A 144,179-nucleotide genomic window follows, 5' to 3' on the forward strand; every position below is an offset into this window, starting at 1 on the left:
GGGCCACTGCTTTTGTTGAATGAGAATATTTAGTTTGGACAGGATAAGTCTATGATCAGTTCAGCACTCTGTGCCACACATTGCCTTCATCACTCTTACATCCTGTCTGTCTCTTCTCCTTATAATCACATAGTCTATTAAATATCAATGTTTCCTGGAATGGTGCATCCACTAAGTTTTATTGCATTTCGTAAAATGGAAGACAGTGTTGGTGATGAGAAGGTCATGTTTTGCACAAGTCTTCAGTAGTAAGTGACCATTACTGTTCCTGTTTCCAACTCCATTTCTCCCAAGGACTCCTTGCTATATCTGGTAGTCTGTGCCTACTCTAGCATTAAAGTCACTCATAATCATAACCTTGTTTTCTTTTGGCACACTGATGATGAGGGTCTCCAGGTCTTCATAAAATTTTTTCTTTGACCTCATCAGGGTTTATCAGTGTGGGAGTATTGACTCTAATGATGGTAGCGTGGTACTTTCCTACAAGTGGCAATCACATTGTCATGAGCCTGTCATTCACTCCTTTTGATAGGCATACAGGCTTGTTGACTAGATTAGTTTTGATTGCAACATCTAGATAAGTTTCATGGTGTTCCCCTTCACTGTGGCCACTCCAGAAAAATATGTATACAGCTCTGACTTCAGTAAGTTGGTCTTTATTTGCCAGTTTTGTTTCACTCAGGGCCACTGTTTGGATATGACACTTGCTGTGTTCTCTCACAACAAGAGTTGTTCCTCTTTCAGGTCTATTGGATTTGGTGTTGTCCATAAGTGTGCACACATCACATGTATTGATAGTGAGTGATGTCATCTTTGCAGAAGGATACCCTGCCTGCTGTTCTAAACAGATCAGCATTAGGTAAGCAGACGATTTTAGGGCACCTTTTCTAGCCATTCCTCACACGGAGGTGAGCAATGTGGTCCTTAAAGGCTGCTCAGACACCCATGGGGCTGCTGAATCTCACTACTGCTTCCAGTGAGAAGGTGACCTCATGGCCTGGACCTCCTATGTGGAAAGTTGTGACTACAGCTCCCAGTGTATCTGCACCTGCAGCTTCATCATTTGCCTGTCACCACAAGACTTTGAGATAAGTAAAATGGTAAAATTGTAGGAGTGATGTCTTCTGATTCATGCATAAATTGGTTTTAAGTGAGTCAGAGCTTCACAAAGTTTTTGGCCTAACTCTCTCTTCCAGAGTCTCATCATACTTCCACAGTCACCACACAGGACAGAGTCAAGATGACGAGTGATGTCTTGGTCTCTTCAATGTCTTCTTGGAGCCACAGGTAAGTGTTGGGTGGATCAGGTAGAGACCAAAGATGGAAAATAGCCCCAAAAAAGGCTCAGTTGACCTCATACCAGAGGTACTAGGCCATAGGTCCTTTTCTTTTTTTATCTCTTTGGGGTACAGACCTAGTAGAGGTACTGCATGGTCAAAGGCTATACATGATTTTATAAACCTTGGGGCATAGTTTTAAGTTGCTCTACACAGTGGTTGAATTAGTATACAACTTCACCAACAGTGTATTAGTTTCTCAACTTTACTACATCCCCTCCAACATTTATCATTTTCCTTTTCTGTCATATTAGCCAATCTGATAGGTGTGGGGTGGTAGCTCAGAGTTGTTTTAATTTGTATGTCTTTCATCAGTAGTGATTTAGAGCATTTTTTTCATATGACTATAGATGTCTTTGTTTACTTTATCTGAACACTGCTTGTTTATATCCTTTAGCCATTTATCAATTGAGGAATGATTTTTATTTCTATAATTTTGACTCAATTATCTATATATTTTAAAAATGAGGTCTTTATCAGAGAAACTTATTATAATTTTTTCCCATAATCATGATTACTGTGTATTTCCTTCTACCCTATTTTCTACCTGTTTATCTTACTCCCTCTCTCCTTTCATCCTGTCCCTTCTCAAAAGGGTTTTGTTTCTGACTTTTTTCCTCCCCCATTCTACCCTCCTTTCTATCAGCCCCACCCCTTTCTTATTCCCTTTCCCTTCTGCTTTCCTGTAGAATAAGATAGATTTCTATACCCAGCAGAGTGTGTATGTTATTCTCTCTTTGAGCCAATTCCAATGAGAATAGGGTTTTCTGTTCCCACTTCCCCATTTTCCCCTCGACTGTAAAAGCTCCTTTGCACCTTTTTTATGCAGATAATTTATCCCATTCTACCTTTCCCTTTCCCCTTCCCCTAATACATTCCTCTTTCTTACCACTTAATTTTATTTTTTAAGATAATCATCCTATCATATTCAACTCACACTCATGCCCTCTGTCTTTGTATACTCCTTCAAAGTGCCCTAATAATAAGAATAATTTTAGGAGTTACAGTATCATTTTAACATGAAGGAATGCAAGCAGTTTAATCTTATTGAATTCCTTATGATTTCTCTTTCCTATTTATCCTTTTTTTTTCCTTCTCTCAAGTCTTGTAAGTCAAATTTTCTATTCAGCTCTAGTCTTTTAATCAGGAATGCTTGAAAGTCCTCTATTTCATTGAATATTCATTTTCCTCCAGAAGCATCATACTCAGTTTTGCTGGGTAGGTGATTCTTGGTTGTAATCCTAGTTTTTTTGCCCTCCAGAATATCATATTATAAGTCCTCTTATCCTTACCATAGAAGCTGTTACTTTTTGTTCCTGACTGTTACTCCATTATATTTGAATTGTTTCTTTTTGGCTGCTTTCTATATTTTCTCCTTGACCTGGGAGCTTTTGAATTTGTCCATAGTATTCCTGGGAGTTTTCATTTTGGGATTTCTTTCATGAGGTGATTGGTGGATTCTGTAAATCTTTATTTTACCCTCTTTCTAGAATATCAGAGCAATTTTCCTTGATAATTTCTTGAAAGGTGACGTCTAGGCTCTTTATTTTCATGGCTTTCAGGTACTCCAATAATTCTTAAATTATCTCTCCTGGATCTATTTTCTAGGTCAGTTGTTTTTCCAATGAAATAGTTGATATTTTTCATTCTTTTGATTTTGTTTTATTGTTTCTTGATGTTTCATAAGGTCATTAGCTTCCTCTTGTGCAATTCTAATTTTTAAGGAATTTTTTTCCAGTGAGTTTTTGTACCTCTTTTTCCATTTGGTCAGTTCTACTTTTTAAGGAGTTCTTCTCTTCAATGAATTCCTGTATATCTTTTCTCATTTGCCCAATTCCACTTTTGAAGACATTCTTCTCTTCATTGGATCTTTATGACTCTTTTGCTACTTTGTCTATTCTGTTTTTTTAAGGTGCTATTTTTTTCAGAATTTTTTGTGCCTCCTTTACCAAGCTGTTGACTTTTTTCATGATTTTCTATTCATCTTCCCAATTTTTCCTCCATTTTTCTTACTTGATTTTTAAAATCCTTTTTGTGCTCTCCCATGAGCTGAGACCAAGTTATATTTTTTCTTGGAGGTTTTGGATGGAGCACTTTTGACTTTGTTGTCTTCTTTTGAGTTTTTTTTTTTGTTTTCCTTGTCACCATATTAATTTTCTATAGTCAGAATCTTTTTTCTGCTGTTTGCTCATTTTCTAGTCTATTTCTTGATTTTAATTCTATCCTAAAATGGTGGAATGGAGAAGACAATTTCCCAAACTTTAGGGTTTTTTGTGCTGCTGTTTTCAGAGAAAATTCTTGGGACCTGTAAGTTTTTGGCTTTTCCAAAGTTGTATGATCTAGGGAGAAGTGTAATTATTACTCTCTCATGGCCTATGTTCTGGTCTGTGATTGACCAAGCACTATTTTCTGCTCTGCAACTGTGACCAGGATTCCAGGTCCCCTGTAGCCTCAAGTTCTAGTGTGCTAGTGCTCATCTTATCTCTGGGACTGAGACCTAGGACTATGACACAGATGTAAGTATAGGCAATGCAACATAGTCCTGTCCCCAGTACCAGCAAATGGATCCCTGTAATTTCTTTTTGATCAGTTGCCTGACCCCCTTACCCTCTGTGGGCTTAGAGGTCTGGAAACCACCACTGCCACCACCAATTCAGTGACTCTCAAGGTCCTACAGCTGTTTTTTTTCCTGAAATACCACCTGCACTGAACTGAGCTCCACTCTCACTCTGGTGCAAGGGACCTTTCTTTCCAATCTTCTAAATTGTCTAGGACTGTAAAATTGTTTCAGTAAGTTCTCCCACTCTAGAATTTATTTTGAGGCATTATTTAAGGATGTTTAGAGGTGTTTTGAAAAGAGCTCAGGCAAGTCACTGCTTTTTCTCCACCATCTTGGCTTTGCCTCCTTGTAACATCCAAATTATTAAAGGAAAAGTTAAATGAATTGCAGAAGGATATAGACAGTAAAAGTATACTAGTGGAGGACCTCAACCTTCCCCTCTCAGAGCTAGACAAATCTAAGCAAAAATAAGAAAGAAATCGAGGGAATAAATATAATCTTAGAAAAATAGAAATGATAGACTTCTGGAGGAAATTGAATGTGTATAATAACAAATATCTTCTTCTCAGTTTTACATGGCACCTTCCCAAAAAATTGACCACGTATTAAAGCATAAAAACTTTAAAACCAAATGTATGAAAGCAGACATATTAAATGCATCTTTTTCATGCAATAATGCAATAAAAAACACAAATAGCATATATGACAACCAGGTGGGATTTATACAGGGAATACAGAGCTGGTTCAATATTAGGAAAACTATCAGCAGAATTAACCATATCAATACCCCAAAACAATAAAAACCATATGATCATCTCAATAAATGGAGAAAAAGCCTTCAACAAAATACAATAGCCAATCCTACTAAAAAGCCTAGAAAGCATAGGAATCAATGGAACTTTTTAAAAAGGATAAGTAGTATCTATCAAAAACCAAGAGCAGTCATTATCTTTAACAAAGATGGACTTGAAGCCTTCTAAATAAGAGCAAGAGTGAAGCAAGAATATCCATTATCAACACTATTTTATTCAATATTGTACTAGAAATTCTAGCTATAGCAGTGAGACAATAAGAAACTGAGGGAATAGGGTCAGCTAGGTGGCATAGTGGATAGAGCACTGGCCCTGGAGTCAAGAGGACCTGAGTTCAAATCTGACCCCAGACACTTGACACTAACTAGCTGTGTGACCCTGGATGGGTCATTTAACCCCATTGCCTAACCCCCCCCCCCCAAAATTGAGGGGATTAAAATAGGCAATGAGAAAATAAAACTATCACTCTTTGCAAATGATATGTTGGTATACTTAGAGAATCCTATGGAATGAACTAAAAACTAATGAAACAATTAACAACTTCAGCAAAGTTGCAGGATATAAAATAAAGCCACATAAATCATCAGCATTTCTGTACACTACCAACAAAATCAACAAGGAGAGATAAAAAGAGTAATTCAATTTAAAATGACTGCAGATAATATAAAAGATTTTTGAGTCTACTTGTCAAGATAAAGCCAGCAATTTTACGAACACAACTACACAATATTTTTCACACAAAGACAGATTTAAATAATTGGAGATACTAATTGTTCATGGAAAGGCTGAGCCCATACAATAAAAATGTCATTTCTATCTGAGTAAATTTACTCATTCAGTACCATACCAATCAAACTACCAAAGAATTATTTTATAGAACTAGAAAAAATAATAACAAAATTCATCTTGAAGAATAAAAGGTCAAAGATATTAAGAGAATCAAAAAAAAAATTGAAGGAAGACAGCCTAGCAGTTTCAGATTTCAAACTATATTACAAACTATACAAACTAAATTACAAATCAGTAATCGTCAAAATAATCTAAAACTGGCTATGAAATTGAGTGGTAGATCAGGAAAATAAATTAGGTACACAGTACACTATAGTAAATGACCATAATAATCTAGTGTTTGATAAACCCAAAGGCCCAAAGCTTTTAGGGTAGAAACTCAAGATTTGGCAAAAATTGCTGTGAAAACTGAAAAGCAATTTGGCAGAAACTAGGTGTAGATCAACATCTCACACTGCTTACCAAGATAAGGTCAAAATGGATAAATTATTTAGACATAAAGGGTGATACCATAAGTAAATTAGGTGAGCATGGAAAAATGTACCTGTCAGACCTGTGAGTGAAGGAAGAGTTAATGACCAAACAAAAGAGAGAGGGAATTATGGCAAGTAAAACAGATAATCATGGTTACGTGAAATTAAAAAGCTTTGACACAATCAAAACCCATGCAGCCAAAATTATAAGAAAAAGAGGAAACTGGGGAGGGATACAGTAAGTTTCTCTGATAAAGACCTCATTTCCCAAATATATAGAGAATTGAGTCAAATTTATAAAAAATAAGAGCCATTCTACAGTTGATAAATGGTCAAAGGATATAAACAGTCAGTTTTCAGAAGAGGGAATCAAAGCTACTCCTAGTCACATGAAAACATGTTCTAAATCACTACTGATTAGAGAAATACAAACTAAAACAATTCTTAGATACCACCTGACACCTATCAGATTTACTAAGATGACCGAAAAGGAAAATGATAAATGCTGGAAAGGATGTGAAAAAAATTGTCACGCTAATGCACTATTGGTGGAATTGTGAATTAGTCTAACCATTCTAGAAAACAATTCTAACTATGCCCAGAGGTTTATAAAACTGTGCATATTCTTTGACCCAGCAATACCACTACTAGGACTGTATCACAAATAAAATTTTTAAAAAGGGGGAGAAGGACCCATTTGCACAAAAATGTAGCAGCTCTTTTTGTGGTGGAAAATAATTAGAAATCAAGGGGATGCCCTTCAATTGGGGAATGGTTGCAAAAGTAGTGGTATATGATTGTGATAAAATACTATTGTGCTGTAAGAAATAACAAGCAAGATTATTTCAGAAAAAAACCTTGGAAGACTTAAATGAGCTTGATCAAAATGAACTGAGCAGAACCAGAAGAACTTTGTGTACAGTAACAGCCATATTGTAAGGATGATCAACTGTGAACACCTTAGCTACTTTGATCAAGACAATGATCCAAGACAATTCCAAAGCACCAAGGTTGAAATAGTCTATCCACTTGAGGGAGGGAAATTTTAAACTCTGAATGCAGATTGTAGCATATTTTTTTACACTTTATTTTCATCATTTTAATTTATGTTTATTTTTGCAAGATGGCTAAAATGGAACTATGTTTTTATTTCTTTATTTTTTGGTGAGGCAATTGGGGTTAAGTGACTTGCCCAAGATCACACAGCTAGTAAGTGTCAAGTATCTGATCTGGGACTGGATTTGAACTCAGGTCCTCCTGACTCCAGGGCTAGTGCTCTATTCACTATGCCACCTAGCTGACCCAATGGAACTAGGTTTTGCATGACTTTAATTGATATCAAATTACTTGCCATCTCAAGCAGGAGAGAGGGGCAGGAGGGAAAGAAAGATTTTGCAACTCGAAAAATTTTTAAATGAGATTGTTAAAATATTTTACATTGAATTGGAAAATATTTAATGAAATAGACATTTTTTAAAAAAATAAAGGTATGGGGTGGAAAAGACGAAAAACAGATCCATAGGACTAAGCGTTTATAGGGTCTAGCAATTTATTTCACTTCACATGTGGAATTCACTTTAACATAGATCACAGTAACATTATGATTTATTAATAACTAACATTTAGATTTTTTTTAAATCTCTTTTTGTTCCCTTGCCTGCGACTTGACTCCTATAGGTTTGTCCTTGTTTGAAAAGTTATTTAATTATTTCTTCATTTTGCTGATCTTGTCGCTTCACAAGCTTTATTTTGTAACTCACTCACATCCAGACATATATAGTTTTGTGAACTAATTTTCCTAAACTTCTTTCTCCTCTTTCTGATCTCTTAATTGTAACATTAAGACTTTTCATCTCTACTGTTGATTTTGAGCATAATTAGTTTATTTCCCCCTTACATCATTTTGTCTTTTTGGTTTCATGTGACTTGATTTTGATCTTTAGAGTCATTTTGCACCTAGCAGGTGGCCTGTTTTCCCAACTCCCCAGATATCTTGATTTAAAACCAAAATGACCCAGGTAGCTCTTTCTATTAGCAAATGCACCCATACCTCTTCATAACAGTAATTCTGCCTTTGATTTATAACACAGTTGTCTAGTTATACAGCTTAGCTTTGTGTCTGGTTTTTTCCCCATAGCTCCATGTTAGGAAGAAGGCTGCAAAGATACTATTTTGTAGTAACTCCCAAATCTCTCTTCTGATCAGTATTCTGCAGCACCTTTCCATTAAGCTGATATTTCCTTTTTTTTTTATTCCTTACTCCAAAGCTCATTATTTCGCATTTATCTGCAGTGAACTATATTTGCCATCTATTAGCCCAGACACTTAAATGTTCCTAGGCCTGCTGTATCAGACTTTGGTGCTTCCTTTTGTTTACTTTTCTACTCAATTCAATATAATCTGCAAACAAGAAGGGTTGAAGGAATGGGGAGTGCTATCTAGTCTTGTTTGTGTTTTTGTATAGGCAGAAAACAAATTCTTAGGACATTCATTTAATAGAAAGAAAAGAAATAATGATGGATATAGATTTCCTGTCTTTGGCCTTCATGCATTTTTTTTTAAAATCCCCACATCCTGGTTGTAGAATAGTAATAGAATGTGAAGGTGCAAGTGGTAATTATCCATGTAATAAGACATAAATTAGCTCCACTTGATAAACATTGATCTCCATTTCCTGATTGCTGCAGCAAAGCATGAGTCCACATTCTAGTCAATTATCTAAAATATTTTTTTCCTTCAAGTTGTCTATTTGGCAACAAAGTGACATAAAATATTGTGGTATGATTTAGAGTAACATGAATTTTAACTCATTCCAGTAGCACTAAGTAGCACATGTATAATTATTCCCATTTTACAGATGAGTCTCAATGAGACAAATGAATTTTTCATTGTCTTCTAAGTAACATGTCAAAGCTGAAATCTAAACCTAGCCATTCTGTCTCTGCATACAGCACCCTTTCCACTGAATTGTACTGTCTCTCATATCTCCCATCGAGAAAAAAAAAGTTAGATTTAGGGCTTTTTGTGTGTATTGTATATGATCCAGATGGATTAAATGCCATTTCACTGTAAATATTCTTTAATTAAGTATGCATTAACTTTGTATGACACTTTGAAGCTTTTGAAATTGATATTCTATTTTACTCATTTTTAAAAATATAACACCATTTTCTCAGGTTTGAATTCAGTAGTCATCCTAAACTCCTTTTTGTCTTTCACTCCCTTTTTCCAAGTGGCTTTTGAGGCCTGACAATTTCACTTTTGCCATATCTGGAATACACCCACAGCTCTCCTTTGACACTGCCACCACTCTAGGGTAGGCCCTCATCACCATTCACTTAAATTATTGCAATAACCTGTTGATGGGTCTGCCTGGCTCAAGTCTCTCCCCACTTCAAGTCATTCTCCATTCATCCACTAAAGTGATTTTCTGAAAGTATAGGTCTGATTATGTTACAACCCACCATCCTGATTCAATAAACTACAGTGGCTTCCTATTACCTACAGGAGCAAATACAAAGTGATCTGTTGGGAATTCAAAGCTTTTCATAACCTAGGCTCCTCCTACTTTTCCAGTCTTCTTACAACTTACTCCCCAACAAGTACTCTTTAATTCAGTGAAGCTGACCTCCTAGCTGTTCCAGGAATAAGACACACCATCTCTTGGCTCCAGGTATTTTCTCTGGCTATCCCCCATGCCTGGATTGCTCTCCTTCCTCTACTTTGACTACTGACTTCTCTAGGGAAAATAGAAGAGTGGGAGGGTTTAGGGGAAAAGATAATGAGTTGTGTTGTAATGCTGTGTTTAAGATGGCACTAGATACCCAATTTGAGACATCTGAAACACAATTGGAGATGTGAGATTAGAGGTCAGTAGAAAGGTTAGGGAAAGATAGGTAGATTTGATAATCATCACCATATATATGTTAATTAAATCTATGGGAGCTGATGAGATCATCAAGTGAAGTAGAATAGAAAAATACAAGAAAATGGCTCATGACAAAACCTAGTGGGACACCTACAACTGGAAAGCGTAACTTGGATGAAGGATTAGGTTCCAGTAAAAAAGATTCAGAAGTGATCTGATAGATAGGAGAAGAATGAGAAGGAAATGGTTTTATGATAAACAAGAGAGAAGAGAATATTAAGGAGGTGAAAATGATCAACAGTCTTAAAGGTTGCAGAGAGGTCAAGGATAATGAAGATTGAGAAAAGGCTATTGTTGTAATTGGCAACAGAATCAAACCTAGAAGAGTTGTCACTAGTCCTAGGTCACACTGTAAATAGTAGAATCATGATACAACCCCAGGTTTTAGGATCAAAAATCTAGTGCTCTATTGACTATATAATGCAACCTCTCATACCATACTTATTTCATTTCCTTTTTCATCAATATTTTTTGATTGATTCATCTAAAATGTTATGGATAACAGAATCACAAGATTCTACCATTTATAAGTTAGAAGGGAGAATTAGAAACTATGTAGTTCAATTTCCCTCTCATGAGAAGACAGGATCTACTTTCCAAATCAATCTATTCCATTCATGGAAAGCTCTAAATATTGGACAGTTTTTCTTAGATAAAGTCAAAATCTGTTTTACTGCAACTTCTACATGTTACTCCTAGTTTAGTCTCCTTGGATCAAGCAGAACAAGGCTAATGGCTCTCCATCTTATCTAGGCATTTGACAAAGTATCTTTTGATGTCCTTTTGAAATAGATGGACGTATGTGGACTGGATGAAAATAAAATTAGATGGACTAAAAAATAGACGAATAGTTAGATTACAGAATGGAGGTTTTTTGTTTGTTTTAAATGGAATACTGCATGGCTAAGAACTGGAAATCAAAAAGATGTCCATCAATTGGGGAATGGCTAAATAAGCTATGATATATGATTGTGATGGAAGATTATAGTGCTATAAGAAATGACAAGCAGTATTATTTCAGAAAAACCTGAAACGACTTACATGAACTGCTGCAAAATCAAATGAGCAGAACAAGAAAGTATTGTACACAGTAACAGAAACATTATGTGATGAAGAACTGTGAATGACTTAGCTATTCTCAGCAACACAATGCTCCAAGACAATCTCAAAGGACTAATGATGAGCATACTATCTGCCTCCAGAGAAAGAACTGATATTATTTGAATACAGACTGAAGCATTCTATTTTTCACTTTCTTTCTTTCATTTTCTTTTATATGGGTCTTCTTGTACTAAATGACCAATATGGCAATGTTTGACATTATTGCACATGTATAACCTATATCTGATTGCTTACCATCTTGGGGTGGGGAGGATGGAGGGAGGAAAAGAGGGATAGAATTTGAAACTCAAAACTTTAAATAAAACAAATATTAAAAATTGCTTTATCATGTAATTGGGATATATATGTGTGTGTATAATATATATGTACATATATATACATAAATGAAGTAAAAGTCCTCACTTGTAACAATAAAGTTAAACTAAATAAATCTACACATTGGTCACTTCTGGAAAAAAAGTGGAATACCACAAAGATCTGTTCCTTCTCTTGTACTTGCTAACATTAAAAGAGCCCCTGATAATATGAATGTAAACCTATTTGGCACATAATCAAATTTGCATACGACATGAAGGTAAGAATGACAGTTAATGCCCTTAATAAAATCATCACAATAAAAATGTTTTGGCAGCATAGAATGATGGGTCATCATATCTAAATTGAAAGGATATGGAAGGATGAATGTGGAATCCTGTACTTGTGTTTTTTTTAAGTCAATTACACAAATTTGGGAATGTGGATATTTGCCTATAAATAAATCAATTAAAGTTATGGATTTAGAAAAATAGAAAAAAAATAGACAGAGATTATATAGGACTAAAAGCTCAATATGGGTCAACAGAATGTTGTGAGAGACAAATACTCTGTTGGATTGTAGGATGCATTGAGAGAAGGAGTTATTATGGTGGTGCTAACTTTTCTCTGTTTTGATTAGACCCTATCTAGAATACTGTTTTCACTTCTTGGTTCTACATTTAGAAACAGTGACACATTAGAGTGGGTCGAGTGGAAGCCAATAATTAAGGGATTTAAAGCTACACCATCTGAGGATCAGTGGATGGCACTGGGGATATTTAGCTTGAGGAACTTATGTGGAAAATGATATCAATTTAAAAAAATCAGGTTATATAGAAGCAGGAGAAGTTTCATTCTAATTGATGCTACAGGGCATAACTAGAAGCTTTAGGTAGAAGTGGAAGAGAGACAGATTTCAGCTGAATATAAGGAAAACAAAACAAAACAAAACAGAAAAAGACTTCCTAACAGTTAGAGATGTCCAGAAATGAAATAAGCTTCATTGGAAGGTTTTGAGTGTGTCTTCACTGAAAGTCTTCTAGTAAAAACTGGATAACCACTTCTTGGCATATTATATATGTAGATTACAATTATACAGCTAGATTATATTGATAAAGGTTTTAGGTAGAGGTAGAGGCTGGATGATATTTGGAGTTCCTCTATATCATAATCACTATGATTTTACTTTCCCATTAAGATAACCACTTGGATGATCCTACAGCAGCTGGGTTAGTCACCCCTCCCTGTATTGTACCCAAGCATCAAAATTGGAGTTGGTTCCATTCTGGGAAGCCTATCTTTAGTTAAAGGTAGTTTCTTTTCCCCATATTGTCAATTCTTTATTCTCATATCCCATTAACAACCCTCCAATTGTTATCCTTTGATAAGTATAGTAAAAGTTAGTGTCTTTGGATATGGTCTTCCATTCCCCAACAAAGGGCAACTACCAAGACACTCAATGGATAAGGTGAATCAGGTATGTGGTAGGTAATTTATTCCTACAAACAGGAAGCTATTTTTTTAAAATCACAACATGTGTTAATAGAACAACATAAGTTATAATGTGATTTAGTAATGTAACTAATATTATAATTTTCTGGAATGATAATATTTGTATTGCATTAGACCATAGAGCAAATGGCAAAAGTGCTAATTAGACATTATCTATTTCACCTCAACCAGACACCATCCAAGAACTACTAGTATATATCTGTTGGTAAAATGAGTTAGTCAAGCCAATCCTCATTCTGATGTCCATGCTCTCTGATGGAGAAGCTTCCTCTGTTACTAGTCAGTTCTTTGCTTATACCAAGGATCTTCACAACTTTCAAAATCACTGGGTCACCCCAAGTGGTGACATGTCTGAGAGAGAGACAGGATATAAAGAGGGAAGGAAGTAATAAAAGAAGGAAGGGAGGGAAGTAGAAGGGGGAGAGAGAGAGGGGAGAGAGGGAGGGAAGAAAGAACAGAAGGAAGGAAGGAAGGAAATAAAGAAAGAAAAAAAGAAAGAACCTTAATATGGATACTTGGAGACAGGATTAGCCACTGAACCTGTGTCATATGGGTAAGGGGGTAGACCTCTGCTGCAGTATGAAATCAATAATAGAACTTGCGGAAAGTTTGAAAACAGGTGATATTACTTTTTTCCTCCTAAAAGACAGGAAGCCAGTGTTTGCTTGCTAGTGACTGAGAAGTAATTCTTCCAGAAGCTTGGCTACATGACAAACATGAAAGTAGATTTTCCTTTTTCTAAGACCAGGAAGTCATATCTTGAGAATCTTTTTGTTCTGGTCAAAAGGGAACATTTAGGGTTTAAGGTTAAATGCTTTAATATATTTCAGTTATTTAGTAGTTGTTCTTAACAATTTTTTAAAGTGTTTTTTTTAATGATTTCAACATTTTCCCATTTAACATTATATATGTATGTATATGTGTGTATACATATGTGTATATATATAATTACTTCTTTATAAAGCTCTTCAGAAGTATATTTAAATTGTATTAGTTCTGAAGCAATTATTTTTAAATAAGTAAGTTTGTGATAAATATTAAATAATAATCCAAGTGAAAATCATCCAAAGTAGTTGAATAATTTTGCAAATGAGGTCTTGGATATAGGCAGATACATTAAAATACTATAAACATATAAACATATTATTATCAAGTCATTGTCCAATATTCCTTTCTTGCATCATTTTTACCCTACTTTTAGCATAGGACACTGGTTCTCAAATTTTAGTCTTCAGACCCATTTAAACACTTAAAGGTTATTGAGGAAAGCAAAGACCTTTTAATTTTGTGGGTTATATCTATTGATATTCATTATATTAGAAATTAGAGCTATTAATTTAAAATATATTTTATTAATTCATTTAAAATAATACTAAACTTATTATAAATGAATATAAATGATATATTTTTAGATAAACATATTTCCCAAAACAAAAATAAATTGGTGAGATGAATAGCATTGTTTTACATATTTTATAGGTCTTTATAATGCTCAGCTTAATAGAAGACAGCTGAATTCTCATATTTGCTTTTACAGTCAATCTGTTATGATTTGTTGTTTTCATTGAAGTATAAAAGAAAATCTGATCTCACACAGATATTTAGTTGGAAAAGGGAGCATTTTAAATAAACAAATTTATTTACTTATAACAAATAAAATTATAAAAATAGTTTTTACTTCCCTGATTTCCCTTAAAGGTTCTGAGGAACCTCCAGAGGTCTGTGGACCACACTTTGAAAACTACTGATATAGAATATGCTGAAAAAATATTATACATTTTTCCCAAAAGCACTCAGTATGTAAATAACCTTCTCCCCAAATACACTTTTCATCAGAATAATAAGGACTTAGAAATTCTCCCTCATTACCCCAGAATATATAACATAATGTAAAAAAAACCACAGAAATACAAAACTCCACAAATTGATGATGTGTTTAATAACCTTTAGATTTAGAATGGGTGGGTGGTAAGTTCATGGGACTCTTAAATAGAATTTATTGGTTTTACATAAATGTTCTTTCTTACAATGACTAAAGATTATTACAGGAATGGCATATCCAGAGCTGGAAGGGACCTTAGAAGTCCTGAAGTCCGACAATGTCATATTAGAATTAAGGCCCACATAGACTGTGACTAACCAAGGTCACTCAGGTAATAGCAGGATTTGAAACCACATCTTGGATCTCTAAATTCAACCTCCTCTCTTTCCACAGTATCATTTTGGAAAAGACTAGTTTTAGTCAGTGTGGATCAAGACTATCCACAAACAAGATAATATAAATTGCTTTTCAAATCCTATAATACTATAGTACAGTATAAAAAATACTGACTTGTCAGTATTTTTATCATTGTAATTCATTTTATTTTCTCAACTTTTATTTTAATGTAGTTAGCTTCCTGGAGCATCATTATCATGCTATTATTCTTTTACATAAAAATGACATTTTGATGATGATGATGATGATGATGAAATATTTCTCATATTTTCAGTGACACACCACATTATTTTTCACTTTTTCCTAAGATGTTAAGGCTTAATAATAAACTTACATCCTAGAAGCATCGTTAGATTTGGGGCATGATAGGATTTGTCTAGTCAGCTGTGTGGATGTCACCAGCTCTGACCAGGCTCTTTAAAAAAAGGACTAATTTTATTCAACCCCTTTTTATTTATATATTTAACAAAATTAAATTACAAATAATTATCCATGTAGTTGAAATTGTTAGAAGATACTATATTTTGAAGCCAATGCATGTAATTAATTTGCTATTTTCCTTTGCCATATTGTCTGAGAAGATAAATTCTCCCTGAAACCATATTTATATGTTTGTGGTGATTGAAAGGGCTGTTCCTTCTGGGATCATAATTTACACATAGCATGTGGCTGTGGATTAAGTTGTATTCCATCTAGTAGATTAGCTCTCCAATTACTCCACAACTTATGGCTCAAGAAGTAGACACTATTGCTCCATTGCCCTTATTACTCATGAATGTCATAGGTGCTAAATACAGAGAAGACCAGAGAGTAACTGAAGGACAAGCTACTTCTCATCAGAACATCAAGGGTCTATGGAGTATCTAACAGTTCCTGGTCCTTCAACCGTCACTGAAGGGAAAATAGAAGGAAGCAGAGATAAGAGAATAGGAAGAGACAGGTTGATGGAAATAGAGTAGTAAGTTCACTTTTGTGTTCTCTTCCCTCATATTAGCCAGTGTCAATTTAGTAGGGCATATTCCAGTGACTTAGCACCTCTTAGTAGTTTATCCAGACCCAATGCTTATGACATTGGCCAGGTGGGAGCCCAAAGGCTATGTCATGGTCATAGCTGTGTCCCTAACTCTTTTTAGCCATTTTAATGTGTCCTCCTAGGTACTAGGCAAGAGAAAAAAGGTAGCTCTGAGGAATACCTTATCACTCTAAGAGTAGAAGAGCATGTGTATATTTTACTCATATTTAACATGTCAAAAGATCTAAAAATCTTCACCTTTACGCAGCAAGGAAATCTACTACATCAGTCCCCCCAGTCATCCCTGCACTTGTGGCCAATAGCACCATAAAAGACATCATGGACTAGGGGCTAGAGTACTGGACTTGGAATGAGGAAACCTGTGTTCAAATGAATCAGTCAACAAACATTTATTAATCATCAGCTATGAATCAGCCATTGTTTTAAGAGAGGATAGGGATATAAATAAATGATAACAATAAATGAAACAATCTTTAATTGGACTCTCAGACAGTAGCTTGTGACCTCAGGCAAATCACTTAAGATTTCTAAGCCTCAATTTCCTCATTTGTAAAATGTTATTTTGAAGCTCAGATGAAATAATGTATGTAAAGTACTATATAGAGGGTAGTTATTATTGTCACTATAAAGGGATAAATAGAAACTGAGACAATAAAAACCTCCATAATATGTTGAATATACAGAATTACTTCATAAGCCACAAAAAGAAAGGGTAAAACGTTTAAAGAGGAAGTGCAAGTTTTACAGGTACACATCTTGGGGGGCCTTGTGCTGCAGTGGTGGTCATTGGCTAAAGTAATGAGCATCACAGTTGGGAATCTTTCCCATTCTCTCTTGCCTGAAGGTCAACAGCCATCTGGTCTGACTCATGCTGGCTCTTCAATTGAGAGAGTGAGAGCAGCTTTTCTATCATGTCCAAGAACAAAGGCCATGGCTGAATCTTCGAAAATGTAGATGATCCTGCTGCCTTCATCCAAGGAGTCTGCATCTCAATTTTCTGCAAATACATTCTTATCACTGACCCCTGTGGTCAAGAGACAGGAAAGGAGGGGCCAGAGAAAAGAGAGGAAAATGCATGATGCACTAGTTTCCCCATAGAGTGGTAAGGCAATTATGATCCCAAGAAGGTTTCGTTTGGGTAATGAATCCAAAGAACAAGCTTTCAAAGATGGAGAATAAATTCTCACCAAGCTCTCTAGTCAATGAGCTGCCCTTTCTTTCTTTGCAAATCCTAGGAAAAATAAAAATGAGTTGCCCACTTCACAACTGCGTTCTGTGAACCTTTTTTTCTTCTTCTGTGTTTTCATAAAGGCAGCCTGACTTACTAAGCCATACGCTGACCAATAGATCAAAAATACATACTATGTGTCCTTTTATATTCCTTGCAGGCCACATGCTGATGCAGCAGCATTCTATCTTTCCCCTTTTCCCAGACACTGTCTAACAAATATTACCTGGTGATAAAACTGTCCAATTTTCTTAGCATAAAAATTATGAATATTAAAAAATGCTGTGCTTATATAAGTTATCTTAGCTATGTTAAATATTCTAGATATATTACATAGCTTTATGCAGTTTGAAAAATGCTTAAAATAGTCAAATGCCAGATAGCTTGTTCATTTCAATTCATATGAAAGATATTAAACATGTTATAATTAATTTCATGTGCTGTATTAAGACATCCCATTTATATGCTCAAAACTACAGGGGTCTCTTTAACAGCACTAAGTAATTCCATTTTGTCAGTAAAAGGGACATTGTTAATGGCAAAAGATTAGAAAATGCAGCCACTTTGATCTTTGCTTTTGAAAGACAGTGTTTCAGATGCTAAGAAAGCATTATTCTCTTAAATGGTTGATGGTTGCTAAAAAAAAAAAAGAAGATTAAATGGAAGAAGTTTATAAGACACCAAAAGAATATCCAATATTTTTTAGCTTCTTTCATTCCAATATCAAAAATATTTGTCTTGGGATTCAAAGAGAGCCAGTCAATAGCCCCAGAATGATATGCCCACATCAATTTTTTGGTTTCTGCTTATATTTGGCATGCTATAGTGGACAAATAACTTGGCCTTGAAGCCAGGAAGACTAGTGTTCAAGTCGTGGTTAGGGAAAGTCACTTAACTTCTCAGTAACCTAAGCAACTCCTGAAGACTATGAATTGCATAGAAGATGCTGACCTTCATTTGTAAGTCTCCTCACCCAATAATTCCCTATATCAAATAAAGCACCGGCTCAGTCCCCATCTCCATATTCTTATAGAATCCTACCCTATGCTTATGCCTTGTAGATATGGCATTTTGCAGCATTTGATATAGTTGATAATATTACATATTAAGTACCTGTCAGATGCTTGAGCAGTTAATCAAATTGGGTTGTGACTTTAAGGAGGGGGACTGAACATTTGTGAATAGAAAATGACTTGGCCTGTTACTTCACATATCACTTGTGGGGCTTGTCACTGTTTGTAACTATTATTATAGTCTTAAGGTCACTACAGTTTGGTTCAGATTAATAACCAATTCCTTTATTGATTGCAGTTCATCAGAGCAGCCAAATGGCGTGGCTGGAGATTTGAGGCCCCAAAGCAAAATTCTCTGAAAGGGCACCCTTACCTTTTGTTAATGTCAAAACAAATAGAACTTTGCCCACTCTCCTTCCTCTCCCCATTGTAATGCAAAGACTATCTGGGCATGGCTACATCCATGGAAAAAGAAATAAAAAAAACAGCTACTGGCAAGGGTTGTCCACCTTTCTCTGACTTCTTTGTTCTCTGTTGTCTTCTCTATTTTTCCCATGTGGACATGCTGCTCAAAAGTATTTAATTCTTCCCTTTCAAGATCAGAGAGTTGAGATGATGCCTCCTCATTTATTGATTCATTTAACATTTTTTATTGAATTACCACTGCAGGTCCAGAATTTTGCTAGTGAGGATGGAAGATAAAAATTGTGTTCTACAAAGCCTTGGGAGTACTTGGCAACTTTCTCCCAAAATTCCTTGATAAGACAATTGAACTCATATGTAGATAAGATGTTATGACTTTGTGAATACTATTTAAAGCCTCTTCAGACTCCACCTAATCCTGTTTCTTTTAAACCTTGTAGCTAAAAGGATATAATGTGTTTCTTTATGAGATCAATCAATTAATAAACATTTGTTAAATACCTGCTATGTTCCAGGCAATGTACAATGTGTCAGGTACTGAGGCTGCGCATACCCACATACAAAGAGAATAATTATAAAACACCTCTTCTTTGAACCTTGAGCACAAACAATTTTTTGGAATGGTCTATATTGGAACAACTTGAATCCCTTAATGTCAGCTATGATTTTCATGTCATTACGCCTGCAAATCAGAGGATAATTTCAGTAACTATAGATTAACCACATTCTGAAAATATTTTTTGGAGAGCTAGTCCTAATATTTGATGGTGAGTATTGCACAAAGATGCTGCTTATAGAAGTTTTCTGGGGCTAAGAGGGACATCAGGAGTGATACTTTACATTGTTCTTGGGAAAAATATTTTGGGAACTGAAATACTATCACAGGGAACACAAAGCTCCATCCATATAGAACTGTATGTCTCTGATAATGATTGGGAAAATATAGTTTTTCAGAATGATTTTCTTAGATAAAAATTTTGCATCAAAGGAACTGACTAGAAAAATCTTTGTTGATGATCAAAAAATGAAAATTTAGGGGAAAAAACTGCCTGAAAAATTTGATGTTAAAATTTCATATATTAAAAAGAATCCGTGGTGTCCATGTTTTATTTTCTAATGACATGGGCTCATTGATACATATTAGCCATGTCTGTGTGATTCAAAATCAAGTGAAATATTTAGTAAAATGGTTCCTTTCCAGTCTCAACCAGTTCCCTGGTATAAAACTGCATATTTTAAACATTAATATTTTCTCAGAAATAGTATATGGTTGCAAGTCTTAGAATGCCACAGTCTTGAAAGAATGAAAGTTGTGAATGGCCCAAAAGGCAATAGAAAAACATATGGTTGGTAAAATTAAATGGACTGCAACATACTTCTGATGATGAGTTACCTTCAAAGTGACATAAGGGAAGTTTATTGGAAAAGGAGGTGGCCCAATAAGGTGGCAAGACATGAGTGGATTGTTTAAGAAGAATTTCACTGGAATAATGTAAAAAAAAAACCTTAAAAGAAGATTTTAACATGGTTGAGTAAATCTATCATGAAGATTTATGACAGAACATGGACAAGAGTTAAATATTGTGAGAAGGCAAGAATGGGTTGTGACCTTCACCAATCAATTCATTTATCCGTTACTTGGCCAATCAATGAATGAATCATAATGTCTTTATCAAATACTTTCTATGTGCCATAAGGGATTGGGATACAATGCATAAGCAGAAACAGTTTCTGTCTTCAAAAAGCTTACATTCTAATGGGAAAAACATATACAAATGCATACAGGATAAATAGAGAGATGATGCAAGGATCTGATGAAGTAACCACATCAAGTGACATCCTGGTCCAATTACAGTTGTGTCCTAATTAGTGCAAATAATGAATCCTCTGAAATCAAGATATTATTTAAACACACTTCTTATTTCCTTCAGATTGGAACCAATGACTATATTGTAAATTATACCTTAAATAGTGCAAATATGAATACATGCAAAAATTTCAGGGAATTCATTATTTGCTAATTGGGAACCAGATTAACTATTAAAGTATTGCTATTATCAGAGGACCTTTGGAGAAATTCAGATTTTTTTCCCCCAACTATAATCCCTACTAATTTGTAAAAGGGATTGAAATCCCACCATTAAAGATTGTGAATGAACAAAAATTCTTAGATTTGATGGCAAAATGAGATAATATTAGAAACAGAAGGTGTTGAATACCATGGGAGATGCCAAGTAATTCTTAGGAGCAAATAGCAGCAAAAGGACTTGGGAATATTTTTACGACCTAAGATAGATACGAAATGATGAACACAATATAGATAATAAAAAGTGCACTTAAAATTTTAACAAAACAATGTGGCTACAAATTTCACAGGTATGGGATGGGATGCATAAATGAAATATAAAAATGGAAAGGAATACCTTGTTCAAAAGAAATAGATATAAGATGGGGATGAGAGAGTAATACAATTCAGGTAGCGACACTCCTTTTCCTGGTTATTTAGAGAGGGAAAGAAGAAATAAGGCTTAGGGAAATGGATTCTGGAATAGTTAGTGTGTACAGCTTACTTATATGTACTTATATGTACAGCTTTGTTAGATAGAATCTATTTGCTAGATGTGGAGAACTAATTAAACATCTAACCCCTGCAGGACCAAGCCAGGTTTTTTTTTTCCCCTGATGACAAGAGATCATCAGAATCAAGGATGAACCACACAAATATGCAAGGCAAATATAACCTAGTTCCCAGAAAATGAACAACCAATATAACATTATTTATCCTAGAAAAGAGAAACACAATAACTTTCTTCAGCTATTTAAAGGATTGTCTTTTGGTAGAGGCAGTAGGTGTATTCTATCTTCTTCCTAAAACTAGGACAATTGGCTACAACTAGTGGGGACACAGATTTAGATTCAACAAGAATGCCCTTTCTATTGATTACAGCTTCCCAGAAATAGGCTAGGTCCCTCACCAAAATGTGAGCGGGGAAGGCTCAGGCCAAGTTTTTAGATTGTCAGTGATGTGTTTGGTGGAAAGTTGAATCAGATATGATCTAAGGTCCATCCCAACTCTAAATTCTGTCATTGTGTCAGCTGCCACTTGAATACAGGAATGGTAGAACTAGAGAAGATGAGAGATCATCTAGTATTACTTTCATTTTGATGATGTGGACCCTGAAGCTCAGATACGTGAAATGACAACTCAAAACCAACATGGATAAGAAGTAAAACTAAGATTTGAACCCAGACCCTCTGACACCAGATCTAGTCTTATTTTTTATAACCTCACAATACTCTATTTGCTCACAAGCTCTAGATTAGCCCCACCTAAAAGGCTGTCATAATTATGTAAATATCTGTGTGTATTATTTACATATGAGTACATGCATAAGTAACCAATCATTCCCAGAGAATATAACAAGAACATACTGTAGAGAAGTAATCCCAAAATAGGTTATTCTGATTTGACCTACCCCCTTTCCTGCTTTGACATTGATTAAAAAATAAATTTTTAAAATTTATTTAATTCACACGTATGCATGTCTTGAGCTACATGTAACTCTCAGGCTATACCAAAAGCCACAGCATTTTTAAATGGTTAAAGCCTTCCCTCCTACTCCTCTTTCACCTCTCCCTTCTCAAGTAGGGAAAAAACTGGGTTCGTATTTTGCATAATATAGATATATAAATGATAAGAACAAATTATGCCTACTATATAAAAAAAATAATAGTTATCATATATGCATTTAAAAACAAACGACAAAAATCGAACCCCTACAAAACATCACTTCCTCTTACATAAATCCAAGCCTATAATATTTTCAAGCAATGTTAAAATGTTTTCTTTCAAAATACAAGACTACAGTGCAATTGGAGGGTTACATGATGGACAATGTGACCACTATTGTCTTTTTAAGTGAAATAATTTTAATATATCTCCTGCAAAAGTAGTTTTTTTTTGTTTTGAAGCTTTCCTCTTTTCCCCATAGAAATATATGAACAATTTCTATTAAAGAGAGTAAGAAAAGCAAGTATATAGTTGACATTCCACAATTCCATGAATTTTCTATAAGATTTTATTTTCCTAACTAATTGTGACAATGGTTTGATTCCCCCACCCCCACCCTCATATAGTCATAATCTCAACCTTCTGAACATTCGGCAGATATAAATCATCTACAGAGCTAAAAAAAAGTCTTTGATTAACAACCAAGGGAATTGCAGGTATTAAAATTGCCCCCCAGAGGGAGCCCATATCGTTCTATGAATGCATTAGACACCTACTTTGAATTACAAAGAAAATTAATTAAAAATATATGTTTATTAAAACTGCACACTCTAACTAGCACGTGTGTCCCTTTGAATATGTGTGTATATGTACATTATATATAGACATATATATAATATATACAGAATTTCATTTTTGAAAATAATGATTACTATGCATTTTACCTCAATACCAAGCAAGAAAAAAATAAAACCAGATGTTATCTAGGGTTCCCTCTGATAGTCTGTCCTGACCGACCAGAATCGATTTTAATATATGACATCAATTGAATTAGGTGCATTTGTGTTGCCGAGCTAGGGAATAGTCTATCGGCTGCCCTATCAAATGTAATTCAATGCAGTTAAGAACAGGAAGGTCGGTTTCCTACTTAGACTTGAACTGCATACTGTATGCTAAGCTGTCCTTGTCATGCCCATACAGCTGCAGCAGAGATGGATGCAATGGAAAGATTCAGCCATTTTGATTTGTAAAGGATTACCTCTCCATCCTAGGCAATTTTGCAGATCCCTATAATGAAACCCACTGACTGAGTCTTTCTATTATGTCAGATCTTTCATGGCCTTAGAGGCTCCAAGAGTATATAGGTCTGGAGGCAATAAAAATGTTATGACATCCCACACTTCCCCATATTTTGTTTATTCCATATATATCTCATTTTGTTAGCTTTTTGTGCTTTTTTTAGACTCTCTGTGCTTTTTCCTCTTTAGTTGCCATGGAAACAATTTCCCTGGTAGGGGAGGAGCCTAATGGCAACCATGAGTGTAAAGTAAACTCAATTTATATCATGGTTTGTGGAATATTGGGGATTTATAATGGTTGTAATCCCCACATAAGGCAAATCAATCTCTCACTACAGTACATCTATAAATATTGATAGCTATATGTGAAAGGTAGAACTACATAGGACTAAACATTACAACCACTGGTGTGATAATCTTAAAAACCTCCTACATTACATTTTCCCATTATATCAAATAAAAAAAATTTGAAAGGGCCAAATTTTGCTATTTGGGGAATATTCATTTCTATTTAAATTTTGGGAGAGGTTATTCTTCGTAAGGTATAATTTTGTTTAATTCTATGAATTAGGAAGTACTGAATTAAACTACTTTTTATTATAAAGAACTGATATATGTATGTACATACTTGCACACATAAATATATGGGAATATTCATATATATACAATAAGCTAAGCATATATTAATTCATATGCATCCATGCATTCATCAGTACATACACATCCATGCGAACTTAAATTCATACAGTTACATACATGCATATACATTTTTATATATACATAGTTTTATAACTTGCATAACTTTTATACCAAACACATTTCGCTCTATGTGTAACTATATATTTTTGTGTATCTAATATAGCACAACAACCAGGGCTCTCTTCACTGTCGCTTCTGTCATTTGCACTACGAGTCTGGTGGTATTTGGACAACCATGCTAATTCAGAGAATATAGGCTTTAAAAGTGTGTCAAAATATGTGTGCTTCACAGTAGCAAGTATGGTGATTGCATTTTTAGATTTTTAAATAGGCCAGTTTGACCCCCTCTCTCTTACTAAATTCATTGATTTGCTTCCATGTGCTTATTTTGCTTACTGTTTTCCTCCAAAGAGCTGTGAATGATGAGACAACAAAATATTGGATTATTTGTACTCTTGGAACAGCTGCTACCTAAGTTGTGACAGGTATTCTGAGTATAATATTCTGCATTCACTCAATGCTCTTATTTGAATGATTCCAAATCCTGGGCATATATTTGTGAATTTACCACTGAAATGAATCATCTCTGGGGTCTAAAGAGCATCCAGGAATAAAAATAGAATGTATTATGCTCATGAAATGGAGAATACTGGCAAAGAGGAGGTAGAATTGAAGCTAATAGTTTAGCTATAACTAATGTATGCAAATGTATGTATGTTTGTGTATGCCTCTATGTATGTATGTGTATATATGTATTTATGTATGTATATATGGATAGATGGAAAAGGATGGGAAGAAGAATGGGGAGAAACTAACATAAAGTTGAATATTTTACTTAAAAACTATATGTTATGCTATTTTAAAGAAGGGGAGAAGGGCTAGAGTAGCTAACATTTTGTAAATGTAATATCCCATAGACATATCCCATAGCCAACATGGCTCCTTCACAAGTATCTCACCATCTCATGAGCTTGCCAGTTACTTCAATGGAATTCAGAGTATCATGATTCTTTTGTTCTACTTGAAGAGGTCTCTGTTTTTGCCATCTTTTAAAACTGAGAGGTGAATCTTTAGGAAGGCAAGAGGAGCAAAGAATTAAAAAGATATTTCTCAAACATGGTTTTTGATTTGTTTGTTTTAAGAAATTTGAAAGCAATGCTGTTCCTGATGAAAGTAGCATGAGTACAAGTCCAGTGTTTATGTTTACAATGTTTAAGGAGCACACTGAATCATACAAGAACGGAATAAGGAAGGAGTGATGAAAAAGACTTCCACTTTTCTTCTTCCTGTCTTTTCTCCTTCTGCCCTTCATGCTTCCTTTCTCAATTACCCCTTTCCCCCAGTAAAGGCTGGCACAATCTGTCTTCCATTGCTTTATTTGGAATCCGTGAGTGGGTTTTACAAGTGCCCCTAACCAAAGAGCTAATCCAGTGGTGGGTTTGCTGTAAAGGTAAGAAATATAACACGCCCAGAGAGCAAGTTCAGAACAAGGTCTGCATTCTGAGCAGCCTGGAACAGCGAATTCTCACACAGAGGAAGTCCTGAGGCTTTGCATGAAGCAGGAACTGCATTGCCCTGACCAATGCATAGGAAACAATCTGTGCCACTGAAGTCAGTTATTATACAATTTGAGTGCTTTGTTACCCAATTCACCTTTTACAGATGCTTGTTCCAGGGAAGCTGGAAAATAGTAATAAATGTGCTTGGCTGGCCAGCATCTCTATTGGCAGAAAGAATGAGCCTTTTCTCAGCATGATAAGGTCTAGCACAGAGATAGCATAAAATCCTTTTCTTTGTTGATTTTAGAATATAGATTTTGAAATAAGAAAGCTACTTTTTGTCTATTTTCTTTTTCACCCCCTCGATTGGTTCCAGTGTTAGAAGAAATTTCCTTGTATTGTTGTCTTTCCTCATCCTCTCCTTGGCCTGCTTTATTTTATATTCTTCATAAGCATGAACTTACTTCCTGGAGCTGGGAAGAGGGGTGTTAGGAGAGGGGTTGGTGTAATGACTGTTCCAAAGACCGAAAAGACTATTTGTCTCCCTCATTGGTATGTGCCAACTGTAGCAGCTCAAAGCTTCTTTTGTCTATTCCATAATATACCTGTTGCCTTTAAGGAGTACCTTTAAAATTAGTGAAATTAGTCTGGCCTTTATAGTGGTAAATGCCCTGTGGGTCTAAGTTGATTTCAAAGCACAGTTACTATTGGTCTTCATATGCTAATTACTATGAATAACAATGAAGTAATGTTAAGCTAGGACAGGATGGTAGATACTATCTGGATCATGGAGAAGATATGGGCTTTTATACAGGGAAAATGTGAACAGTCTTGTAACAGGTAAGAGCTAGCAAATCAGACAACTAAGAAGGAGATTATAAACTAGATAAAGTCTGCAGAGTTCTCAGGTTCAGTGCTTTATTTCAGATGGGATCAAAAGGACAGGGTTACAAGGGGTTTAAGCTGGCTTCGGACAGGATGAGTACAACTCCGAACAGGTTCAACCAAGAGTTCATCCTCTTGTTCCCAGTCCCATGCCTCCACCAATAGGGATGGGGAAGTGCCCTCATCAGGCAGGAAAGGGAGCTACTTTCCTTTTAAATTTTGTAGTCATTCAAGTTATAGAATCATAGAATCCCAGAAAGGAAATGGGCCACAGAGCTCCCTTAGCTCAAACATTACTTCAGCAATAACGTGATACATAACATCCCACAATATGGTCATTTAGGTCCTGCTTAGCATCTCTAATGATAGGAAACCCACTATCTCAATCAATTGATCAATCAATCAATCACCAAAGCTGTATTAAGTTACTCCTGCAGCCAAGTGTCTCAGTTGATAGAATACTGGATGTGGAGTCAAGCAGACCTGAATTCATGTCTATCCTCAGATACTTACTAGGGCAAATCACTTAAATTTTGCCTTTTTCAGTCTCCTCAACTGTAAAATGAAGCAAATAATAGCACTTACTCTCAGGTTTGTTGGGAGGATAAAATTAGATGGTATTTATACAGAACTTTTCAAACATTTAAAGCAATGGATAAATGCTATTAATTATTAGGTAATTTTTTATTACTATGTGCCAGCCACTGTATTACATGCCTCAGTTTAAAAGACAAAAAATTAAACTGTCTCTACCTTCAAGAAATTTACATTCTACTGGAGACAACATGTACATCTATAAGTATGTGCAAAAATGCATACAAGATTCTTCACAAGAGATTTCAATGCCTGTTCAAAGAGCTGTTCTTGCTTCTGTTTTGTTCTTTGTGTAATTTTCAGTTCCTTTCTCCTTGTCTTGAAGGAATCACATTCCTTTTGGAATATCCATGTCTTCCCATTGTTTTTGAGTAGTGTGGAAGGAAAGAGAAACTTCTTGTCATCATAAACCATTAACTCAAGAATAAAAATAAAACTTACCATATTAAAAAGCACTTTAATTTTTTTTATCAGATAGAACTATGAAACACTTAACTAACCTATGACAAAAATGAGAACAAAGAATATTGAATAGAATAATGTTTTTATTCAAATATTGTTGAGGAGTTCATTATTTTTCAGATATATGTTGGATTAGAGGGTCACATAGGATCATTCCATTCTGGAATTCTGTGAAATATCAAAATCAAGTAAAGTCAACAAGCATTTATTAACTACTTACGATATGTCAGCACTGTGCTATGTACTGGAGATAACAACAAAGGAAAAAATGATCATCTCTGTGCTCAAGAACTTACATTAAAATGGGGGAAGCCTTGAAATTTAGAAAGGAGGGTCATTAAGGGAATGAATGATGGCTGGCCTGAACATTTCCTCAAAGTGGAGTCCCCAGGAGGATCTCACCAATAGAAGGAGAGAAAGATAGAAGGAATCTTCCAAGATGAGAAAACATGGTGACTAAGTTTTGTGAGTGGGATGAGAAAAGTATGGAGAGTCAAAGGGGAGTAGGTGGGAAATAAGAACAAAAAATTTATTTGATAAGTAGTTTTTAAGCAAAGCCTAGATGACCACTCATTGAGTATATTACAGAAGATATTTCTGTTCAGGGATGAGTTTGAGTAGAGGACTTAAGAAGTCTCTTTCAGCTCTGAGATTCTATGAGTTGAGTATTTATTTATAAACAGTTATAGTTCCATGTAATGGGTATTTCAGGGAGTGGTACTATTAATTAAACATGTATTAGAAGTCAAAATATAAACTGTTCACAGCTGTTTAGCTTCTCTAATCAGTGTATTTTGGAACACTCAGTTCTGAATGTGATATCCAAAGCATCCCTAGCAAAAAATATACTCCTGGTTATAGAATCAGTCACTGACCAGAGAAATAACATCTCAAAGGATTGGATAAAGTTAAATCAAAAGCCGAGTCATACACCTAGGTTGAAAGCTCTCCACCATTTAGTCTAAAGAAAACCTATAATTCCACTAAGATTTCTGGAAATGTATTCCCAAAAGCAAAACAAACTATAATATTTATATTTTGGAGAGATTATGAGAGATCTCCCTGATTGATAGGTATAGGATTTTCTCAATCTGTTTCTACCTTATGAATAGTTACATATCCTTAGGAGCACTTGTGCAAGTCCTGATAGCTGCCAAGATGGAAATGGTCCTGTGACTCATCTAGTAAATTTATTGACTGTAAAGCTGTTTGGGAAGACAATGGATTTGGTTATATTCTAAGAAGTCAGCAAAATAAAAAAGCAAAAATGGCTCATGTCATAACCTAAGGTAGTGGAGAAAATCATTCTTTTAAATGCCTGTATATTAGGTACCACTTTTTATCCCTAGGGCCTAATTTGTTAAATTGGATGAAGTGTCATGCTGAATTTCTGAGTACACTAAATTGGCCACAGGACCAGAATTCTCTTACTGTAACACAGAAGTGAAAGATTGGATATAAGTGTATACAACTCCTGGTTTCACAAGCATATATTTGCTGCAACTAACCACCTAGAAACATAGGAAAGGATCATCAGTTCATAGTTGTAGATCTGGAATGAACCTCAGAGACCACCTCATCTAACTCTCTTATTTTGTAGTTGAACAAACCAAGTCCAACAGAGATTAAATGCCTTGTCCAATGTCATACAACTAGCAAGTGTCTAAGATTGGATTTGAACCTAGTCTCTTGACTCCCAGAGCCAATGTACTATGGTTCCAGCCAGAAAAGGTGCTGAAGGAATCAGTGTTTCAACAGAAGAGAAAGGGCAGAGGGAAGAAAAGAATGATATTTAGAAAAAAAATGAGACTTCAGAATGTCAAGTTGTGAGCCACGGTTGCACTATCAGTTATATGGCAAAGATCTCCCTTTCTTCTTTCAATAACTTTCTTTGTCCTTGGATAAACCATTTAACAATTCTGGGATCAGAGACACCTGCACTATAATAGCATTTGTGAAGAAACCTGGAAATATTATGGAATGAGATGAACAAGTTTCTTTTAGGTGACTCAAAATCGGGTTAAGTGAAACAGAACAACAAAAGAGAAAGATAAAATAAAGTCCTTCAAAGTAATTCCCATTGGGATAAAACAGAAATAGACTAGGATCAGGCTATGAGCTCAATTGCGGACCTGTCCTGCCTACTTTGGGCACCATGTTATAGACTCAATGTGGTAGCAACTTCAGTGATTTCATAGATTTATGTGGCTAAAATCAGGTAGAAGGGTTCAACCACCTAAGGCCTTTAACAGATACACTAGTATGTAGTGTAACCTTGGGCATTTCCCCTAGGAAGCAATTCAAAGAGATATTTTCACTTTTCAATAGGAAGGGAGGTCAGGAGCAACTTCCACAGGAAGGGAGAAAAGTGGCAGCATCAGAGAGATAAGAGAAATTAGTAAGAAAACTAAAGTTCCTAACACAATGAAGAAAATATAAATTCTATAATAACCATAAGAATAACCTCAGAAAATAGAATGGACCGGCTTAACAAATCCCCAGAATTCAAACCCCTAGGTTCAAAGGCCTATCAAAAAAATTGTTGAGAGATTAAGAGTGACATGAAAGCTTTTAATTAAAAACTCAAAAGGAGAATAGATAGCTTAAAACAGAAATTGAAAAACTTATCAAACCATAGATGCTAAGAAAAAAGAGGAAACAAAATTCAAAATTTCAATGGTACAACAAAGAATTAGCAATACAAAGCCAACAATCAGCAAAATTGAAAAAGACTATTTGAGATATCTATTACCCCAAAAATTTTCCTTGTAAATAGAGTGTAGGGACATAATTTAAAAATCACGAACTACACAGATAAAACAAAAAAAGCCTAAATAGTGTGCTTTAAGAAATTGTTTATTTTAAATGGTCAGAAGTATTAACTTGAAATCAGAGAGCAAAGGACAGATATAGAGAATCCATTGGTCATCACCAGAGAGATAGTTTAGATATGGCACATCCAGAAATGTGTTTGACAAGCTTCCAAAGCTCCCAGGTTTGAGGAAAAAACAAACAAACAGTGCTGCAAGTATGACACAGAGCAGGGAACCAAAATCTTCTGTTAAAATTTAAAGCCCTTAATTATTAACTGGGTCTGGGTTACATTTCTGATTTATTATACAGTAGTCTCTTTTATGAACTCTATGTTCCTGATAAACTGGACTACTTACAGTTGCATTTGTGAGATATTAATATAACTCCCATCTCCATGTCTTTGCACAGGCCAATGTCACTGCTTGCAATGCATTCTTTTCTGAACTCCTCCCTTTATAACCTCTAACTTCCTACAAAACTCAGCTCATGTGCCACCTCTCATAAGGTCTTTCTTAATTCATCCAGATGGTGTACCCCTTCCCCAAATACCTTGTATGTGATATACATATATACATATACATATATATAAAACCATATATTACATATAAGCTACAATATATGCTGGATTGGCTAAGTGGCACAGTGGATAGAGTGTCAGACCTGGAGTCAGGAAGACTCATCTTCACGAGTTCAAATCTAGCCTCAAACACTTACTAACTGTGTGACCCCACACAAGTCACTTAACACTGTTTGCCTCAGTTTCCATATCTGTAAAATGATCTAAAGAAGGAAATGGCAAACCATTCTGATATCTAGCCAGGAAAACCTCAAATGGGCTCATGAAAAGTCAGTCATGAGTGAAAAACAACTTCACAAACTATATATGCTACATGACATATGTGATACATATGTATATATATACACACATATATACGTACATATATATATACATATAAGCTACTATGAGAAAGAGATAGAGAATATAGACTTGTATACATGTTGTTTATCCTGAACGCCTATAGGATGGAACCTGGCTCACTTTTATTTTTCTATCTTCTTTGTCTAACATAATTTGGGGCACATAATAAGTGTCTTTAAAACTTTTTTGGTTAATTGAGACAATGTAGTTCAGTAGAAAACAAGCACTGATTCTTCATTCAGAGGACCTGGGTTCAAATCCTACCCATGATGCTTATTAGCTTTGTTACCTTGGGCAAGTCACTTAACCTACATGGACCTCAGATTCCTTACTAATAAAGTGAAGAAATTCAACTAGGTAGTCTCCAATGTTCATTTCTGCTTTAAATATGTGATCCTATGATATATAAATATATATATATATATATGTCACTGTCAATAACACTATAGAAATTGTAATCAATATGGGAAATATGAACAAAGGACTCAGAATTAGTGAAATAAATATAATGTTATTCTAAAAAGAGCAGCTAGGTGGCACAGTGGATAGAGTGCCAGGCCTGAAGTCAGGAAGATGCCTAGGCAATAATTTTACCCTGTTTGCCTCATCTTTAAAATGAGCAAGAGAAGGAAATGGCAAACAACTCTAGCATCTTTGCCAAGAAAACACCAAATGACTTCATGAAGAGATGGACACAACTGAAAATGACTCAAAAAAACAATAAATACTCTAAAGAATCAGTGAGTCAGAGAACAAATCATAAAAAAATATTAAATACAATAATTAAAAAAACCATAAAGTAGTCCCAAATGCATAGGTCACATATAAAACTTTCTTAGGGGATTTTTTTAATGTCTGAACTCAAATAAGAAAGAAGGATAGCACCAAAGTGGATATACAACTAGGAGCTACCCCCCCCCAAAAAAAACTAGAAAATCACTCAACCCATGATACCATGACACCAAAGAAGCATGAAAATTGAAATCCTGAAAATCAAAGAAGAGATAAAAATAAAAATAAAAGAATTTTAAGATGATAAAAAACTTAAGACTTTTAAAAAGCTCAATAAAATATCTAAACTATTATGCAATTGCATGCAACATAATAGAAGATGAAAATTACTAAAATTTAAAAAATACAGAATTCAAAAGAAATGGAGAGGAAATAAACAAAATTCTATCTCTGGTCATGCGCCAACAAAACCAAAGATACAAATGAAATAGATAAAATGATTACAATGAGATAATATTTTCACACAATGGGAAATAGGGATTCTAAATAACTCAATAATAGAAATAGAATTTAAGTAAGTCACAATAAACTCATAAAGGGTAAGAAGGAGAAAATATTTTCTAGATGGATTTACAAATGAATTCTGTCAAACATTAAGTTACATAAAATTCTTGACAGAAAGAGAGACAAAAAGAACACCATCAAAGTTTTCCTATGAGATAAATATGGACCTGACATCAATACTAGGTTAGAGAAAGGGGAAATTAAAAAACTGCAAACCAATATTGCAAATTAATATTAATATAAAAGCACTCAATAACATGTTAGCAAGGAGGTTACAACAATATATTAAAAAGTTACTCACTGTGCCCATGTTGGATTTATGCTAGTGGTATAAAAATAGTAAAACACAAAAAAAATAATATTAATAACCAAAATTTAAAGAAAAACACACAAAATACCTTATGATCACAGAAATATATATAGTAAAAACTTTTGATAAAATACATTTCTCCTTCACAGCAAGAGCACTGAAATCCAAAGAAATAAAAGGACTTTAATTTGATCAAATGTATCTATTAAAACCAAAAGCCAGTATTATTTGCTAGAGTGGAGAAACACTAGAAGCATTCCCAGTAACATCAGTGATGATGTAAGGATGCCCATTGGCTCCATTCTTATTTATTATAATGCTAGAACAGCCAGCCATAAAAAATTTTGACAAGTAAAAAGAAATTGAGGCAAACAGAGAAACAAGAAATATAGGCAAAGAGGAATGAGAAACTATCTCTATTCGCAGAAGATTTTATGATGAATCCCGAAGGATCAATGAAAAATAATATCTTTAGTAAAGTGGCAGAATATAAAATAAACCTTCAAAAAATCACCAGCTTTTCTATATATTATTTTTAAAATGCTGGAGAAATAGGAAAAGAAATTCCATTTAAAATACAAATATTAAATATTTGTGGCTTAGCATACCCAATCATGTCCCCTCCCCCACCAACATCATATCTTAGACAAATACAACTAAAATAAATTTTTTATAGAAATTCAAGAAGACCTAAAGCACTGAAAAGGTATACATGTTAATCATTGCTGAGTCACATAAATATACTAAAATGTATAGCCCAAATTACTTAACACATTCCCTGCTATAACAATCAAATTAACAAAAGAATGTCTTAATGAAATCAGACAAATTAGTAATAAAATTCATTGAGAGGACAAAACCAAAATGGAAACATCAAAGTATAGAATGAAAATCAAGGAAAGCAGAAACAGTTCTTGTTAGTACCAGGGATCCATTTATGCTATAAAGCATTAATTAACAAAAAGCTGTATGGAACTGGAAAAAAAGAAACAAAAGTAGATCAGTTGTATAGACTAAATGAGGATGACTTAGCAATAAATATAGCAGTCTAGTGTTTGGGAAACCTTGGAACATGAAATGTTAGAGAAAGGATTCCTTGTTTGACTTGAACTAGGGCCAAAACCAGAAAGCACTTTTGTGAAAAAAATAAGTCTTAACTCAGAATCTTACATCTATCACAATAAATTCCAATGTATATGTATCATATTATGTATAATATTAATATCATTCCAAATTATATTAATACAACACATATTAATAGATTCTATTAACATATTAATATACAACATGGGCATATATATATAGTAACACTGACTACCTTGGTCCCCACTGCCTGAAAGCCAACTATGTTACATTTCATCCATATGCTAGGGTGCACTAATCAATCCACTTTAAGGGAATGAGGACATATCTAGGCTCTCTGCAAATGACTCCATCCTCCACTGCTGATGTTCTCCCAATTTTAGGGGAGTAAGCCCCTATAATCTTATTCCACTTAACCACTTACAGTAGGACTGGCTTTAATAGAGAAATACTTAACTTCAAAACGTATAATACAAATATACAAACAGTTTAGCTAGTCCCTAAAGAGCAAAGTCCCAGTTCCATGATCAAAACTCGCCCTAACCTTGAGTCCCAGGTACCTCAACTTTTCAGGGCCCTCTACTTTGCTGAAACATCCTACTTGAAATCCTGGCTCCAAGGTCATTATGGATCTTGGATCACCACAGGTACCTAAGACTGAGAAGGACAGCTGAAGCAATACAGAAACAATTGCCCATTTGTTGCAGCCAGAGAAAAGGAGAAAGTAGCGCCTCTTCCAATTCAGTTAATGGTTCTCGCTGTGGAAGAAGCATGTGTAATCTTTACCCTCTGAAGGCAGTGGAAAGAGAGAAAATGTCCCAATCTGATCAGATATAAAGATGCATTTTATTCTGGCTATATAACCAAATCAAAGGAGGTCACTCCCAACCACATATTAGGGAACTCAGGGAAGCAGTGTGCTTCCGTGTTAGGTAATCTGGACAAACACAGGTTAAGCTCCCTAACACACACACACACACACACACACACACACACACACACACACACACGACAGTTCTAATTATAATACTGATATTTATAATTTATATGGTTTTCTCATATTACATTCACAGTAGCCCTCTGTTATTAGTAAGATGGATATTATTTTCTCTACTTTCTGTCTTAGAAAACTAAGATTCGGGGGCAGCTAGGTGACGCAGTGGATAGCGCACCAGCCCTGAAGTCAGGAGGACCTGAGTTCAAATCTAGCCTCAGACCAAACACATGACACTTACTATCTGTGTGACCATGGGCAAGTCACTTAAGCCCAATTGCCTAAAAAAACAAAAACAAACCATAACATTCAAAGAAACTAAGTGACTTGCCTAAAGTGACACAGCTAGCAAAATTGTCAGAGACTTGAATCCAGTTATTTTCCACTCTAAATCTAGGACTATTTTCACTATACCCAACTGTTCTTTTTTTAAAGGTAATATGATGACTAATTAGATAAGACAGCTATATTTACATTGGTACAGAAATCAATACATTCATCTATGTTCAGAAACACACAGTCATACAGTAACCAAAAAAAAAATAAAAAAGAAGCGGAAGGTTATATCATAGAAAGATCACTGGCTCTGCCACTAGAAAATCTGGATTCAAATTCCACAGCTATCACTGTTGTATCTGACAGACACTATCTGTTGTACCTTGAGTCACTTAATCTTCCTCAGTTTCTTCAGCTGTAAAATTGATGGGATGGTTTCTAAGAGCACTTTAACATGATTCAATGATCAAAGGTATAGATAGGGGGAAATTAATCACAAGGCAATGGAAGAGTTCATAAAATATAATAAAGGTTTTATCATATACAAATATATGTATGTATGCATATTTTAAAGTGTTTTTTTTACAAACAAATCAACCATGTAAGAATCAGAAGAAAAATATATGGATGAGAGAAAATATGCATTAACTCTGATAAAAGATTGACAGCTAAAATCTATAATTAACTGACAAATAAAATAAAGAGCCATTCCCAATAGATTCAAATTACCAGTAATCACCTGACAAAAAGTCCAGATTCACTAATAATTATAAAAGTGCAAATAAAAACACACCTGAGGTGACAGCACATGCCCACCAAACCAGTAAAGATGCTGAAATATGGGTAAACTTAGTTTTGAAGTGGCCATAGGAAGGTTGGGACACATTCACTACTGGTAGATTTATAAATTGGGTCAATCATTCTGCAAATCATTTTGTAATTTTGCAAGAAAAGTTATTAAACTTTTCTTACCCTTTGTCCTCCAATTCCCATTACTAAGGAACTTATCAAGAGCAAGAAAAGAAAGACCTATGTGCATAAAAATATGTTCATAGCAGCAGTTGTGATAAAAATACTAGGAAAAAATGACACTGCGCTTCGGTTGCCTTCTCACTCCATGACTACAGCCCTCCTTCTCTCATCAATCATTTGCTCCCAGAATCTCCATCTTGAAGAAGGACCCAGAATAGGGTCCTTCATTCTTTGGTCTCTTCCCCCATGCCCCTGAACATGTTGTTCCCCTTCTTGTTGTTGTTGTTTAGTCGTTTTTCAGTCATATCTGACTCTTTGTTACCCCTTTTGGGGTTTGTTAGTAAAGATACTGTAGTAGTTTGTCATTTCTTTCTCCAGCTTATTTTACTGGTGAGGATGCTGAGGCAAACAGGGTTACGTGACTTGCTCAGGGTCACACAGCTAGTAAGTGTCTGAGGCCAGATTTGAACTCAGGAAGATGAGTCTTCCTAACTCCAGGTCTAGCATTTTATCCACTGCAAGACCTAGCTCCCCACAATGTATTATCTTTCCCACAGCTCCATTTTCAGCTCCTCTTTATGCATTAATTTTTATTAGAATGTAAGCTCCTCCATGGCAGGGCCTGGTTTTCTTCTTCTATTTAGTGAGATCCCACATATTTAGCACAGTGTCTGACACATAGTAAGCTCTTAATGCTTGTTATTATTGTTGTTGTTGATTATGATATTAGTAATGATAACAAAAATGATGATAATGATATGTCCTCAGTATGTGGGAAATAGATAAACAAATAGAATATTATTACACTGAGATTAAATATTATCATCATCATTATTATTATTGTTAATTACAATAAAAATAGATAACATTTATATAGCACTACAATGGGCCAGGCACTATACTAAATACTTTGCAACTGTCTTATTTAATCCTCATAATATCCTGGAGGCAGGTGCTATTATTATTCTCATTTTATCTATGAGGAACCTGAGGTAAACGGAGGTTAAGTAACTTGTCCAGGGTCACACAACTAGTAAGTGTCTGAGGTGGAATTTGAACTCAGGTCTTCTTGACTCCAGGCCCTGCACTCTATCCACTATGCTACTCATCTACTCCATTTATCTAATTATTAATATAAAATTAATATCCATAATCTGAAAAATACTTTGGGTAAGAGCTATGTGAAGAGGCATAGCCTGAAGGAAGCAGAACCAAAAGAATCATATACAATATAAAGTTTGTGTGGAGAAGGAAAAAAGGAAATTTATGTTAATAATGGATATAATCATTCTGATATTTGCATTCGAATAATGTTTTATGGGCACAAAGTACTTTAGATTACTCTTTTATATAAGTCTCACAATAGCCTCTTGCTATTATTAGGGTAAATGTTATTATCCCCATTCTATAGACCAGAAAACTGAGGTTCAGAGACTTTAAGTGACTTGGCTAAGGCCACTCACCTAGTAAAAAAAGGCATGAGAGATTTGAATCTAGATTTTTTTCACTCCAAATCTTGGATTGTTTTCATTCTCTTCCATTTTTAAAAAAAAATTGTAAACATTGATTAATTAGACAAGATAGCTACATTCATATCCTGTACAAAGATCAGTGCAATTGTATTTGCATGCTTGAAAGAGAGTAGTGAATCATGAGACATGTATATTGTGAAAAGGTCGGGGTCAGAGCACAGGGTAAGGGATGTGATCACCTGTCTATTGTCTTAGGGCCTGTGATCATGCCATTTTAATACTTCATATGACTTGTGATACTAAATTAATTTCCTATAAAAAGAAGAAAAACTGCTTGATGTTTTCAGTCCTTTGGTTGGTTGATTGGTGTCAGGAAGGTCTTCCTTGATGGGACCTTTGTATGTTCCTATACTTACTCTATATTCTATTACAGCCTTGTTCAGCCAGGCAGTATCTTTGAATTATCATGGGTATGTGTTTATTTATTAAATTTATTAAAAAAAACATGCCATTGCTTTAGGGCCTCTGATGATGTGTATGAAATACAAATTCTACAATTAAATTAAATTAAATTAACTCCAGCAGCTGTAATTAACCCTTAAAAAGAGCAATCAGAATGCACTCTGTATAAGAGAACGCCATACTAGACATATTATTTTTGTGCGATGCCTTTATGCCTTTAATTTTAATGGTATAAATATTAAAATACTCCAATATAAATTTGAAAGTAAATGAGAAACTTTAGCATTTAAAGTATACATTCACTATCACCATTAGTTTCTTTTTTCTTTTTTTTTTCTAATTGGGCAGTACTTGATTCTATTAATATGAGGACATCAGACTAATTTTGTCCATGATGCTAAAGACATAAGGAATGTCGTTCAGTGGTTCTGGGCACTGATAGTGACTGCTTGCAAAAGCTGAAAATTAGCAAAGAAAAAAAAAGATCTCTGTTAACACAGTATGTAGGTTACTTGAAAAATAACTATATTACATTTATTATTTCATACAGATGACCTTAGTGATTAATTTATCCTTGGGAGTTATCGTTGAGTCTAAATATTTGTACCCAGCCAGAATCTCCATTGTAATGTACTCCTATTCCCCTCCCCCATTCTTTTAGTTTCCTCAACTCTTTCACACCACTAGGGTGCCATTTAATCAATTACCCATGCAATACGTTAAACAGGCTGCTTCTGGCCTGCAAGTAGTAAGGCATTTCCCAATCTCCCTAATGCATAACCAGAGACTAATTTATACCCAGTGAGATTCTGGCCAGTGTGGATTGTGCTATATATGGTAAATAGATTTACTTGTTCCTGAAATTTGTTTTTTTGTTTTTTGTTCTTTGTTTCTTCGGCAATACTATTGAAGTTGGATGTCAGCAGGCTTGGACTGTCCCCAGATCTGACACCAATTCATTCAGTAAACATAAGCCTGCCTCAATTTCTTTTTCTGTTGTATGAGCATAATGGACTAGATGAGTACTAAGGTTCTTTTTAGCTCTAACATTTCATGATTATGCAAGTTAAGGATGATAATTGATGTTCTCTTTGTAAATGTTAAAATTGAATATAGGGTAGAAAGCTGACTGGGGAGTGGTGGTGGGGAGGAATATGTGGGTTCAAATCCCATCTTTGACACATACTGTCTGTGCGAACATGGACAAGTCACTTAATCTCTCAGTGCTCCAGAGAACCCTCAGAAACATTAAATTACAGAGATGGTGCCAACCTACATAAGTAGAGCTTCAAGAGCTTCCTATACCGGTGAAATCATGGGTCTTGTATAAATGCTTGTACACACTTATATATACATACACATATACATATATACATGTGTCTGAACATGCACACATATACACATACACACATGGTGTTCCAAAATTCTTAGTGATGTTTTAAGTCAAATACACTTAAAAGTCAGGGTAGTTTTAAACTTCAGTAGCTTAAAACTGAACTAAGACTTTTGGGACATTGTATGTACTTGTGATTGTAATACTGTGCAGAATCTGCCTTAAGAACAGCAAGTATCTTGTGGATGATACCCCTGTCCTCTCAGGCTTTCACTTCTATATTGTTTTTTTTCCTCCAAGCAACCAAATTACACCAGGTCATCCTGTAGAAGATTAAAAAGGATATGCTCATTGACTTAACCATTTCCTTAGAGTAAACAAGCTTTTACTTGCATAAAATGATCTTTCAGTTCCTTCACTGATACCATTGGAAGTTATCAGACCTCTCTGCTCCCTGAGAGTAGTAGCTGGCATGAAGTAAGTTGGGCATGAAAAACACTCCCTTTTTTATTTTTTTTGTTTAAATTTGAGTCTTATTTGATAAAACATGACTATTGCTCTAGACTGCTACATGGTTCTTAAAATTGGCCCTTCAAAGGATATTGACTAAATTTTCCACCATTTCAAATGGAGAAATCTTTCATTTTTATGCATGAGAGTCCCTGGTGGTTGAAAGCAGGACTGAGCTATGAATCGCTTACCCCACCAGAGCAGAAAAAGTATTTTTTTTAATAAAAAAAGGCAGCAACCAATTATCATCTTAAATGATGTCTGAGTAACGATCCTAATCTGTTTCACCAAGGCATACTGAAGGACTTCTTGGAGCACCCTCTTTTGGCCTTGTGCTTATGTTTTACTGCCTTAAGTATTCCACTGATTGCTAGACTTGTTGACTGACCACATGCAGATTGTGGGTTGTCTTTTAGTTGGTGGTGTTTTAATTAAGCAGAAAGACCAATCGAGCTAAGAGATGTGTGTGTGTGTGTGTGTGTGTGTGTGTGTGTGTGTGTGTATGTACGTGTGCACCAAGGCAGGTGAGAAATCATATAGGCTCTTCTTAAAACAATTACTTGATGTAGTCTGTCAAATAAAATTTAAGCTAAATCTAAATCTTTTTTTTTTGGTAAGGCAATTGGGGTGAAGTGACTTGCCCAAAGTCACACAGCTAGTACATGTCAAGTGTTTGGTCTGAGGCCAGATTTGAACTCAGGTCCTCCTGACTTCAGTGCTGGTGCTCTAACCACTGTGCCACCTAGCTGCCCCCTAAACCTAAATGTAAAGCTTCTTCACTGAAGATAATGAGAAACACTTTTAGGAAGAAGAAGATCTGGCAGAAATTAAATTATGGATGCTGATATTGACAGGGAGTCTTTTTAAGCACCAACAGAAGAGGAATTAAATTGTTCTGTTCAAAATTTTGGAAAGATATATTATTTAATTATGTTTTAGGGAGATTGGGGTTTCCTTAGTGCTGGGCTACTGCTGATGATAGTGGCTGTCGAGGTGGAAAAACTTGACTGCTAACTCAGGCCCAAGCTTCTGATGAGTAAGCCAGAACCTAGGCCTCACTGAGTAAAAGGTCCCCTGGAAATGGTAAAATTGACATTTTTGTTTATAACCCAGGAACATCTATTTCCTCTTTACTCACTGTCTCCTAACCTGGCAAGGGAAAAGAGAAATAACTTTGTTGTCCATTACATTATATGAACAAAATAGAATATTGTTGTACTGTAAGAAATAACAAAGATACAAAATTCAGAAAAGCATGGGAAGATGTATATGAACTGATACAAAGTGAAGTAAGCCAAACCAGATAACAGTATAAAAAATGGTTACAATGTAGATTTAAAGAATAAATAACTAATAAAACTGAATACTATATAATTCTAATGACTAATCTTAATGCAAGAGAATAGATGAGAAAATGCACCTCTCTTCACACTGTAGATGGACAATGGGTATGGAATATTGGATATAATTTAAGATACGGTTCATGAGTTAATTTTACTGAACTTAAAAAATAATTCTTTTATAGATATTTGTTAATCTTTTATAAAGGAGGCAACATGGAACAATGAATGGAGCTGTGGTTTTGCATTCAAGAAGAAGTAAATTTTTCCCCTTAACTCCTGTGCAAATTCAATTCAATTTAATAAGTATTTATTAAACTCCTTTTATATACAAGGTACTATCTCTAGATTCTGAGGCTATAAGACATAAAGATACAATATAAAAATAAGAGTTGCTGTCTTGAAGGAGCTTACATATATTTAAATGGTGTTTGAGGGATGTCATATGACATGTATCCACTACATATAAAATAAGGTACAGTGAGGGCAAAGCAAAGAGGCAGGATTGAGGTCCCCTTTGGCCTGTGTATCAAGAATCATTTCTCTTAGCTTAAATAAAGAAAGTGAGCCTGATATATTCATTCACTTGCATTAACATGGTTATCCACACAACACAGTAGATTAGTGGATTAGATGAAGGAAGAAGTCAGACCACTTTGTAAGTTTGAGCACTGCCATTTCCAATTGAGATATTCAACATTCAGCTAGGGAAGTTGAGAAAAATGGAAAAAAAAAAAGAGTTTGTACCTATGCCTATGTATGTGAGTTGATCACACTTTCAGCATTATTATCCCTTTTTAGAAGTGTGATAGGCAGCTCCAGGCCATATTTCAGTCTGTGGTGACATATAGATAATATTTTCTGGGAAAACTGGAATTTTCTCTCTACTTCTCTCGGATTTATTCTATGGTTAACATGACCCATGGAGAAGACAGACAGAGAAATGATTTTAATGTGTTTGTGCTTCCCCATCCATTGAGCAGCTCATACACTGTGGTTGGCCTTAGTATATGGCACTGAAATCAGGATTATTTCTATTGTATAAGAAGTTCAGATTCAGCAGCAGGCTGAGTAAATGCTCTAAGACCCTCGCTATCCCTGTCCCTATTTCCATCCACAACCTGTTCCTATCCCCTAGTGGTATGGAGCCTCAAATATATCCATCTGGTAACCACTTGTAGTCATGCTCCCAACTGCTTGGTAATTAGTAATTACATTTACTTTAATTCATTCATTCATTAATTTGACAGTGATTTATTAAGCGCCTACTATATGCCAGTTACTCTGCTAGACATTGATGAGACCAACTAAAAAATGAAACAGTACTCACCCTCAAGGAACTTACAATCTAATGAAGGGTACACAGATGAATAATAATGAAAGAAACACAAAGTATTACAAATTAAACACAAAGTAAACACGAATTAAATACAAAACAATTTTTTATATTTCAGGATATTTCATATATTTATATTCAGAAATATATAAATATATTTCATATATTTATATTTATGTAACACCTATTCGTGTAAGGAAGATTGGAATTGGGAATAAGAGAAACTATTGAGAATATTGCCAAGGATTCATCATAAAGGTCTGCCCCCTTCATCCAAGTATTATGACAAATCACTTTCCCATAGCCCCACTGCAACTCTATCACATTTAGTCCTACATTTCTCAAAACCAACCTGGGGTAGGATTAAGTTTTCTATGGTCACACAGATGTTAATATGCACAGGGTCCTTGTCTTATATAACACATATTAATTACTTATGTTCATGTTTAGCACTTTACCACTTACAAAGTGCTTTCCTAGGAACAACCTTTTAAGGAAGTAGAGGATAGCAGAGTATGAGACCTTGAATCCAAAGATCCGTATTTGAATCTCAACTCTGACACTTACTAAATTGGTGACTATGGAAAAACACAGAAATTCTCTGAGTCTTAAATTCCTTGTCTGTGAATGGTGAATGGATGATATACTATATAATTCACAGTATTGTCATGGGAACTATTTGTTGAAAATTAAGAATTGCAGACATCTGAACTGCCATTTAATAAATGGGGGAAAAACTCAAGGGGATTAAGTGACATACTTATGGTTACATGGCCTTAAATGGTGAAACTAGGACTTAAACTTGTGTCTTCTAACAACAGGGTTAATGTTTTGTTTTCTTTTATTTTTCCACTGTTCTACACAAATGCAATGTGCAGTTCCCCCAGTTCCATAGGGTGAGTATGGAGAACTGGTTCTTATTTTCTTCTTCAAGAAGTAAAAGCAAAACAAAGCAAGAAAAGCCAAGAAATGATTGTTTCTTGTTTCCCATGACTAATATCTATGTTGAGGAATTCTTGGGATCTGTCAAAGGAGGAAGAGTGAGAATGCCTAGAAATATATTGCTTAAAGATAGCCAGGCTAGAACTACTCATAGGAGGTCACGCTTCACTACTCTGTTCGAGCTCTTTGCCTATATTACTGCCATGATAGATAAGGGAAATGCAGTGGATGTGCTATACTTAGATTTTCAAAAAGCATTTGACAAGGTTTCACATCGGAGATGAATATCTAAAGCAGGCCCATGGAATAAGAGGCAAAATAACAGGTTAGGCAGAAAAACTAATTTAAGTAGACAAAAGGCAGCCATAAAGGAAAGCTTCCAGGTTTGAAGGGGTTAGGAATATAGTACTTTCAGGAGCTCTGAGAATAATACTTATGTATTTGGGGACACATATAGAGAATAGAGATCATTGAGTTTGTTGGTGATGCTAAAATTGAAGTCTTAGCAAATAATATGGCACAATATTATCAGATTGAAAAGGATTTGAATTGTTGGGTGATTAAGGAAGAAGATGCCAAATGCAGTTCAGGTGCAAAGATACAAAACAATCAGTATAGGCTCAAGGAGGCAATTATGCAAAACATACACCCAGGAAGGGATTTGGAGGATGTTGTGGACAAATCTGCAAAACCATCAGCACAGTGCACAGCCGCATTAGAGGGAGCAACCTAGATTTAAGAGATTATCTTCAAAGGGGACAAATATGAAGAAAGTGAGCGATACTATAGATTTGTAAGGTATTTATTTGATTCCATCTTTTCCATCTTGGATATCCTGTCCACTATTGGACTGTAGGCAATAGGAAAGATAATAGGCTTTGGGAAGGATGCAGCAAAGGAAAACACTGTAATTGGGAATAGACAGGAGTTTAGTCTCACTGGGGACCAGAGACTTTACAGTGGAGTTTTCAACTCCAAAAGACATTCATAAAGCTGGAAGAGAAACTAGTTAGTCTATAACAGTTCTTAAGGAAAATTTTGGAAATAAAAAGTTGGACAACTGACAGTTATAACTTTCCTCAACTTAAATCTCCCTTAAAGGACTGCATTTAGTGTTCAACTGCCTAATAGCAGCTTAGTGCTTGCATATGAAGGTATGAAGTCTAGATAGATCCCAGGGCAGAAAACAACTCTTGTGGAAGCATTTAATGTTACATATATGGAGGGTGGGAAAGAGGACAAGACCATCCAGGAAAAGCTGCCAGAAGCAAAGTGTGCAAATGGATCAAAGAGCACTTAGACTTATTTTGGGAGAAGTCAACTGAAAGCCATTGTAAAAGCCCATCCACCCAGGAAAGAGAAAAGTAAAATAATTTTCGAATAACCAGATGTAACAGGACATCTGCGCTAGCTTTCCTGATTACATAGCATTCTAATATAGAAATTCAACAAGAAGCTGGTAGAAATGTACCTTGAAGTTGTTTGTTTGTTTGTTTATGGATGTGTGTGTGTGTGTGTGTGTGCTGACTTTAGGATTTTGCCTTAGGAAATATGGATCTGTATTAATATAAGCAGCCCAAGTTCATCCAGCTAAATTTATAATCCTTTCTAACAGATTGATTCTGCTGACTGGAGGGGCATAAATGGGCAGAAAATAAAGTTCTGGCTGTGTTTATACATGGTAAAGAGGAGAACCCGGGCAATTTTCTAGGTGACAGAGGCCAAATTGCCCCCAGCCAATTTGCCTGAAATATCCACAGGATTGAGACAAAATGTGATATTTATTCATTCTCCCTTTGAAATGGCTAGAAAATTTTAATTCTCTACTTCATTTTGCATACTAAAACAATGTAGGTCAGGAATTCTGCAAAGCAGGGGAGGGGGAAGCTCTGAAGTTGGAGTCACAGGGTCTAAGGAACAGGATGCCACATATTCCTGGGGTGTCCTTGGGCAAGACATTGAACCTCCATGGCTCTCAGTTCTTTCAACTCTACAATGAGGGATTGGATTAGCTAACATGTGGGGTCTCTTCTTGTCCTAAATCTGTGTTCCTATTATCTTAAAGAGCATCTAGTCCATCCCCTTAATTTTACTGATGAATAAGAAAAGGTCCAGGGAAGTTCAGAGAATTTTCCTAGACCAAATAACTGGTTAATGCAGAGTCAAGATTAGAACCCGAGATTATCCCTCCCTTTCCCCCCAATTCAATCCAGTATAGTTTAAACCAATTCATGCTAGCCATCAGCTCCATTTTGTTCAGCATAAAGACCAAGGCTACTCATTTAATGTTGAATGTATCCATCCAGTTACCTTTTTCTTCATATCTCAATTCACACCATTCCCATAGCAGTAAAAAGACATAGGAAGCAAGTCACTGTTGATTCTGAGTGAAGATAGGATGGTCTTTACTCATTCTGAGCTGTATCTATGATATTGTTGTCGCTGTTAAGTTGTTTCAGTCATATTTGACTCTTCACAATTTCTTTTTCTTGGCAAAGATGCAGGGGTGGTGTATCATTTCCTTCTCCAGCTCATTTTACAGGTGAGAAAACTGAGGCAAATAGTATCAAGTGACTTGTCCAATGTCACACAGCTAGTGTCTGAGGCTATGTTTAAACTCAAGTCTTCCTGACTCCAGACCTGGCATGCTATCCACTATACCTCCTAGTTCCCTCTCTAGAGCATCATAACAAAAAGACATTGGACTATGATTGAAAAGATTTGGATTCTCATTCTGGCTCTGCTACTGACTTAGGCAAGTCATATCATCTCTGTGGGTCTTGGTTTCCTCATTTGTAGGATGGGAGTGTTGAGAAAAAGGATTTCTAATGTTCCTTTCAGATCCATGAGGACTAATCTTGGGTAAACATATTCTTAGTAGAAGCACCTTCCAGATTGCATCCTTCAAGGTGTATTTCCTTGAGGAAACATGGTATAGCAGGTAGGGAGGCAAACAGCATAGGGAAGATTTGGGTTCAAATCACACCTTAGAAATTTTCTACTATGGCCCTAGGTGAATCACTTAATTTTTCTTTTTCTCCATTTCCTCATCTGTAAAATGGGCGACTTGGACTTGATGACCTTTAAGAACCCAAGTAGCACTAACTCTATAATCCCATGAGTTTTTGAGGTGGAGCCTTGTACAGCTGGGTCCCAATTCTTACAATTAGTGAATCCCCTGAAGTGGTCACATTATTTAATTTTATACTGCGTATTTCCATTGTATTGAAACAAATTGTCATATCTTGCATAAGTATAACTTTAAATAGTGAAAATTCTAATACATACAACCATTTGAGGAGATTCATTATTTACACTAATTGGGCCTAGACATGTGGTAGAAAGAACACTGGCTAGGAGACCTGGCTTCCATTTATATTTCTTAAAGAGGGTATCCCCAAATTTTAATGCAATTTTAAGCTAGAAATGCTTAAGACCTGTGGAACACCCTTTTTTTTTTTTTTTTGCTGTCTAGGTGTCCCTAGGCAAAATAGTATAAACTCTGTGAGCTTCAGCTTTTCCAACTCTAAAGTGGAGACATATACATACACATATATACATATATGTAAATAATTCATTTCAACAGACACATTTATTAATTACTTGATAAATGCAAGATAATATGTTGCACACAAGAAAGCTTTTTTAAACTATAAAGTGGTATATATGTAAATTATTATTTTTATTCATAACAATAACTTGTATTGTTGTTAGTAGTAGTAGTGCCAGTTGTTTAGAGGTGCCTAGATGAAACTAATGTCAATTTTTAGATTTGAAAGTCCATTTGGATCTCTAAGAAATAAAAATATCAATGTTAATGCAAATATAAAAGGTAGACTTAACAGAACAACTAATATTACTTTTTAGCATTGTACTGTAACCATCATTTTTTTTCTCTTACAGATTCTTTAAAAGTTCTACCAGTAGGACTTTGCTTTTGCTAATGAAGATCTCTTCAATTATTCAAATAACAGATTGGGATAAATTTTCAAAGCATGGGAGAAGGAGTAGAAGCTTACAAATGAAGTCTCATTATTTGTTAATGGATTGTGTGCAACTACAACCTCTGCATGACTTTGAACTTCACCCCATTTTGACTTGTCCTCTTTCCCATCCTAGGCAGCTTGAAATCCCTGCCTTCAGAGATCATGATAAGATGAGCAGCAAAGTCATGTGAAATTCTCTTGTGCTAACAAGCTGTCTACATCTGGGACTGTGTCTACCACTGGGTACATAAGAATGAATGGCACATTTTATCCTGTAACATTTTTGAAGACCGCTAAAGGATTTCACAAAATATTTAGGGATTTATGCCTCTTGGGCAATGTAATCTGAAATTAAATAGGGACTACTATAAGGCCTCACAGCAACCACTGTAATCATTTTTTCTCTGATTTTAGGAATTTAAGAGTCAAATCTTGTAGTACCCGCTGTTGCTAATGACAACATAAAAGTCATTGGACATTCTCCTTTATTTTCACACAATATTTTTCCCCTTTAATCTATGTTACTAGAGATGATGTTTTAGATATTGCCTGAGGGAATTTATTACATACTTTATGCATGGATGGGTTTGTATTTACCATGCCTACAGGAAGAAAATTGCCCCAGGACCAATTCAATTCAATTCAGTGCAATTCACTTATATTATAATTAGTTCATGATGTCATAGACTAAGAAGTGGAAGCAACCTAGTTTCTATCTAGGTCAGCCCTCTCATTTTATAAACCAGAGCCATTAAGTGACTTGTGTGAAGTTACATAGGTAATATGTGGCAGATCAGGAATTTGAATGAAGCTCTTTTACTTCAAAAACAATACTCTTTCTACTATACTACACAACTCCCTTGTTTTATAAATAAAGAATACCAGGCCCAGAGAAATTCAGTGACATATTCAAGGTCATGTAGTTGTTAAGTAGATCAACCAAGATTCCACCTTAGGTACTCAAATTATAAATCTTTAATTTTTTCATCAAAATCATTTTTTTCTTCAATTAAATTAAAAAAACATATATTGAATATAAGATAATGGTGGGAAGTTTATATCTCTACCACAATTAATGTAAACAGTAAAAGCCCAATCAATCAAAGACATAAATTAGGTGAGAACAATTCTTTAATCAGTTGGGGAAAAGTGAAGGACTTGGATGAAAACAAACAACACTATATGGGACATAGTTTGTGACTGGTTAAAAAATCAGACACATTTCTGGGTCTATGTATAATTCAACAAGCCACCTTTGCAGTTTGCAGTCTAGCATTGAAGTGGTAAGGCTTAGGGAGCTTTGGGGTTCAGGAGCATCTTGAAGAGATTGACCCTTGTATCTATACCAAAGGGCAGTTCAGGGACATGTGAATGAGTAAGCCTAGTGAGAATTACACTCCCTCCCCCGTTGACAATGTCATCAGACTACACCAGTGAGAGACAGTGTATAAAACTGAGAATAGAGAGACACTGAGGAAAAACTAAACACAATAATAGGGGTAGTTTCAGGAGTTGCCATGGCAGAGAGCTACAACTAACTGAAACTTTATTTATGTAAGGTCTCCATAAAGGGATAGAATGACTTCCAGTAATCTGGAGCTATGAATTATCCTTTTGCCACATATATATCCTGCATATGCCATTTACCATCATTTTGCTCTAAGTTTGAGCTCACTCTCCCTGAGGATCTTTGTATATTTTAAATAATGCAATATCATAAAAATAAATTGAATAAGCTATGAATGATTTTCCAAAAGAGAAAAAAAAACTTGAAGACTAAATGAATAAATTCTATCAAATATTCAAAGAGGAATTAGTTCTTATACTACACAACTTGTCTACAATAATAAAAAATAGAAGTTGCCATTTCAATCTCTTTCTATAATGCAAATATAGTCTTGATACCTCAACCAGGGAGAGACAAAGCTGAGAAAGAAAACTACACATCAATATTCTTAGTGAACATTGATGCAAAAATGTTAAATAAAATATTGGTCAGTTGTCTACAATAACATATTAAAAATTATACACTCTGAATAGTTTGTGTAAGGAAGAATATACATATGATTAGCAATGTTAACAATATAAATGATGAAAACTATATGATTACCTCAATAGATCTTTAAAAGGGTTTAGACAAAATCCAACATTCAATTCTATTAAATTCTTTAGAAATCATAGGAATAAAAGGATCTTTCTTTATGTAGCAAATCATATTTATATAAATTCAAGAACAAGCATTTTTGTAATGAAGAAAGTTAAAGAACTTTCCAATAAAATCAGGGATAAAGGTCATATAGTCATTGTCACCACTAGTATTTAATATAGTGCTAGATGTACTAGCTCTAGTAACACAAAAAGAAAAAAAAGGAAATTGAAGAAATAAACATATTATTAAATTTTCAAATGATATGAGGCACATAGAGATCCCTGAAGAGTCAACTAAAAGTATATAATAACATATATATAATACATATAACAACATTTCTGTGCCTTACCAACCAAACCCAGCAAAAAGAGAAAAAGATAAATTCCATTAATGAAACTTTAGAAGCTATAAAGTACTTGGAAGCATATCTTTCAAGATTCATACAAGGGGAATGTGAATCTAACTATGAAATACACTTTACAGAAATAAATTCACCTAAATAATTAAAGAAAGGTTGACTGCTTATGGATAAGTCAAGTCAACATAAGAAGAATGCCAACACAGCTAAATTAATTTAATTATTCACTTATCAAAATCCCTTGAGAATATTTTATAGAGCTAGAAAAAGTAATATGAAGGAACACAAGGTCAAGAATGTCCAGGACAACAATGAAAAAAGTGTGAAGGAAGGGGGTCCATCAATACCAGATCTCAAACTGTAAAAAGCAGGAATCATTAAAACTCTGGTACTGGCTAAAAAAAAAAGAGGGAGAGGAAAATAGTAGAACAGATTAAGCACATAAGATTCACATGCAAACAAATATTGTAGCTTAGTGTTATAACTAAAGACCCCAGTTATGGGGAAGGATGCACTCTTTGACAAAAACTTCTTTGAAAACTAAACATTAGCCTGACGTAGTCCAGCAGAAATTGGATTCAGAGCAGTCTTTCACATTATAGGACAAGTTTAGTTCTAAATGAATACAGAACCATGATATAAAAGATCATATTGTAAAAAATTAGAGAAGCAAGGAAGAAGTTACCTTTCATATCTATGGATAAAAGAAGTGAGAGGATCATGACAAAATGGATAATTTTGATTATTTAAAATAAAAAGGTTTTCACAAAGTAAATAAAATATATTAAAATTAGAAGGGAAGTGGGTAATTGGGGAAATTAATCATTGCAACAGGGTTCTCTAATAAAGATCTCATTTGTTGTATATGTGACAGAGGCTGCATTTAAACTCAGATCTTCCTAACTCTAGGCCTACCTAGTACTCTATCCACTATGCCACCTTTCTGTTTCTATGATGGACTGCTATCATAAAAGTACCAATCTGACTATTGTAAACATGGTCTGGTGACAATTTTTATTAACCAGATTGACCGAGGCAGTGTTCTATTTTAGAAGAATTACAGGAGGGGCAGAGCCAAGATGGCAAAGTAAAAGCAGGGACTAGCTTAAGCTCTCCCCCAAACCCCTCCAAATATCTGTAAAAAAATGACACTAAACAAATTTTAGAGCAGCAGAACTCACAAAAAGACAGAGTGAAACAAATTTCCAGCCCAGGACAACTTGGATGGTCAAAGGGAAAGGTCTGTTGTGCTGGGCTGGAGGAGGAACACAGTTCATGATGGGCTGTGCTAGCACAGACCTGGCCATAGCAAACCCAAAGCAGGCCTCAAGGGACTGAATCACTGGCAGCTGTGGCAGTTTCCTGACTTCTCAACCCACAAATGCCAAAGAAAACTTAGCAGGTCAGTGGGAAAGGTCTGTTGAACCTGGGTGAGAGAGGATTGCATTCCAGCCTCAGTCTTAGCACAGCCCCGGGACAGCAACAATGGTGGCAGCAGGGACTGCTTGCAGAGCTCTCAGTCCACAGAAGGTAAGGAGATAGAGCAACTGATCAGAAGGAGATTACAGGGATCTCTTTGCTGGCACTGAGACAGCTTGTCTTCTGTTGCTTTGTCCATACTTCAATCTGGGTTGCAATCCTGTGTGGCGGTCCTGGGGTGAGGAGGAGCATTGGTGTGGAAAAGGTTATGGTGGCAGTGTAGAGGAAACCCTCCTCAAAATTCCAGGGCAGAAAAGAGTGCTTGTGGTCACTCACTAACCAGAGCACAGGCCAGGAAAGGAGTAAACATCTCTACTTTGATCATACCATCTTGGAAGAACTGAAAATTTACAGATCCCTAGAAGTAGCTCTGAAAACAGCTGCACACAATCCCTGAAGCTTGGAACAGTACATTCTCCACACTGGAAGCAGAGCCCTACCCTAACAGAGTTAAAAAGTCAAGTAACTGGCTGGAAAAATGAGCAAACAGCAGAAAAAACTCAGAATATGGAATCTTCCTTGGTGACAAGGAGGATCAAAACATACAACCAGAAGAAGACAACAAAATCAAAACTCCTATATCGAAAGCCTCTAAGAAAAATACCAATTGGTCTCAGGCCATGAAAGAGCTTAAAAAGGATTTTGAAAAGCAAGTAAAAGAAGTAGAGGAAAGATTGGGAAGAGAAATGAGAGTGATACAAGAAAATCATGAAAAATGAGTCAACAGCTTGCTAAAGGAGACCCCCCAAAACACTGAAGAAACTAACACCTTAAAAATAGACTAGATCAAATGGAAAAAGAGGTCCAAAAAAGCCAATGAGGAGAAGAATGCTTTAAAAAGCAGAATTGGACAAATGGAAAAGGAAGTCCAAAAGCTCACCAAAGAAAATAAAATTAGAATGGAGCAAATGGAAGCTAATGACTCTATGAGAAACCAATAAATTTTAAAACAAAATCAAAAGAATGAAAAAAATAGAAGACAATGTGAAATATCTCATTGGAAAAACAACTAAACTAGAAAATAGATCCAGGAGAGATCATTTAAAAATTATTAGACTAGCTGAAAGCCATGATCAAAGGAAGAGCCTATTCATCATCTTTCAAGAAATTATCAAGGAAAACTGCCTTGATATTCTAGAACCAGAGAGTAAAATAGACATTGAAAAAATCCACCAATCACCTCCTAAAAGAGATCCCAAAAGAAAAACTCCCAAAAATACTGTAACCAAATTCCAGAGTCACCAGGTCAGGGAAAAAATTTTGCAAGCAGTCAGAAAAATAATTCAAGTATTCTGCAAACAAAATCGGGATAACACAAGATTTAGCAGCTTTTACATCAAGGGATCAGAAGGCTTGCAGTATGATATAATGGAGGTTAAAGGAGCTAGGATTAAAACCAAGAATCACCTACCCAGCAAAACTGAGTATAATCCTTCAGGGTAAAAATGAACATCCAATGAGATAGAGGACTTTCATGCATTCTTGGTGAAAAGACCAAAGCTGAATAGAAAATTTTACTTTCAAATCCAAGATTCAAGAGAAGCATGAAAAGGTAAATGGGAAAGAGAACTCATAAGAGACTTATTAAAGTTGAACTGTTTACATTTGTACATGGAAAGATGATATTTGTAACTCATGAAACCTTTCTCAGTATTAGGGTAGTTGGAGGGAATATATGTATATATGTATATGCATGTGTATATGCATATGTATATATATATGTGTGTGTGTATATGTATATATATGTATACATATATAAATATATACAGAAGGCACAAGGTGTGTTGAAAATGAAGGGATGATACTTAAAAAGTAAAATTAAGGGGTTAGAGAGGATTATACAGACAGAAGGAGAAAGAGAATGTAGAATGGGGTAAATTATCTCTCATAAAAGGCAAGAAAAAGTTTTTACAGAGGAGGGGATGAGGCGGGAGATGAGAGGGAATGAGCGAATCTTACTCTCATTGAATTTGACTTAAGGAGGGAATAACATACACATTCAATTTGGTATGGAAATCTATCTTACCCTACAGGAAAAAAAGAGGAGGAAGGGGATAAGGTGGGGGGGATTATTGAGGGGAGGCCAGATTGGTGGAGGGAGTAATCAGAAGGAAACTCTTTTGAGGAGGGACAAGGTCAAAGGAGAGCACAGAATAAACAGGGGGTGGGATAGGATGGAGGGAAGTATAGTTAGTCTTTCACAGCATGACAGTTATGGAGGTGTTTTGCATGAGTGCACATATATAATCTATATCAAATTACTTGCCCTCTCAATGAGGGTGGGTGGGGTGGGAGGAAGGGAGAGAATTTGGAACTTAATGTTTTAAAAACGAATGTTGGAAATTGTTTTTGCATGCAACTGGGAAATAAGATACACAGGCAATGTGGTATAGAAATCTACATTACCCTACAAGAAAACAGAAGTGGATAAGAGAAGGGGGTCGTGGTGATAGAAGGGAGGGCAGATTGGGAGAAGGGGTAATAAGAGTGCATGTCGTCATGGGATGGGGACAGGGGAGAGATGGGGAGAAATTTTGGAACTCAAAATCTTGTAGAAGTGAATGTTGAAAATTAAAAATAAATAAATAAATTGAAAAAAAAAGAACGACAGGAATTTCCAACAAGTATCTCTAAATTAGTAATGAAGCTGACCAATTTTATTCATTTCACATATAGGTCATATTTTGAAAACTCCAGCTAATAAGTGCATTCACTCTCTGTTCGATGATATTATTCAGCCAATATTAGCCTTGAGTATAATTGAGACTTTAACTGGACTTTATTCATTGCACTGCAGAGTGCTCTTTGAAACATGTAAGTGGTACAACCCAGTGAAATAATTATTTGCCATGTAAAATGGCAAAGAAGTAAGCAGTAACTACTATTTTTACCAGAAATTTTTCCTAAGTTTAAACCACTCTTTCCTAGGTTTCTGTTAATATTATTTTTACTAGAAACTATGGGACCAAATATAACCTACAAGAATAACAGTTTTGCTTCAGTTGCTTCACCTACACTGCCAGGGGGATGGATTTAATGATCTTATAGGCCTTTTCAACCTTTGTAATATTTGTGAAATGGCAACTGTCAATGTTGAGCAAGAAACTGCTGAAATAGCATAACTTTTTAAAATGGTAATATCTCCTACGACAGGAGAAAAAAGAAATACAAACTGCCACAAATCTCATTGGAACTTACATCTATAAAATGAGTTCTTACTCCACCCACTAGTTAATAAACTAATGCCAGCCTAAAGAAAATTTAACTGTGAGTATTCTCAGGGACAACTATTTGAAAATCATGCTATCACACACTTCCACTTTTTAATAACTTGGGTGTAGTTAATATTGGACACACGTGTCGCTCTGTCAGCTGACATCATGAACAGAACCTATTGCCATCGGATTATTTCCCACCCATTGCAACTTATTACTTGAGTAGAAGGACACTAACATGAACTAGGATAATTATAGAATGGGTATGACTAAAACTGGTGGCAACATCCTTTTTTCAATCTCACAATAGTTTCATCTTAATTTCTCATTGCTCTTCAACTGACTGTGACTATTGACTGCTCATATCAACATTAATTTTCTTTGCTACCCAAATCTCTTGTCAATAAGCTACTTATATGTAATTAATACCTAAATAGGCAAGTTCACTCTTCAGATAAATTCTCTGGGGACTCCTTTTGTAAAACAAAGTTCATTCATGATACCAGACATTATGTTGCCATACCCAAGACTTTCCCTGAAACAAAGATTCATCTTTTAAGTGCTAAATTCTGTTGATTTTTTTTGTTACATTAACATTTAATGAATTAGCATTGGAGATCACCCAAAGAGCAATGAAGAAGTGCAAGGTAGTTGTAAAGAGACTCCAACATATTTCAAATGAGAAATTAGGTATGGTAAAGCATATAGAAGATCATTAGTAAAATGTACCACTGCAAAATAAAAGTAGACCATTCATGTAATTAGAGTGAGTGATCAGTTAATCAACAATCATCTATTAAGCACTGACTCTATTCTAGGCACTATGGTAGACAGTGCTATTAGTACAAGTGCTTCATTGGGATAAATATAATGCCAAGACAGAGAAAAGCTCTGAGAATGTTGAGTGGACCTCATAGAGCAAATGGGTGGAAGCACTTGGAAAAGTGTTAGACAGGATAAGTACTCATTGAGGGGTTGCTGTCTGCACCATTGGAAAGAGTGACCACATTGATGAGATCCCGTATTTTGGGGGATGTATTTGGATTGTTGTATATTGAATTTATTTAAATCAAGGTAAACCTGTGTCAGGGCAGCTAAGTTACACAGTGGATAGAACACTGGGCCTGGAGTCAGAAGTCTTAACTTCATGAGTTCAAATCTGGCCTCAGACACTTACTAGCTGTGTGATCCTGAGCAATTCACTTAACCCTGTTTGCCTCAATTTACTCATCTGTAAAAGGAGCTGGAAAAAAGAAATGGCAAACCACTCCAGTATCTCTGCCAAGAAAACTGCAAATGAGGTCACAAAGAGTCAGACATGGCTGAAATGACTAAACAACAACAATAAACCTGTTTCTTAGTGCATTTTCTGTTTTTTGTTTTTTTTTTTCCAACTTTAACAATGAAAGTTACCTGTTTGTATCATTTGCTTTTTTTTTCCCTTTGGCACATGCTTTCTGATCTTCTCTCATCATTAGTTAGAGCCTGAGGCACTTACTAGAAGGAATTAAATTGAATTCCTTTTGTTAATAGCAGTGATTTTGTGAGTCAGATTACTGCTTCTCAGTCAATTGATGAAGGAGATCATTATTTTAAGTAGAAATGTGAGTACTATTTAGGATAAAATGAGCCATGTGTTTTCTTCAGTTTACTTCTGGCTCACAGCGTAATTTAAGAAATGACAAAATAGAATGGAGAGGCACAGGAATGGAGAGTTTGGGTAGAGATTTGGGGACAAAGATTTAGTTGGAGTATGGTTAGTGTTAAAGGGTAGGAAAGAAGCTTCTTGAATTTTGTGATATTAACCAAAATTTCTTTTCTTTTCTTTTGAGTGTCACTCCTTACATTTCATCATGATCAGGGTCAGGACTAATGTAGAAGAAACCAGAATTTAGCTGAATTCTTTATTGGTCTTGATACCTTCAGTGAGCAGCAGTTGAGACCAATATCACAATGCACTACTTAGATAAAAATACAACTTCTCCCAGAAAAAGATTTCATATTAACTGAGGCAAATAGGTCTCTTTTCCCATATTGATAATTCATATAAGCATCACTCCTTCCTCATCTTCCCTAAATGCCCAAAAGGGCCCAAGATGTTCCTCAATTGTTGTAGTTCTTCTTATTATAAAATCAATGGCAAAATCCTGCGTTTGCCCATTTGACACTTTGAGGAACAGATTGCCTTGTTGCCTTGGCAAAAATTTCCCAATTTTTACTTCATTTTCCCATTGTTATGCTGAGAGGAAGCCTTGAATTGGCAGTGCTATGGCCTGGTCAATTCTAACTCCTTTTCGGTGCATCTCAAGTCTTTGAATATCAATGTCATTTGTATTAGTATTTCTTAAGATGAAATCTTTGCCCAAATAATGAGGGTATGGACAGTCCTTGAGATTAGAGAAGTTAAACAAGAGCAAGTTCTTAAACTGCAGAGCACCATCCTTTCTCTGGGCTAGCTCTCTGCCTACTCTATCTCTTTTCATTTGCTCCTTTTCTTCTGACAGCTTCTCCTCTACTTTAGTGCCCTTGCTTTCCATGACAATGACACTGAAATCTCCCAAAGTGGATTTTTGCTGCTGTGAGATTAACTATTGTGACAACCACAAATATAAAATACTTCATTTTCTTTGATAGCTCTGTGGCCTTTGACACTGTTCTTCACCCTCTATTTATTAATACTCTATTTTCTCTAGGTTTTCAAAACATCACTCTTTTCTAGTTCTCCTCCTGCCCATCTGACTCTTTTTCAGTCTTCTTTGTTGGATCCTCATCTAGATCACATCTTCTAACTGTAGACATCCCTCAGGCATCTGTCTTGGGCCCTCTTCTCTTCTCCCTCTATACTACTTCACTTGGTGTTTTCATCACCTACCATAGACTCAATTACTATCTCTAAGATGATGATTCTAAATCTACCTCTCCTACCCTAACCTCTCTGCTGATCTCTAATCTTGTTTCTCCAACAGCTATCAGACATCTAGAACTAGATGTCCAGTAGACATCTTAAACTTAACATGTCCAAGACTGAACTGGTTATATCCATCTTGTATCTGCTTTCCTAAATAGTTCCAATTCCATGGAACAAGATGGCTCCACAACAGATGCCCAATGGTGTTATAGTCTCTTAAATCTTACCTGCCAGATACTATTTGATCCAGTGAAATTGACCTCCTGGCTCTTTCAGAGATAAGACATGCTATCTTGAGGTTCCAGGTATGTTCTTTTACTGTTCTCCATGTTCCTCCTCAACCCTCATTTTGTACTTCCCTGGATTCCTTTAAGTTGAAAATAAAATCTCATCTCTTAAAGGAAAGCTTTACCAACCCCCTCTTAATTCTAGTGCCTTCCCTTTATTAGGTATTTTCTCTTTACCCTATGTACAGTCTGCTTGTAGAAATTTGTTTCTATGTTGTCTACTCCATTAGATTGTAAGCTCCTTGAAGGTAGGGGCCATCTTTTGCCTCTTCCTTTATCCCCAGGATTTAGCATAATGCCTTGGCACATAGTAGGCAGTCAATAAATATTTTTTATTGATTGATTAATCATGAATAAAATTCAAAGTTCAAACTTCAAATAGGTTTCTTTGACCCAGTACCTACATTGTTGAGCAAAGAATGATTAGTTTGTCTTCAGTTCTATTAGTTGAACATTTGTGAATTTGTCTCTGGAGTCATAGATGGTTCAGAAAGTTTTAGACAAGTAACACTGTTGAAGAAACCATTGACATTAGCAGATGTCTCACTAGGCAATACTCAAGTTTATAATTTTACAGTTTTTAGCAAAAGTGTTAGAAAAATTGGTTTATAATCAATGACATGTTTATGCGATACAGCCAGAGAAACTTCAGACCAGATACAACATATGTGAGAAATACTAAAAGTAGGTTTGAATGCATTTGGGGAGGGAATAAGAAGCATAGATTCATCTTGGAAAAGGAAAACAATTAAAAAAAATGCATTATTTCCTATTCCTTTAGCCACATTTTATTCCTTGCTTTTTTCAGGGACAAAAATGATTTTCAAAGTGTAAAGCTAAGCAAGCAGACATAGTTTAGAGAGCTGAACTGCCATATAAGATAATTATTCTTGAAATGTCATAGAACCACAAAACTTGAGAGCTGGAAGGAATCTTAGAAGTTCTAACTCTAGGAAACGTGTTTCCTTTCTATAATATCCACAACATCCCTAGCATGTGGTCATCTAGCTTAGGCTTGAAGATCTCCAGTGAAAATAATTAACTATTTCTCAGTGTAGTTCTAATTGCTGGCAGCTCTAATTGTGAGATTTATTTTTATAGTAAGTAAATATCTGCTTCTCTATAATTCCCACATTTGGTCCTAGTTCTTTGATTCGTTCTTTGATTCCTTCTTTCATTATTTCTTTCTTGTCTTTTTCACTCATTCATTCACTTACTCATTTATCCATCCATTATTTAATTAATCAAACAAATATTAAGTACAGGTATATAAATATACAATATGCAACATATAGTAGGAAATATCCAATATGCTTATAACTATAGGAAATAAAACTTCACATATGACCCAGTGCCTGCCCTAATGGAGTTTGTGGTCTACATGTATAAAATTGACACAGAGATGAAAATAATCCACAATATTATATGCATGTCATCCCCAATAAAGATATATACCGATCAAACTGATATAGTCAACAACACTCTTTTCTTATGGTAGTTTTCAATATTAATTGAACAGAAATGCGCACAAACATTAAAAAAGGGGAAAGGTAACCTTGGATTTAACATAAACTGTTCCAGAGTGAGGGTGAGGAGAGAGGCAGGAAAGGTACAGAAATAAATCAACAGTATCAATCCCCTTGGTTGAAAAACTCAGTACCAGCTGGTCCACTCAGACAAACCTCTTGTCATTGTCATTGACCCCAAGCTGTTCTTCTACCCAGGGTGGATCTGGATGGCAGCATCTGTGGCCAAGATCCAGTGACTGTCCAAATGCCAACAGCATTACCCTTATCTTTACACTCTCCAGACTTTGTCAAAACTTTTCTGCAGAGCACCTGATATCACCCTTGAGCCCCCCACATCTCCCTTTTTTATGAGAACTCTTTAAGAGGAAGAGGAAAGTCACATTTTCTTTAAGATTTCCTGCCTCTTTAGACAGTGCATCAAAAGCAAACTAGATTTCTGTTGGCCTAATCAGCAGGCTTCATCACAGCTGCTCCAAATCTTTCTGTAAAGGTTGTAGGGAAAAAAGTGGGGGGGGGCATACCAGGAAAGTAAATGTGAACTACATTCAAGACTTAGGTAATATAACACATATTTTAATATATGAAGGAGTATGAAACAAGGATTGTATATTTTAAAATTCTGGTTGGCAATTTTCTCTTCTTCTCTCACAACCAAAGAATTTGCATCCAGAATTTAGCTCAGTATCTGTCATATAGTAGGGATTGATAATGTTTGTGGATTGATTGATTCCAGGTAAAAATGAAAATATTTTGTATTCATATAGTTCCTTAACTTTAGGGGGCAACTAGGTGACACAGTGGATAGAGCACCGGCTCTGGAGTCAGGACCTGAGTTCAAACCTGGCCTCATATACATAACACTCTCTAGCTGTATGACCCTGGACAAGTCACTTAATCCCAATTGCCTCACCAAAAAAACAAAAAAACAAAAACAAAACAACAACAAAAAAAACTTTTGAAAAAAACTTTATATGTCTTATCTCTCTAGAGTATTTCAACAACTGTGCAAGGGAAGTACTTCTACAGCTAAAGAAATGGAGGCTTAGAGAAGTTATATTGTTTGCCCAGGGTCTCACAGCTGGGAAGTATCTGAGGTAGGTTTTCAATTTTCAATGAACTATGCCATGAATTGTACGTTAATTGTTTTTGAGGAGAGGAGTGATAGAAACTGATCTATGTGTAAGAATGATTATTTTTCCACTGTTATGAAAAGCATATTAGACAAAGAACAAAAGTAGCAGTGATAAGATGGGGAGGAGGTAACTATAATAGAATAGGTAAGCAATAATGAGAGTCCTTAATAGGGTGGCAGAGGTAAGGACAGAGAGAAGGAAATAATGTGAGAGATGTAGAAATGAGATTGACAGGATTTCATACCTTATTGAATATGAGCGATGAGGGAAGGGGAAGAATTAGGAAGATTCCTGGACTATGAATAGCAGAGTCAGGGTGGTACTATAAACAGAGGTTTAGAGGGAGAGATAATAAGCTAGCTCCGTTTTGGATATGTTGAATTTGAAGTTGCCCAAGGGGAATTAAGGTGGAAATGTCCTGTAAGTAATTAGAGATGTCTAATAAGTAATTGGAGAAACAGGTTTGAGGTTAGGATATGAAATGCAGAGTGGATTTAAAGTTTTGGAAAGTATTTGTATATAGGTAATATTTGAAAAAGTGAGAATGAATATCATTCTCAATGGAAAGAATATATCGCTATGTATCTTTCTGTCTGTCTGTCTATCTATCTATCTATCAATCAACCTATCTAGAGAGGGAAAGAGAGAGAGAGAGAGAGAGAGAGAGAGAGAGAGAGAGAGAGAGAGACAGACGGACAGACAGACAGACAGACAGGCAGGCAGACAGAATGAGCACTGAGGAACATCCACACTAAAGTGATGGTCAGATAAAGAGACACTGAAAAAAAGAAGCAGTTAATACTGTAGGAGTAGAATCATGAGGTTGCACATGTTTTGAAAGTGAGGTAGGTAGGGAGTAACCAACAGTGGAAAAAGTGTCAGGATAATCAAGGAAGAAAAGAACTGAAAAAAATCATGCCCAATGGCATTATGAAAACAGACATGGTGCTTTAGATGTAATCACAAAACTACAGGATTTCGAAATTGAAAGGTAACTCAATGGTCATCTAATGCCAACCACATTATGAAAAGAATCCTCCCCTAGAATTACCTGACAAGTATTAATCCATTGGTCACCTTTTTTAGAATATAGTCTCAGTGGAATAGTGGAGTTGATGTTGGGGTCAAAGTCAGAGGGGTTAAGAAACCTCTGCCTTTAATCCTTGCAAAAGGCCAAGCGAAGGATGGATGGTGAAGAATATAGAAGCAGTGGGCCTTACAACGTTTTCATTAAGTTTTTTAGTGACAGGGATGAGGCAGATGACATTATCACTAGAAAAGGATGACAGAGGGGAGAGAAGGCTTTTGGAGGATAGATGAGATTTGAGTATATTTTAGATGTTGGGAAGAAGTAAGAAGAAGAACACAGTTGAGAGGGTGAGGATGACTGCTGGAGCTATGACCTTGAGGAAGCAGTAAAGAAAGATAACTAGGACCTAGATGCAAATAAACATATTGAGTCAGTCAACTAGCCTTTATTGAGCACCTATTATGTGCCAGGCACTGTGCTAAATTCTGGATGTAAATTCTTTGGTTGTGAGAGAAGAACTTAATATATAATTATATATATACATATTATATATAATATATAATATATAATACATAATCCTTGTCCCATATCTCTTTATATATCAAAATACATATTCTATTCCCTAAGTCTTCTTTTCTCTAAGCTAAATACCTCCAATGACTTCAACCAATTTTTGTATGACTTGGCTTTGAGGCCTCAGCATCTGTGTTGCACTCTTGAAAACATTTTCTAGCATCTCAATAATTATTCCAAAATATGGTAACATCAAAATGGACATGATTCTTTAGATGTAATCACAGATTTCAAACTTGAAAGGGATCTCAATGTTCATCTAATGCCATTTATGAAAAGAATCCTCCCCTAGAATTACCTGACAAGTATTTATCCACCTTTTACTTTAAAATCTCCAATGAGGGGGGAATCATTTAACTTTTGGGACAGCTTATTTAGCTTTTGGATAGCTCTAATTGTTAGAATCCCCCCCCCACACACACACATCTTCTCCCTTTGCAAATTGTGGGTACTCTTGCTAGTTCTTTCATCAGGGACCAAATAGAAATAAACATGATCCCTCTTCCACATGATGAGTTTTCAAATGTTTGAAGAGAGCTTTAATGTCCTCCTGAATCTTCTCTTCTGGTTAAAAACTCTTAATCATTTCAATTGCTTTTCATAGTGAATGACATCATGATCCCTTCACCATTGTGGTGACCCACCTATGTACTTTCTCTGTTTTAATAATATTCTTTCTACCGTTTGGTGCTCAGAACTCAATATAATATTTCAGATGTGATCTGACTAGTGCAAATATGGCACAATGTGGCTATCACTTTATTCTTGGAAGCTATGCTGTCAACAAAGCACAGGATTGCATTACCCATTTGGAATTTCATATCATACTATTGAACTAGCATTCCACTAAAATCTATAGATTTTTTTTCAGACAAAATGCTTTATAACCATGCTTCCCTCCACTAAAAAACTAAGATTTTACATTTATCCACATCATTTTGAAAATTCTTTTTTATTTTGAATGTATTTAGCATTGTTGTATATGAACATCTATGTATAACACTAAGAGAACTGCAAACTGAAAGAGCCTAAAGGTTTTAATTCATACTCTGCAAATTGTTAAAGATGACAAAAGATTTGATATCATTAATATTGGAGAGTAAGTGTTGGAGAGATTATGCAAAAATAAGCGCATTGATACATTGTTAGTGGAGTTGTGAATCAATGAGACCGTTTTAGAAAAAGACTTGGAATTATGCAAATAAAGTAACTAAAATGTCCATAATATTTGACACGGAGTTTCTATTTTGGGGCTTATACCACAAGTAGGATGGTGATAAGAAGAAAGTTCCTATATACACCAAAATATGCATAATAGCACTTTTTGTGGGAACAAAGAATTAGAAACAAAGGAGATGCCCATTGTTTGGGGAATGGCTAAACAAATTTGGTACATGATATAATGGAATATTATGGAACTATAAGAAACAAAGAGTACTACCCAATAAACTCCTTGTTCAGTCATTTCAGTCATGTTCAACTCTTCATGACCCCATTTGGGTTTTCTTAGCAAAGATACTAGAAGTCATTTGCCATTTCCTTCTCCAGCTCATTTTACAGACGAAGAACTGAGGCAAATAGCATTAAGTAACTTGCCCAGTGTCACACAGCTAGTAAGTGTCTGAGACCAGATTTGAACTCATGAGGATGAATCTTCCTGTCTCTAAGCTTAGTATATCTGAGGTTGGATTTGAACTCAGGTCTACCTGTTTCTAGTCCCAGCCCTCTATTGATTGCACCACCAGCTGCCTCCAATGAAGTCCAGTGACTTTCTATTGCCTTCAGGAGCAAATACAAAATGCTCTGTTTGCCACTTGAAACCTTTCATAACCTAGCCCTCTCATGCCTTTCCAGTCTTCTTACACTTTACTCTCTAATATATACTCTTTGATACAATGACACTGACTTCGCAGCTGTTCCAACTAACAAGACACTAACTCGTTGCTCGAGGTATTTTCTTTGAATATTCCTCATGACTAGAATGTTCTCTCTCCTCACTCTGGCTAATGGTTTCTCTAGTTTCTTGTAAGTTCCAACTAAAATTTCATCTTCCAGGAAGCTTTCCCCAAACCCTCTTAATACTAGTGTCTTATCTCTGTTAATTATTTCCTAGTTATTCTCCATGTAGATTGCTTGGTATATATTTGTTTCCATGTTGTCTTCCCCATTAGATTGTAAGCTCCTTGAGGCTAGAGACTGTCTTTTGCCTTTTTTTGTATCCTCAACACTTAGCAAAATGCCTAGATCCTAAGCCCTGCCACGTAGCAGGTGCTTAATAAAAGTTTATTGATTGGTATAATGAATATAGAGAACCATGGAAAGGTTTACGTGATTTGATACAGAATCAAATAAGAATAGACAAAAAAAATCCATGTGACATGAATTAATAGAAATAGAAAAAAATGCTGTCAAAAGTGAATGCTGTAAAATTACTAAGAACAATCATTACTATAAAGAGGATATGTGAGAAGACACCCTCCTCCACTACACACACACCATACTTGTTTGTACAGGTGAGAGTTCTATGGTTGCAGTACATTACATATACATGTAAACTTTTCTTAATGTAATTATTAGTTTTATTGGTTTTTGCCTGTTCCTCTTTTTTTTTCTTTAAAAATAGTATTTGTTAAAAAGAATAGCTTTGGAGGACAGGTAAGGGAGGGGATATGGGAGAAATTATGGTGACATAAAATCCAGAAAGTAATAAATTATTTTAAAACAAAAATCTAACTATAAGTCTTTACATTTATTCACATACTTTAAAGTATTTTTATTACAAATTTAATGAGCATTGACAAATATTAATATTTATATGTGACACCAGATTTATATGTGATGCCTTTCCTTCAGAGACTATAGAGAGTCCTATTATCTTTTAATATGTACTTAGGAATCTTAAAGAGTCATTTTGGAGAGACAAGGAATGTTGATTACTTGAAGAAAACCTCTGAGAAGACAGAAAAAATCTGATAAAGAGAAAGTTTTCCTAGAAAGAATTGTTTTAAAGTTTGACTTGCAAAGATGATGAAGAGAATTATTGAGGAGAGTTGTCCTGAGTGAATCAAATATTATGACTGTTGTTTCTGGAGTGACAGTTAGCTATGACTCTGTGATCTTTCACCCAGGTGAAACATTGTGAATAATCATTTATATTTGTGTTATTTATTTCATTCTTAATAAATTGTACAGTCAGTATGTTCAATACTTAAATCTAGGAAATTAGGGGATACAGATATATACATACATACATACATATGTATACACCCATACTATCTATACACACACACACATACACACACATACACACACACACACATATATGGAGAGAGAGAGAGAGAGAGAGAGAGAGAGAGAGATAGAGAGAGAGAGAGAGAGAGAGAGAGAGTTTATGGGAGAAGTGGTTTATCTCATTTATTAAATAAGAATATTTGATAATATCTCATGGGAGTTGCCTATTTAATTACAGAGAAAGATATTGCAATTGCAATTTTAGTTGTTGATAAGAAAATGTCCAAACATATCCCTAGAACATACTTTAGAGCTTGATGTGATGAGAATGTATATTTCAGTGAATCAAGTAACAGGCTAAAGGTGACTGAAGTTACCGGCTATTTTAATCTGTAAGTGTGATTATCGGTACCAAAACTTTATGGTTAGCAATATTCAAAGAACACAAAAAAGGATTATGTATTTAATTGTAAAATTATATTATTTTTGTTTAAATATATATTAAGCGCAACATGATAGTAATAACACTCTCTTGCTTCCCTGTTCCTTCTTCTAAACTGCCTACTTCCTTCTCTGTATTTTTTAAATATCATAGATGATTTTTTTCCTTCTCCCTTTTTTTCTTTTGTTTTATCATCTATCACTATCCACTGATTTCCATTGACCTGTATATACCTCTAATGAGGCAGCTAAGTGGTTCAGTGGATAGAAACCTGGGCCCAGAATTAGGAAGACCTGAGTTCAAATTAAGCCTCAGACATTTATTAGCTATGTGACCCCGGGCAAGTCACTTAACCTCTATTTACCTTAATCCACTGGAGAAGGACAGAGCACATCACTCCAGCATATTGCCAAAAAAAGCCCATGGACATTATTGATGTGCCATGGTCACAGAGTCACAAAGAGTTGGACGCTAATGAACAGCCACAATACCTCTAATAGCTAGCATTTATATATTGCCTTTCAGGTTTGCAAAAGGGTTCATAAATATTATCTCACTTTATCCTCACAATATCCCTGAAAGGTATGTGCTATTATTATTCCCATTTTACAGATAAGAAAACTGAGGCAGACACATATTAAGGGTTTTGCTTAGAGTCACACAGCTAGTAAATGTCTGAGGCTGAATATGAATTCAGGTCTTCCTGACTCTAGGTCTAGGTCTTTAGCCAGTGAGCCACCAAGCTTAGTCAAGAGATGGGAAGTATGTTTCATCATCATTCCTTTGAAGGCACTATTATTTGTTGCATTTATTAGAGTTCTCAGGTCTTTCAAAGATGATTTTCTTTACATTATTATTGTCATCATGTAAATTATTTTCCCATTTCTGCAAAATTCGTTCTGCATCATTTTGTACAAGTCTTCCCATATTTCTCGTATTTGTAATATTCTTCATTTATGTTACAACAATATGACATTAAATGGATAAATCACAATTTTCCCAGTTGTTACAAAATTGTTGTGTACCTGTTTCATTTTCTGTTGTTTGTTATTACAAAAAAGCACATATATGTGTATATACATTTATATATGTATGTATGTGTGTATATACACACATATAATTTTTTCTCTCTGTTCTTAGTCTCCTTGGAATATACGTATGTCTAATAGATATATGAACGATACAAAGAAATATATAGACCATATGAAGAAATATATAAAATAATTAATAATTAAATAAATGCAAATTAAAACAATTTTGAAGCTCCAATTCCCATTCATCAGATTGGCAAAGATGACCAAAATGGAAAATAGCAATTACTTCAGGCATTCTGTGTGGATAGGCACATTAATGTGCTGTTGGTGGAGATGAGAATTGGTTCAACAATTCTAGAAAACAATTTATAACTCTACCCACTAAGTCACACTTGCTGACTTAATGATTGCTTAGGTATAGCTCAACCTAGATAATCTCCAAATTCCCCTACAAATTAGAATCTATTAACTTATATTCATTTCCTTCTCTTCTGAGCATAACTATATAATACAAACATAATAACTATACACTGGCCATGTCAAATCTGTTTAGGACATAGGCAGACTATAAATAAGAATCAAAATGAAATACTATGTGTTAGTATATATCTATATACAATAAATTATGTATATATGTATGTGCATACAGGTTGTCTCCAACACAAAATGTAAGCTCTTTGAGCGAAGGGTCTGTTTCATGTTTTTCATTTTCCTCGACTTGCTGGCAATGTTGTAGAGAGGATTCTTGTTCAGGTACATGTTGCATTCTAGGAAAAACTTAAATCCTTTCCAGCTCTGAAACTCAAGGAAGTTCACTTGTGAGATAGGTTTCTGTCTGGTAGTTGATGGAATGCAGGGCTTTTGAATTGGAAGAGGCCTGGATTCAAATTCAACTACTTGTGATTAATTTCTTTTGTGTCCATTGACAAGTCACCTGACTTCTCTGAACTTTTGTTTCCTCATCTTTTAAGTGGGGGGGACTACTACCTGTTGCATCTTTAAGCAATCAAAAAGTTGCTTTCTGGAAGAAATATAATAATACGTGTAACAATTTTTTTTCTAATCTGAGGGCATCAGAAATTCTACTTACGGTTATTTTTCTGAGAAAAAGACTGGCAGATAAGCCAAGACCTTAGGGAGTTATATTCAGAACAACCATCCAAGTTATTTGTCCTTTTAAGTTTGCCCACTAGCTACATTGCCACATTCTGGAGTTTATTGGGATCAGAGAAAAAGCTACTGAAGCTGCAGTTGGTCAATCTTGGGGATTGTTTCTATGGCTTCTCTCACTATTCTATTAACACTCTGTAATGCCATTCATTACATTTGACTTGAGGCAGTCTTTTTCTAGCCCTCTCCTAGGCAACCCTGAATCCATCACTGTCATCACTGGCCATCTGAGCATGAGGCTGTCCCATTACTGTTCATGTGGAAAGGGACTGTCTCCCATTTTATAGACTTGCTTGAGACCATCTCTGATGACTCAGGGGAATACAATGGAGGGGTTTTTATCAAAAAGCCCACAAGTCACAGAGTCCCTAACTACTTGCAGTTTCCCAAACAGCCAAGCAGGTGACAGCCCAAACCATCTTTTTTTGCAGTGTATCCATTCTCTTACTCCTCAGTTCCCCCTTGAACTTTGAAAAACCTCAAAATTGAAATCCAGGAAGGAGATATTTGAGAGATTGACCATTGATCACTATCTAGAAAGAGAAGGGGATGGGATGACACCTTATCATGCAGTGTGCTAAGCACAGTTTGTGAAAAATTTTGGCTCAAGTTGAAAACAAAAGAAATAGCATAGGTGGAAATTGCTTTTAGGGATTTGCAGGCCAAAAGTTTTTGGTGGGGAAGCTGCTTCTGGAATGATTATCTGATATAACTTCTCTAATATTATTGAAGAGTGTCCATAGATAACATATTGTATGGCGCTTAAAATCCTATGAGTACAAAGTTATATACTGACCTTATAAAGGCTATCAGGAAACCCTCACACACTTTGGATTCAATCTAAAATGTATTTAGAGTGTGGAACTTCTAAATCTTTGAAAAATTGGTCCCCCAGACTCCTTTCTCACCCCCTGCATTAATACACCTTTACACAGCTGCCAAAATAAACTAAGAGGGTATGATCATGCCACTTCCCTGCCCAAACATCATCATTGGTACCCTACTATCTTCAAGATAAAATATATACTCCTCAACCTGGCATTCAGAACCCTCCCACAATCTGTCTGCAATCTATTTTTCCAGTTTTATTTCCTATTACTCCTTTCACACACTCTTATTTTCTAACTCTCTGATTAGAGTTCCCTTTGAACCCTGATCCTAGAGCATGAAGAGAGTTTATTGTTATAATAAAATAAACTAAAACAAAGTTGATCTGACAGATATCTAATGATATGCATAATTATACTTGTGTTCCATGTTAATTAGGCATAAAAGAGTGGGAGAGCAGGCAAGCTGTTGTAATTGCTATTACCTTCACAGCCAGCCCAAACATCTCTTTGGTCAGCTGGGAGGATCAGAAAAGAGGGGAAATAGTAGAGTAGGAAGCTTCTCTGAGAACTCTTTGAAGATCCCTGCATCTATAAACCAAAGTGAGATAATTTAAATGTAGAAGGGTGGGCTAGCCTAAATGAGATGGTCCTTAAAGTGTTTGCAGATAATTCCCTTCCTCATTCCAGTCTAAGATACCTCATTCAAACTTGAGGGAGAAACTATTTCTGACCATGTGTAACTGAGTGATTGGCATAGTATGATAATGAAAAGTCTTCTAATTGGCTGAAGAACTCAAAGGACTGGTGACTTGGAGGTTGCTGAACCAGAAATAAGTGCATATACAAAATCAGTGACCCATTTTTAAAAATCACATTCTTTTGTTTTCAGCTGTGAGAAGTCAGGATTATTTTGAGACTTTTTTATCCCCAACATTTAGCACAGTGCCTGTTATGTAGTAAGTGCTTAATAAATGCTTTTTAACTTGACTAAGATGTATTTGACTTGATCTACCTCCTGGAGCCAGGTAGAAGGTAGGGTGGTAGCCCAAGCTTCCTGTGGACCATGGTGGGTATGAGCACATGTCTGCCTCAGGTCTTTATGCTAATTCTTTTCTGTTCTCAAGCAAATAAGTGTTCCAAAATGGAAGTACCCAGGCAAGCTTCTATGTCCAGGAGATCCAAAGTTTCTCTAACAAGAAGGATCCTGAATGGTAGCTAAGGTGTCTATCCACAAGAGAACGAGGGACCAAGGTCAGCAACTCAGTAGCTACATCCACTGAGGACAAAAGAACATAGATTGATAGTCACCAGAGAAAAGACAACTTTATCCCTCCTGGTGGGGAGAAGAGTTTACTATAGACTTAATGAAGGCCTGGATCTATGAGGCTTAGCTGGGCTATCTTCCCAATAGGGAGTTCTACTTAAGGGTAATTTCATGAGGACATTGTAAAGGGAAGAAAGGACTTTTCATAATTAGGACTTATGAGTTATACCTTTGCCACTTGTGGTCTCTACATATATGCCTCACTAGCTCGGTATTGCAAGTTTGAACTCACTCTATCCAGAGACCTTGTATACATGAGGGGAGAGGGCATAACTGGCTGGTGGGGGGGAAGATATTTTGTACCAACTGTTATTACTATATCTGCTTAGTCAAATACCTTCTGTAAAAAAACTAATTAAATCTGACTGGGAAATTATTAATAGGAAACATGCTAGCATAGAGGATACTTGAGAGTTACAACCTTAGAAGTATAGCCTTCCCCTAGGCTTACTCTTAGCACCCTTGGAGTAGTATCAGATGTCCCTCTGGGGATTCCAACTTGTGAGCTGGCAGAGTGAGCCTTATAAAGGAATGGTACACAATGATAAACTATGAGCTTGACAATGAATAAGCCCCACCCCCCCAAAAAAAACAAAGAAATTCTATGGCAAATTCTTTCCTCAGTCAATGACAGTATAGCCAACAAATTTAGACTCCAACATTAGACCTACAATCAGCCAGAAGATTTTAGTCTATCCATTCCCTAGGAAAAAAAAGAAAATAATACATATTTTCCATACTATAATATGAATTTGGATGTATAATCTAATAAAGATCACCTATAAATACATAAATATAGATCTCTGTATATATGTGTGTGGGTGAAATACTATAGATAATAACAATACCAATCCTAGCACTAGCTAATTAATGCTAATTCTCAATAGCATTTATAAAGGACTTGAGATTTTCAAAGTGCTTTACAAACCTTATTTCATCTGATATTCCAGATACACAATGAACCAGGCCTGAAACTAAACAGGAGTTGGGGAATGGTCTGGAGTGCCTCTGGGAAATATTCCAATGTTCTTAATGACCCTAAGATTCTTCCTGAAATAAAGGCCCATCTCTGCTTTGATTTTTTTTTTAACATAGTGATTCTTCTAGGGATGCTGTGCATTGCCAACAGAGCAATACGGTCTCTCTGGAGATGGTAAAAGAACAATAGAAAGATGCATGGTAGAATATATGTAGCTAAAACATAGTACGAGTAAATTTTATTGAAGGAATGACCTAATGGAGATCACCAGTATAACCAGAAAAATAGGTGGGAACAGATAGTGGCATGAGAAAGGATAAATAATGAATAGCCCAGGTTCCCCACTGACATCTCCACAGTGAGACAGAGTTTAGGGGAAGGACCTCAGGAAGAACCTCATAGGGCTCCCCATGATGGCTTTACATGGACATGGAGAAGAATCTCATAGGATAAGGAGACATTGGAAGGGTTGTAACATGTATCACTAGAGGGAATACCCACATTAATGAAATCAAAACTCATTAAGCTATACAGGTTCTGAATATTTTCTTTTTTAAAAAAAAAATCTCATCATTCCAACCTGTCAAAATGATTTTTGATTGTCCCTCTATCATGAATACCTTTCCATTTCCATGATAAGTGTGCCATCTCTGTCTACATTCAAATCTTTGATTAAAAAAAAAAACATGCTGCAAAGAACAAGGTCAAAGATAGATTATTGGGGCACTCCACTGAAGACCTCCAAGTTGACACTGATCTATTTAATCAGTACTTTTGTACCACTACGTAGTCACTGTGTAGAATCAGTTTCCTATTAGGAGCTACAGGGAATGGATCACACTTTTACATTTTTTCCCAGATACAGTTATCTTCTGAGGTAAAAACTACTTCATATATTACAGTCAAAATAACAGTGATATGATGGCTATCCGAAGAAACTCTATTCTAGTGGGAAAGTATAAATTATCTTAATTATACATGTTAGGATTTGTTTGTTTTTAATGTAAGTCCTACTCCAACGTCTTATCAGGAGTCGGAGGCGACCCTGTAGCTATAGTAATCTTTCCTGATGAACCCAGTGTGCCTGCCCTCATTTGACCCAGAGAGATCCCATTGTGGTCCCATTCTATTTTAATAAGTCTATAAATAAATTAGCAATTCAATCCCTGATAATGCAATGACCAATCATGATTCCAGAGGACTGATATTGATAATCTATGCTACACACCTTTTGACAGAATAGTGATGGCTTCAAGATACGAAATGGGATATACATTTTTGGATACGGCACTTTCTTTTTCTTGACTATACCTATTTACTATGAGCTTCTTTTTATTTTCTTTTTAAATGCAGGGGGAGAAGAGAGAGAAAAATATATACTTGTTAATTGAAAAATGAAATAAAATTTACAGAAGAAAGAACCCTGACATTTTCCCAACATTTTTTCTTTTGTTTACACAATTCCTGGAAGTCCTCTGAAAGTGGCTTTATTTCTTCTTTTAAATATTTTAAAACATAATTGAAAATAGTTGTTTTTAAAACAAAATTATATGGCTATTTCTCCACAGCTACTTGAAATGCTACTGTCTCAATCCTAAACTTCACTTTATCTACTCTCCCTAAACCACTTCTCTTATAATATGAATAACTCATGTCTGAGAATCACCTCATTTAAATTGTGGCCTTCACCTTCTTTTGTCTATTTAATTATAATGCTTAGTCTCTCTTTTAAGCAAACATGTATCCCAGTGTGAAAGTTCACTTACTTCAAGACTGTAAATTTGGAAAACTTATAATTCCTCTACTTTGTAGATTCAGTTGGTTTAAAATTCTGTGTTTTGATTTTTCTTAGCATGGACACTTTTTAATTAGTTCCTGTTACAGTTAGTTATCTGCTGAAGATGCCATGTGCATAGAAGAAGAAAATGGGCCATTGGATGGAAGTGGGAGGAGAGGTGAAGCCTAAGGGAACCGACAGAACTCAAAAGTCAAGACAGGAAAGAGTCTGGAATACAGACACTCAGGTAATTTAGGGCAGAAAATGCTGCAACCAAAACATGCCACAACAAATCAACTCTGATTGTGTACTAGAGACTGTTTGCCCTCTTCTATTTTTCATTCTTCCTGCTGGATGTTAAAGGCCCTAGATCTTTAAGTGCATAACCACAGCAAACAGGGACATTCATGTGCCTATCATATTTTGTCAGGATAAGAAGCAAACAGCCTAGGATGGTGAAAAGATCTTAACTTTGAATCAGAATCTCTCAATGTGTACAATTCTGCTATATATATCATGTGGCACCTACCTACATACAAGAGGAATAAGGCAACATTAGACTTGGGACCCTACTTAGCTTCTTTATTTTTCCTTGCGAGTCATTTCGCAGAAGAGATCAAAATCAGGTCACCTGAAGGAAATGACATAATCTTTTTTTAAGAGACACTTAAACAGAATATATTATCACCACTCACTGCAAATTAATAAAGTGCTACAGTTTACGACATTTCTCTCAGTATAAATTCAAATAGCAAGTGATATTCAGTTATTTTGGGAAACTCTGCTCCAGCTGAAAAAATGTGATTGGTGTTAATATATGAGTGCATTATCTGTGTTAAATTAGCTTTCACCATTTCTTGTATTTGAGTATTAGCTGAAAGAGTAGTGAGAAGGGCAGTAGGATCATGTAGTTCTGACTTTACCACTTGGACTCGTGGGGCTAGTTTAAGATAGACTGTTTGGATAAGAGGAGCCTTAAAATCCTTAGCTCCCTGGAAATTCTAAAAGGTCAATAATTCTATGCATAACTGCCCCCATTTTTCAGTTTAACATTGTACATGGAGACCTTGGGAAAATTCATTTAGTGGATTCATTTAGTTTAAACTTGGTGACATTGTGAATAGCACACTGGACTTGGAATGAGGAGATCCTGAGTTCAGATCCTGACACAGACATGCTCTCTGTGTGACCCTCAGCAAGTATCTTAACCTTTCTCAAAGGTCAAGAAAGGTAAAAGTCTCATGATTCTCAGCCACAATTTCTTCATCTATAAAATAGAGACCTGGAAAATAGCACCCCTCTGACAGGGTTGTTGTGAGAATCAAATGAGATAATATATGTAAAGTGCCTCGACCTTCATCCACCAGAGAAATATTAGCTATCATTATTATTAGTAATAAAAAGGGGACCACAAATTATTATTTAGTTATAGGTCTACCAAATATAAAATTCTGAAATTAGGGTGCATGTGAAATGTCAAATAGATAAAGTTTAGAAACTACATCTGAAGTCATCAGTTCATTTGAAAATAACAATACAGCTAACATTTATAATGTTCCATTTTACAAAGGGTTTTCCTCACAGCTTTTCTTTGAAGAACATGGTTAATTCTTCCAATGTGCATAACCTTTTAAGGTTTGCAAACTATTTTCCATGTCACAATAATGGTATGAGGGACATAGTGTGTTATTGTTATTTCCATTTTATAACTGAAGTTCAGTAAGATTAAGAAAATTATCCAATATCATATAGCTACTAAGTAATACTCATAATAGCTACCATTAATATAGTATTTAAAAGTTTGCAAAACACTTTCCCACTTTCTAATTTGATCTTCACGATAACCCTATATGATGGGTTATTATCCCCATTTTACAGTTGAAGAAACTGAGGCTGATAAATTACTCACCAAGGATCGTACATCTAGTGAGTGTCTGAGGCAAGATTTGAAGTCAGATCTTCTTGACTACAGGTCTGGTACACTATTCCTCACAATACCTAGCCACTCTCCAAATGCCATAGCAGAGAATCAGACACATGTTTTCTATTCCAAGTCCCAGCACTGATTTTTACACATAGGAAACTGACTTGCTCACTGTAACATGGCTAGTCAGTGCCAGATCTTGGGTTCAAATTCTTCTAACTCCATTGAACATTGTCAAACTAGGTGAGGAAATGCTAATTTTTACTTAGGTAAGTCTTAAGTTTGTCATTGTGTATTTTAAGAGTAAATGTTTAAAGGAGAAATAATAGAAGGGTCTGAGAAAAGACCAACAACACATACACATATACAGTTTAAACATTGTGCTTGAAAAATCCTGGAGCATATCCTATGTAGAAAAACACAATCAGCAAAATAGCAATACTGAAGTGGCCCCAGCTCTGTATTGGAGGACACTAGAGGCAACCAATATATTCTCATACCAGAAGAAATTTTACCTAACTCAGCAGCAAGCATTGATTGTGATGTTAGGTGTATGGGTCCTGGAAAGTCATTACAAAGAAATGTTCTCCATAGATTCAAGCGAAACATTTGGTTGTCTTTGACTCAAGGGTTGCCAACACCTCCCAGCATCTAAAGGTAAATTTCATTAGAGATTTGATTCATCATAGATTTAGTTTTCTTTGATGTAATATGGTATGCAAGTGATCCTATCTCCCAGTGTGAGTAGCATATTGTATTCAGAATCAAAATGCACTGCATTAAATATTTATGTAGGCAGCATGATGAGGTGGTTAAAGCATCAGGCTTAATGTCAAGAAGTCCTCAGACCCTTACTAGCTGTGTGACTTTGGGCAAGTCACTTTAACCTCTGTTAGTTTCAGTTTACTCATGTATAAAACAGTGCTAATAATAACACCTACCTCATATGATAGTTGAGAGGAACAGGTGAGGTAATACGTATATAATGAGCTTTGCAAAGCTTAAAAGACTATATAAATGCTTATTGTAATTAATGGCCACATTACTAATTCCAGGTAGGGATTGTAAAGGAAATACAGATCATATGCAACATAGGGAGTAAGTATTAATTGACTAATGGGCTGAAGTATGAACATGCCAATGATTCCCAAGAGGTGAAGTTGTTTACATTTTCTCTGTCCAAAATTATCAGTCCTTGTATTCAAATATCCTAGGATAGTTTAGAGGTGAATGGGAATCTGCCACAATTCTGGTATCTGAATCCTTCATCATGTAGGAAAGTAACCAGAGATTTGGGTGCTTGGAATAAATAGGAGTAAGAAGGTGGGATGAATATTAAGTACAGAGGGGAAATCCTCCAAAGCCACTTCTTGAGATTCTACTTCCAGGAAAAGGAACTGGGGTGGGCAGGACTAAGGAAGAACATGAGGTATGGGGAAAATAAGTTCCCTTCATACATACTATGTTCCAAGCAAGCTGAATAGCTAGCTGTTCCTCAAACTGGTCACACCATCTCCCACCTCTTTACATTTGTAGTCATCCCTTTGTACCCAATAACCATTCTTTACTAATCCCTGCCCTCTCAGAATTATTCGTTCCTCTTAAGGCTCAGTTTAAGATTCACTTTCTCAATCTTTATTGATTCTTAGAGAATCTTTCTGGAATAATACTTCCTACAGATTAATTTGAAACAACCTTCATTCCATTGTCTTTAAAACTGTAAATAAGTGATCATTTAGAATCACAGAATTTAAGAGCTGGGAGGGACATCAAAGAGTATCTAATCCAACCCCGTTATGAATATAAGCTATCCAATAAATTACCAAGTAGATTTGGAATAAAAATCTCCAAGAAAGGGGACTTCGCCACCTCCCAAGGAAGTCCATTACATAATTAAATAGCTCAAATTGTAAGGAAGAATTTCTTACCATGCAGCCTGAATTTTACTCTGCAACTGTTACCTATTGTTCCTGATTCTGCCCTCTGGAAGCAAACAGAACAATTTGAATCCCCTTTCTACATGGCATAATTCCAGACACTTGAATACAACTCTCATGTCTACCCTGAGTTTACTCTTCTCCAGGGCAAACATTTCTACTTCCTTTAACTCATCTTTATATGGCATGTACTCATGGCCCTTCACCATCCTTGTTGCTACCTTTGGCAACTGTCCAACTTATCAATTTCCTTTTAAACTATGTTGCCTAGAATTGATGACACTTTAAATGTGTTTTAACAAGGTAAGGGTACAGAGGTACAATGACTTCCTTATTCCTGGAAGGCATGCCTTTCTTAATGTAACCCAAGACCACATTAGCTCTTTTGGTTACCATATTACATTGCTGAATCATGCTAAGCTAGTAGTAGAGTAAAAGTTTAAATCTTTTTCAGACATGCTACAATCTAACATGACTGCCTAGCCATATTATCATTTTTTGCTGGTGATGTTGATGGTTTGTATGTGGGAATAAGACTTTACACTGAGGGGCAGAGCCAAGATGGTGGAGTAAAAGCAGTGACTTCCTTGAGCTCTCCCCCAAACCTCTTCAAATACCTGTAAAAATGACTCCAAACAAATTCCAGAGCAGTAGAATCCACAAAAAGACAGAGTGAAACAAATTTCCAGCCCAAGATTACCTGGATGACTGATTCGAAAAGTCTGTTGCACTGGGTTGGGAGAGGAGCACAGTTCAGTATGGGTTTCAAAGGCAGAGATGGGCCCCAGTGAAACTGGAGCAGGACTCAGGGGACTGAATCACTGGCAGTTGTGGCAGTTTCCAGACTTCTCAACCCACAAATGCCAAAGACAACTTAGAGGGTCAATGGGAAAAGTCTGTCAGACCTGGGTGAGAGAGGAGCACAGTCTGGCCCCAGCCCTAGTGTAGCAATGGGGCATTGACCACAATGGCAGTAGTTGCTTCCTGAGCTCTCAGCCCACAGATGGTGGGGGGGGATTGAATGACTGATCAGAGGGAGATTGCAGGAAGTAGAGGAAAAATTGGGAAGAGAAATGAGGGTGATGCAAGAAAATCATGAAAAAGAGTAAATATCTTGCTAAAGGAGACCCAAAACAATACTGAAGAAAATAACACCTTGAAAATAGACTAGATCAAATGGAAAAAGAAGTCCAAAAAGCGAATGAGGAGAAGAATGCCTTAAAAAGCAGAATTGGCCAAATGGAAAAGGAGGTCTAAAAACTCACTGAAGAAAATAATTCCTTACAAATTAGAATGGTTGAGCTTTAGACTAGTCAGAGATCCTGAGTCTTTCTAAGTTGTTTGTCTTTATAATACTATTGTCATTGTATCTCCTGATTCCATTTCACTTTTCATCAGTTCAAACAATCTTCCCAGATTTTCTGAAACCATCTTTTCAATAATTTCTTATGATATAATAATATTCTATCACATTTATGTACAATAAATTGTAGTGCTCCCCAATTGATGGTCACTTCCTCAGATACCCACTCTTTTCCATCTTAAAAAGAGCTTGTTAACAACTTTAGAGTTTATTTTGCTTAGAAATAAGTCTTCCCTTTATTTCTTATTGTTATTCAGTCATTTCAGTCATGTCTGACCATTTTTGACTCTTTTTGGGGTTTTCTTGGCACAGATACTGGAGGGGTTTGTCATTACCTTCTCCAGCTCATTACAAATGAAGAAGTCAGGCAAACAAGATTAAGTGACTTACCCAGGGTCACACAGCTAGTAAGTGTCTGAGGACAGATTTTAATTCAGGGAGATGAATCTTCCTAACTTCAGGCCCTGTACTCTACCCACTGTTACTTCCTAGCTGTCCCTCCCTTTATTTACTCTCTTGCTAATTCTCCCTCTCCCCTGTCTTTGCCCATTTTTCTTTATAATATTTCTGAACCCAACTCTCTCTCTCCATCTCTGTACATGTGTGTGTGTGTGTGTGTGTGTGTGTGTGTGTGTGTGTGTTCTTCTTTTGTCTGACCAACTCAAAAGAAAGATGAGGTGCACACATTTAGAGACATCTCTACTCCAAACGTTCATATGGACTCTTTTGGCTCAAATGGTGGTCAGGCATTCTGATCTTGTATTGGTCTCATCCACCACAGTCAGAAACACCATACCTTGGCCCCAACATAGCAATGTCATTTTGGTACTTTTCGAATACAAAGGATAACAGCTAATTAGCTCAGAAGACAGTGAGGCTCACGTGTCAGTTGGTTACCCTTTTTCCCCTCCTTGTTTATATAGACTTATACTTTTGCACCCTGATTCTCTGAGATAATTTTCCTCAAATTTCCTGTCCATTGCCCTTTGTGGTAACTAAGTATGAATCTGGATTCTCTTCTTGCCTTGTTGCACATCCTCTCCCTAAACTTGAATTCTTCACATGATGTACTCCTGGCTATTCTAAGGATCTATAGGCTCTAAGTGTGTTGCTGTAAAACAATCTAGAGTGGAAAAAATTTACTCTATGTGACTTTTCTTGGATTTCCATATCAAGATTTGGTCTGGGGTATTTTCTAGATCTTTTTTTTTGGAAGAGTTTTCTTTTTTGGGATGTGTGTGCTTGGACTTCTTTGTACAATTCTATCCCGACTCACTCTATTCCCTTTAAAAAATGGTGCGTCTTTTGTACTTCTTCACTCTCATGCTACCTCTCCCATTTCCCATGATCTTCAAACTTTTACTGATAATGACTGAACACTCACATCCACAAGTACATTCAGGGCTTGAAGACATAGTATAGCCAAGAAAGTTAAATTGACTAATGGTGATTAAGTGCTCTCTATTATGTTATGTCATCAGGCATCACCTCCCTCTTGAACAAACATCTTCCATATGCTATTATCAACTCCCTTATCTTTCCCTGACTCAATGAGCAAGCATTATACTTTTTCACAGCATATGATAAAATTATGATAAAATTAAACATTATCCAATACATGGATAGATAAAACTCATTTATGAAGGATTCAATGAACAACAACAACAAAATATGAAGATACAAAATCAATTCTGGGACTATGTAACAAAACAAAAGGATTCAGGAGATAGGTCACAAGTCTGTGGTGTCATGGTATAGTCTAGATATTGTAGACTTCATTAAATAGATATCTAATGTATCTCTTTCTCTGACAAAACAAAGCAGTAGATAAATTATTTTCTTGCCTTAATGACCATTTTATCTCTTAAAATGAAGAAAGGAAATAAGCATTTATTAAGCATCCCGTATATGCCAGGCATTGTACTTTACCAATATTATCTCACTACAACAACTCTGTGAGGTAAGTGCCAATATTATCTTTTTACAATTGAGGAAATAGGCAAAAAATAAGTGACTTACCCAGGGCCACACAGAGTATAAGTGCAGGAGGTCAGATTTGAATGCATATCTCCTTGATTCCTGACCCAGTCCACATTTATCCACTCTGCTACCTAGCTACCTACTTCTCAATCTAATTTTCAATGCAGAGTAACTAGTTGCTAGAGTAAAAATGATGAGAAACCTAAGTCCAAGCAGACACATCCTGAAAGCAGATGTCAAAGGTTTCAGTGAAAAGGAAACTAGTATTATGGCTGTTTGAATGAGGAAAAGAGAGGATATGATTGAAAAGACTTTGCAAGCCCTTGGAAAGGAAAAATGAAATAGCAAAAATGATTCCATGGTTTTAAACCTTGGGAGACCAGAAGAATGGAAGTGTTCTTACCAGAAATAAAGAATCTATATGGAGGCATAAAATTGAGGGAAAATATCATGAGTTCTAATGATAATGTTATTATTATAGGGATATTCTTAAAGGAGCTCTGAAAGGCCAAAAAGCCTACAGAAACCTCAAAAACATCTTTGATATATAAATTATTTTTTAACTTTCATTTTATTTTTCAGTGAATGAATATTTATTGAAGGGAGGGCAGATGGGGGAGGGGATAATTAGAAGCAAAACACTTTTGAGGAGGGACAGAATGAAAGAAGAGAAAAAATAGAATAAAAGGAGGGAAATACAATTAACAATAGTGATTGTGAAAAAAATTTTGAATAAGTTTCTCTGATAAATCCTCATTTCTCGAACACATAGAGAACTGAGTCAAATTCATAAAAATAATAACCATTTCCCAATTGACAAATGATCAAACAATGAAGTAATCAAAGCTATCTATAGCCATGTGAAGAAACACTCTAACTCTTTATTGATTGGATAAATGCAAATTAAAATAATTCTGAGGTACTACCTCATAACTATTATATTGGCTAAAAGGACAGAAAAGGAAAATGACAAATTCTGGAGGGGACTTGAGAAAAATGAGACATTAATGCTCTGTTGGTGGAGTTGTGAACTGATTCAAGCATCCTGTAGAGTCATTTGGAACTATGCCCAAAGGGCTATAAAACCATGCATACCTTTTGACATAGCAATACCACTGCTGGATCTGTATCACAAAAGAGATTTTTTTAAAAAAAGAAAAGGACTTTGTGTACAAAAATATTTATAGTAGCTTTTTTTTTTTCTGGAGACAAATAATTGGAAATTGAGGGGATGCCCTTCAATTGGGAAATTGCTGAACAAATTATGGTATGTGATTGTGATGGGAAAATATTGTGCTATAAGAAATGAAAAGTGAGATGCTCTCAGAAAAACACAGAGTTACATGAGCTGATTCAAAGTGAAATATACTATGTACAAAGTAATAGTAATATTATAAGATGATCAGCTGTGAATAACTTAGCTATTCTCAACTATACAATGATCTAAAAAAACTCTGAAGGACTTATGATGAAAAAGGCTATCCATCCCCAGAGAAAGAACTGATGGCATCTGAATACAGAATGAAGCATTAAAAAAAACCTAGTATTTATTTTCTCTCACTACCACTCTATCCCAAAATGAAAAGAAAACAAAAACAAAACCCTTGAAACATACTTGTATAGTCAAGAAAAATGAATTCCCACATTGGTTGTGTCCAAAAATGTATGTTTCAATTCAGTTCAATTAAATAAAATTGTATTGAGTGCATCCTATATATTGAGTTCATTTCCTTTATCAGGAGGTAAGTAGCACAAGTGCACTGAAATTTACATTAGCCTTTGCATTTATCAGAGTTAGTAAGTTTTTAAAGTTGTTTGTCTTTACAGTAATATTATTATATGATTTTTCCTCTCAATTCTGATCACTTCACTTCATATAAGTTCATATAAGACTGCCCATGTGTATCTGAAACAATCCCTTTCATTATTTCTTATTATTTGTTTAGCCATTTCCTCATCCTTTTGTATTCCACTTCTTTGTGGTTAAAAAAATAAAAAGAAAATGATGATGGTGAGTAACAATAAAACATTCCCGTACTTATTGGTCCTTTTCTACTTTCTTTGACATCTTTGGGGGTATAGACCCGAGAGAGCTATTGCTGAATCAAAATTTAGTAGCACACAGTTTAGTAACTTTGGGGGCATAGTTTCAAATTGCTCTCCAGAATGGCTGTGTTAATCTACAGTTCTACTAAAAATAAATTAATGTCCTGTTTCCTACAGCCCTGCTAACATTTGTCATTTCCCTTTTTTTGTCATCTTTGCTAATCTGATGTGTGTAAGTTGTAACCTCCAAGTTGCTTTAATTTGCATTTCTCTAGTTATTAATGATTTAAATAATTTTTATATGACTATTGAAAGTTTAGATTTCTTATGAGAATGCCTGGTCATGTGAATTGGCCATTTATTAATTCAGGAATATTTTATATTCTTATTCATTTGAATCAATTCCTTACATATTTTAGAAATGGGAAATTCTTATCTAAGAAAATTGAGGCAAATATTTTCTCAGTTAACTGTTTGCCTTCCAATTTTAGCTTCATTGATCTTGTGTAAAAACTTCTTTTTAATTTTTTTGTAATCAAAATTAGCCATTTTATCTTCTGTGATCTTCTCTAGCTCTTGTTTGTTCATAAACTCTTTTCCTATCCATAGATCTGAAAGGAAATGTCTTCCTCATTCCATTAGTTTATTTATGATGTGACTTTTTATGTTTGTCTTCTATTCATCTGGAAGATAATTTTGCTTTTTGAAGTGAGTTGTTAGTCTAAACCTAATTTCTGTCAAACTGTTTTATAGATTTTCACCAGGTTTTATCAAATAATGAAACCTTTCTCCAGTAGCTGGAGGTCTTTGGATATGTCTACACAAGTCTAGAAGATGGAGAGAGAGAAAAAGAGAGACAGACACAGAACCATAGAGAAACAGAGACAGAGAGAGAGACAAAGACAGAAGAGACAGAGACAATGAGATAGAGAAAGTCAGAAAGAGAGGTGGACAGATAAAGAAAAAGAAATAGTGAGAGTGAAAGACAGAGACAGAGATATTTTGATTAAAAAAAAATTCTGTCCCCTCTCAATCATTTTGAGTTCACATAGTTGCAGCTATATAACAAGCAATAATGTATAACTGAATTCCATTCACAAGTTTAGCATCTAAAAAGAAGGGCATTCTTCCTGAGAAAAGAGCTATTTGAGACCTGAGAAATGGCCTTAATTGCATATATGCTTTATCCAAGCTTTGACACTGGCACTCTTAGTAAGCTGCCAACTCCTAATCTTGGTCCAGCAACTGTTGCCTGTCCTGATGCAGGTAGCCTTTTAACGACCTTCTAGGTAAAGATAATTGACTATTTGCATGCTTCTAAAGCATTCTGTTAAAAAGTATCTCAAGGAATAAACCCCATGTATCTTGGAGTGAATATATTATGGATGCAGATTAACTGTCACATAAGCTCCCACATTAATGAAACTCTGAATGTCCTGACCTGTGAATATGCCAGGTGAATACACTATTTCCCCAAAGCCTTTAATAAGAAATCCCAAGTTTAGGCAGGCCTAATTTGCCAATGGGGAAGTCAGAAAAGCTGTAATGCAGGTAAAAGTGAACCTGATATCTATGTTCCTTAAGTTGAATACCATGACCTCCAAACCATATTTCCCCCCTATTTTCAAGAAAAAGAATGCAAGGCATTGTGAGGAAGTCAGAAATGCTGCAATATAGGTAAAAGTGTGTCTGACATGTATATTTCCTTTTGGTAAGTATCACAAACTCCAAACAAAATTTTTGGCCTATTTTCAAGGAAAAAATGCAAAGGGGCAGGTAGGTGGCACAGTGGATAGAGCACCAGCCCTGGATTCAGGAGGACCTGAGTTCAAATCTGGCCTCAGGCACATAACACTTACTAGCTGTGTGACCCGGGGAAAGTCACTTAACCCCCATTGCCCAGCCAAAAAAAACAAAAAACAAAATAAAAAGAAAAAAAAATGCAAGGCAGTTGAATGAGTCTTTTCTTCTTGAATAATACTGATTATTAACCCTTGAACCCATCAGTCATCATTTAATATCTATGTGTGACGAAGCTTAATGTGAACCCCTCACTTTCCCTGATTGGGTTATTTTAGAACCTCTAAAAGAATCAACAGCAAGTAGTGAAGGTTACAATTAGAATCAGAGAGTAATTTGTGTTTGGGAGGATTTTTCTGGTGGGCGTCCCCTCTGGTACTTTTCTGCATCCATATCTCTATGATATGATAAATGGTGATTATATTGCTGCTGAATATCTCTGAGAAGAAAAAAAGGTCTCTGTAAGGGTAATCAAGGGCCTGGGCCACTTGGTCTCTAATATCCATTTCACCAGAAAGTGAGCAACAGAAGACTATCACATTCTTATCTACTATTTGTCATTTCAGTGGAAGTGAACACGGATGAACACAGGCCATTAATTCCAATATATCAGCAATGAAATTCATGATCTGATCAGCAATCAAACATTATTACAGTAACACAGGGGAAGAATCTATATTTGTTTTCTAAATAAAGCACAGAAGACTATTATTTAGACCATCTCTAAAAGTCCAGACACAAAATGATAGCATGTTAGTCCAAGGAAAGAACATAATGTTTGCTCAAATCTAAATTGAATAAACTAACTAAGGTCTCATAACTAGTTGTGACGAAGCTGGAGTTTTTTTCCCCAAGCTCCCCTAGAGCTGTATTTATCATAAGGTAAATGTTTAATAAACATTTCTTGAATTACTCGCCATATTTCAAATAACTCAGAACTTGCATTAGAATTAGCGGTGTGCTGGAACCAACTTGTAAAAGCTAGAAAAAGTTGATGATTAAATTTCTAGTGTGAACATTTACACCTCAGAAAACAGCAAATGTGATAAATAAGGGTTTAGTTTATTGTTTTGTTGATTGTCTATACTTAAAGTGATGGGAAAGTGTTAATAACGCAGATAAAACTTAAAACATACATCCTTCCCTCCTCAAACCCTCCCAGTTGTAAAATATTTACCAACACATTCCTGATTAGAATCCAGGACTTCTGGCTTCCAGGTCCATATTCTTTCTACTATACCACACTGACCCTTTGGATTCTGTGATGTATATACCACACATATAATTGTTTGAGTTGCAAACATTCACTAATCAAACAAATGCTCCTTTTAAAAAAAAAGTCTCCTTCTAGTATTTAATGATGGTAATGATGATGATTGATGATGGTGATGACAATGATGATGAATAATAGAGGGACCTAGCCAGGAATTGACTTGAATTTTTAAACATTTGAAATTTGAAAAAGCTTTCTATATCTTACTTTAATTACTTTTTCCATATCTTTGCTATCATTTGCTATATTCCTTAATATTCTAATGACTGCAGATCACAAAATAAATAAAATTTATTGTATTGCCTTGGACCTAGGAATACTATTATTACAACTATACAAAAAGATCAAAGAAATAGGTAAAATAAGTAAAGGGCCTATATGTAGAGAAATAAAGCAACTATTTTTGTGGTGTCAAGGCAAAGAACTGAATATCAAGTGGGTGTCTATCAATTGGGAAATGGATAAATAGATTATTTTATGCAAATGTGATGAAATATTATTGCCTACTAGGAAATAATGAAGAGATGTGATTAGTCCTGGACTGCTATAGCCCCTCTCTACTTCCTTGGACACTCCTCTTTTAAGACTACCAGGGCAGGATGAGTGGAATTTGTGAGCTTTCACTTCACTGTTGACTCACATTAAATTTATTGTGTATTAAAACTCTATCATTTTTAAACATAAAACATTATTCAACTATACCTCTTTTACTTTACATTTGTTCAACTGATTTTTGAACCCAAAAGTAGGCTTTTAGTTTTCTTCCCTCTCCTTTCCTCCTTCCTTTTGTGTCCCTCCTCCTTTATACTTCCACTAAGCACAAATACAATTCCAACACCACATGGATTTACATACATAAGCACACACATATACATATATACATAACTATTCCCTTGAAATGTTCGGGCAAGTTGCTCCCTTTTCCAATAAAATGAAAATCTTGTAATGAGCTCCATGATACTTTCTGGTATTCATTGATAGTTGAAAGTATTATTATAAAACAAAAATAAACAACAAAAAAAATCCAACCTTTCACTGGGTAAATATGAAGTTTTCTTTAAAGACTTCCTTTAAAGACTCCCCAGGTCTTTTCAACTACTGAATTCATGGGATATAAAGAACATGATTCTTGCCAACAGTAGAAGTGTTTAAGATGCAATCAGTTAATTTTTATAAGGCACTTTGAAGATGAAGTTTCTACATGAATGCTAAACCTTTTTATTATTATCTTACAGTGCTAAATATATGAGCTATGCTTCCCTCTGAATAGTTAATTTGCTCATTTTTTTCTGGAAATCAAATAAAGAAATGGTCCAGTTGTTGAAAGCTTATTAAACTTTGGCAAAAGGTTACATATAAAGTAAACTTTACAACCATCAGAAATGAAATTTTATATATATAAAAAAACACTTCAGAATTCCAAACAAACCATGGGAGAGATAAATAAGCAAAATAATTTCTTAACAGTGCATTTTATCAAATAAAACATGAGCCTGGTAGGCACATTTATGTCCCTTATTCAAAGAGATACAATCTTCAATGGAAAATGGTTTACATCTTTTGAAGGCTTTAGCTCTTTTACCATCATCTATATTTTTCTGCTTATAAAATCTTCTGTGTGCTAACATATTTTAAGCTACTTGGTTGCATTCTGAAGTTTCTGCCACAAAAGCCTAGTGCTTATTTTTGTGCCTGGCTGATTCCATGGTATGTTTTCAAGGTGTTCAAGGAGAAATACCAACAAATCCTGTTAGCCCTTACAGGTTTTATTGGGTATTCTTCCTATATACCTGCATGAAAATAACCCTCAGAATTGTGCCTCCTTTTTCAAGAGAAATTGCCGTGAAGGAAATTGAGCTGGCTTCCCCCTCCCTACCAAATAGTCATATTCTTCATTCACATGGATCTAATGAATTTCAGTCACATTCTACTTGGCTTGTTCCATATATTAACTTGTTGGCAATGAAATGAGGGTAGATCAGCTTTTAATTATATAATATATTAATTTTATAATAAATATCAGCATCTAACCTACCTTTCCTTCCAAGATGAAATATTTCTTCTTGATCAATTAACCAATAAATGTTTATTGGTCACCTGCTATGCTAGGTATTTTGATGGGCATTTAATACCTGGTATCAAATCTGGTCTTTGACCTTTAGGATAAGCAGGGAAACGGTGCATTATGAGTTAAAGAACAATGCAGGAAAATAGTACAAGAAATGTGACAAGGAAGTACATGATTCAATAAACAGTTACCAGACTTGCTTTTGTACTGGTCATTCCTTAACCAAGGACTGTACTTTTTCCCTACCTCCAACTCGAGTCCCTGTTTTTCTTTAATATACATCTTAAGCACTATTTTCTACATTCCTTTTCTTTCCACCTTCTTGTGCCCTTCCTCCAAATGACTTGGTATCTAACTAATTATGTGATTTTATTCTCATTTATTCATTTTATATTTATGCTGTATACATTAACATATACACTCATTTCCTACTAGAATATAAGCTCCTTGTGAGTGGAGATTGTGTCCTTTTTTTCTACTTTTTTTCCAGGACCTAGCACGGTGAGTGGCATGTAATACCTGCCCAATAAATACTATTAATTGATGGCCAGAATCTCCTAGTTCTGAGTATTTTTTTTTCAAACACTTTACTTCTTTCTTGCAATTAGGCTAAGCATTGATTTATTATTTCATTTCTACTGAAAATAATCCTGTAGCTTCTTCTCTACTATATGATGACCTCTTGACCATGGCAATCCACAAAACAAAGAAAAATATAAAAGAACCGCTAGTCTTGCTACAACCTTTTACCTCATCTATAATAATAGTGGTAGAGTGGTGGCAAAGAAGGCAGGGAATGCTAAGAATCAGTGACAAGGCCATTTATAATATTAACTTAAATACAGGTACAAATTGGATGTCTATTAATTGGGAAAGGCTGAACAAATAATGGCATTTGAATACAATGGAAGAACATTGAGTAAGAGGAAATAACAAATAACGAAGAACACAGAAAAGCTTGGAAAGACTTATGTAGATTGATGGTGAATGAAAGACAACAGAACTTTGATCAACATAGCGAAGAACTTTGAATGTAAAAGCTAATGGTGACTCAAGTGTGGAATTAGGCATAATTCATCAGGCACGTTTTGATAAACTACATTTCTTTATTTTAAGGGAGAGTTCTTCAAAGAGTACAGTGAAGATGTATTGGAAAATAATATGAATGTACAGAAAAAGAAAAATCAATACCACACAAAATATGAAGAAGAGGGTCAGGAGGCTCTGTACATGGAAAGTACTAAATTATATCCTCAAAATTAAATAGTTTATATATGTATGTAAAAGGGGTGTCCTATATTCCTCAACCCCAATTACTGTAACTAACAAGGTGCTATGGGCCCTAATATATCTGTCTGGTAAAAATGGCTCTTTGATTGAATAACTCAATCAATCAACTGTGTAAACAAGGCTTGAGCAGGCCCAGACTTTTGAAGTGAATCAATCAATCCAAAGGCATTCTAAGTGTGAACAAGTCCTTAATCAACTTGGAGGAATAAAGTGCTTTTGAACCATTGCATGAAATCAGATGATGAAACACAGGAATTACATTTGGACTTGAGGATTAGTTAAAAGAATCAGATACATCTCTAGGTCTGCTAAAGCCCAAAATTCCTGCTTCCCTTTGCATTTTTTTCCAATATAGTGTCTTGTCTCTAAATCAAGACCCACTGAAGTTAAGCTGATCAAACAGCTATGATTTTAAAGGTCTAACCTTTAAAATAAAAATAAAAAAGCAACAATGAATCTTATGTAAAACTAAGGATCTGGGGCGTCTTAAGAATTCAAAATGCCTCCAAACCTAAAAGGAGAGGAGAAGAGAAGGGAAGAGAACAGAGGTGAGGAGAGGACAGAAGAGAGAGACACAGAGAAAGATTGAGATAAACAGACAGATACACACACAGAAAGAGAGAGAGAGAGAGAGAGAGACGGATGACAGACAGACAGATAGACAGATGGACATAAACAGAGTAAGACTTGAGAGAGAGACTGAGAGAGAGCTCCCCATTTCCCTCTACACTTGCTGCTTTTGGACTTCTTAGAACTCTTCACCATACTTTCCTTTCGTAGGAAAATCCTTGGGAAATCTCATTATGCTACAAGAATGAAACTGTGTGAACTCTTGTCTCATCAATACCTTCTTCCCCTCCTTTTGCCTGGAGGTATAGGGACAGGGCCTTCAGCTTCTGGACCTTGATTTAAAGAGGAAACTTGGCACAGTTTTTCTCCCCATTTGCCACAGCTATATTGCTTTTGGATTTCTTTGGAACTCTCCGTCATGCCCCTAGACTGGGAGCCTTCTCATGCCTCCCCCAGTTTTCTGTTTCCTTTTGGTTTTCCCTCATTAGATTCTAAGTTCCTTAGGGCAAGAAAATATACATATATATATATATGTTTTACATTTTGCTTATTTGCATTTTTATCTCTAGTACTTAGCATAGTACCTGGCACACAGTAGGTACTAACTTAATGTTTATTGACTGAGACAGACAGACAGATAATCTTTCCAGGGTTATTCCACATCATTCTTTTTAAGGAACACTACAATCTAGCTAAATTGTTCTACTTGTTGATCCCCAGACTTGCTACCCCACATTCCTTTGCCCATATTGTCTCCTAGAATGTATGACTAGAAGATACCCTCTTCACTTTTTCCTGTTGGAATACTTACTTTCTACACCTTTTGTGCCACCTCCTATGGGAAGCTTTTCCTGATCCCAGTCCTTGTTAGTGATTTTTTCTTGTCAATAATGAGCTTGAATATACCAATCTTTATAAATACTGTATTGCTTGAATAGAATACAAATTCCTTGAGGTCAGGGACTGATTTTCATTTGTTTATAATTTTTGTATTTGTAACCCCTAGCACATTGCTGTGCATATAGCAGGTAGTTAATAAATAAATTGGATTGAATAATAAATAGGAATGAATTGAAAGCCAGCTTTAACACTTACTATTTCTGTCATCATGGGCAAGTCACATAATTTTCTTGAGTATATTTTCTCATCTGTAAAAAGGGAGGCAATAATTCTTTTATTACCCAATTCAAAGAATTTTTGTGAGGAAAGTACTTTGGAAAACATAAATGCTAGAAGGCTGTGAATTTTTAATGAAACAAAGTTCTAGAGTCTTACTAATGTGTTATAAATATGTGAATCTAAACCAAAATTGTTTCAATCTAGAAATACATAACTTACTTATTTTTCATATTTTATATATGATTACTTTGTTAAATATTTCTCAATTACATATATTTTTACATTTATTTTTACATTTTTTGTTCCAAATTCTCTCCCTCCCTCCAACCCCTCTCTCCTTCTTAAAAAGGCAAACAATTTGATATTGATTATATGTGAAATCATGCAAAATACATTTCCATATTATCCATGTTGCAAAAAAGAAAAGAAAAGAAACAAGAAAAATAAAGGAAGCAAAAAAAAAGATGCTTCTATTTGCATTTAATCAGTTAATCAGTTCTCTCTTTGGAGGTGGATAGCATTTTTCATCATGGGTCTTTTTGATTTATCTTGAATCATTGCCTTGATCAGAGTAGCTAAAATTTCACATTTGATCATCTTTATAATATTGCCATTACTATATATGTACAATATTCTTCTGGTTCTGCTCACTTCATCAAGAGTTTATTTAAGTCTTCCTGGGGTTTTTTTTCTGAAACCATTGTGTTCATCATTTCTTATAGCACAATAGTATTCCACCACAGTCATACACAGTGTGCCACAACTAGTTCAGCCATTCTCCCCAATTAAATTCTTTGCCACCACAAAAAGATCTGCTATAAATATTTTTGTACAAATAGGCCCTTTACCTTGATCTCTTTAGGTTATAGATCTAGTAGTGGTATTGTTGGGTCAAAAGATATGTACAGTTTTGTAGCCCTTTGAGCATAGTTCCAAATTGTTCTCCAGAATGTTTTGATCAATTTACAACTCCACCAACACTGTACTAGTTTCCCATTTTTTTCCATATCTCCTCTAGCATTTGTCATTTTTTTCCTATCATGTTAGCTAATCTGATAGGTGTGAGATAGTGCCTCAGAGTTGTTTTAATTTGGATTTCTCTAATAAGTAGTGATTTAGAGCATGATTTCAGGAGACTATTGATAGCTTTGATTTCTTCTCCTGAAAACTGCCTGTTCATATCCTTTATCAACTGGAGAATGGCTCTTATTTTTATAAATTTGACTCCCTATATTCTTGGGAAATGAGGTCTTTAACAGATTTCTGTAAAAAACATTCTCCCAGTTTCCTGTTTCCCTTCTAAGTTTGGCTGCATTAGTTTTGCTTATGCAAAAGCTTTTTAATTTCATGTAATCAAAATTAACTATTTTACTTCCCATGATCCTCTTTATCTATAAATCTAGCAGGTACATTTTCTATGCTCCCCTAATTTATTTGTGATATAACCCCTTATGTCAAAATAATTTATCCATTTTGACCTTATCTTGGTATGTAATATGAGATATTGGTCTTTGCCTAGTTTCCTCCAAACTATTGTTCAGTTTTTCCAGCAATTTTTATCAAATGGTGAATTTTTACCCCCAAAGCTTGGATCTTTGGGTTTATTAAGCACTAAATTACAATGGCCATTTTCTACAATGTATTGTGTACCTAATCAATTCCACTGATCCATGACCTATTTCATAGCCAGTACCAAAAATTTTTGATAATTTCTGCTTTGTAATATAGTTTAAAATCTGGTACTGCTAGGCCACCTTCCTTCACACTTTTTTCCCCCATTGATTCCCTTGATATGCTTAACCTTTTGATTTTCCAGATAAATTTTGTAATTATTTTTTCTAGCTGTGTAAAATAATTCTTTGGTAGTTTAGTAGGAACAATATACAATTTATACAAATTTCACTCAATTCAACAAAAATTTATTAAAAATCTTCTACGGTCAAGGTACTGGGCTTGGAAATAGGGTTAACAGAACAAAAATGAAATAAGTCCAGCTCTCAGGGAACTTCTACAAACCACCACTTGTTATATCAAGCATGTAGATAGACAAATAAACAAAAGAAAATTAGAAAGTAAGACAACCCTGTTGACTGAAGGAAGATGAGGAAAAATGTCACATAGGAGATGGCTCCTGAGTGGAACATTGAATCCAGCTAGTTATTTTCAGAGATAAAGTTGGGGAGGGAGTATATTTTTAGGTATGGGGTACAACCTATACAAATATAGTAAGTCAAGAGATTGAAAATTGACTTTGGGGACCATCAAGATGTTCAGTTTGATAGGAATATGGAATATTATGAAGGGTTATAATCTTAAATATCTAGAAGTATAGGTTAGAATCACATTATGGAGAACTACAAATGTGAGGCTGACCAATCAGGAGGTTATTGTAATAGTCTAGGATAGAAGCGATGAAAGTTTGAAAATAAATAATGGCTGTGTTTTTGGAGTGAATGAGACAGATTCTAGAGATGTTATAGAATCAGCATGACTTGGTAAATGATTGGTCATGATGGTGTGAGAGAAAGGAAAGATTCAAGTATTAATTCAAGGTTAAAAAGCTAGGTTAACTAAAAGAATAGTGGTACTTTCAAAAGAAAAGAGATGGGTTTAAAGAAGGAATTCAGTAAGTTCTACTTTGGATAAGTAGAATTTGGGATGCTAATAGGAGATTTGTGTGAAATATTCAATTTACAGTGCAGGATAATATTTCAGGTGAGATTTGGAATCATTTGCAGAGAGATGATAATTGAACCCATAGGAGAACATGAGACCACAGAAAAAGTATATAAAGAGAAGAGACTCCAGTCCATATCTTTGTGAGATACCTCCTCTGAGGGAATGGGGGACCACTGATAATTAATTTTAGGAGGATAATAGATAGTTATCAAGCTGATAAGAGAACCAGAAGGGACAGCAGTCATAGAAGTCAAAGGAAATATATATTTCTCAGGAGGAGATGGTGATTAGTATCAAAAATTAGGATTGAGAAAGCGCCATTCAATTTAACACTTAATCAATCTAGTGGGAACAATATCCAGATTAAACAGAGTTTGAGAAATGAGTAGGAGGCCAGGAAGTAGAAGCCATAAGTGTAGATTACTTTTCTAGAAGTTTAGTTGTGAAAGGGAAAAGAGTGATTGATCAATGTCTTGAGAGGATTAGAAGATCAATGTAAGCTTTTGTAGTTTTTTGTGTAAACTTTTGTTTCTAAGAAAGGAGCTAGTAAATAAGGAGAGAACAATGATGACAGAAAAACAGAATAAATGGGCATAGACTCAGGAAGGCCTGAGTTTAAATCTGGCCTTAGACATGTATTAGTTGGGTGACCTTGGGCAAATCACTTAACACTACTTGCTATTGTTTCCTCATCTGTAAGTGAGTGGGAGAAAGAAATGGCAAACCACTCCAGTATCTTTGCCAAGAAAACTCAAAATGGGGTCACAAAGAGTTAGACACAACTAAACAACAAAGGAAAAGAATTGGATTAAGGAAAAGGGAGGGAGTAGGATGATATCAAAGATGTAAGTAGACACCCGTTATTACTTCGACTGCCTCTTCTTTAGAGACTAATGAAAAGATGGGGAAATAAGGAACAATGTAAAAGAGTTCTGAGGTATGGAGTATGGGAATGTGGCAGATGATCTCAGTCTACTAAAACTAAAGCCATGTGTTTAAAGGTAATGAATGTTTAAAGGTAAGGAAATGAATCCTCAAATTCCAATGCAATTCCTGTGTTCCATCATCTGATTTCATGCAATAGCTCAAAAATACTACATTTGTCTCAGTTGATTAACTGTATTTGAACTCCTTTTGTCCAGTTTGCATGGGGCATAAAGGGGACACATAATATTGGGAAGGGTAGACATCAATGCTCTAACTTCTGGAGAAAGCATAGTCTATATGAATTGTAGATGGAAAGAATATGAGTAGAAGAATATGAAGACTTTATTTAGAATAGAAGAGGAATTGCAGAGGGCACAATGGAAGGAAAAGACAGAGGTTAATATGGACAAAGGAGAAATAAGATAAGGTTAATGGCAATGAAAGAGAAGAAAATACTGCCAAAGGAAATGATTCCTTGAAAGACATTTCTGAATCACAGGGAAGTACTAGAAGTTTGCCAAACCCATCTGCTTCTTATTTGTCATATTCAATATTCTGTTTTCTACCTTCCTATCTTTTTGTAGGCTGTCACTATGCCTGAAATGCTCTCTCTCCTCTTCATCTCATTTCATGTGCTACTTTTGGTACATGACGTCTCCAGGCATTCTTGATCCCTTCAGGCATTAATGCTGTCCCCTTAGTATTTACTTATCTATATGTATGATGATTCCTCTTAGTAGGATGCAAATTTGTTGAGCACAAGAGAGTATTTTATTTTTATCATTTTATCCCCAATGACTAGTATAATGCCTAGTATATAGTACCTGCTTAATAAATAGCTAACAAGGACTTCCGCTTTGGAGCCAAGATGGTGGAGTAAAAAGATAGTCACTCTCACCCTCCCCTATCAACCTCTGAAAACCCAGAAAATATCACCCCAGAAAAAAACCTGGAACAGCTGAACCAGAAGAAAGACAGGGTGCAGCAGTGCAGTAGCCCAGGTAGCTAGAGGGATTAATGGGAAAGGCCCCTCTTAACCTGGGGGAAGAGGAGCAGTACAAAACAGGAGTCACCCAGCCAGCTAGTGGAAAGACCCACTTTAGCACACCAGGAGGAGATTCTGGTGCCTTGGCATTCTACAGCAAATGAGTCTCCCAATGCCTCAGCAAAAATAAGGGAAGCAGCACTACAAAGGGCCCCAGGCAGATAAGCACCAGGCAGCATTCATCTGAAAGGAGCTGAAGAAAACAACCAAGAGGTACCAAAAAGTTCCAGCCTTGTTGATTCCAGTCCAACACCAGGTAAGCTGTCAGAACCCTAAAGCCTCCAACTGCCAACCAGGAGGAGATCCTGAAGCCCAGGTAGTTGTGCAGGCAAACGCCAACAGCTGTACCTCCGAGTGCCTCAGTGACAGTGGGGTAACCAGTGGAAACCAGCTCAGAAAACCACCAAGTGCCTCCGCATTCTACAGCAAAGATGTCTCCCAGTACCTAAACAGAAATAAGGGAGGCAGCACTGCAAGGGGCCCCAGGCAGATAAACACCTGGCAGCACTTATCTAAAAGGAACTAAAAAAGCTAAAGGAAAGGAAAAGCAGGCAACCTAAATTTACCTGAAACTCCCAATCTGGCTGATTCCAGCCCAACACCAGATAAGCTGCCGGAAACCTACAGCCTCCAATTGCCAACATAAGAGGCCCCAGCACACAAAGCCAGTGACCAAGACCTAGGCTCCCAACACAAAAAGCTTGGGTCAGTGCCCTCTGATCCCCAGCAGGAGAGCTTAATCTCTTTAAAGGCCAGGGAATAAAGAAACACCATGAGTAAAAAGAAATGTACGATAGATTCCTAGTATGAGAAGAATGAAGATCAAGACAGAAATTCTGGAGAGGACAACACTGTCATCAAACCCACATCTGCAACATCAAAAGGGAATATGAACTGGTCTGAAGCCCAAAAATCCTTCTTAGAAGAACTCAAGAAGGATTTTAAAAGTCAAATGAGAGAGGTAGAGGAGTCCTTTAAAAGTACAATTGGCCAATTGGAAAAAAAAAGTACAATGAAGAAAACAAGTCTCTAAAACACACAATTGGCCAAATGGAAAAAAAGTACAATGAAGAAAATAAATCCCTTAAAAATACAATCGACCAATTGGAGAAGAAAGTACAAAATCTAACAGAAAAAAACAATATGTTAAAAATTAGAATTGAACAAATGGAAACTAATGACTCTATGAGAGAGCAAGAATCAGTCAAACAGAAACAAAAAAATGAAAAAATAGATGAAAACGTAAAATACCTCATGGGTAAAACAGCTGACCTGGAAAATCAATCCAGGAGAGACAATTTTAAAATTATAGGCCTACCTGAAAGTCATGATGAAAAAAAGAGTCTGGACAATATCCTTCAGGAAATCATAAAGGAAAACTGCCCTGAAGTCCTAGTACGTGAAGGTAAAATAACTATAGAAAGAATCCATTGCTCCCCGCCTGAAAGAGATCCCAAATTGAAAACACCAAGGAATATAATAGCTAAATTCCAAAATTACTACATAAAAGAGAAATTACTGCAAGCAGCCAGAAAGAAACAATTTAAATATCATGGAACCACAGTCAGGATTACACAGGACCTTGCAGCCTCTACATTAAAAGACCGTAGGGCATGGAACATGATATTCCGTAAGGCAAAGGAGCTTGGAATGCAGTCAAGGATTAACTACCCAGTGCAAATGAGCATGATTTTTCAGGAAAGGAGTTGGATATTCAATGAAATAGGGGACTTCCAAATGTTCCTGATAAAAAGACCAGAGCTCAACAAAAAATTTGATCTTCAAGTACAAGATTCAAGAGAGACATAGAAAGGTAAATGATTTGTTAATAGGGGCAAAATGTTTACATCCCTACAAGGGAAGATGACACTTGCAACTCTTGAGAACTATATTGTTATTACCATGTTGAAAGAGTATACATAAAGGGGGTGGATGTAAGTTGACTTTGATGTAATGATAAAAAAAAAATTAATCAAGTGGGTTAAATGGATCCAAGTAAGTGGATTAGTCTGAGCTAAGAAAATGTACTGAGAAAGGAGGAGGCAGACAAGGGTAAATTACATTACAGGAAAAGACACAAAAACCTATTAGAGCAGAGGTAAAGAAGGGAGGAGGATGAGCATTGTTGGAACCTTATTCTCATCAGATTTGGCTCAAGAAGGGAATAACATAATCAGTTAGGTATAGAAATATAACTTGTACTATAGGTAGTAGGAGGGGAAAGGGAAAAGAAAAGGGAGGGGGGATAGAAGGGAGGGAAGAAGCAATAAGGGTAAAGGGGAAGAAAAGGGAAAGTGATAATAGAAGGGAGGTGGGACCCAAGGAGGCGCTGGTTAAAAGCAAAACACTAGTGGGGGGGCAAGAAGAAAGGAGAAAGAAAAGCATAAACAGGGGGAAAAAAAGGATGGAGAAAAAGACACAGATAGTAATCACAACTGTAAATGTAAATGGGATGAACTCTCCCATAAAACAGAAACATATAGCAGATTGGATTAAAAACTATAATCCTACAATATGTTGTTTACAGGAAACACATTTGAAAAAGAGTGACGCATACAGTGTAAAGGTAAAAGGCTGGAGCAAAATATATTATGCTTCAGCTGAAGTAAAAAAAGCAAAGGTAGCAATCCTGATCTCAGACAAAGCAAAAGCAAAAATATATCTTATCAGAAGAGATAAGGAAGGAAACTACATCCTGCTAAAAGTTACCATAGACAATGAAGTAATATCGTTACTAAATATACATGCACCAAATGGTATAGCATCCAAATTCTTAGTGGAAAAGTTCAGGGAGTTAAGAAATAGACAGCAAAGCTATATTAGTGGGGGACCTCAATCTCCCCCTCTCTGAGCTAGATAAATCTAACCACAAAATAAACAAGAAAGAAGTTAAAGAGGTGAATAGAACATTAGAAAAGTTAGGTATAATAGACCTGTGGAGAAAACTGAATGGGGACAGAAAGGAATATGCCTTCTTTTCAGATCATGATGCAATAAAAATTATATGTAACAAAGGGCCATGGAAAGATAGACTAAAAAATAATTGGAAACTAAATAATCTAATCCTAAAGAATGATTGGGTCAAAGAACAAATCATAGAAACAATCAATAATTTCATTCAAGAGAATGACAATAATGAGACAACATACCAAAACTTATGGGATGCAGCAAAAGCAGTTCTTAGGGGAAGTTTTATATCTCTAAATGCTTACATAAATAAAATAGAAAAAGAGGAGATCAATGAGTTGGGCACACAACTAAAAAAACTAGAAAAAGAACAAATTAAAAATCCTCAATTAAACACCAAATTAGAAATATTGAAAACTGAAGGAAAAATTAATAAAATTGAAATTAAGAAAACTATTGAACTAATAAATAAAACTAAGAGCTGGTTTTATGAAAAAACCAATAAAATAGATAAACCTTTCATTAATCTAATTAAAAAAAAGAAAGAAGAAAACCAAATTACTAGTATCAAGAATGAAAAGGGTGAAACTACCACCAAGGAAGAGGAAATTAAAACAACAATTAGGAATTATTTTGCCCAACTATATGCCAACAAATTTGACAATCTTAGTGAAATGGATATATATTTACAAAAATATAAATTTCCCAGATTAACAGAAGAGGAAGTAAAATACTTAAATAACTCCATCTCAGAAAAAGAAATTGAACAAGTCATTGATGATCTACCTAGGAAAAACTCTCCAGGGCGAGATAGATTTACATGCGAATTCTATCAAACATTTAAAGAACAATTAATTCCAATTCTATATGAACTACTTGGTAAAATAGGTAAAGAAGGAATCTTACCAAATTCTTTTTATGATACAAATATGATGCTGATACCTAAACCAGGAAGAGTCAAACAGAGAAAGAAAATTATAGACCAATTTCTCTAATGAATATAGATGCAAAAATTTTAAACAAAATATTAGCAAATAGAGTACAGCAACTTATCACACAAATAATACACTATGACCAGGTAGGATTTATACCAGGAATGCAGGGCTGGTTCAATATAAGGAAAACTATCAGCATAATCCATCATATCTACACCAAAACTAACAGAAACCACATGATCATCTCAATAGATGCAGAAAAAGCTTTTGACAAAATACAACACCCATTCCTATTAAAAACACTAGAGAGCATAGGTATAAATGGAGCCTTCCTTAAAATGATAAATAGCATCTATCTAAAACCTTCAGCAAGCATAATATGTAATGGGGACAAGCTAGAAGCATTTCCAATAAGATTCGGGGTGAAACAAGGATGTCCATTATCACCACTGTTGTTCAACATCGTATTGGAAACGTTAGCTTTAGCAACAAGAGAACAAAAAGACATTGAAGGCATTAGAATAGGCAAAGAAGAAACAAAGCTATCACTCTTTGGGGATGACATGATTTTATATTTAGAGAATCCCAGAGAATCAAGTAAAAAGCTACTTGAAATAATAAACAACTTTAGCAAAGTTGCAGGTTATAAAATAAACCCACATAAATCATTGGCATTTCTATTTATTACCAACAAAGCCCAACAGCAAGAGATAGAAAGAGAAATTCCATTTAAACTTACTGCAGACATTATAAAATATTTAGGAGTCTACCTCCTGAAACAAACCCAGGAACTCTATGAACACAATTACAAAACACTTTTCATGCAAATAAAATCAGATCTAAATACTTGGAAAAACATCAGTTGCTCATGGGTAGGCCGAACTAATATAATAAAAATGACAATTCTACCTAAGCTAATTTACTTATTCAGTGCCATACCAATCAAACTACAAAAAAATTATTTTATAGAGTTAGAAAAAATAATAAGAAGATTCATTTGGAAGAACAAAAGGTCCAGAATATCAAGAGAACTAATGAAAAGAAATGCAGGGGAAGGTGGCCTAGCAATTCCAGATCTTAAATTGTATTATAAAGCAGCAATCATCAAAACTGCTTGGTACCAGCTAAGAAATAGAGTGGTGGATCAGTGGAATAGGTTAAGTATGCAAGACACAGTAGTCAATGACTATAGTAATCTATTATTTGATAAACCCAAAGACCCCAGCTTCTGGAATAAGAACCCACTCTTTGGAAAAAAACTGCTGTGAAAACTGGAAAAGAGTATGGCAGAAACTAGGCATAGACCAAAATATCACATCATATACCAGAATAAAGTCAAAATGGGTACATGATTTAGATATAAAGGCTGATACTATAAGCAAACTGAGAGAGCAAGGAATAGTTTACCTGTCAGATCTATGGAGAACAGAAGAATTCATGACCAAACAGGAGATAGAGAACATTACAAAAAGCAAAATAGATAATTTTGATTACATTAAATTGAAAAGTTTTTGCACAAACAAAGCCAATGCAACTAAGATTAGAAGGAAGGTAGAAAATTGGGAAAGAATTTTTACAACCAGTCTCTCTGATTAGGGCCTCATTTCTAAAATATATAGAGAATTAAGTCAAATTTATAAGAATACATGTCATTCCCCAATTGATAAATGGTCAAAGGTTATGAACAGACAGTTCTCAGATGAAGAAATTAAAGTCATCTATAGTCATATGAAAAAAAATGCTCTAAATCACTATTGATTAGAGAAATGCAAATCAAAACAACTCTGAGGTACCACATCACACCTATCAGAATGGCCAACATGACAAAACAGGAAAATGATAAATGTTGGAGAGGATGTGGTAAAATTGGTACACTAATGCATTGTTGGTGGAGTTGTGAAATGATCCAACCATTTTGGAGAGCAATTTGGAACTATGCCCAAAGGGCTATAAAAATGGGCATGCCCTTTGACCCAGCAATAGCACTTCTAGGGCTGTATCCCAAAGAGATCACACAAATGGGAAAAGTACATACATGGGCAAAAATATTCATGGCAGCTCTTTCTGTGGTGGCAAAGAATTGGAAATTGAGAGGATGCCCATCAATTGCGGAATGGCTGAACAAGTTGTGGTATATGAATGTGATGGAATACTATGTTACTATAAGAAATGATGAACAGGCTGACTTCAGAAAAACCTGGAAAGACTTGTATGGTCTGATGCTGAGTGAAGTGAGCAGAACCAAGAGAATGTTGTACACAATAACAGCCGCATTGTGTGATGACTAATATTGATAAACTTAACCCTTCCTGGCAATACAAGGATCTAAGACATCTCCAGAGGCCTTGTGATGGAAAATGCTATCCACACTCAAACATAGAACTATGGATGCCGAATTGTTATTTTTTTTTCTCTTCTGTTGAGTTTTGTTTCCTCTTTCTGATGGTTCCTCCTATTGGTTTTAATTTCTACTTACAAAATTACTAATGTGAAAATATGTTTAATATGAATGTAAATGTATATCCTATATCAGATTGTGCACCATCTTGGGGAGGGTGGTGGGGCAGAAGGGGGAGAAAAATTTTAAACTCAAAAGCATATGGAAATGATTATTGATCAATCAAAATAAATTAATAAAAAATTAAAAAAATAAATAGCTAACAATAGTAATGATGATGATGAAGATGATGATGAATTATATAGCACTTTCAGCAGTGATTATTTTTTTTTAAATATACCAAGATAATAGTAGGTGGGCCTGAAATAAAAGATATCTTCTATGTGAAGTATGCACTAGCCTTCTGGGTGGGCCAGTGTTCAAGTCTTTGGTTATAGACTAATACCTAGCACTAAGATGACAACTCTCTAGGGATTTTATTGTTATGCTGGATTGAGACATTGTTACTTCCCTTAGATAATTTACTGTAATGGGTAAACACAGGTAGAGTTTCTACATATGCCAATAATCAGGGGTTGAGAAAACCCTCATATCTGGTTCCTTAAGCAGCTACATGGCATGATGGATAGAGTACTGTGTCTGGAGTCAGGGAGACCTGAGTTCATCCAGCCTTGGATGTTAATTACTTGTGTGATCCTGGACAGGTCACTTAATCTCTGCCTGCCTCAATTTTCTCAGCTGTAAAATAAGGGTAACAGTAGCACTTACATCTCAGGGTTGTTGTGAAGGTCAAATAAGATAATATTTGTAAAGTGCTTAGCATAGTGTTTGGTACATAGAAGGCACTTAAAATGTTTGTTTTCTTTCTCTTTCCTTCCTTTTCTCCCTCCCTCCCTCCCTCTTCTTCCCTTCCTTCCTCCCTTTCTTCCTCCCTTCCTTCCTTCCTCCCTTCCTTCCTCCCTTCCTCCCTTCCTCCCTCCCTTCCTTCCTTCCTTCCTTCCTTCCTTCCTTCCTTCCTTCCTTCCTTCCGTCCTTCCTTCCTTCTTTCCAACCATCCCTTATCTACCAGCTCTAATGATGGCAAAAGGAGGAGGAGGCTCCGGGCAGGAGTTTAATGTCAGAAGTGACCTTCATATATCTGGGTGTTCAGTGGTAATAGAAGGCTACATTGGCATTTTTCATTGTGGTGATAAAGGACAGAGTAGGTAGAGATTCTGGATCATATCCTTAAAAGGCGTTGAGATGCTATCTAGTCTAACCTGTTAGTTTTTTAAAAAAAATTAAATTAAACTAAATTTTATCTTTTCTAAAAAGACTAGAAATCTGCTTATCTCACCAAGACTAGAAGTATAGAGACCAGTGGACCATTTGCCCCTCCATAGGAAGTCTGGTGGCCTCCCACTCACCACACTGGTGTTATATTGAATGCAGACCCCTGTTTGGCTTAGTCTACTACAGCTTACACAACACTCAGGCCAATACCCTAATTTTTATATTGGGAACTGAAGGACAAAGAGGTTAAACGACTTGCCTAAAGTCATACAACTAGTAAGTTTCAGAGACAGGAAGTGAATTCAGATCTTCTGATTCCAGAGCTCCTACTCTTTCCATGGTACCCCTGGGCCATTAGATTGGTTAGCGGGACCTCAAACTCAGATCATCTTTCATTCCCTGACTTCTGGTTGGGTGGCCAGCTCTACAGCAGTCAAGTAATAGATTTTCCTATGTTCTGTGTGATGACCCATGGTTTCCTGCCAGAAAACTATTTATACATTGGCCCTTGCTACACATGGTGCTAATGATATTATAGTTCACACCAACAGAGAGGGAAGGGCCATTTCATCACAGCTTGCCAAATTCTTTTCAGAGTCTGAATAAATTAAAATTAAGGCAACACATTGTGTCAGTAAGCTGAGAGTCCCCAGGTTTCATCTGAATAAGCATTTCTAAAGAGCAGTTTCTGTCAAATTGTCAAGATTAAGATAAAGTAGCCAAGCCTAGTATTATGGTTAACTGTTGGATGCTGATCATTCTTACATATGATTATGTTCTAAACTCCCACAAAATAGTTGATGAGTGGGAAATGATACTTCCTAGAGCTTTCAAAAGTATTTCACATACAAGAACAAAACACTATAGATTTGGAGCTGGTAAGTGCCTTAGAGGTCATTTTTCAAACCCTTTTATTTTATGGATGAGGAAACAAAGGAGCAAGTTGATGACATGACTTGTCTAGGGTCATACAGCTAGATAATGTCTTAGGCAGGCTTCAAACCTGGATCTTCTTGATTCTAAATCCACCACAGCTGTGGGGTCAAACTCAGAAATGGGAACCACTAAAGAATACTGCTGAGCCACCTATTGACTTAGAAATCCATACATTAACATTATCTACATCAGACCTGTACAACCAACAACCCATGGGCTGTTTTACGGCACACCAAAGATTTCAGGCGGCCCATGAAAAATGTAGAGGAAAGCAAAACCTGTGGGCCACAGGTTATGCAGGCCTGATCTATATTCTTTTGTATTTTTGTTTGTTTTATTAAATATTTCCCAATTACATTTTAATTTTGTTCTCACAGAAGTGGGGCTGCTGCTAGTGTTCATCACCTTTACACTTCACATTAATGCCTCATATCTGCTGCTTTGTTATTTGTTACTCTTCTTTCATTTTTTTCAAAGAGTACCAATAATATTATAGAGTCATCAGCCTCACTCTCTCTTCCATAATCAATTGAAATCCAATGGCAAGACAAAAGTCAAGATAACTGGCAATGGCCCAGCATGCAGTAGATGACCTTGGTGTCTTTGATGTCTGACCAGGCTCTAAGTGTTCTACAGTGTCTGCTTTAGCCACCTTTGTGGTCATTGGAATGAATTGTTTTCATCTGCCCATCTTCACATGCTTGGGTTAGACCTCTCCCTAACTCATTGATGGGTTTGAGGCCTGTTGGTTACTTGCAACCTTGTTTAGCTCATCACCAAGACAGTTTTACTTGTTGCTGCTGTGTATGTTAACGGCTTCTTAGAGTCACAGGTGTGAGTCAGGTGCCAGGTGGACACCAAAGGTGGATGAGCAGCCCTGAAAAGGGCTCAGCAAGCCCTCACACCAGAGGTGCTGGTCCTCTCTGAATACCCTATGCACCCCATCAAAGCAGAAATCATCATTTTATTGCAATTCCAACCCACCCCTCTTCAAAGTTCTCTATTAAGGTTGACGCAAGCATTGCCAGAACTAGCTCAGCATTTGAGAGACTCTGAAGGAAAGTGTGGGAGAAAAGAGGTATTAGACTGACTACACCAACTAAAGGTCTACAGAGCAGTTGTTTTGACCTTGTTGTATGCCTTTGAAACCTGGACAGTATACCAATGCTATGTCAGCAAACTGAATTGCTCCCATTTGAATTGTCTTAGGAAGATTCCAAAGATCACCTGGAAGGATAAGATACCAGACACCAAGGTCCTTTCTCAAACCAAATTGCCAAACATTCAAACTCTACTGCAGAGAACACAACTTAGATTAGTTGGCCATGTTGTTCTAATGCCAAATGTACACTTGCTAAAAAGACCATTTTATAAAGAACTCATACAGAGTAAATGCTCACATGCTGGTCAGAAAAAGTGATACAAGAACACCCTCAAAGTCTCTCTTGAGAACTTTGGAATTGATTGTGTGATGTGAGAGATACTGGCAAATGTCCTCCCAGTATGGTGTGCCCTCATCAGAGAAGGTGGTTTGCTATGAGCAAAGCAGAATTGAAGTGGCTCAAAAGAAATGTGAGATGAGAAAATTTAGAGAATCCACCCCAAATGTTTACATGGAATATTTGTGCCTGACCTGTGGTAGAGCATTCTGAACTCCTATTGGTCTGATCAGCCATAGTTAGGCACACTGTAACTTGACTCTAACATAGTATTGTCATTTTGGTCCCTTTGGAGAACAAAGAACAGCAACCATCAATATTGAGGGAATCACCATCCTTCCAGTCACTTGGGTTCCTGCAACCTCTTTGTCATCTTCAACTCCTCATTTTCCTTCACTTTTCTCTCCTATTCCCCATCAATTGCCAAATTTTGTCACTTCTAAATCCACATTTCTTAATCTGCCTCTGTTCTCTCTATTCAAACATTCACCAGTCTAATTCAGACTCTTTTCAGCCTCTCTCTTGAGCCATAACAGTAATCTCTAAATTCTCAATAACTCTTTTCTCAATTCTCTCCCCTTACCAATCCTTCCACTATAGTTGTCAAGTGGATTTCCTGAAACACAGGCTTGACCATGTCATTTTGCCACTCAATAAACTCTAGTGGCTTCCTATTATTTCCAAAATTAAATATTGCTTAATCTTTTTTCTTTTTAAAAAATATTTTCATGTAAGTTTTTGAGTCTACATAATTATAATGTGGTGGTTCATGAATATAACTTGCAAATATACATATATTAAAGAAGATACTCAATTTTTCCTTCAATAAATTGAGCATCAAAAAAGTAAATCATTTAATTTTAATTAAAGCTCATCTAGTCTTGTTCTTTTTTCAAATGAAGAAATTGATTCCCAAAGAAGTAGACTTTTCTGAGACCACAGAGGAAATCACTCCCAGAACTAGAGCAAAAACTCAGATTCTTGACTCCCAATGCAGCCCTTTTTCAAAACGACATTTCTCCATTTATTTATTAAGTATTTTGTTACTTCTGTATTTATTATGTATGTATATATGGTGAGGTATTGTGGTAAATGTTTAACATCTAAATCTCAAAAAAATAGAGCAGGAGATAGACTTTCAAGTTTAATCTGTATTACTAAATTTTTTACAATATTTTCTTAAGTGCTGATAATCAACAAAATAATAAATTCAACCCTGATTTGTAGCTGGTTTCCTGATTTCCAAGCTATAAGTGCTCACACTGAAAATTCAACAATTAGTTTACTCATCTTCTGAATCTTACTGTAGCACACCCCTGTATTTATGTATGTATGTATTTTGCCCTTGCTGCTTCTTTGAGCTTTTGGAGGTTTTCAACCTGAATTATCAATATAATTGTAAATTAAGTTACAAAGCCCATTAGTATGAAAGTCTCTCCTTATTGGTGGAGCAGAGTTAGAGAGAAATGGAGAAATATGAGTTCTGCCCTCTTCAGACTTTCTTTGTGTCTCTTTAGTCTCTTCTCAAAGTCTCTTCAAGTAACTTTGAGTTCTTCTGGGTGAAAGCTGCTGGAGGGAATATGACTCTGGGAAGAAGATGATTCAAGAGGATAAGGCAGTCTCCATCATATCCTTATCCCAAACTTGCTGCAACAGAGTCTTTGGGCAACTTCCCCCTGGGTTATACATAAGACTCTTTCTCTGGTTAAACTGAATTACCTCACTTACAGTGGGAGAGCTCATTAACTCTGTATTGTCAAGTGCACATTCTCCCATGTATACTTTCTCTAATTTCTGTTTTGCCATGTATTTGGATAAATGTGTTTCTTTGCTAATTGTTATGTGTATTCATTGTTGAACTGGTATTTGTTGGGAATGGAGTTGAGCCTAGGATATAAAGCTTGGGGTCCCTCTTTCTCCATTAATAAACAGAGATCAGAAGTTTAGCTTGAACTTGAAAATCACATTCCCTAGATTAACAATATTTAAGGTAGCCTATAGGTATAATTCTATTCTGGCACTCCTTCTCTCTAGGGAAAGCCAAGTGGCCAAGCTCCTGGCCCTAAATTCTTCCTTCCTTTCCTGGTAGAAATTAACTTCTCCCTTGGAGCAAGATAGAGGGAGGAGAGACTAGAGAAATCTATTCTGACTCTATTCAAGCTACGCAATGACACACACCTACTACATGTTGGAGGCAGCATCTAGCTACCTACTGTTTGTTTTTGTTTTTTGTTTTTGGTGGGGGGGTTGACATGGAGGAGGCAGAAACTAGAGATTACTTATGGAAAGGCTATGCAACAGTACAATTCACAGATAATTAATCATCATCATCACCACCATCATCTTCATCACTTATATGTGTGTAATATCTTACACTAAACAAATATCTGTTTACATGCTTGGTCTCATTGGATATTGCTAGGCAAGTAGGGCATGTATTTCTATCTCATTTTACTTTTGAGGTTTAAATCATTAGTTGTGAATAGAAAGAGAAATGCATTATAGGAGCCCTATTGTATTCTCAACTATTTTCCTACCCTTTTTTAGAATTACAGAATTTGAATGATGTAGACATTGAGGCTTAGAAGACACCATACAAAGCAGATTGTGACACTGATAATTTATTTTCTATGAATTACATTCAGTGAGAGACAGAATGACAAAAATGATAAAGGGTTAGCGTAAAAGTCAGAAAATCTTGGGCTTAAGTTCTGCCTCTGAAAATCTCTGTCACTAAACAAGCCTTCATTAATTATTTATTAGATCCTAGGCACTGTACATAGGATATAAATAAAAGTACATGTGTTATAATAGCTGTTTAACCATGATCAAGTCACTTAACCACTTTGATACCTTAGATCAATGACCTCTGAAGTTTGGAGGCTCCTGGGAGGATGTAGTATGGGGAGTGGTATGATGTGATTTCAAGAGGTGTATAAAAAACATATCAGGGTGAGAAAATAGGTTGAAGCCTACCCTCCTTGTAATAGCCAATTGTGAGGCTTATTTGCAAACTAATCATGCCCATCTTTCAACCATTATGCCCCCAAACTGCCAAATTTCTCCCTCCCACTGATAGACAAACTGCCAACCTCCCTTCTGTCTGCCTTTCACATCCTAACCATCACCTACCCTGCCCCATAACAGCAGATGCACAAATGCCATTTGAAAAATTTCCCCTTTCCATTATAGTCCCCTGGGCCTCCAGATCATCTTATGGCTACAGGTACCCTTCTGAGGGAAGGCTCTGAGCTTTGAGGCAGTGACCAAACTGTTTCTTCCTCTTACAGTTTTGGGTGGGAATGGAAGGAGTCACATAGGAGTGCATCACATAATTTGTACATATGTATGTATTGCAAGTTAAGACATCACCCTCCTGATGTCATTGGTACTCTTTGAGAACAAAGTACAAACAGCAATGACAACAACAATACGTATATATATATACATACACATATATGTATATGCATGTGTGTATATTAGTCCCACATTAGTTTAAATTTGATATTACAATGAAATTAGACACTCATAAGTCAGCCAACAATTAATGAAGAGATTTCCTTAGTCATAGCAGGTGAAGGATATTTAGCAAAGACAGGCTTGGAGGACACCTGAGTTGATTCAGATAAGTGAGTTTGCCTATTTTACTCATCATGACCCACCAGCCAAACATCATAGCACACTTGGACCTCCTCACAACTGCTTTCTACTTAGACTATAGTTAACAGTCTAAACCCTTAGTCTATCAGACCAATCAAGTCTTAAGGAATGTCTCATAGCTTTTAAGAAAACACTAAGTTAACTCATTAAAACATGCAATTCTTCTTTTAAGAACTCTGTTTATATTGCTAGGTTCTCCTAGTAGCCCTCTCCTTCCTCTTGCCAGAGAGATATCCCATATAAAATAGTATTTTTTTAAAAGATGGAAAAATGGGCATCACTGATCAATACTTGTTGATTGACTGGTAGAAAGAAAAGAGCATTGGGTGGAATGACGTGGATTCTAGTTCCTGTAATGTCACCAATTGAGTATTCTCAGCAGGTCATTTCATCTCTGTGAATCTCAGTTTCCTTATCTTAAAGTAAGGGGGCTGGATAACATGACCATTAAGGTCTCTTCCAACTCTATGAATGTTGTACCGCTTTGGGAATACAACAGTCAACAAGGAGAAAATGGATATTGTTTTCAAGTACAGCCCCTAAACTCCTTCAGATTGTCAAGCTTAAAACAAAGGAGTAGGGCCATGAATTTGAATGAAGACTTGGAAGTGAAAGAAATGTGTCAAAATGTATTGTTCCACTAAATCCTTTGCTAAAGGTGTAAATTGTGAATTTGACACAACTGCCATTCTGAGCTACTCTGTCTAATAATGAGTTGAAACAGAAAAAAAATTGTACCAGAAGGCAAGAAAACAGATGGGCCATCAACTCCTAGATTTGGGAGCCCACTGAATGATTTGCTAAGACAAGACATTTTTGTCCTGCTATCAACTGCAAAACTGGAGGAGAAATGTTCAGGAAGTTGTCAGCCAGCAATAGATTATGGGACTTTTTCACAAACTAAAGTGTATTGAACAGTTCTTATATATCTTCATAGATAATTATATGAAACAATACTTCTCTGGAGAAAACATGCAAAATAACTTTTGTTTATCTCATAGTGATCATTTACTCTACCTGACATAGATATTGGTGGTTTATAATAACTTAACAAACTTTTCATGCATATAGCGGATATTAGGACTCATAGACCTGTAACTAGCAGCCAAAATCTGAAGGCAAGAGGGAAGGCTTTGCAACTGAAAATTTAAGCAAAGCAGAAAGAATGCTAGATTGAGAGTCTGAAAACCTGGCCTGAGTGCTATTCTCACTCTAGGTAGCCCTCAATAGCTTTTTTTTTTTTTTTAAACCTTTGAATAGTCATTTATCCTTCCATTTAGCCTTTGCCTCACCATCTGGAAAATGGGGTTTCCTGGCCTGGATGAACTATCTGCAAGGTACCTGGAAGATTAAAAAATGCAATAATTCTATTTTTCTGTATTAGAAAAAAGCTATTTTGCTGTGCAGCATAGAAGATCAGTAGAATTCAACAGATATGAAAAATAAACTTTGAAATACTCCATTATTACAACTATCAATTGACCAAGAATAAAGAAAAAATTTTATGCAATAAAAAATTGAGAGTTTCCTATGCCCAGTTACAGTAGAAATTAACTGAAAAATAAAGTTCAGTTATATCTTGGTCCTTTTGCATGTGCACTCACACATACACATATATTCCTGTCTTGTTCAAAAATTATCATCATCAGTCCCCTGGAAGTCATAGTTGAATTTTTCATTGATCATGGTTCACAAGTCTTTCAAAGTTGATTTTCTTTATACTGTGTTTATATATGTATATATAAACACAACATATATTGTTCACCTCATTGTGCTAACTTCATTTTGCATCAGTTCATATAGGTTTTGCCATTTTTCTCTGTGTAATGATGACTATTCCAGAGCAAGGCCTAATTATCCTCCGCAGGTGGTTGGTCTTGAGGGATTGATGGTTTTATCTATCTATCTATTATATAATGCTAATGGCTTGAGTCTCTGTTCTGGTGTGTTTCTCCACCCCAACCCCACTGCGAGCTTCTAGTGATTAATGGTCTTTTTAACCAATTAAGATTCTTTTGCTTTTACAAGGTGATATTTAATTTGAAGGCAATTTTATTTATTTTATTTTATTTTTATTACATTAATACATATTTATGAAGGTAAAGACGTACAAACAGTTCCTCCCAACAATGTGAACCTAAATAACCCCATACCACCTCAATCCTTGAAGACAGTAGACTCAGAAAAACAGTTTCTATATATGATAGGGGTTTGGCTGCCAAACCCAAATAGACACACAAACACACACTAATACACTAAAAGAAACACATGCACACACATGTATATGCATATATGTGTATATATGTGTATATATACATATACATATATGCATATATACATATACATATACATACATACACATACATACATACACACACACACACACACACACACACACACACACACACATATATATATATATATATAATTAGTACCACCAATTTCACATCCAAAAGTGGCATAGCCATTGGGTGAGTCTACATCTCAGGCAACACTGGGCTGGGTCCAGTAGGTCATTGCTCAGACTCAGTTCTGGACTTACTGGCTGTAAAACTCTGTGTGGATTCTGATTCCATACTTCTTGGTGGCTCCGTTTCCTGATCTGCATGAGTTCACAAGGTCTTAGGCAAAGAACAGTTGCTCCATATTCATAAGCCATATGTTGGTCTCAGATGTAAAAGGGCCTGGAGCCTCTCTCCTTACACCCTTTTTCACTGGTATAAAGCCAAAAACAAAAAAGATTGACCAAAGATAAGGCCTGGAATAACTAGTGCCTTTTTAATACACCCTTATTCTGGCTAGAAAGCCAACCAAAAAGGTTCTTCTTCATTATATGTCCAGCAGAATGGAAACAGTTAAGAAAATCTTTGAATGCTATCAAAAAGCAGGCAGTTCTATTATATATATTTGATGTAGTGGACTGTGCTAGTCTTCCTACTCCATTACTTCAGAAACCATCTACTTTACCAATTCTTATAATAATATTCCATTACATGAGTATAGCCTAATTTCTTTAGTCATTCCTCATGAAATGGTTTTAGCATTAGTATTTAATTCTTTAATACTACAAAAAGAATTGTTAAAAGTATTGCTATACACATGGATCCATTTCCTCTTTCTTTGACCTGTTTTGCATATATTAATAAGGAAAGTGAGGCAGAAAAAGATAAAATTACTTGCCCAGGGTCACACAACAACTAAATTCTAAAAATGAATTTGAACTAATCTTCTAGGATTCTAGTTCCAGCAATCTATCCCCTATAGGATTCTATTCTGTTTTGTCAGAGAGATAATTCATGGTTTTATTTTTTTAATGATATATCTTTTTTTTTGGTCAGATATCTTTTTCTTTTTTTTTAATTGGAAAAGGAGGTGTATTTTAATAGGCAAATAACATCTTATCATTGTTATGAAAATATTTTTCACATCATGGATCCACTGGCAGGATCTCATGAATTCTTAGGACCTTGTAGACCCCACTTTGAGAACTGCTGGTTTAGTCTATTCTCCACACAGTTGCCAGATTAAAGTCTAATCATGTCAAAGAAGCTTCAGTGACTCCTCATAAAGTACTCTACTTGGCATTTAAAGCCCATTATTCACAATTTTGCTTTGGCCTATCTTTCTAGACTAATGTCACACACTCTTCCTTTTCCTTTTTCTTTGTTGTTGTTTTTTTTATTAATTTGTTTATTTTTAGTTTTTCATATTCACTTCCACAAGGTTTTGAGTTCCAAATTTTCTCCTCATCTCGTCCCTCCCCCCATCCCAAGACAGTGTGCATTCTGAATACCCCTTCCCCTAATCTGCCCTCCCTTCTTCCCCTCCCCCTTCTCTTATCCCCATCCCCTTCTATTTTCCTGTAGGGCAAAATAGATTTCTATACCCCATTGCCTGTATATCTTATTTCCCAGTTGCATGTGAAAACAATTTTTAACATTTGTTTTTAAAACTTTGAGTTCCAAATTTTCTCCCTTCCTTCCTCCCCACCCACCCTCATTGAGGAGGCACACAACTTGATACAGGTTATACATGTATAATCATGTAAAACACTTCCATTGTAGTTATGTTGTGAAAAACTAATTATATTTACCTTCATCCTATCCCACCCCCCTCCATTTATTCCATTCTCTCTTTTAACCCTGTCCCTCCTCAGAAGTGTTTGCTTCTGATTACTCCCTCCCCCAATCTGCCCTCTCTTCTATCATCCCCTTGCTCTCTTATCCCCTTCCCCCCTATTTTCCTGTAGGGTAAGATAGATTTCTGTACTCAATTCAGTGTGTATGTTATTCCCTCCTTAAGCCAAATATAATGAGAATAAGATTCACTCATTCCCACTAAACTTCCCCCACTTCCCCTCCACAGTAAAAGTCTTTTCTTGTTTGTTTTATGTGAGATAATTTACCTCATTGTACCTCTCCTTTTCTCCTTCTCCCAGTATAATCCTCTCACCCCTCAATTTTATTCTCCAGATATCACCCATTCATCTTCAACTCACCCAGTGCCATTCTATGTATGTATGTATGTATGTATGTATGTATGTATGTATCTGTCTATCCATCTATCTATCTATCTATCTATCTATCTATCTATCTATCTATCTGTCTGTCTGTCTGTCTGTCTGTCTGTCTGTCTATCTATCTATACGTATAATTTTTCCGTCCAAATACCCTAATACTGACAAAAGTCTCAAGAGTTACAAATATCATCTTTCCATGTAGGAATGTAAGCAGTTCAACCTTAGTAAGTCCCTTATGATTTCTCTTTACTATTTACCTCTTCATGCTTCTCTTGAGTCTTGTATTTGAAAGTCAATTTTTCTACTCAGCTCTGGTCTTTTCATCAAGAATGCTTGGAAGTCCTCTATTTCACTGAATGTCCATTTTCCCCTTGAAGGATCATACTCAGTTTTGCTACGTAGGTGATTCTTGGCTTTGATCCTATCTCCTTTGCCTTCTAGAATATCATATTCCCAGCCCTGCGGTCCCTTAATGTAGAAGTTGCTAAATCTTGTGTTATACTAATTGTGATTGCACAATACTTGAATTGTTTCTTTCTGGCTGCTTGCAGTGTTTTCTCCTTGACCTAGGAACTCTGGAATTGGGCTACAATATTCCTAGGCATTTTCCTTTGGGGATCTCATTCAGGAGGTGATTGGTGGATTCTTTCCATTTCTATTTTACCCTCTGGTTCTGGAATATCAGGGCAATTTTGCTTGATAATTTCTTGAAAGATGATGTCTAGGCTCTTTTTTTGATCATGGCTTTCAGATAGTCCAGTAATTTTTAAATCATCTCTTCTGGATCTATTTTGCAGGTCAGTTGTTTTTCCAATGAGATATTTCACATTGTCTTCTATTTTTTCATTCTTCTTTTTTTTTTTACTTGTCTTGATTTCTTACAAAATTAGTAACTCCCAATTGCTCCATTCTAATTTTATGGAAGTATTTTCTTCAGTGAGCTTTTGGACTTCCTTTTCCATTTGACCAATTCTGCTTTTGAAAGCATTCTTCTCTTCATTGTCTTTTTGTACCTGTTTTGCCATTTGGGTTAAGCTATTGTTTAAGGTGCTACTTTCTTCAGTATTTTTTTGGGTCTACTTTAGCAAGCTATTGAATTGTTTTTCATGGTTTTATTGCATCACTCTCATTTCTCTTCCAAGTTTTTCCTCTACTTCTCTGACTTGCTTCTCAAAATCCTTTCTGAGCTTTTCCATGGCCTGGGACTGATTCATATTTTTCTTGAAGGCTTTGGATGTAGGAACTTTGACTTTGTTGACTTCTCCTGGTTGTATGCTTTGATCTTTGTCACCAAAGAATGATTCTATGATCTGACTTTTTTTTGCAAGGTTTGATCATGTTCCCAGTCAATTACTTGAGTTTTAAACTCTTTGTTAAGGTAGGGATCTGCTTCCAGTGTGGAGAATGTATTGTCCCTTGGGACAGTAGGGGTTTTGTGCAGCTGTTTTCAGAGTTACTTCTAGGGACTTGTAAATTTTCATTTCTTCCAAGGTGGTATGATCAAGGGTGAGGTGTTTACTTCTTTCCTGGCCTATGATCTGCTCTATGAGTGACTACAAGCACTATTTTCTGCCTTGGAACTGTGAGAGGGATTCCTTCTCCACAGCTACTATAAGCTCCACCATGCCAGCACTCTTCCTCACCTCAGGACCACCACCCAGAACTGTGACCCAGATACAAGTACAGGAAAAGCAAGAGATTCCTGCAATCCCTCTTTGATCAGTCACTTGATTCCCCTCAATCTGTGGGTTGAGAGTTCCGGAAGTACTCATCATCCCAGGGCCTTGCCAGGAGTGGGACTGTGACTGAGCTTCTCTCTAACGGTGGTCACCTACCTTTCCCACTGACTTTCTAAGTTGTCTTTGGTGTTTGTGGGTTGAGAAGTCTGGAAACTGCCACAGCTGCCCATGATTCAGTCCCCTGAAGCCTGCTCCAGGTTCACTGAGGCCTGGTCTTTGCCTGCATGGCCCTCCCTGAACTGTGCTCCTCTCCCAGCCTAGTGCAATAGACCTTTCCAATCAACCACCCAAGTTGTCTTGGGCTAGAAATTTGTTTCACTCTGTCTTTTTGTGGGTCCTGCTGCCCTAGCATTTGTTTAGAGCCATTTTATAGGTATTTGGAGGGGTTTGGGGGAGAACTCAAACAAGTCACGGCTTTTGCTCTGCCATCTTGGCTCCCTGTCCCCCATATATCTTTTTCTAAACTCTTGGTGGCTAGCAAGTCTTATGTGATCCCGATTATAGCCACTTGGTTCTCCTATTTTCTTTTACAGGTACTTGTAATATTTTTTCATTGATCTGAAATGGCTAACATTCCAGGAAGGTTTCATTTTAAGATTTCTTTCAGGATGAGATTGATGAACTCTTTTGATGTTCACTTTGCCCTCTGTCTCTAAGAGATATGGACAATTGTTGATTTTTAAATCTTTTATTTTGTCATGATTTTCAGGTAGTCTTGTCTTAAATTCTCTCTCCTTGATCTATTTTCTAGGTGAGTTGTTTGTTTCATTTCTTTAAAAAAATTCTTTTGTAATATTTCTTGTTGTGTAATGAACCATTGCTTTCTATTTGTTGTTTTTATTGTTCAGTTGTTCAGTTTTGTCTGACTCTTTGTGACCCCATGGACCACACTGTCCATGGAATTTTCTTTGCAAAGATATTGGAGTGGCTTACTATTTCCTTCTCCAGTGGATTAAGGCATTCAGAGGTTAAGTAACTTGTCTAGGGTCACACAGCTAGTAAGTGTCTGAGGCCAGATTTGTACTCAGATCTTCCTAACTCCAAGCCTAATGCCCTATCTACTGAGTCACCTAGTTGTCTCCTTACTTTCTCTTTGGACTATTCTAATTTTCAGGATGTTCAATTCTTGTATAAGATTTACTACTATCTGTTCTGTTGTATTAATTCTTATTCTATTGTGTTAATCCTTTCCTCCCTAGATATCTAATTCTTTTGTTTAATTTCTTGCAGATACTGTTATATTCTTTGTGGCCAGAACATTTATTTTTCTCTGAGGATCTACCTAGATTTATAATGGAATTAATCTCTCCTCATGGTTTACCCCTTGGACTTCTCTCAGCCCAAGGCCTTTCTTCATTGTGTTCATCATTTTCTTCTGCTTACTGATATCTTTAGCTTCAGTTTCCAGATCAGGGGTTTGTGATTAGGCCTAAGTCTGATCTTGTCCTGCTGGCTAATGTGGATAGACCCTGATTAATACCCTGAGTTTAGTGGCTAAGACTTTTCCTTATCTTTGACAGTACTTGTCTGGCCTTGTCTACTTCTGTGGTTCTAATCTAGAAGGCCTACATGCTGGGTCAGATACAGACTAAACTGGTTCTGTTCTGGCCCTGTATCTACAGATAGAAGCCCTGGATCCCCTTTGCTGGGCACTATTCTATCACCATCTCCAAATATGGGATTGGGCTGATTTCTATTTCTCCTTCCACCTATTGTGCATCATTTATGTTCTCTCCTTCCACAAAATTATCGCAACCTTTTTTTGCAGGCCTGGAGAGGAGGGAAGAATTTGAAACTAATTATCTTTGGTTTATTTTATATTTATCTTTCTGGTGAATTTTTAGAGCTTTACCTGAGTTTCACTAGGTCCTAACATACTAGCATCTTTCAAAACAGATCTGTAACATTTCTGCAACTTACAGTCATACATGTTTGCATGGGGAATAGAGGGATTAAGTGACTTTTACGGGCTTATACATGTATGATGTTTCAGAGATCTTGAGAACATGCTGTTCATACTTCAATAACTATTGAAGTTAAAACTATTATATAGCAATGCTTTTCAGTTTAATAATAATAATAACAATAATAACATTTTTACATCATCTAATGTTTATAATACTTTTTATATGTTTAACTCATTTGATCCTCAAAACACTGTGAGGATCCTCTGTTAAAGGTACTATTATTATCCTCAATTTTATAGATGATAGAAAGTCGCAGAAAGGTAAACTGACTTGTACAAATTCACTCAGCTAGTAAGTGTCTGAGGCAGGATTTAAACTCAGTCTTTTTGGTTATAAATCTCACACTATCCATTGCACTACTGCCTTAGGTCAGTGCTTATAATCTAATTACTTGTTATATTTATGCAATGCTTTCTAATTGCACAGAGCTACCAGTACAATGGAAAGACCACTGCATTTGGAGATTACTGTCTGTCAATTACTATTTGAATAATTTGGGGCACATCAAAATGAAACTGTGTCTCACTTTCCTCATTTATGAATTGAAGAGTTTAAATTAGATCACCTTACCACCTCTCAAGTAATGTTCAACCCTATATCTGTGAATATATGATCCTCCATATATATATGTTCTTATTTGAATGTCACAAAATCTCATACAGTAGGCGGGGAAAATATAGATAGAGATGGGGATTGGGCCTGCTATTTCTTTGGCATAATGAGGTCCTTGTGAAGAACTTCTTCTTCTGATATATGTCAGTACAATTTCTGCCACTTATAGTCAGAAAATAGTTAAAGGAAAATGAAATTATATTCCCAAAATCACACAATCAGAATATGCCAGTGGTAGGACTTAATATAATATATGATTCAATAAGAAACAATATAACAAACATTTATTAAGAGCCTATTATGTGCTGGTCACTGTGCTATTCACTAAGAATACAAATAAGAAAAAGAAAGAGAGTCCTTGCCCTCAAGTGGTTTACAATCTAATAGGGGAAGACAATACACAAAAGGAATCTGGAAAGTGGGTACTGGGTACCTGACATGGGGTCACCATGTTCTATGGAGTGCAAAACAAGGAGAGCTGAAGATGTAAACCAGATAATTAGCTGAAAAGTCTAGATCTCTGCCCTATTGTTTTTGAGAGAAGTTTAGTGCTCTACCCTTCAGTTTTGTAATCAGAAGGGAGAGGAGGCAGAGCAATTTGGGAAGATGTTGAGTATCCACAGCTGAATTAAAAGCATGATGATGAAATTTCAGGTGAATAATAATCATAATAGCTAGACCCAGGTATTGACTACTACATCATGCTCCCTCTTAGGGGGAAAATCATCATTATCATCAAATCTAATAAGAATAACTTAAAGATAAATTATAAAATGCTTTGTTATATTAATGAGTTGAAGTCACTTGACCTAGGTAAACTACTTTCTCAGTTATTAAAAGAATTGGCAGATGGAATTCTTGAGACACTGGAAATGATTATCAAAAAATCATGGAAAAAAAAACAGAGATTCTATGGGAATGAAGAAAGGCAAATGTCCTGGTTTTTCAAGACCAGATGAGAATGGAGTTTGCAAAGTCTAGTTTGGTGAGCTTAACTTTGATGCTTGGCAAAAAAAATCTTGGACACAGTATTAAAGGGAAGGTTAGAGAAATCTAAAAAAAAGAAATGTTCTGAAAAAATCAAGGGAATTCTGTAAATATATTGTGCTTAAATTTTAGTGAAACATTTCACAAAATCTGTCATGTTACTTTTATTGAAAAACATATATGCTAAATGCAATTAGGTCTGTTCAGAATAGGCTGAAAGACTGAACTTAAAAAAAAAACCGTGATTAATGATTAAAGGTCATTTGGAAGGAAATCACTATTACAATATCCCAGGAATTTGCTCCTGGCACTGCACTGTCTAACAATTTTAGCCATGATTTAGTTGAACAGAGAAAAGGTCCACAGCAGCAGAGGATGGGTTTCAGAACCAGAAGCAAGGGAACCATGGTGTGGATGAATCAGAACTCCTCACTGTTCCTGATGGATGGAAAAAACCCCATTTACAAAGAGTAACAACTGCAGAGGACTGTTAGAAGAAAGCAATTTTGCAATTGTTTTTTCCTGAAATACAGAGAAGCCTACCTAAATGAATCTTTCCTTTTGGTGTAGAAAGCTTTGCAAGAACATCACATAAATGCAGCACTGGACCTAATTGAAGGTAGCATGATTGTTTGCACAACTAAGAAGACTTTTGATCCTTATAGCTTCATCAGGGTCAAGGACTTAATAAAGCTTTTAGCAAGAAGTGTTCCATTTGAGCAAGCAATACAAATTCTTGAGGATGACATTTCATGTAATATCATCAATATTGGTTCTTTAGTAAGAAACAGAGAGATTTGTAAAAAGAAAACAATGGCTTATTGGACCAAAAGGCATTGGAACTGTTAACAAACTGTTATATCATGGTTCAGGGGAATACTGTTTCAGCTCTTGAACCATTTAATGGCTTAAAAGAAGGTCAATTTATAAGAATATGAATCATTCCCAAATTGGTAAATGAATAGGCAGTTTTCAGATGAAGAAATTAAAGCTATCTATAATTACATAAAATGCTATAAATTGCTATTGATTAGAGAAATGCAAATCAAAAAAATTCTGAGGTACCACATCACACCTATCAGATTGGCTAACATGACAAAAGAGGAAAATTATAAATGCTGGAGAAGATGTGGGAAAATTAGAACACTAATGCATTGTTGGTGCAGTTGTGAACTGATCCAACCATTCTGGAGAACAATTTGGACTATAAAAATGTGCATACCCTTTGGCCCAACAGTAGCACTTCTAGGTTTGTATCCCAAAGAGATCATACACAAGGGAAAAGGACCCACATGCACAAAAATATCTATAGCGGCTCTTTTTGTGGTAGCAAAGAATTGGAAATTGAGGGAATGCCCATCAGTTGGGGAATGGCTGAACAAGTTGTGGTATATGTATGTAATAGAATACTATTGTGCTGTAAGAAATGATGAGCAGGCAGACTTCAGAAAAACCTAGAAAGACTTGAATGAATTGATGCTGAGTGAAGTGAGCAGAACCAGGAGAACATTGTACACACTAACAGCCATAATGTGTGATGGCTAACTTTGGTAAACTCATCTCTTCTTACCAATGCAAGAATCCAAGACAACTCCAAAGGACTCATGATGGAAAAAGCTATCTACATCCAGAGAAAGAACTATGGAGTCTGAATGCAATCAAAACATATTATTTGCTCCCTCTCTCTTTTTCTTTTTCTTTTGTTTGTTTCTTCTTTCTCATGGTTTCTCCCATTGATTCTAATTTGTCTTTACAACATGCCCAATGTGAAAATAGGTTCAATATGAAAATATATGTAGAGCCTATATCAAATTGCCTGCTGTCTTGGTGTGGGGGAGGGGAGAAATGGTGAAAAAATTTGAAACTAAATATCTTATGAAGTGAATGTTGAAAATTAAAGATAAACAAATTTTTAGAAGATCTTTTTTTAAAAAAGGTCAAAAATAGCTCTAGATACTATAAAAATATTCATTCAATCTATAACATCAAAACATTAATGATTAAATGAAAGGTCTCAGAAGATGTTGAATTAAGATCACAAAACTGGGAAAGATTTTTGCTGCAGTTCAAACACAAAAATTTGAATAAATACAAGGAATCAAAGGGAAAAAAAAACTATTAAGAATGAGTATACAACATTCTTGCCTCCACAGCCAGAAAGTCAGATTGATAAAGAATTGGCTAGTATTGAATACCTTTTGAAAGAAAGTCAGAAAAAGCAACAAAAATGGAGCAAATAGAAACTAAACAAGCTGAATCAGTCAGTAAGAGACAAGCAGAAAGAAACGAGGCTTTTATCCCACCTAAAGAAAAACCAGTTATGAAGCCTAAGAAAGTTTCTGTTGAAAAAATTTGATTTATCTGTTCTCAAAAAAAGTGAAGAAGCCAAAAAAAAGAAATTAGGAGTCCCTTACTACCAAGGAAGTAAAGCTAAGATGGAAGCCAATGAAAAGTGATGGAAGAAGAAAAAGTGAGAAGTTAAAAAAAATGACTTGAATTAGAAGAGGATTTGTGTTTTCTTTTGGAAAAGATTTTTAGGCCTTGACCTTTGTTTATGCATCAGAAAAGTGAGGCTGTGTAATGTGACACTTTTGATAATTTAAATGAATCTTGTTTCATAGAAAAAGGTTTTCTCCAAATACAAGCTGTTATTATCATTTACATATTTACTAACAAAATAAATTATGAACTAAAAAAGAAAAGCATGTTTTTAACTTATACAGATTAAGGCAGTTCTGTTCCAGGAAGGTTCAGATGAAAATGAGTTTCCATTCAGTTTTATATCAGGTAGAGCAAAAAACATCTGAAATGTGCTAACCTGTTTTGCTATCAAACTTGTCTTGTAAAAGTAAAGTAATTTGTTGTTACTCATTATTCCTAAAAACATATCTTGTACTAATGCTTAGCTTCAGTGGAAGATATGTTATATTTTCTGTGTATCTAAAACTCTTCTATTTTCCTTACCAAAAATACTACCAACTACATTTTTGGTATAACCATAGCGAATCATATTTTAAATTTGCTGTTTACATTGTTTAATTTCTTTGTTGACGTAATTGCTATCTTTTTACTCTTGCTCAGATACATTTTATAACCCAGCAGAAACAGGAAACCCTTTTTGTCTTAGCTATTTCCCTAGCTTTCTAGCTAAGATTTGAAATTGAAAGACTGAGAACTAAAAGAGAGAAAAAGTTGCTTTCAAAAAATTGTTTTTTAGCCACAGAAACCTGGGGAGTGAAGGCAAGTTAAGTTTGAGATTGCAGAAGTCTTCTGATTCAATCCTCTAATTTAATTTTTTTAAATTAACAAGTATTTGTTTTCTCTTCTCACCACACACATGCCCATGGGGGGAGTAGGACTCTTCCAACAAAAATGCATAGAGAAGCAAAACAATGGCATGTCCAAAAATGTACATCTCATTTTGTATATCTTTAGTCCATTGTATTTCCGTCAGGAGGTGGGTAGCTTTCCTCATCACTGGTCCTCTGGAGATTACTGGAGATTACCAAGAATCAAAGTCAAGCTCACTTACTTAGACTTTGCAAACTCTATTCTCATCTGGTTTTGAAAAACCAGGGCATTTGCCTTTCTTAATTCCCATAGAATCTCTGTTTTTTTCCATGATCTTTTGATAATCATTTCCATTGTCTCAAGAATTCCATCTGCCAATTCTTTTAATCCCTGAGAATGTAGTTTGCCTAGGTCAAGTGACTTCAATTCATTAATATAAGAAATCATTTTATAATTTATCTTTAAGTTATTCTTATTAGATTTGATGATAATGATGATTTTTTTCCCCTAAGAGGCAGTGTAATGTAGTAGTTAATTCCTGGGTCCAGCTATTATGATTACTATTCACCTGAAATATCATCATCATGCCTTTTTTTTTTTTGCTTTTTGGTGAGGCAATTGGGGTTAAGTGACTTGCCCAGGGTCACACAGCTAGTAAGTGTCAAGTGTTTGGTCTGAGACCGGATTTGAACTCAGGTCCTACTGACTTCAGGGCCGGTGCTCTATCCACTGCGCCACCTAGCTGCCCCCTATTATTCCTTTAATTCAGCTGTGGATACGCAACACCTTCCCAACTCCCTCGGCCTCCTCTCCCCTCTGATCACAAAGTTGGAGGGCAGAGCACTAAACTTCTACCAAAGCCAGTAGGGCAGAGATCTAGACTCTTCAGCTAATTATCTGCTTTACATCTTCAGTTTTATTTGTTTTGAACTCCATGGAACATTATGTCCCCTGTCAGGTACCTGGCCCCCACTATCCAGATTCTTTTTATGCATTATTTCCTCTATTAGATTGTAAACTCCTTGATGTCAAAGGTTGTCTTTCTTTTTTTCCCATTAGGTTGATAATTGCATTTGTCAGAGTTCTTGAAAGTCTTTTAAAGCCACCTATCTTTGCCATATTGTTAACTGCATAAATTATGTTTCCTGGTTCTGCTCATTTCACTTTTCATCAGTTCAAACTGCTTTCTTGGAAACTATACTCTTTATCATTTCTTATGGCGCAGTAATATTAGATTACATTCAGGAGTGTGCTGGAAACAGCTTTGTACTGCTCCCAAGAGCTGTTCATTTACAACTGAGAAATTAGCAAATGCTACAAATCAGGGCTTGGTTTATGGTTTTGTTGATTATCTAGACTTAAAGTGATAAAGAAAATGTTAATAATACAGACTAAATTTAAAAGTAAAAAAAAGAGAGGCTTCATTGGCATATTTAACACATTTGCAGTTGATGCAAAGCTGAAAATTTTATCTCACACACTAGAAGACAGAATTCAATAACAACGAGGGTTTGGACAAATGTGGATTAGCATCTCCTGTAGAACTTATCATCTTACACATCTACCTGAAGCACTGAAATGTTAAGTGACTTGCTGAAGGTCATTTAGCTATTATAAGTCAGAACCTGGACTTAAACTAAAGTCTTCCTTAGCCATTCCCTCTCCTTCTAACCTTCAAATTCTCCATTTCTTCCTAATATAATCAAATATCTTCCACCTTTAAGAAACTTCATTGGGCCCCTACCAACTTCTCAAGCTATCATTCCACACCTATTGTTGCTTTCTCAATGCAACTCCTAGGGGAAAGAAATTGTTTACATTCATTGCTTCAACTTACTCTCCTCTCACTTACTTCTCAACCTATTCTAATTTGGCTTCTGACCCCATGAGACAATAAGGTTGTTCTTTTCATAAGTTCATCTTTCTATGCAGGAACGTAAACAGTTCAACCTTAATAAGTCTCTTATGATTTTTCTTTTCTGTTTACCTCTTCATGTTTCTCTTGAGTCTTGTATCTGAAAGTGAAATTTTCTATTTAGGTCTGGTTTTTTCATCAAGAATGCTTGAAAGTCCTCTATTTCACTGAATTTCCATTTTTTCCCCTGAGAGATTATGCTCAGTTTTACTCAGTAGGTGATTCTTGGTTGTAATCCTATCTCCTTTGCCCTCCAGAATATCATATTTGAAGCCCTGTGGTCCCTTAAAATAGAAGCTGCTAAATTTTGTGTTATCCTGATTGTGTTTCCACAATACTTGAATTGTTTCTTTTTGGCTGCTTGTAATATTTTCTCCTTGACCTGGTAACTCTGGAATTTGGCTACAATATTCCTTGGAGTTTTACTTTGGGGATCTCTTTCAGGAGGTGATTAGTGGATTCTTTCCATTTCTATTTTAGTTCTAAAATATCAGGGCAGTTTTCCTTGATAATTTCTTGAAAGATGATGTCTAGGCTCTTTTTTTGATCTTGGCTTTCAGATAGTCCAATAATTTTTAAATTCTCTCTCCTGGATCTATTTTGCAGGTCAGTTGTTTTTCCAATGAGATATTTCACATTGTTTTCAATTTTTTTATTCTTTTGAATTTGTTTTACAGTGTCTTGATTTCTCATAAAGTCACTAGATTCCAGTTGCTCCACTGTAATTTTTAAGGAAGTATTTTCTTCAGTGAGCTTTTGGACTTCCTTTTCCATTTAGCCAATTTTGCTTTTGAAAGCATTCTCCTCTTTGGCTTTTTGGACCTCTTTTGCCATTTGGGTTAAGCTTTTTTTAAGGTGTTATTTTCTTCAGTATTTTTGGGGGTCTCCTTTACCAAGCTGTTGACTTGTTTTTCATGATTTTCTTGCATCACTCTCAGTTTTTCCTCTACTTCTCTTACTTGCTTCTCAAAATCCTTTTTGAGCTATTCCATGGCCTGGGACTGATTCATATTTTTCTTGGAGGCTTTGGATGTAGGAGCTTTGACTGTGTTGTCTTCTTCAGGTTGTATGTTTTGATCTTTGTTACCAAAGAAAGATTCTATGGTCTGACTCTTTTTGCACTGCTTACTCATGATCCCAGGCAATTACTTGAGTTATAAACTCTAGTTAAGGTAGGGGTCTGCTTCCAGTGTGGAGAATATACTGTTCCAAGTTTCAGAGGTTTTGTGCAGCTGTTTTTGGAGATACTTCTAGAGACCTAAAAATTTTCAGTTCTTCCAGGGTGGTATGATCAAGGGTGAGGTGTTTACTTCTTTCCTGGCTTGTGCTCTGGTCTATGAGTGATCACAAGCACTCTTTTCTACCTTGGAACTGTGAGGAGGATTTTCTCTCCACTGCCACTACACACTCCACCATGCTAGGGCTCCTCCTCATCTCAGGGACTGCCACCCAGAACTGTGACCCAGATCCAAGCACAGGCAAAGCAAGAGAATCCTACACTAGCAAAGAGATCCCTGCAATCCCCTTCTGCCCATCCATTTGATTCCCCTTCAGTCTGTGGGCTGGAAGCTCCTGGAGGCTGCCACCATCCCAGGGCCAAGCTCAGGGAATGGGGCTGAGGCCCCTCTCAGAGTAGACACAGACTTTTCCTACTGACCTTCAAAGTTGTCTTTGGTGTTCATGGGTTGAGAAGTCTGGGAACTGCCACAGCTGCCTGGGATTCAGTCCTCTAAGGCCTGCTCCAAGTTCACTGAGGCCTGTATGCCCATGCCAAACTTCACTTCTCTCCCTGTCCAGAGTGATATACCTTTCTTATCAACCTTCTAGGTTGTCTTGAGCTGGAAATTTGTTTCACTCTGTCTTTTTGTGGGTTCTGCTGCTTTAGAGCCATTTTTTACAGGTATTTGGAGGTGCTTGGAGGAGAGCCTAAGCAAGTCACTGCTTTTACTCTGCCATCTTGGCTCTGCCCCAAAACCTAGGTCTTCTAAATGAAAATCTGATGCTATTTAACATACACTAGGTGCTCTCTAAATCCTTACTGGCCATTTATTAAGTTTCAAAGTAAGTAAACCTTAGGACTATTAAACAACTCCTGGCTAAATACATGATACAATTTAGATACAATGGTGATTTGCATCCATCAAGGACAAAAGTTATGTGGACAAATAAAAATAAAATTGAAAAACAAAGATAATAATAAAAAAAATAGTCATTAAAAGGGGCACAGTTGAATTTGGTAGTGGAGAAAAATGATCATCCCTCAACCTTAGGCAGAGCAATATGATAATATTTCACTGGGTCAAATATAAATTGGAACAGGTGTGAAAGAAGGGATGTTGCTAAAATTTCACATCTAAAGTTGTCTTTTTAAACATGGTGGAACATTTGTTGTCTTCAGAAAGATTCTTCATGTTCTACTGCATGTCCCTAATTAGGTTTTTGGTGCTAAAAGAGCTAATTAAAACATACCTCCACCCTGAATGGAACTGATGCATGTGTGCTCCATGATGAATGTGCTGTGCACACAGAATTGTCATTATTTTCAAACCCCAAAAGAGTAAAGATTCAAAACTTTGCATTCTAGATGCAATCCCAAAATGGCAAAAGGAGTAAATTAAAATGCAGACTTACATGCTAAAATCAAAATGGAGATGTCATTTTTCAGGAAAACAAAACTTACCAATGTGCACACTGTGAAGTAATTTTAGTAAACAGCAAGTGGCCTTTACAGTTTTAATGTCTTCTTATTTTCATTGATATAACAGAATCTCTGCATTGTACAGGAACTGAGAAGCCATCTAGTCCAAGTCTTAAATGACTAAGAATTCCCTCTATTGAATCCTAGATGACAAGTGAGTCATCTAGCCTCTGCTTAAAAACACCAAGTGATGAAAAAACCATTTCCTATCAAAGCAGCTCATTAAAATTTTGTAAAGTTTTAATTGTAAGAACATTTTATATCAAGCCAAAATCTAGCTCTCTACAGCTTATGTTATTGCTCTTAGTTCTTCATTCCTTGGCCAACTAAAACAGAAAATAATTGACCATGGCAAACATGTTCACTCTTCCTCCCACTGCCCCTCTCCCTAATTCTTTTCTCCAAGCTAAAAATCTCTCACTTCCTTAATCCTTTCAGTTTACTGTAGAAGTTAGAGGGTCAGTATTGGAATTAGGAAAAGAGGGGTTAAATTCCTGCCTCTGAAACAAGGTAGTGTTTGACTGAGGACAAGTCCCTTAGTTTCTCTAATATCTCCGTGTTTAGCAAATCTCTCAGCCTATAAAATAGAATTGTCAATCTGAATTTCCAACTGAGGAGTTTTCTCTACCAATGAAATAATAGGTATAAACCCCTCTAAAAGAGGGTTTGGAATTCAGATATTTGAGTCCATATACTATCTTGGTTTTTAAATAATAAGTTAAAGTTGATTCTTATGTACATTCAAGTCATTCCATGTGGATGAAATATGGTAGGAAAGTATTCCATTTCACAACCTGAGGATATGCAATCTTTGAAGACTTCAGGGGAACAATCTTTTCCACATCCCTTTCACTATTTTATTCTGGATCCAAGCTTGATGTGGGTGTTGCATTAGGTATAAGTAAGATGAGAAAGGTATGAGTCAGCATTCAATGTGATAGTATTTTCCTTGCATGAAGCAAACCTTTATATAGAAAGTACCACAACACAAAACTCAAAGTTGCCAAAATGTCTTTACCCTGTAGCTTTTAAGCCACCAGTCACTATAAACTCAACAATAATATTAGGTTTTGGTATAGCTATCCACAGTGGGGAGAATTCTAATTTAATTGAACCATTTTGGAAAGTAATAAGCAATTGCCTAGGAAGGGTTACAAACTGATTGATACCTTGTGACCCATAAATCCCACTATTGATTTACCCCTAAAGAGGTTATTTGTAGGAAGAAAAGATGTATTTGTACAAAATATTCTAAACAGTATTTTTTGAAAAAATACATTTCATTGATTTTTTTTTACATCACAACAATTTCTGTAAGTATCTTTTCTACTCCTCTGATATAATCATCCTATATAACAAATAATATTTCAAAGAAAAAGAAAAGAAATAAGAAGAAGAAGGTTTTAAAAATTGACCAATACATTTAACATATCTGAAATATATGTGTATATGTATGTATGTAAACATGTGTGTATGTGTGTAAAATGAACCACACTTATGGAGCTCTCACCTCTATATGTGGTGTTTTATGTATATATGATGTTATGTGGCATCAAGATGTTTCCTCATATCTTTTTTTGAAAGGTCATGTTTATTCTTTATACTTATATACAGTTCATTGTGATTGTCTTTTGTTTTTTAATTTTTTTATTACTTTTTTATTACATTTTATTACATTTTTTATTTATTTACATTGTTGAGGTCATTGTGTATATTGTTTTTTTGTTCTGTTTACTTCACTATGAATTAGATCGTGTCATCCATAAATCCCTGTATTCATCATAATTGTCTTTGACATTCAGGTATCATAGTTTGATTAGCAATCATCTAATCTAAAAAAATGTTCATCTACTTTGTTTCCAGTTCTTTGCTCTCAAAATAATGCTGCTATGTTTTGGTATATATGGGTCTTTTTATCAGTGATCTCAGGTTATATGTCTTGTAGTGGAATCTTTAGTTCAATGGTGCTGGACATATTAGTTATTTTATTTTCATTATTTCAAATTATTTTCCCAAATTGTACTAATTCACAAGTGTGTGGTATGTGTGCACATGTTTATGTGTATATACGTAATATACATTAACTGTATATGTATATGCTATTAAACTGTTCTCATAGAAAGCTTATATAAAGATTTTTTCCCCATCTGATTGCTTTACTTCTTATTCTAGATGGATTCATTTTGTTTTGCTGAAGTTTTTACATTTCATGCAATCAAAGTTATTTAATTGCCAATATTCCTTGTTTTGTTAAGAATATATCTATTACTTATTAATGAAAAGGAATTGATTGGGAGGAAAAGAGAGTCCTAGCCTCAGTATTTATAGCCATGTCAAAAACAGACTAGATAATAGCAGAGTCAAGGATATACAAAGAGCCCATTGAAAAACTGTACATTGACTAAGAGGAATATCTTGAAGAATCCAAAAAGTATACTTCCAAGAGTTACATCTTTGCCACATGTGTTATTTAAGTCTGTGTCTCTTTCCTTCAAGCTTACTGTGTATGTAATTGTGAGAGAAGGTGCAAGAGGCTTTTCAGAGGATGTTTCTGTCAATGACTCTTACTCTAGGATGTTAGTAAAATCCCCTTGTAAAAGATAATTAATTCTGACATCAACTGATAATCATGTCAGGAAGTAACATAAATAGAACTTATGAGATATTGTACTAGAAAGATGACTGCCAATCCATTAGGTCTTCACTTGGCATCCTGAAGAACCATGGTACCCATTCTGTGGGGACCTAACTTTTTATCATGACTAGTAGTTGGAATAGTAGCTCTTAAGTTATCAAATTGCTTACTGTCCCAGGAAGGAGAGGAAAGGAGAAAATTTGTAACTTGAATTTTTAAACAAATGTTACAAAATTTTTAGATGTAATTGGGGGAAATAAAATATTTTTAAGTTTATAGGCATTGTTATAAGAAAGAATGGGATTAAGTGAAGAACAGAACCTTGAGATTATCCAGGAAAGAATAAGAGAGAACATATGGAAAGTTAGGAGAAATAAGAAAGATCAATTTCACATGAACTCAAAGAGGAAAACATGGTCAGAAATTTCTAATTCCTCAGAGAGGTCAAGAAGAATCTTACCTGATAAAAAGTGATTGGATTTGATGATTAAGTGATTATAGTCAAGACAGAAGAAAGAACTGTGTCAATGTCTAGGGCCAGAATTTTGCTTTAGAAAAGATGAGAAGATATATAGACTTGACTCTTAAGGTCAAAATTTAGCAATTTTATTCTTGTCTACGAAGAGAGGGGTGATGGTGGTTGGAGAGAAGATTGAATTCAGATTGTTTCAAACCAGACAAACAATAGGAAGACAGTGTTGTTGTTGTTGTTTTTCCTTTAGTAAGAGAAATATAATAAGATTTGATGAAAAAGGAAACACTTTACAATTGTTGCATTGAAAATTAATGGATTAAACTTACCCATAAAAAGAAAGAGTGATAAAAATGTCAAACTTGCAGCCTATAAAACCCCTGATAGTGTCCTGAACCAGATTAAAATACAATTGGGGAATTTTAAACAAAATAAATAAAAATACAAAATAACATAGGTAATATTACTTTGTCATGTTCTAAGTCAAGATGTAACCTACACAGATCCTTGTTCCATTTGTGTTTGATACCACTGAGTTAGAAAACCACAAAATATTGCATGAAGTATTTCAATCCATCCTGTGCTACTACCAAGAATACATAACAGAAATACATTAGGCTTAGAATCCTAAAAATTCCAGTTTTCATGAGGCCCTGGAATATATTCAAAACAGAAAACAAAAATTCTAAATTGAAGGTCTTGACTCAGAATTCTCCCAAATGGATCGTAATTGTTTGATCACCTGTTTCATCTATAACTAGCTATTCTTAAACTTGGAGAATACTTTGCTTACAACTCTGTTTTCCCTGAAAATAAAATATTCTCTCAAGGTTGTTCTTCAAAAATATACATTCTGCATCCTTGGGGTTGCGCAAAAGTTTTTGATGCATCTCATGATAGCCTGAACAGTAATAAGTAAATATGTACTCATCTGTAGATCTTTTTGAGTTTTAACTTCCTGCTTTTTGCTTCACTTTTGAGAATGACCCCTGTACCTTCCTGTTATAGATAACACTTACATTGGCTGATACTCCTTTGATTTCTGTGGCATGTGGAGATGTAAACCTCTCAGGATAGAGCTATATTTTGGGGTGTTTTAAATCTAAATTATTGTTCAGTCAAAAGGTACCATTGGATGCTTCATTATTCTATCCACATAAAAGGCAACATGTTATCTAGGAAATACTATAATTCCTAATTTTAAGACAGATGGTATAGTTCTGCAACATAGGCCAAAATATCTTCACCAGGAAGCTAATTATTTTTTGTATAATTTAATTTCCTAGACAATTATTAATAGTACTAATTTTGCTTCCTACTGCTGTTGGAGACAGTGGTAGACTTGGAGTGAGGAAGACTTCAGTTAGATTCCTGCTTTAGACACTCAATAGCTATATGACCCTGTTGAAGTCATTTAACCTCTCTAGGATTCAATTTCCTTATCTGTAAAACAAGGAAGCTGGACTCAATTGCCTCTAAGGTCCAATCCTACTAAATTTATGATTCTGTTTTTTAGTCTCCCGGACTAGCAGGGGAAAAGAATTAGATTAAATAATTAGTAGTGTAATTGGGTATACATAATTCATTCAACAAGTTTTTATTTAATATCTATTATGTGCCCGATATTGTGCTAGGCATTGTGATAAAGGACAAAAATGAAACACTCCTTCCTTTCAAGGAAATTAAATTTTATAGACAGAGATCACAGAAAAAAAGTGGAATCTCAATTATTTTCTTTATCATGAGAGAGAACATAATATGGTGAGCAGAAAGGAAACTGGATTTTGAGTCAAACAACTCAGGTTTGAAGGGGTTCAAACTTTCTAAACTTAATTTAGAACTTAACTTTCTAAATTTAGAAAGTTAACTTTTAAAACTTAATTTCTTTACATGAAGAAGTTAGGTTGCCCAATAAAAAGTATGAAAAGTTCTCAAAAGAAGAACCTCAATTAATAGTCACATGAAAAAATGCTAAAAATGACTAACAATATAAATGAAAATTAAAACAGCCCTTACTTAAACTTATTAATTTAATCCTTCATTTTCAAGGATTACCAATGATGTCGGGGATGATATCTTGACTTGCATATGAATCAGATTTAAGTAAGGCAGAGTTGCACAAAGTCCTCAAATTGACTCTCTCTTCCAGAGTCATCAAAGTCCAGTAGCAAGGCAAAAGTTAAGATGATTGGTGATGCCTGGGATGCAGTGGATGACCTTGGCAGCTTCAGTGTCTGATGAAGCCCCAAGCACTCCACAGCACCTACTTCAGCCACCTTCATAGCCATCAGAAAAAATTGTTCTCACTCACTCATTCCACTGGAGAAAATCTTCACGTGTTTGAGGCAGACATCCCTCTAATTCACTGACAAAGTAGATATTCTATAGTTGGGGCACAGCTAAACAAAACACGCTTTCACACTTTTATACATGAGTGTAATGGAATATTGTTGTTCTATATGAAATTATGATAGATGAATACACAAAAACATCAAAAAATTTCAATAAACTAATACAGAATAAAGTATGTGGAGACAGTAAAACTGTACAAGTGTGGTTGTATTATATAGTTGTATCTCTATATATGTGTACATATTTATATATAGAGAGTTATAACAGCATGGAAAGAAAAACAACATTTTGAAAAGCACGAATGAATGTTATGAAATTGTAAATGACAAATAGCCCCAGAGAAGAAATTGAAAGCAGTTCTGAAGAAGTTGGGGTCCATGTGTGTAGAATATTGCACATATCTGTTTTTAATGAGTTGATCAGTTTTTAATGATATTTGTCTCTTCTTCCTTTTTTTTCTTCCTAAAAATGTCTTTATTATAAGAGATTACTCTTAAAGGGAAAAGGAAAGGGAATGAATAGAAGAAATCTAGGTGATAGAAAACCAAAAGTTATGAGTAAAATAAAAATAGCTAGCAAATATAGCAAAATTTGCATTATTCAAAACACTTTTCATGTATTTTCTCATTTGCTTGTCACAACAATCCAATGAGGTAGGTGCTTTTGTTATCCACATTTTACAGACAAGAAAACTAAGACACAGAGAAGTTAAATGACTTGCCCAAGGTCACATAGAGAGTAAGTGGCTGAGGCAGGATTTTAACTTGGATCTTACTGATTCCAAATCCTAAACTCCATTCACTGAAATACCTAGTTACATACCTATATCTATATATCAATCTATCAATAGATAGATAGATAGATTTGCTTCTTGCTAACTCTGTAACACCTAGTCAGAAAGACAGTAATATCTGTGATTACAGGTGTATATGCATACATGTATGTGTGTGTATATATGCATAGATCAATATAGGTATTTAAATATCAATATTCAGGGATATATAGAGATATATCCTATTTAAATATTCATATGTTATATACAATCCTATTAGTGTGCAAGATGAAATTTAAGGTCTCTTCAAACTCTAGATCATAGTTCTAACCAACCCTGAATCTTGCGAATATGAAACCTTGATTATAGCCTACAATGATGCTCTTTGCATCAAAGACTCAGCTTAAGTCATATTGGTTTCCTCAGACTTAGAAATAACTTCCTAGCTTTCCCTCTCTCAACCCACTCAACATCCACAATAGATGAGTTCAAGTCAAATATTCTTACTGTTAAAACTATATCTCAAGGAAGCCATATTCTAACATTGACACAATATAAGAGACTAACTATATCACTAGCTAAGCCCCTAAGACATACAGGATATAGTGGCCAAGTACAGCAATTTTCCCTCTCTTCCCACTGAAGAGTTTCTTTCAGGGTGGTTCATTTGAGGGCTGCTCCTTGAAGATCTTTTTTTTTCTTCTTCTAGAAGAGTTAGTACATTGCCCAATGGCTCAGTTCCATTGCTAGATCCTGAGGACTGCTGCTCCTACACCATTGCAAATAGCCCCAGAAATCACAGTATCACAGCAAAAGAGCAGAAAGCAATGACAAATTCCATGGAGTGGTGGGGCTCCTAAGTTTTCCAACATAGTGAAGGGCCACCCTAGGAGAATAATGAAAAAAAAAGGGGGGTGGGGAGTTGAGCAGACCAGGACCTAATACATCTATATTAGTCTCCTCTTCATATGAGAAAAACTCAGCTTTCTATAGGTTTCCTATTCTAAATTTCTGCACTATCCATGTTTCTATCATGGCATAATGGAAAGAAAGTTCCATTTTAAATCAAGAAGTTTTGAATCCCTTCTCAGACACTTATTGATTTTTAAAAAATGTTTTAAAATATATTTTATTAATTTCATTAAATATTTTCTAACTACAGGGAAAAATTAACATTCATTTTGAAAAAAATGAGCTTTAAATTTTCTTCCTCCAAACCAGAAAACCACCTCCCTTTGAGAAAACAAGCAATATAATATTGATTATAATTGTAAATTCACACAAAAACTTTTACCATGGTAGTCATGATGCAAAAAAAACAAAACATAAAAAATAAAAAAAAATTATGCTTCAGTATGCACTCAGAGTTCATCAGTTTTCTCCAGAGGTGGATAGTTTTTTCATCATGGATCCTTTTGAATAGTTTTGGATCATTGTCTTGATCAGAGTAGCTAAGTCTGTCATAGTTGATTGTCCTTACAATATTGCTATAACTGTGTACAATGTTCTTCTTGTTCTGTTCACTTCAATTTGGATGAGTTCATATAAATCTTCCCAGGTTTTACTGAAACCATTCTGTTAATCATTTCTTATAAGACAACAATATTCCATTCCAATCGTACACCATGACTTGTTCATCCATTTCCCAGTTAATGGGCATTCCCTCAATTTCCAACTCTTTGCCACCACAAAAGGAGCTGCTATAAATATTTTTGTGCAAATAGGCCCTTTTTCTTTTTGCAAAATCTCTTTGGCATACATACCTAGTAGGAGTATTGCTGAGTCAATGGATTATATGGACCTTTGAATGTAGTTCCAAAATGTTCTCCAGAGTGGTTAGGACTGTTCACAAAAACCAATGAGCAATGAATATTTCTCCAGTTGTTTAGTTGTGTCTTCATTTGCGTGAAATGTTTTGTAACTATGATCATATAATCCCTGGGTTTGTCTTGTAAGGTAGGTAAATACATAAGTATTTTATATTGTCTTCAGTTATTTTTAATGAAATTTCTCTATCTCTTCCTGCTTGGTTTTGTTGGTATTATATAGAAATGCTGATGATTTATGTGGGTTGATTTTATATCCTGTAACTTTGCTGAAATTGTTCATTCATTCAGTTGCTCTTTCTATCTTCTAAACAAATTAAGCAATGGCTTATCTATTTTATCTTATTTTTTCACCATAAAACCTGCTCCTGTTATTATTTCTTAACTTATTTTTTTTTACTTATATTGTTATTAATCTCTTAGTTGATTTTCAGGATTTCAATTTTGGTGTCTAATGGGGATTTTTAATTTGTACTTTTTCCTTTTTTATTTGCTTGTTTGCTGTTTTATTTGCTGTTCTTTCTTCCTTTTGTTAATGCATATGTTTAGAAATATGTGTTCCCCTAAGAACTTTTTTGGCTGCATGCCATAAATTTTGGTATATTGTCTCATTTTCATCATTCTCTTTATTTGTTTCTATGACTTGTTCTGTTACTCACTCCTTCTTTAGGATTAAATTATTTAGTTTCCAATTAATCATGATTTATGCTCCCTATACCCTTCACTGAATGTAATTTTTGTTGCATTTTGATTTGAAAAGTGTGCTTGCTTTTCTGCATTTGATTTTGAGGTTTTTATGTCCTAATACATGGTCAATTTTTATGAAGGTACCATGTACAGCTGAGGAAAAAAAGGTTATACTCCTTTCTATTTTCATTCAGTTTTCTCTAGAGGTCTATTAAATCTAACTTTTCTAAGATTCTGTTCTCCTTTACTTCTTTCTTATTTGTTTTAAAGTTAGATTTCTCTATCTCTGATAGGGAAAAGCAGTTATCTCCCACTAGCATAGATTTACTGTCTATTTCTCCCTGTGATTCATTCAAATTTTATTTTAAGAATTTTGATGCTATGCCATTTGGTGCATGTATATTTAATATTAATATTACTTTCTTGTCTATTGTGCTTTTTAGCAAGATGATGTTTCTCTGCTTATATCCTTTAATTAGGTCTTTTTTTTCTTTTGCTTTGTCTGAGATCATGATTACTGCTCCTGCCCTTTTTATTTCAGCTGAAGCATAATAGATTCTGCTCCAGTTACTTATTTTAACTCTGTGTGTGCCTCTCTATTTCAAATGTGTTTCTTGTGAACAATATATTGTTGGATTCTTGTTTCTAGTCATTCTGCTATCTGCTTCCATTTTATCAATAAGTTTATCCCACTCACATTCACAGTTATGATTACTAACTGTGTATTTCCTTCTATCTTATTTTCTTCTATTTATACTTCTCTCTTTCTTTTTGTACTATTGCTCCTATAAAATGTTTTGCTTTTGACCACTGTCTTCCTGTATCTACCCTTCCTTTTATCACCCCCACTTTCTATTATCCCCTCCCCTTCTACTTCCCTGTTGTGTAAAACAGATTTCTATACTCAGTTGTGTATTTGTGTGTTGCCTCTTTGAACCAATTCAAATAAGGGTAACATTCAAGTATTGCCCATCCCCCTCCATTTTCCCTTCCACTGTAAAAACCCTTTCTTTGTGCATCTCTTTCATGTGAGATAATTTTCCCCATTTTTCCTCTCCCTTCCCCTTCTCCCAGGGCATCCCTCTTTCTCACTCATCCATTTTTTTTACATCATCCCAACATAATATATTCACTCTTGTACCTTCAGTATATGTAGAATCCAGCTAATTGCCCTAATAATGATAAAAATCTTAGTTATATGTTTTATTCTTCCATTTGGAAATGTAAACAATTTTACCTTACTGAGTCCCTTATGCATTCTTTTTCATGTTTTACTTTGTATGTTTCTCTTGATTTTTATGTTGAAAGTCAAATTTTCTATTCAGCTTTATTCTTTTGATCAGGAATGCTTGAAAGTCTTCTATTTCATTAAATTTCCATTTTTTCCTTTGAAGCATTATACTCAGTTTTGCTGGGTAGGTTATTCTTGATTGTAACCCCAGATCTTTTGCCTTCTGGAATATCATATTGCACTCCCTTAACACAGTAGCTGCTGAATCTTGTGTGATCTTGACTTTAATTACATGATATTTGAATGATTTCTTTCTGGCTATTTGAAATATTCTCTCTTTGACCTGAGAGCTCTGGAATTTGTCTATAAAATTCCTGGGAGTTTTCCTTTGTGATCTTTTTCAGGTGGTGATCAGTGAATTCTTTCAACTTCTATTTTACCCTCCTATTCTATGGTATTGGGACAGTTCTCCTTTGCAATATCTTGAAATACGAGGTCTAGGCTCTTTCTTTGATCATGATTTTCAGGTAGTCCAATAATTCTTGAGTTATTTCTCTTCAATCTACTTTCCAGGTGAGTTGCTTTTCCAATTAGATATTTCACATTTTCTTCATTCCTTTTATTCTGTTTTATTGTTTCTTGAAATCTCATGGAGTCATTAGCTTCCATTTGTTCAATTCTGATTTTTAAGGAATTATTTTCTTCAATGAGCTTTTGAACTTCTTTTTCCATTTGACTAACAATGTTTGTTTAAGTTGTTATTTTCTTTAGTATTTTTGGTACCTCTTTTAGAAAGCTATTATTCATTTTTCCTGTAATTTTCTTCCCTTCTTATTTCTTTACCCATTTTTACCTCTATCAATCTTGATTTTAAAAATCACTCTTTAGCTCTTCCAGGAATCCAATTCAAATATTTTTTCCCTTTTTAAGGTTTTACTTATAATTGTTTCGACTTCATTGTCTTCTGAGTTTGTGTCTTGATTTTTCTTGTTGCCATACTATTTTTTTATGGTCAGGTTTCTGTTGTTATTGTCTGCTCATTTTTCTACTCTATGTCTTGATTTTGAACTTTATGTTAAATTTGGCTTAGGACACTGATCTAAGCTTCAGAATTTTTTGCATTGCTGTTTTCAGAACTATTTCTGTGGGTTGAGAAGTTTTCAGTACTTCTAAGATGGTGTGATCTGGGGAGAGGTGTGGTCACCAACCTCCTGGTCTCTGCTCTGATTCTTACCCCAATACCTTGGGATAGCAATCAATGGGACCAGACATGATACTTTTCCTCAGGTTGCCTGATCTCTCTTGAGTAAAAGTGTTCTCTGCTGTTGAACTGTGACCCAGAATTGAATATATATTCAATGGAGTTGATAAATGGCACCAATTTCTTCACTTAGTGCTACAATAGGGATCCCCTGTAATCTCTTTCTGACAAGTTACTAGCAAGCCTTACCATCTCTTAACTTGATAGCTCCTGAAGCTGCTATTATTTTTTGTCACCTAGGCCCACCACTGGTATTTCAACTATATGGGCCCTGAGTAAGCATCCACTCATGTCACAGATCTCTCCTTCCAGCCTCCTAAGTTGTCTTGGGTTGGAAGAAGGTCTCACTGTGACCTTTTGTTGTCTCTGTCACTCCAAAATTTGATATGAGGAATTATTTTAAAGTTATTTGGAAGGGAATGTTGGGAGAGTTTAGCTGAGTGCTTCTTCTACTCAGCAATCTACCTTTACCAGTTTTCTGACCACCACATGCAAGTCATTTAAGTGACCACACTTAATCACTCACAGCCTCAATTTCCTCATCTATAAAGTAGGGTTTATAATACTTGCAGTACCTTTTTCATAATTTTGGATAAATATTAATGGACTATGGAAATGTTACTGGCCATGAATCTCTAGTTTCATTTAAGGCTCAGTTCATGCATCATTTTTTGTATGAAGCCTTTCTTGATCTCCAGCTGCTAGTTCCCTCTCCCTAAAATTATCTTTATATTTCTCATAGAATTATATATGTAGTTATTTTCTCTCCTGGATATGTATGTACATGCTGTCTCTCTTTGCTAGACTGTATACTCCTTGAAGGCAGGTATAACTTCACTGTTGTCCCTGTATCCCCAGTGTCTAGCACAAGGTATATAACATAGGAGACAATGAATCCTTTTTATTTGATTAAATGCCTTACTATTTTTGTGTGCCCAGGCTCATTTTAACTAAATAGAAAAATCACAATTATCTTCCAAATCTATCATTTTAATAGTGTGTTTCTGTATAATTCTTTTTCATTATCTACATGTATATATTATATACATATACATATACATATATTATATACATATACATATATTATATATATATATATAGTCAACAAGACTTCACTGTAGATACATGACACATATTTTGTGGTGGCTTATATTTGGCCCAAAACAGTATGAATTGCTGTCATTTGCTCTGTCTGGTACAATGTTCCACAGTCCAGGTAATAAGGGGCCTCCTTTCCTCTTCCTAGGTCCTTCCCCTCCAATTTATTTCTTTCGGTCAGTCTCTCCTATAACACATTAATTATCATGTATGACTATTGCAGCTTCTTCCTTATTGTACATTCTTCACTTATTCGTAGTGAAGATACTTTTCCTGCACCTGACATATTTGTATGTTTTCCCTATGTTTTTTACTGGTCTCTTTTTGAATTGAGAGTGTGGTTAAAACAAGTAAGGGCCAAAATTTGCCCAAGTCCTTTTATTTCTTAGCAGAATCTGTATCACAATTATTTTAAATTGTCACAAGAAAACCATGTAGATGTCTTGCTCATTCTAACCTATTTTTACTCTCACCCAAAGATCTTATATTTATTTCTTGTTGATCACAATGGGATCCTGATAAATAAAACAATTTGGAAAATAGCAGGTAGAGGGAACGTGCTCTCAAGTTTTGGTGGTAACAGTTCCTCACTGGAAAATAAACAGACCTTGTTCTTAGAACAGCTGCTTTGGGGAATACTGTTGAGCTTGATGTTAGCCAGATTCCTAGCATTAATATCCTGTGAGACTTTCACCCTACCTTAGAATGAACAAAACTTTGGGAAAACAAAACACAGATTGTGCTTTGTTTCTTGAGATCCTATGGGCCTGAAATATGTTTCCTCACTACCCTTGCTTCACGGGATATGATCATTTAGTAAATTCATGGAGCTTTCAAATTTATAATTCTCTTCTCTGATGACTTTCCAACATTTTCACCCTTTTACCCAGAACATAGCAGCCAGAAAGAATAATGAGGCTGTTGCTATGTGTCAAGCCTTCTCTGCTGCTATTCTTTCTTGAGCCTTCCAAAGCATATTGGAATACACTGATACACCATTTATGAGACCATTTTCATGGGACCTACTGAGAGTGCTAGCACTGAATAGACAATAGTAGGAATAGAGGAAATAAAGATTCATGGGCTAGGCATGGGACTCTAATGGATCAAGGTATGGAGAAGCACAGAGGATAGAGAGAATAACAGGATGCCTTATGTTCATGTGCTCCTTTTTGCCATCTATCCTTCAGAGATGGTCACATGCCAGGGAGTGGCTAGGATTATCAGAATATTTTGATCTGAGAGGTTGAGATTGAATCACACTTATGGTCCATCTGGGTATTTGGTAATAAATAGTAGCAGCACCTATTCAAAGACACACACCACTTTTTTGGCTGCCTCTGAGGATCATGAGTAGCTCCTCTAAAATTCCCATTTCTACCTAATGCCAAGTGGGAAATAAGAATTGTGGTGAGAGAACAAACAGTATAACTTCAAGGGTCATAAAGAGCATAGAAATATACCCTTCCTATATCATTGATTTCTGCTTAAAAGCTTCACTATCAGAAATGGCAGTGATGATAGAAAGTCACATTTATAGAGGGCTTTGTGCTTACAAAGCACATTAAAGAATAAAAGCAGCTGTCATTTGCAAAGCCTTCAAAATTTGGTATGTTCTATCATTTGTTCCTTATAACAGCCCTGTGAATTGTTTTTTTTTTTTATGAGGAGATTATGAAGTTAAATGACTTGTTCTGGGTCACACAGATTGTGCTTTATAGAGCCGGAAATCACCTCCTAGCCCCCTAACTTTGATTATAGTGCTCTTTCTTTGCTACTAGGCTGTGGTCTATATTTAGCATTCAAGTTAGAAATTATACCTATGATTTCATTATAGTCCAGTGTCACACAACTAGTATGTGACAGTCATGATTCAAACCCAGGTTTCCTAGTTCTGATGTCCTTATCCATTGCACTTAGCATCTATCATCCACAAAAGTGAACCTTCTTGCCCGTATGTTGACCTGGATATAAGATGTGCCATGTGAGAGGCAGGCACTGAGTGAGGAATATTTCAATGGGAACTGTGTGGGGATACCTAGAGTCACTTATACCATGAGACCCTAAAGCAAAGTATGAGTACAAAATCTTATTAGGTTCATAGAAATTTGTACTTCCAGTAATTCAACTCTACATACATCTTTATATAGAACTCTGAACATGGTCTAGGACCTAGTTCTACTGAATCATTTTCAAGTTAATCTCTACAAAGTATTGCATGGAGCTCATGGGGATTCCGATAAACCTTGGCTTAAAGACATGGAAGAGAGGAAAAACTATTGAAAGACTGTCTGATATACCTTCTCAGGGAAGATAATGAAAATCTAACTAGCCATACTTGCTTCCATGTCTTTGAAATTTTTCCTGGTTTTCCTGTGCTCAATCCCTAGAACATTCATCTCCCTTAGCCTTATTTTAGGTAGAATTATCCTGCAGAAAAAGCTGTAACCATGTTATTTATCAGGCATGGTCACTCATCTTGAAAACCAGTGTCTATCACAGTTAGCACTGTGATTATTTTGTAGTTTTTCAAATTATAGAGGATTAAAATTTTCTTCAAATATTAATCTAGAAGGTTATCCCTTCCATGAGAATCCCGTAAAATGTTCATAGAATAGCTTTTAAAGGGCATTTATTTGAAGGGCAGCTAGGTGGCACAGTGGATAGAATACCAGCCCTGGAGTCAGGAGGACCTGAGTTCAAATGTGACCTCAGACACATGATATTCACTAGCTGTGTGACTCTGGGTAAGTTACTTAACCCCAATTGCCTCACAAAAAAAAGTGCCTTTATTTGAGGGAGAAAATACATATTTATGGTTCTCAGTTCTGGGATGATATTTTCATTAGTCATGTAGACAGTGTTATTGGAAACTTATGTGTGCCTGTGTGTATATATATGTGCACATGTATATATCTTCTACATGTTCACAGATTTATCCCATGAGAATTCCCTGAAATGAAAATTTAAAAAAATCTCTAGTTTTTCACAAACTATAATTACTTTAATTACAGGATAATTGTATAAATAATGCATTTGAATGTGGGTTTCATTTTTTTCTTTGTTTTCTAAATATTATCATCTTTCAGTGTTTTCAGTCATGTAAACAGGAAACATTTAAGTTTAGATGAAGAGCAGGTGAACTGCCATGATACAAGTAGAGACAATCAAAAGATGATTAGGCTATTGAAAACTGCCTAACTAGGCACTAATTTTTAAGTAAGCAGGTGTACTTAGTCATTATAACTTTAAAATGAAAAATATATTGGAATTAAACTCAAGCCCCCATCCTGACATTCAAAAAACATTAGAGGTCTGGTTGGCACTGACTAAACTTCATTAAAGCAGGAGGGAGGTAGCAATTCACTGTTCAAGAAACACCAGCTCATCATTGAGCAAAGACAAGAGAAGCCTGAGCTGTAGGCCCCAAAAGCAATACTGGACCTATTAATAAGACAACAGGCTGCTGACTTGCTTTAAACAACAACCCAAACATCATTAACATGGTTAACATGTTAATATTTTATTCATTGTTCAAGGATGATTACATTTGAGAAGAAATTGCTCAAAGTAGGAAAAAATTGCATAATTACCCTCCCCCTGCATCAATTGATGCTTTTTACTTCCTCAGTTGAGTTGTTTTCTTGTTGGAGCTTAAATGTTTCAATGTACTTCTATATGCTCACATAGGACACACAAAGGACTTGCTTGTAAGACAACCAAAAATAGTAGAATTGTGTCTAAAGTGCAAACAACCAATTACAAAATGGTGTACTATATATTATACTAATTTAATTCACATAAGATTTCACCTGAAGTCAAGATCTAACTCTCATCAGAATTACTGCAACTATTTCTATACTGGAGAGTCTCTTTAAACTGATAAAACCTTATGTAGTAGCCAGCTGGTGGCTACTAAAGATTATGTAATATTTCACAATATTTCTAGGTAGTACATTGTAGTCAGGACGGCTAATAAAGTATAAATCCATGTTTTAGTGCATACAATGGTTAATTCAAGTGACCCAAGGGAGCCCACACTAAAAGTAGCTGATGTGTTCTCATAAGGAAATGTTTTTTTCTTGAAGAATGTGACAAAATAACATTAAAATAAAATAGTAAAGAACTTGGATGACCCAGGATTTTGATTCTACTGAGACTGTGATGTTCTTTGATTCATAATCTTATTCCTTCCCATTATAGATAGAGTAGTGGTGTTAAAAGTACAGATAATCCAAAGATCAATGGAAAGATATTTGATGGATATGTGTAGGGTACAATATATTGTCAAAAATTTTAAAGTGGCAATTCTAAGATATGTAAAATGTAATTTATTGGCCAGTTACATGTTTTTTATCCAAAGATCAGTCTAGGTAATTTGGAGAAGTTTATCGTCAGTTTGACAAGAGAATTTTATTTTTACCCTTGTGTTATGGATCAATAAATAAATATAGTATTCTAATATAGTATATATATATATATATATACTATATATATATATAAAATATAGTATTCACCCTTGTGTTATGGATCAATAAATAAATATAGTATTCTATATTTATTTGTGAATTTTTATAATTCCACAACAATTCTATTTCTTCTATCTATATATCCAGATAGACAAATAGTTAACAGAGTTTTTAATTCTCCTAATGGAGTAAGAAATCAGGGCCCACTGGAAGAAAAGAAACACTCCCTTAATTGTTTTGGTGGGATAAAAGGGATTGAGCATGTTATAGTCTGATGAAGACAGTGAGATCTTACATGCTCACTTGGGCTTCTGACAAGAATTTTGATATAGTATTGAATGAAAATGGAGTTTAATCAATAAAACATTACCTTTTTCCAAAATTCAATACTCCAATCTTTGTATTGTGTTGTTTATGGCAAATTTTAGTTTTCTTTGTAGCAACAATTGCTAGATATGTTTACTTTATCTTTTGGTCATTATTTCATCTTCAAGAAGATCTATACAACACTGTAATCAATAAAAACCTCTCTGGATGCCATATCTCTCTGAAGGCTTTTATTTATTTTCTAAGGATTAATTCAACTCTCTTCCAGCAATAGTTAATCAGTTCTTGCATTTATTTGTTTGTTTGTTTGTTTGTTTATTGCTTTCAACAACAATTCTGTGGTGCTTCAGTACAACTGATCAGGTTTCATTGTAAGTTTGAATTATACTTAAAATACTTGACTTTGCCAAACCAACAACTGCTGAAATACTTGGAACATTGAAGTATATTTTTAAGAGCTGCAACTTTTGCACATTTGTTTGAAGTAATATTTATTCTTCAAAACTGTAGAACTAAAAACATAAGAAAAGACAGTAATGGAACATGTGTATGACAGAAATTCTAAGATTC

General features: G+C 35.4%; 1 pseudogene; it reads left to right on the plus strand.

The window, feature by feature from the left end:
* Positions 1–1,250: 1,250 nt before the first annotated feature.
* Positions 1,251–121,049, plus strand: LOC114054011 (annotated as a pseudogene).
* The last annotated feature ends 23,130 nt before the right edge of the window (positions 121,050–144,179 follow it).

This window comes from Vombatus ursinus, unplaced genomic scaffold, assembly GCF_900497805.2.
Source record: "Vombatus ursinus unplaced genomic scaffold, bare-nosed wombat genome assembly UNPS02014812.1, whole genome shotgun sequence".
Taxonomy (NCBI): Eukaryota; Metazoa; Chordata; class Mammalia; order Diprotodontia; family Vombatidae; genus Vombatus; species Vombatus ursinus.